A 144,179-nucleotide genomic window follows, 5' to 3' on the forward strand; every position below is an offset into this window, starting at 1 on the left:
AAGTGATGGCATTATAGAGAATGGATGTGCATTTGGAGGGGATATATTCAGGCAAAATGTTTCATTCTATGGGTGAGCATTCCGGGATACTGTCCTCTGTCGATATGTGGACTCTCAGAGCGTGGGACATTTGCATGTGATGGCATCTCTCAGTGTCTGGGAGCTGGAGCCTGCGTTGTAGGTCCGCAAACGGGGCAAGATTCACATCTTTCAAGACATCCCCCACCTTCTGGATCCCAGCCCTCACCCAGCACGGCCAAGTCTTGAGTTTCGTTATTTCCTTCAGATTGGCATTTCGCCGTAGGGGTTGCGCCGCTGATAGTTTGTTCCCCCACCCCACAAACTTACGTTCCTCCAGGTGGTAATAATCTGTGCCTTCATTGTTAGTGGGGAGGATCTAGGGGGGGTTTGGTACAATAGCTGCAATGGATCGGTGTCGCGCATAGTTCCCACCTCGGCTTTGATATGGGGTAGTTCCCAGTCTCCGTGTAGTAGGTCATTGACCACCACCAGTTGGGAGGCCCAATAGTAGGTCTGAAGTCGGGGCACTCCGATCCCACCCTCCCAGACCAACCTCTGAAGTGTGGCCAGGGCTATACGTGTTTGTCCTCCGGCCCATAGGAGCTCCCTTAGGAGGGTTTCCACCCGGGCAAATTCAGCCCCCAGGATCTGCAACGGGGCGTTTTGAAGAACATAAAGGAATCGCAGGAGAGCTAACATTTGAAAAAGGGCGGCTCTATCCATGAGGGTCAGGGGGAGAAGCTTCCAATGTTGTACATCATTGGAGAATCGGTCCATGATCGGTTTCAGATTGTGCATGGTATAACTGGTAAGATCTGTTGTTATCTAGATCCCAAGGTATCGGAAAACAAACTGTTCTATGTGGTATGGACAGTCAGATGGGTCGGGCTGACCCCCTCCTTTCACCGGGAAGAAAACAGATTTCTTCCAATTGATTTTTAGACCGCTAAATTCCCCGTATTGGACAAGCATCCGGGTCACTATGGGACAGGTTCGGACAGGCTCTCCCAGGTATATCAGGAGGTTGTCCTCGTATAGGGATCTCCGGTCTCCATGTCCCTTTGGCCATCTGAATCCCATCCAGGATGTGCTCTGGCGAAGCCATATGGCCAACGGCTCTATCGCAAGAGCGAAGAGAAGGGGGGAAAGGGGGCACCCCTGCCGTGTACCCCTGCCCAATCCGAAAGAGCGAGAGGTCCACCCATTCACCCTGACCTCAACCCGGATATTTGTGTACAGCAGTTCCACCCATCCCAGGAACCCCTCCCGAAAGCCCATGCGTTCCATGATCTCCCGGAGGCCATCCCATCGGACCGAATCGAAGGCCTTCTCAAAGTCGATCGCTAGAAGAGCAAGCGGGTTATTAATGGTGGGAGCCCTCTCTAGCGCCAAGTGAAGTCGACGCAGATTCATACGGGTTGATTTGTGTGGCATAAAGCCACATTAATCCGGGTGTATTAGGGCATCAGCTACCGGTTCTAACCTGTTGGCTAGGAGTTTGGCGAGGACCTTAGCCTCGCCATTGATTAGCAAGATTGGCCTATAGGAGGCACACTGCTCGTGGGGCTTATAAGATTTAGGGATGACCACGATGGTGGCCTTACAGACGTCCTGCGGGATGGTGCCCTGTTCCTGGGCAGTCAAAAACATTTTATGGAGGGTAGATGTAATGTTGCCCCCCCCAGCTTCCGCCAGGTTTCAGCTGGGAACCCATTCGGGCCCAGTGTTTTCCCGGTCTACAGTTGGGCTAGTGCTTCGGCCACCTCGGTCTCCGAGAGGGCAGAGTCCAGACTCGACTTTTGCTGTACTAAGCAAGTTGGGAGTAGTATGTCATTAAGGAGGGTTGGGTCCAGCCGCCGGGTCGGAGCCTGATAGAATGTTTCATAGAATTGGGCAAAGGCCTCGGCTATCTCAGCGTCCGATGTGCACCTTTCACCCTGTGAGGTGACAATCTCACGAACGCAGCATTTTCCCTCACCCCTTTTCTCCAGCCAAGCTAGCATTCTGCCGGATTTGTCCCCATGTTCATAGATTCGGGCTCGAGATTCCCAATGGGCTTGTTTAGCATTGTCCAATAAGACGTTTCGGAGCTGCTCAGTGGCTCATTTAAGGGAGAGCTGGGTCTGTGGGGATGGGTCAAGGATGTGTTCGTTCTCGCGTTGGGTCAGTTCGCCCTCCGCTTTTGCTATGTCTTGGAGTCTCTCCTGCCTCCTGTTCGCCACCCAGGAGATTAAAGCGCCCCGTAAGACTGTCTTATAGGCCTCCCAGACCACCACCGGGTCCTGTTCTCCGTTGTCATTAAATTCGAAGTACTCGGTGGAGACTTCCGTAAGGTGGTCAGCTAGCTCGGGGAAACCCAGGTAGTAATTGTTTAATCTCCATGTTCTAGGGGGGGAGGACCCTGTGTGCGAATTTCCACAAGTAGGGGTGAGTGGTCTGAGATGCCCCGGGGAAGGAAGTCGGCCGCCCGTGCGCTGTAGAGATCTGTGTGTGGGACAAAGAGATAGTCAATCCTGGAGAGGGAGCTGTGGGCTCCAGAGTGGAAGAAGTACCCCTTGGTGTCCGGGTGTAACTCTCGCCATACAACACCCAAACCCAAAGTGGATGCAAAGTTAAACAGCTTCGTAGGGGTGTCCGGGTTGCGTTGTCTGAAATGTGTACGGTCAGTGGTATTGCACATGACATCATTAAAATCTCCCCCCAGAAACAGCCTATCAGGTTGGTGTTTACCTTTGAGGGCAGTCAAATCCTCCAGCCGTTCCTGCCCCGGTCCGGGTGGGGAGTACAATGAAGCAAAAGCGACCCTCTCACTCCAAAGCGTTCCCAGGATCAGCACATAATGGCCCCTAGGGTCTTGTTCCATGCTTTGAATGGCAAAAGGAATGCGCTTGTGTATAAGAATGAGAGTACCCCTGGATCCCATTGTATATCCCTCATGGAAGGCAGCCCTGTAGTTTGTGCGTTGGAAATGAGCACAGTTTGATCCCGCTAGGTGTGTTTCGGATAGCAGGGCCACGTCGGGGGAGTGTCTACTGAGTAGTTGCTTAATGAAGCGCCTTTTGATCGCGGAGCCCATCCCATTTATTTTCCAGGTGAGCACCTTAAAGGACTTGGGGCGTTCAGTCGGGATCAACAGGGGTTGTATGGATGCTATCCAAGAATCAGGATAAAGGGTTGGGAGGGTGTTTCACGGGGAGGGTATCCCCGTCAATGGTGGTGTATTGCGGTGCTTGTCTGGAGTAAATAGTATTATACTGTCTCGACCATCTGTAGCCTCGTCTTACCATGAACCTCAACAAACCTTGGAGTTTGCAATGACGCGTTGCTCCCAGCGTAACAAAAAACTCCCTATAACTTTCCCTTCCCTCCCCCTCAACATACTCCACCCCAACACAAAGTACCTGTAGCCCCAACATCGATGACACTCAAAAAAGGTAAGGTGTCAACCTTGCGAACCCTTGTTCAGGTTAAAACTAAAGAAGTTGGGGGGGGCCGTAGCCTTCTCCCAGGTGTGATGGAGGTACGCCCCCGCTAGCCACAGTATTAATGACGTAAACGACTTAGAACAGTTTTGTGGCACCACCCAGCATAGTCAGTATTATCAATTCGGTCTTACACCTGCTTATGGGATCAGACCCCACCCCCGCGGGGGGCCCGCCAGAGTCAGTCCCCAGCCTCCGCTGGTTGGTTCAGTGAGAGTGGCTGGTCCAGCTCCGGAGGGGGGCCCGCCGGTGGTCTGGGATTTCTGTCCCTGTTGGTTCGAGGTGCCAACCAGTCTCCCTCGATATGCTGCTCTGCCCATCGCCAGGCCTCCTTTGGGTCGTTGAAGTGGACCGCTGTGCCCTTGTGATAGATTTTCAGCTGAGTCAGGAAGAGGAGGCCATATTTGACTCCCATCGCTTGCAACTGTCTTCTAAGTTTTTCAAAGAATTGCCGTGCCTTCTGGACCTCCCGCGTGTAGTCCGGGAAGAAGGCTATCTTGGAGCCGTTAAAGGTGATCGTGCCTTTGGTTCGTGCAAGGTGCAACAGCGTGTCTCGATCCCGATAGTTAAATAGTCTTGCTATCACCGTTCGCGGGGGAGCACCAGGCACTGGTCTACCAGTGGGCATTCGGTGTGCCCTCTCTATAGAAAAGAATTTGGAATAGGATTGCTGGTCAAACAGGTCCATCAGCCACTGCTCCAAGAAGAGCTCCATACAGGGGCCTTCAGCCTTCTCAGGAATACCTAGAATTCGAATGTTGTTGCGCTTGGACCTGCCCTCCCCTTCTTCGACTCTGACTTCCAGAGTTTTGAGTTTGGCGGGGACTCCTTGAAGCTGTTGTTGCACCGCGTGCAACCCGTCCTCCGTGTTGGAAATACGCTGTTCCGCCTCACCCGTTCGTGCTGACAATTTCTGCAAGTCGTGTCGGAGGAGGGACACATCCAGGCTGATTCTGTCCATCGTCTGCTCCATCGATGTGCGGGAGTCTGCTATAGCCGCCATGACATCCCTCAAGTAGAGTCCGGGTGCCGAGTCCTCCTCTATCGACGGCAACGGTTGGGAATCGGGGGGTTGCGATGGAGGAATCATGTACTGTTCGATTCTGTTTTGCATGGTGGGCTGTCTAGTTTTGTCTTTCCCCATGTCCGTTGCCTGGCACTCACCGCTGTGTACGGGTCTTCGCCGTGGTGACCAACTGGCCGCGCCTGTCTCTCCTCATCCGGGCGGGGGGGCTCAGAGTCTGGCAAACCGATTCCTCCAGTCGGGGTCCCACGGGGCCTCGCCTCCACTCCTGGCCCCCACCAGTTCTCCGGAGCTCCGCCCCCGACTCAAGCTGGCAACCACCGCAGGGTGTGTGGATGGTCCGGTCCCTGCTCAAAGTGCGCCCAGCGATCCGGCGGTCATCTTGGTTCATCGTCAGGCCTCACCGGCGTCTCCTTCCCAGGCTCCCACCTCTGCAACCCCGGCACGTTTCAGGCTGGAATTCTCCCCAGATGTGTCCTGGGGTATCACGCACCAGAGAGCGTATTTTGGGGGTCACCAGATGTCCAGTAGTCGTTTATAACAGGATATTAGGCCGCGGCAGCGGGAGCTCCAGAGGCACACGTCTACTGCATTGCGCAGTTGGCCATGCCTATGTAAACATCTATTCTTGATAGATACAGGGGCAAAAAAGTGTTCCATTGATCATTCTCGAGTTCCAAACATTCCACTGTCAGGGCAAACCAATGTTTCTGTAGGGTTTCTTGGCACAACGGTTGTCTGTCTGGTTTCTTCGCCGGTACCTATTTCTTTGGGTCCGTTTATGGACCATTGTCCATTCCTTTTGACTTCGAATTGTGGAGAGAATTTGCTGGGGTTGAATCTGTTGAAAGAATTAAATGCGGTAAATCATTGTTCCTCTGATGGAGTGCGTTTGACGATTTCACCACAGCAACTTTCTGTCTCTCAATTCTTGACTAGACCTTTGCCGCCGGAATTTAGTGATGTTCCGGAGTGTTTATGGGCAGCAGATGACAATGATGTCCGTGTTTTGCAAGTTGAGCCTGTTAATATATTCTTTTGAAACACGGAATTGAGCTGCCACGCATTCCCCAGTATAAGATTTCAATTGAGGGCGAGCAAGCTTTGAAATGCATTGTTTCCGATTTTGTGCATCGCGGGGTGATTGAAGAAATTTCAGGAAGTTTGTGCAATAGTCCGATTTTGCCCTTGTACAAGAAGGCGATAATGTAATTCCATTCCGTTTCATAATTTATTTACGTGCCATTTATAAAGTCGTCACTCCACAATTTCCAATTGTGCCTGATGTGACGATGATACTGACTATGATTCTGGCTTCAACTACTCATTTTAGTGTTGTGGATCTAAAGAATGCTTTCTTTAGTATTCCTATACACAAGGACAGTAGATATTTGTTTGCGTTCACCTTAGGGAGAATCTCCTTCACATTTACCCATGCAGCACAGGGTTACACGGAAATTCCTAGCATCTACAGTAGGGATCTGAAAGAACAACTCGATACCCTTGAGTTGCCCTCCACTTGTACACTGCTTCAATATGTTGATGACTTGCTTTTAGCTGCTGACTCAGAAAGCGCTTTTAAGGAGGGCACTGTGTTGTTGCTTATTCACCTGGCTAAACATGGACATAAAGCTTTGCTTAAGAAATTTCAGTATTGTTGCCTATTTAGGCTATCTCCTGTTAAAGGAGGGAAGAAGATTGACGCCTGAATGGATCAAACTCATTTCTAGCATGTCTGTCTCAAATACGCAGAAAGAAGTTAGAGCCTTGATAGGAATGGCTTCTTACTGTAGGCAGTGGATCCCCAATTTCTCGTTAACGATTAAACCCATGTTGGCTCTGGCGAAGAAGGGCATTTCTTCGCCATTGCCGTGGAACATGGAGCACAAACGTGCATTTGATTTGCTCAAGACTGCATTGTGCTTGGCACCGGTTTTGAGCACACCAAATTATGAAAAGGCCTTTGTGTTGTTTGTGCATGAATGTGATGGATGTGCTTTGGCTGTGTTAATGCAGGAACATGGAGTGAAGAAAAGGCTGTGCGGTTACTTTTCTTCCGCCCTTGATCCTGTAGCATGCACTTTGCCAAGATGTTTGCAAGCTGTCGCTGCTGCTGCTGCGTCTGTAAAACAGAGTGAGGGAATGGTCCTAGACCATGCTTTAATCCAGATGGTACCTCACTCTGTAACTGTTCTACTGAACAGAACTCAAACGCAAAACCTCACTTCCGCACGGTGGACAAGATATGAATTAATCTTGTTTGCACCACACATCCAAATTAAGAGGTGTTGTATTCTTAATCCAGCTGAACTCTTACCTTTCCCCCAAGGTACTGCTTGCAGTGACGAAGAGTCACATGATTGTCTTTACACTACCGAAGAAGAGACAAAGGGTAAAATTGATCTGAAAGATACTGCTTTGAACAATCCACAAGGGGAGCTGTTTTGCGATGGCTCCTGCTTCAAACATCCGGATTGGTACATCCACAGCTGCTTATGCAATCACTACGTTGAGCACGGTCATGGAAACCAAGAGAATCACACATAACTCCGTGCAGGCCGCAAAGCATTGACCCGAGCTTGCAAACTTTCCGAAGGGCTTACTGTCAATATATACACTGATAGTCAGTATGCCTTTGGGGTGGTTCACAACTTTGGGAGACTTTGGTCAGAAAGAGGGTTCTTAACTTCGCATGGTACAAAGATCCAGCATGTCTCCCTGATAGTACGGCTACTCTAAGCATTTGCACTCCCTACTCAGTTAGCTATTGCCAAATGCGCAGCGCATCAAAAGATTGTAGATGATATAGGAAGAGGGAATGCTTTTGCTGACCAGATAGCTAAACACAATGCCACTGATCTCTCTTTAGACATATATACTTCAAGGGAAGCCACAAATGCCTGTACTATGGATGAGACTATCGATTCTGTGAGGGATATCCAAGCCGATGCCACATCGGAAGAGTCTAAAAAGTGGGCTGAAGGCTTGGGGAAACTTGATGATGATGGGTGTTGGGTTGAGAGGGAAATGGCTACTTCCTGAAGCTTTCATTATGATGATGGTTGTTATGGCTCATGGTCCCAAACATATATGTGCCCGCAATATTACAAAAATGTTGGAAAATGTATGTGTGAATGACAAAATCTCTAAGGTAGTTGAACGTTTTGTCCAAAACTGCATTATCTGTTTACAGCATAATGTGGGAAAGGGAACACCAACTCCAGGGGGAAGTTTTGGTCCACCTTCTGTCCCCTTCGAGGTTATACACTTTGATTTTATTGAAATGGCACGATGTAATAAATTGAAATACGTGTTAGTTGTCATTTGTGCTTTTAGCAAATGGGTTGAGGCTTTCCCTGTCAAAGACGCTACAGCCATGACTACTGCAAAGACTATGTTAAAAGATTATTTCCCTAGGTTCGGGCTACCAAGAGTCATCTGGTAGGACAATGGTCCACATTTTATCGCTGCTGTAATTCTGCAGATATGCGCGGGATTACAGATCGATAAATGGTTCCATTCGGCCAGACACGCTCAGAGTGCCGCACTAGTAGAAAGACACAAAGGCATCATCAAAAACAAGCTCGCTAAGACGTGTGCCGGCACTAAACTAAAATGGCCGTAAGCCTTACCGATCGTGGTTTCATCCATGCGTACGACCCCTCAAACTAAGACTGGGCTCTCTCCCTTCGAGTTGGTTATTGGGAGGCCTGCTAATATCTGGAACCGTCTGAAAAGTCGTTCACTGCAAAATGTAAAAAATGTACTTCTTTCAGATTACTGTAGCCAGTTGACTAAAAACTTGTATTTGATTTATCACCAGGTGCAAGAGGCTTTACCTGTACGATACGAGGGCCCCGGTCCCAGCATACGGCCCAGTGACTGGGTTCTCACAAAAGCATTTGAGCTATCCTCTTGCCTTGCACCTCAGTGGCGGAGCCCCTTCCAAGTCCTGCTGGTCACGCAGACGGCGGTGCGGGTGGCTGGCCGGAAGAATTGGATCCATGCACCGCACACCAAGAAGATTCCACACCCAGTGCCATACGATACAGAAGAAACAGAACCCCTCATCAGTACTGCAATCAACGACCCCAAAGCAGTAAACAGCATCGCGAGTGCATCAGAGACTCTCCTTGAGCCCATGGGGCCTGGGGAAACAGCCATTTTGCCTCCACACACTCCAACAGTTTTGTTTCCGGAAGCTGTTGTTCAGGATCTTGCATCCTCTCTTGTTCTTGATATGTCGCTTCCAACGGGAAGTGACGAAACGTTGTTCTCAGATCACTCAGTACCAGGAAGCACGAAGTACGATCTGCGACCTAGGAAATAGACCTACTGCATGGTTAGGCTGTGCGATCAAGGAAAATCAAGCAAGGGCTTGCCTTTTTGACCCGATCTATTGTCTACACAGGGATTCTGTTGGCTAGGTTTTGTGGAAGGACTAAGAAGACGCTCGGCCTGGAGGTTGCCAGCTAAAACATTGGCGTATTCATTTGAAGATTACAATGCCTGCCACTGCTACCGCTCCTACGGGACTGATAAGTGAACGTGTGACCAGCTGTGGAAAAGGATAATCCGTAACATGGGCCCCGAAAAGGTACTGCTGTTTTTTGATAATGTTAATTGGTTTTATAACAGTCATTGTTTTAGGCTTCTGGTATCTAGAGGAAGTACATCCTTTCGAGAATTTGTTACTTACTGAAAATGTACCTACTGTTTTTACACCTTTCGTGCATCTGCACACTCAATCTCCCATGGATTCTGCGCATAGACAGAGATATAACAACACATAATTACTTATCCTGAATGCTACACATGCCATCTTTAATAGGTCCAACTGTTGGGTCTCTTCGCATTTACCGCAACATGGGGATAAGGGGCTAGGTTGGTATATTCATCCATTACCTTTGACAACTGCACGCTATGCTTCTCTTAGAGCACTATTCTTTGGTCGCTGGAACGATAGCATCTCAGGGAACTTCGATGGGACTAATTTGAATCAGTTTGAGAAACATGTTTTGACTCCCTTGGGATGCTCGCTTTTTGCAAATAGGAGTATGCTCAATGTTGCTTCTATTAGGTCTTCTGATAGACTGTCTCGTCATTTCCAATCTTTGATTTCCTTTAAAATTGCTCCTATAGGCAATAAGGATGCCACGCCTCCTTCTTACACTGTTAACCATAGCCCCAATTCAGTCTCTTTCTGCATACAGAGGAATTGTACTCAGTCAATGGGTGATTTTAAAGGTTGCGCCAACATTGCAAATTTGTCTGGGGAAGACAGACCTTTGTATGTAGACGAACCTGTCTACTTTGTTTGCGATAATGTAGCATTTCCATGGTTACCCAGGGATTGGCAGGGAACTTGTTATTTAGGGATCCTGTTACCCGTGGTATTCATAGCCAGTACAGTAGAGGTTTCAAAGGCTCGTCCACGGCGGGACGAGAATGGTGACAATCCAGCACAAGTTCTGGGAGATGTAGCAAAATCCTTTGTGCCATTTTGGGAACAAATAATGAACTCAGAGGATATCAGGAGACTAGCGAGAGTACTGGAGAGAACCATCAACCGGACCACTGACATACTCTATAATATGACTCTAGAACAGAAAGCAATAAGCTTAGTAGCACTTCAGAACCGGATGGCATTAGATGTCATCCTGGCTGAATGTGGAGGGGTATGTAAATTAGTGGGGTCCGCTTGCTGCGTTTTCATGCCAGATTCCTCCCCAACTATCTTCAAGGCAATACAGAATCTGCATGTCCTAAATTCAGAAGTGCATGTTCCCGAGGGAAACTGGGATCTTAGCGCTTGGTTCTGGGACTTCTTGCGATCTTGCGGTTGGAAGGTACTTTCGGTCTTGCTGATCATTTTCGGAATTCTGTTGTTCCTTTGTTGCTGTATACAGTGTCTTCCTGGTATATGTTCGATGCTACGGGGATGTTGCGCACAGGCGATGGGTACGTTAAGACGCAAGGTATACGCCTCAGACAAAAACTCCAATGAATATATTCTGAAAGAAATTCTGATAACCGATCTAATGGCGATTGATATCTCCGATGGTGATTCAGGGTGTGTGGACATTGAGACATGGACTTATTTGTAGAGTGATTAGAAGTAGTTTAGCGCTTGGCATAGGCCAAAAGGAGGGTTTGTCGAATGGGAAAACATATTATACCCTCTAGATCGTATGAATATATATTGGCCTAGGCCCAGTCTCTCTGCGAGGAAATCCACGTTGCAAGGTCCTGACCTTAGACCTTTGTAAGCCGCCATTTCAGGTGCATCTGTCATTTTAGATCCTCTCTATCAAGTCACCCTGTGTTCTAAGATGGTGGACAGTGTCGTTTTGAATGTAACATGGCCGTCTTGGCCTCTGTTTGCAAGTTACTGTGTAAACTGCCTGCAGGCCAATTGTTAGGGTCATGTACTGAGACCTTGTCCTTCGTTGACCTGTGTATAAAGGATTACCTGTACCAACGACACTAATCCATGAACGTATATCATGCATAATACTGTCTGAGTATTTTATGTGAACACTTGTTTTACTATATTGTATAAAGTTATGTGCAGAGGCTCAACGCGAAATCCGAAGACACACTGTTGTTATTGTAACATGTTTGCGAATATGTTAAGGACAACCCCTAAATGTATAGCTGCATAAATTAGGGAACGAACTCGGCACGAAGCCAAGATCCTATACTTATTAACCTGCAAGTGGGTTGGACATCATGTCTTGGAGTGTATAAAAGGTGCGACTATTCTGATGTACAGCCCCACTCACTTCCCACACTGAATGGGCTGGTATTCGCTGTGGTAAACTGAGGGCCTGATAACTATCCAATACTCTGTTTCTTTGAAAACTGTTCAGTTACTTTGAATAAAGATCTGTGTATCTTTATAACATGCGTTTGGTGTATTTCCTTTTGAAGGTACTCAGCCTCAATATCTTCTTTTGCTTTCACAGGGGGGGACTAAATTAGTTCTGGTCTGACGTATCTTTTGTAACAATCTGACTTCCAACCCCCAATGCTCTTAGGTTGCTGGGTACTCAGCCCTCCCCGCCACGCAGAGGTTGTGGCCCCAATTCTGAAAGAGTGGGTGCCGAAATCCTTTGGATCCCATCCAGCATTGCTAATCGCTTTATTCAGTACCCCTTTAAACTGATAGCGGCTTAGAGCTGAGTAGTCTCTATGAATTAAAAATCTTCCCCCAACTTTGGGTCTTTGTGCGTAATAGAGATTAGTAATGCATACCGACAATTTGGCGCATCATCAATGGAACAAATGTTAATTGTTCTTCTGGCCCTGTTTTTTGACTGCTGTATCTCTATGTTGAAGCTGTCCTGTCTAACCCTGGTCTCCATGATGCCCAAGCCAATGTTGGCCTTGGTGCTGGATGCGATGAGCTCTCCTATTCGAAAAGCCCCAAAGCATACCAGAAAAAATGCTGTTTTAAACAACAAAATCTCGTACAGATAAAAACATATTCTTTCTAGTAGGTTGGTTATTATTACCAGTTTGTCAAAATCTACCGGGCGGCGGGTGTCTACCTAGGGTCCCTCTATTTCGCCCCAGCCTTTCATTGCATATGAGATTAAAGCGCTCTGGGTAGGATCTGAGTCACCCCGTAGCTTTGACAAATAAGATATCGCTACCAGGTGTTTATAGTTATTAATTCTACATGATTCAGACCCGTTGCTCTAAAAACCGTTTCAAGCACTTACTGTACTATGCTGAGGTGGTGCTTGCCAATGCTTTTTCTGCTATCTCTGCTAGGAACCCCGTGGCAGTGTTTTGGTTTTCTGTTGGCAGAAAACTGCTGACACCTGTTTTTGAGGTGCCTGCTCTTTGTTGTGCATTCCAGCCTTGGCCCTCTGGCGATGGCGTTGATGCGATTCCTTTCAGTTTCCAATCATCAACCAACCGTTCCTGGGCTTGTGGTGCTAGTTCCCGGAATCTTCTCCACTGAAAGCGAGATAAAGCGTCTGCAATGTTATTATCTGCTCCACTGATATGCTTGGCTTTGACAACAATGTTTTCTCGCAGAGTGACAGTTGTAGTGGCTCGTAGGACTTTCAGCACTAGCTGGCATTTTTTGGTTCTTCTGTTCAAGATGCCTACTACCGCCATGTTGTCACACCGAACCAAAGGTTCCGTGTTAGCTAGCCGCCTGCCCAGATGCGTATGGTTAGCCAGATGGGAAATATTTCCAGCAGGGTGATGTTCTTCATCCACCCTGGCGTTTGCCATGACTTGGGCCACTGCCCATCCACCCACTCAGTGTGGAATATAGCCTCAAAACCCGTGCTCCCGACTGCATCTGTGAAGAGGACCATTTTTGCCCGTGTGTTCAATGGTGTATGCTAAAGTGTGGTCCCATTGAAATTCTTTAGGAATTTCATCCATACTTTTAGGTCCTCCTTCACCTCTTTGCCCAGCCTGATAAGTAGGTGGGGTTTGGTGCATGTCTTGGTCTTAAATTCCAGGCTTCCTGAAAATACCCTCCCTTGTGTGATGATTCTGGCTGCGAAGTTGAGACTGCCTGCCAGTGATTAAATTTCTCTTACTGTGCCTTTGTTCCTGGTGCTCAATACTTGGATTTTCCTCAGGAGTTCTGCTACCTTGCTTTGTGGGATTCTGCATACCCCCACTGCAGAGTCTATCTCTATACCCAGAAAGATAATGTTTGTGGATGGCTTGGTTGTCTTCTCTGGTGCCAAAGGGATGCCCCATTGGGCGGCCATCCCTTCCAACTCTGCCAGGGTCCTCTTGCATTCTCCTGAGTCTTATGGTCCTATTACCATGAAGTCGTCGAGGTAATGGACTACCTTGGCCCCTGGTAGTTGTTTCTTAAATGGCCACTAAAAAAATTAACTGAACTGCTCAAATAGGGCGCAAGACACTGCGCACCCCATGGGGAGGCATCTGTCGACATACAATTTATTTTTGAAGGTAAACCCTTGCCTTTGCCGTGAAACAGGGTGAACTGGTAGGAGCCTGAAATCAATTCAATGTCCAGTGTGGCCATAAGGGCATTCCTACCAAAGTCCTGCATAAGTCTCACTGCTTCCTGGAAATGTGTGTAGGAAACTGCAGATTCAGTGTGGGGGATGCCGTCGTTCAGTGATTGGCCTTTAGGGTAGGACAGGTGGTGAATTAACCTCATTTTACAGGGTTCATTTTTAGGAACCATGCCTAAGGGCGACACTAGGTATTCTGAAAAAGACATGTAGTCCCATGACCCTGCGATCCTGCCCGGGTGTAACTCTTTCTCTATTTTGTTTTTTACCACCTCTTGGTTGTCCCTGGCTGACTTTAGGTTTTTTGGGATATTACAGGACCCTGTTCCCGGAAAAGGGATGACAAAACCCTATTTGAAACCCTGCTGGATAGCCATGCTGGTTTCCCTTTCCGGATAGCTCATTAATGCATTGCTGAAATTGTTGGGATTGCTGGGAGTTCTGCCTGGTTCTAACACTGGAGGTGCTATGCTATCACCAATCAGCTGTATGTTTGGCTGGTAGTCTGTTGTTGGCTTGACCGGGTTGGTGCTAATCTTTTGTATTTTTGCATGGGAGTCTGGTGCAATTGACAGCTGGGTGATCGCTGTTGCAGTTTGTGCAGGTGTGCTTATACCAATAATCCTTCCCCCATGTGCATAGGTTTTTGCTAAAGTTCCTGCACGGATATTGACTTTGGAAACGTGCTGGCTTTTGTTCTGTCTGTGGGCATTTGACTTTGCCGCCCATGGCTGGTTTCTACTAAAGGACTTCTCCTCTTTCTGATATTTTTCATTGTCAGCACTTCTGTGCCCTTGTGAATTTCTATTGGTTTTGGAAGTAGCTTGGGCAGCCTCCTCTTCCGATGGAGGCTCGGTATTTAATATGTATAAATCATTCTGCACCTTTTCCCATTCTATGGCTGGCCTCTCCGACATACTCCGTCTGAATCTAATGTCATATGCTAATCAGCTTTTTCCCTTTTGCACGATTTTTTCTTCTCTGACCTTGTCCATTTAAGCCCATAGTTTGGCACACTCGCCGGGGAGTTTTTCAAGGTAGCTAAAATTGGGTTTGCATTGGGTTTCTATTAGTAAAAAGATTTCGATAAACGCTTTTACCGATATAGCCTCTTTGATCGTAATGTCATTGTTCCATGCTAGACATCTTTTGTATCTATTGAGAATTTCTTTATGAAAAGATTTAAACTTAAGGTCCAGTTGGACGGTGCTGATCATCAGCATATCAGATGAGCTGTGGCTGTTTGTTTCTGGCTGCCCTGGTGTGCTTGTACTGGGGACTGCCCATGCTTTTAATGCACCTGCCAGGCGTAGTGCTGCTGTTGTCACCATGGGTGCGTTTGTAACTATGGCTGCTGGCATCGGTGGGGCTGTCGTAGTGTGGGTCAGAGCTTTTATTGGATTTGCGGGGGCTTCCGCTGTTGGAAATGATGTGGGGGGATCTGCAACTATAATAGGTTCCACTGGTACGGTGGGGGCTGGTGGCCCATTTGTGTCTTTGGAGAGTTGTTGTTCCCCCCTAATTTCGAGTAACATTTGATGCATCAAACCCATGTTCTCGTATAGTTTTGACAATTGTACCCCTTTATTACCTTTTCCCGAGCCCTCTGCTGATTTCCTTCTCTTTGGCAGCGTGGGATTTACTTCGCGGCTGGGTAGCATGGGCACCCCTTCCTTCGGCAGGCCATAAAGAATCTCTCTGACCCAGGCCCAACCATAGTGTTCCGCTGCTTCTATTGCTGCCAGTAGTTGAGGTGATTTGGGTTTCAGTGGTGGGATTAAAGGTTCCTGTGATTTCCGTTTGGGAGCCATTGGGTTTCCTGTTTTGCAAAAGAGTTTTTCAATATATTTGTACTCTGTGTGACTTTCTGAAGCACAAATTCTTGTCACCCATTTTGAGTAACAGCCTAAAACTGTACTTGTATACTGTCCAGGCTTGGCTTGTCAACCTGAGAGCTTGTATCCGCTTGTTTCCCCTACCAATGTGTGGAGGCCTTGGAGGGATGTGCTATTCCCAGTACTGTTTTTTGTTCAGGTGCTTTTCCCCAGTGGTATGGCCAGTTCTCTTAAAAACTGAATTAAAACGTTTGTTAGCTGTAAAACGCACCCACTTATGCTCTGCTCTTCCCAAAAATGATTCTGAAATCATTGTGGCCTATTAAAAAAAATGCCCCCCCAGCTGCCACTGACTGAATGCAGGTGAGAGAGTTTTGGGCAATTATACAGCGCTAACAGACATCAGCGCTGCTTGTTATTAGTCACAATGTATGTATTCACTTAAAGATCTCGGAAGGCTAAAAAGCCAGAGTTTGTCCCTGGCGGGATCCGAACCTGCATCAGCAGGCTCTGCACAAAGGTGAAACGGGCGACTCTAGTCACTGTTATCTATGCATCCTTAAAAAAATGCGGGATTTATGCAGTGCTTAGCACTTTAGGTTCTTTATAAAAGCACGCTCTCAGTGTAGGAACTGGAAAATAGGCTTGAACCCCTTTGACTTTAAGGTATGAGTCAGAACACTGCTTGACTGTGTTAACGCACCTGGCTCATGCAGTTCAGCACCCCCTGCCCTGCACTATGCTAGCATCGCTACGATGCCTATAGCTAAAAGCTTGTAATTGCTTTCAAAACCTTAGCCCCGTTTTGTGACTAATTTGTTTTCCACAACATGTCAATTTAAGTTTGCGGAAGAGCCTGCTTCGTGTTTGTGTGTTATTTAATGCAGTTTCATTGCCGTGAAGCCCGCTAAAACTCTAGCCCTGCTTTGTGCTTTGTTATCCAACGAAGCGTCAGATTTATCTTGCAGAGCCTTGGGCTGAGCATGCCCAGCGCTGCGGTACAAACTTACTTGAAGGAATGTAGCAGGTCGCTGCGGCGCCGGGTTTCCTCTTCAGAGCATTTCACTCCCCGGGGGCTTGGCATGTATTCACACCTTCGCAGGCCAGCACACACGCTTGTATCCCCTCGAATGCACTGCCGTATTTCGTCAAGAAAAGTGGAGAGGAAGTTGCAGTCCATTTCCTTCTGCCCAAACACGCAAAGTTCTCAGGACAGTCCAATGTTCTAAAACAGAGTTTTAGCTGTGACACTGCGTACACGGTGAACACATCCAATGAAGAATACCAATGATGCTGAGTGCACAGCAAACGTTGGCAAAGAGCAGGAAGACGCTGAGTCAACAGCGAACTTCCAGGTACTGTTTGGGTCCCCGTGCAGGGTCGACAAAACAGTTTGTGTTTTAGGAGCTGTTCACAGCCCATTATATAAGCCCCAGAGATGCCCTGAGTCTTTGTACTGTGTGGGGGGCTGCGCACCAACCCCTCCAGGGCAGCCTGCGGCTGATTAATTGGGCCACCTCCTCCCCCCAGGGGGTGGGATCCCCCTGTACTACCCTGCCTAAGTATCTAGGGTCTCCAGGATGCACCGCACCCATATATTCTCCTGGACGGGTGAGGTATTTATTACCTCACCCTTCTTGCGCTTTGATGTGTCAGACCCTGCTGACTTTCTCCCTTAGCTGAGAGACAGAGGGGGGCACTGACCCTGGAGAAGGGCTGCTGCCCCTCTCTCGAGCCTGCTGCCATGTAACATCAGATACCTGTCCTCGCCTTGGGCGGCCCGGCGGCATTACCCAGGACCTTTCCAAACGCCCACTTAGTACCTCATATGGTAAGCAATATTACAACAAGGGATAATCTGATCAGAAAAATCTCAATGCTTCTAATTTAGGCCAACGTGAGAATTATGCATGTATATGAACAGATTGTGATTTCTTTTTCCAAAATTGATCCTTGTAGTATGTGTTGTCAACCATTGTGTGTAATACTGAAATGGTCTGAAAAGTGGTACGAAACCACCACAAGTCACTGGCTCTGAATATTTTGCTCGTCCACTAAGCTTCCCATTTCTCAAGGGCTGTACACCAGTGCAAATAATGTGCCGGCCCTGCAGCAGACATATTATCAGCACATGCACCTGGCAATAAGATATTATGGACCACCAGCACACACATGATGACTGTGTGTTTTTTTCACCATGTTGGGCCTTTTATGATGAAATGTCTTTTCTGATTAGAAAGGCACACAAGACACAAGACATACAAAATAATTGTTACGCACTGACTGATACTATTTCCCAGGCAATTATATGTCCAAATGTCATCATTACTCAACAACCCAATGCAAGAGCTATAAAACTATTTGATGACAGTCAGACGTCAACAAAAAGTAGACTTACATGCAGAAAGTTAATTTTGACACTTTCAGGAATAACAATTTTTAGAAAAAGCTTTGAGTTGCAAACAGGATACACATTTAGAAAGATATGTGGAAAATAGCATATTGCACGGCCTGCGGTAGTTTCCGTGTAGTTATGGTTAAGTTGCTCAACCCATAGGAAGAGCACTTTGTGGCAGCTTAAAACTTTGCCCCCTTCCCTGGACAAATCCTCACCAAACATTGCAAGATTGATTCTGGGAAGTTTGGTGAGGTTTTGTCCAGGCGGGGGCAAAGTTATAGGGGGTCCCAAAATGTGTGGTTTTCCTCAAAGATGCAATGGAAACAAATATTTTCTCATGCCTACAGCCCAAACCGCTGGACGTATTTTCAGCACATGTGTGGCAGGAGTGGCGGCTTGGTACCGAAAGCATGCTTTTTTGTAAATTTGGTGTAAATCCATCCAGTCGTTGATTAAAAATTGTGCAAAAAGTAGGTCCCAAATAATTAGTGATATCTGGGTTCGGTCCGTGGAGTCACTTCCCTTTACGGTTTGCGGACACCCTCCTGGACCAATCAGGGGCTGGCGTGAGGTCCACGAACATCGTACACGCCCACTGATTGGTCAATTAAAAACGTGAGGTGTGTCATATTTTTTTAAACGGTCGCAATGTTGGATTCACGGACAGCCGCTGTTGTCTGAGGACATCGTGGAAAAAACATATTGAAAACCACAATATTGCACTTGTCAAACTAATGAAATGATCTCTGGGCAGGTGAATGGTCGGTCGTGTGGATGGGATGGGATATGGCCATAAAAAGCCAAAAAAACAGGTGGTTTTTCATCTTCAAATTTCACAAACAGTTCAGGGCCAGCCCTGTGATGTTTGTGAACATCACAGATGTTTGGGGGCATCCATACATATTTTTGCATTACAGGGTTGGTTGACTTATACGTTTGGCACCACTCAATGACACTGCATGGGGTCCCACAATATTTAAAAGGCTTATAAATGTGGTGCCGTTTTATGAATCTGCACAATAGTTTGAAAAAGGATGTAGGACCAAGGTTTGAAAGTTTTTTGCAAAGTTTGGTTGGATTTTGTAAAGATTGGGCAACATTAGTGGGGGAGGGGTTGGAACATTTTTAGATGGATTATAACTTGTTTTGCCGTTTGACAAATGTGCACAAAGGATTTAAGAAAGATTATAGACCCAACCTTGTATGTTTGTGGAAAGTCTGAATCGATTTTGTCAAGTGGGAGCTTAGTTATCTGACTATTTTATGTATACATTTTGACACTTTACAAAAAATAAAAGATGGATGGATTTTCAGCAAAGTCGTGGAAGGAGCATTGGCAAGGACTTGTCCATGTTTTATTTTTTGAAAAGTTTCATAATGTAGATACAAAAAATAGTGATATACCTTTGGTGACTGAGGTATAGCATGTGGCCATGGGCAGTGGCCAGATTGTCCAAGTCATGGCAACTGGCAATGGGCAGTGGAGAGATTGTCTGAGTCATGTCCAAAGGCCATGACTTGGACAATCTGGCTACTGGCCATGACCACGAGGCACTGGCAATGGTGTTAAAGTTGACATGGCCACCAGGGACTGGCAATCTGGTAACGTGTTTGAAAATTGTGACAGGTTTGCATGGGAAAAATAAATTTGGCCTGTGGCTAAAATTCTGCCTGTGGCTACAACCCGGAGTGCTGTACAGGATTGTATCGACAGATCGCTGTGACTACTGCTGCATACACTCCGAGAAAATGCTAATAAAAAGATAATTACTGAGCATGTTGAAGAAGGTGCCCATGTGGTCACCAGGCGATCCCTTCAAATCATTAGCCACCCTTATTTGCGACGATACTGTGACAAGATATTGGGATTGCAAAACAGACTAATTTCCACAACCTCACAGCAATGAATGGCCCACAATCCATGGCTTGCGGTTACAGCCTGAAGTGCTCTACTGAAATACAACAAACCTGCGTGAGGAGCATCAGCAAGGACATGAAAGTATGCTTTTTCAAATCTGTTTTGTGTTTTATTTTTCCAAGGTGTCCAAATGCAAGCACAAACAATAGTGATATAAGTGTGGTGCATGGACAATGGGCGTGGCCCTTGGCAAGGACAAATACCTACTCTGATTTACTTATTGAGGCATGCAGCATGGCCAAAGCTCTAGGTTTAAAAGGGAAAATAAATTCTGTCATGTGTTTACTTTTTTTAAAGTGTCGAAATGTAAGTGCAAAAAATAGTGATAGAACTTTTCTGCTGTTGGAAGTGGGCCTGGCCCCCGGCAAGTCTACTCTGATTTGCCTATTGGGGTAGGCGGCATGGCCAACTCTAATGCCCCATGGATTCTGGAGACCGGTCATGCAAGCCATGAAAACTGGCCATTGGTTACATTATGAGGGTATAGTGGACAGTGAACTATTATGCTGGGTAGTTTCAGTGGATAACAGGAGTGGTTTGGTGGGGCCTGGGTTAAGGAAGAGCCTCATGCCCTAGGCAATTGAATAATGACTTGTATCTCCATCATGCGATGCTGATAATGACACACATAAGTATGTGCTGCTAAAAATATGTCTGTTAAAGTGGGTTTATAGTTCTTTTGTAAATGATAAAAGAACAATTACTAATAACCTATATGCAGTGATGTAACATTATGACCCATTTTCACTTATAAAACTTATCAAATTGACAGAAAGAATTTTGTTAAAGGGAGATTATGGTTAAGATGTACCCGCCCCAGAAGTTAGATAGTGCCCTCCCACCTTGGCATACCTTGGCACTTCTTCCAGGGCTCCCATGAGCACTTGTCCATCTGCACTACCCCTTTTATTTAAGCACTTTGCTCACTGCACAATATATATGTGAACTTATAGGAGCACTATGTACAATTATGTGGTATAAGTATGGAAAATGCAGATGCAAATGAGTTGTAGAACATTGTTAATTTGCAGTTTGTGGGTGGAAGTTTAATACGTTGATAGGCTATATTTAGAGTTTTTTAAGTGATAGGTGGACATATTTGTGAATGGTTTAAAGCAGGCAATGAGGGAGTGTTACAAACATAACAGTAAAAACAGTAGAAGAGCTGTCTTGTATGATGGTGTCCATGTGTAATGCTGGTTTTCTAATAAAGCATGGGCTAGACAGGGGAATGCCAGGACTGTGGATAGTCATAAAGTGCAATGGATTATGGTGTTTATTGTATACTATAGAGAAGAATTTCGAACTGAACATTGTTTTTGTGCTTTTATTTTTTCTCTAGGATACAATTGTCCAATATTTCCATTGGCATGGTAGAAAATGCTAATGGGGATGTTTGAGAATCTTATTGAATCTAACTGTTTTACTGAAAAATGTTAATAAAACAGAGGGCCTCATTACGACCCTGGCGGTAGGGTATGGACGGTGCCGGTATGGCACCGGCACGTCCATACCGTACTGCCTTATTTCGAGTTTCCCTCCCGGGACCCTGACAGCCCGCAAGGTCTTCCCTATGGGCTGTGCGGCACACGCGAGGGAAACTCGTGATTGCACCGGCCGGTGCAACCATGTTCCCAACCCCCATTGTGCTCTATGGGGCAGAATGGGGATCGGGAGCCCGGCATTAGCACCTCCCGCGAATGGGCAATTACCGGCACATCCAACTCGTAATGGGCCGGTTATTGCCCATTCGCGGGAGGGGGTGCCAGTAGCGAGCATGGCGGAAGCCGTGCATGCCATACAGGCACGGCTGCCGCCATGCTCGTAATGAGGCCCAAAGACTATAAGCTTATTTTTTTAGTTATTTTTTTTAAATGTGAAAGATGGTACCTAAAGCAACCTTTTTTATGTTATTTTATTCTTTATTTGCAGGTGAGACTAGAAAGTAATGTTAAAGACTCCAATCAAGCATTCCCACTAGGTCAGTGTCTTGTCTGGGATTGCTCAAGGGAAGCCCTTATTTATATATTTTTATGACAAGTTATAATCTGGATGATGAACCCTTGTATCACACCCCTCTCTGAGAATCCCCCTGACCCCACTGAGCCAAGAAGTAGGTTCGTTTTGCAAATTGAAAAGGTTTATTTGAAAAATTAAACAATAGATATATATCACACTTTTATAATAAATTAATATTTGATATCACACTTAGACATATGACAGTGATCATCAATGGATGATGTTATACTAGCACACTGGTTTAATTACTTAGGAGTAGTATAGAGGATACGGTAGCTGAGAATGCTTTATATGGTGCAAGGAAATGCAAGGTGGAAAAGAAGCAACGCAGGAATAAACTTGATATGATTTCAGCAAAAGGTAATAGAATCACTTTTCCCCTTTTGGCAACTCACCCCCCCCTTATGCAATAGAAGATGGAAGAGGGAGCACACAGTTCTCAGGAATACAATCACAGTACAATACAAATTCAGTTCCCCCCTAGCAAGTTTAGAGAAACAGGGATGATTTTAAACACAGGCAAAGTACTTTAAAGAAGGTATGCAAAGAAGGGAAAAATATGCTAAAATGATTTTAATTCCCTCTATAGGTTCAGGGTGAGTGAGAGAAACTTTAAATCAGTTCAGGCCAGCCCTATCAATGATTTAGGGATGGTTACCAGGTTGAAAACGGAATTCCGTAATGGAAGCAAAAGACGAATATTTTTACACGTGTCTGAAATGAAGCAAAATGTCAAATCGGGGCAATTTAGTCACGTGCGTCAAGCGCAATTACGGAGGAAGTGTAAGGAGTAGCAAGTCGGTTTAGAGCTTGTTAGAAAGCTTAGAATCTTAGCTTTAAAATAAAAGGTAAATCACGGTTCAAGAGATACGGACAATTTTGTGAAGGTAGTTTTTCAGAATTTAAATTTTAAAGTTTCAGAATGACAGATGACAGTTTTGCAGCTTTCAATCAAAAGAAGGGAGTTCTCAATAGGTTAAAATAGTTTGAATTAGATTATTCTAAACTAAGAGATTGGGTTTTGCACAGTTCTGGCTGAGTACTCACACTATATTTTGGACAGGGATGTGACTGAATCACGGATCGGGTCAGGATTGGCAGCGATTCTCTCGCCACTTGGTAATGGTTCTGCGCACAGCGATCTGGGTCAGCTCTGCTCTGCTGGTCTGGCACTCGGCACTGTACGGATCTCTGAACCTCTGGTCTCTCTGGATACAGCACTGCTTTCTGGGTATGCTACCGGTTCTGGCAAAAGTTCTTGGCAAAGGATTCAAACAGCTCGCCCGGCTGTGAATAGTTTGGTTAGGTTTTGAGGCCTGCTGAAAAGAACTCAGCTTGTGGGTTAGGCCTTTGCTTTGAGTTCTGGAGTCAGAGTTCTAAGTTCTGGTCTCTGTCTTGCTGGAGTCAGTCTGGATCTCTGGATGTGAAGTCGCCTGTCAGCGTGCTCCGCAAGGAAATGGAAATTGAATGTCCCTACCTGTCCTGCACAGTCTCCTTTTATGTGTTTTGAAAGTGGGTGGGTCGGCTCATTCTGCATGCCCAACCCTCTCAACTTATCATTAGCCAGTTCCTCCTCTCTCCCTTGATTGGGGGAACTGAGTTGTGAGTCAGGGTGATGCTGCCATTTACAATCTATTGAAGAAACGCCCCTTTGCTTTTGCTTTAGAATTCATTCTCATAACTAAACATATTTCCCAAACGCATAAGTGGTTGACATTACATGTACAGATTGCAGATGACTTAAGATACATTGTGGCCCAACTCTGATCTTCCTGGGGGCTTGCATTCAAAAATGGCAACTTATTTTCGTTTTTAGTTGGTTTACCAATGTTAAATCTTTACCCAAAATTACACAAATGTACAACCCCCTTCTACACATATTCCAGTAATTTACTAGGTCTCTAGCATAAGCACAGTGTCTGCAGTATTAAAAATTAGCGGGGTTCAGTCCTAGGACACCGCACAAATTGGGGTTTGGTCTCAAATCGTGAGGGCCTTTTTCCATTTTGTGGACCCCCAAATTGCACATTTCTGTGAGCTTAATACAAGATTTTATAAGCAATTTAATGAAACATACATTTGCTGCAATATGAATTCACACTCCAGTCTGGCCCGCCCCTAGGAACTGGGAGAGTCAGGGATCACATGTCTCTCCTACCAGGCAGAGCTCTGTTTACAGTCAACACCCAAATCAGCATATCCTATTCAATGGAAAGAGTCTAATGTGTCGGCTGAGGTCAGCAGGCCAGGGGGCCACTCTGCATTTGGTTAGCATGCCCATGTGATCTCATGGCTTCTTGTGTGGAGTTCTGAGGTGAGAAGGTTTCCCAGCCTCTTGGACTGTTAATTGAATCAGCCTGTCTTCTGTGAACAGCAGGTGTTCATGAATTTTAATTAACCAAAAGGCTTTGAAGTTTCCAGCTAGCTCAGGATCCTTTGGCAACTCCTGAAGTACAGTTCTACTGTCAGAGTTTAGACCGCTAGCGCTGGTTTGTGGAAAATGCCGGTACTGCACCCATTTTTGGGATCTGTCTTAAATTAATGCATTTCAAAAAGGGGATTTTGCTTGATAGTATATGATCCTTGCTTAACATTGTTTTGATGGGAATCCTTACAGTAGAATAAAGTAGAACACTCAACCAGGGTTGAATTTTTGTTTGGTGGTTTCGTGCCCATGATTTTAGCAAATTTTTGACATCAAGAAAATGAATTCCCAACAGTTCTGGGTTGCTTTTGGAATCAGCATTGCCATTCCCAATGGTTTCAGGCTACTCTGTGTGTAGCCCAATGGTGGTTTTAGGCAGAGCCCTCCTGTGCTCCCAAACATAGGCAAAACTGGGTGGCAGCCTATTCTTCATGTTTTCCATGTGCACTTTCTGGGGAGTTCTGGCCATCATGATGTTTTCAATGCCAGTAATGCACAGTTTTGTGGTAGGGCTTGGATGCATGGGTAAAAACATCCCACAAGCCCCCCCTCTTGCGATGGCCATTCTGATCTTTCACTGATGGAACTCGCAAGATCTGGGATGTTCGCCTCATCTTCTTCCGATTCGTAGATGGCACAGTTCAGCATCTTTCCTCCATTATGGTAGATCGATCGGTTATCCTCGCTGGTCCTGATGGGAGTATTGGGCGGTACCCCGGATCGTTCTCCTTGGTCACTCTCCATGGTTTCATCTCTCCTAGGATGATAAAGCAAAAGCGGAAATACCTATACGTAGACATTTCTTCCCCACTACTGATATAGTGGGGCGGCATATACATTTTATAGTCAAAAACATGAACATATAAATTTTTTTAAATCAGGAGGCAAGAACATATTCAAGAATCATAGAATTTTATAGGCTATATGTGAAATATTTTAGGGTGGAACTGAATTAATCTGGAGTGGTCCCCTCTGGTATTGCAGAGGACTCCTCCAGTTGCTGCAGAGTGTGGCTGGGATGGCAACACTAGCTGATTTATATGGACCCACTTGTCTTCCCCTTCTGCCAAACTACCTTTGGGGATGCAGATCTTGTACGCAACTGGGGAGACCTTGCCTATAATTTCAAAGGGTCCCTTCCATGTAGGCAAACATTTTCGCTGTTTGGCCTGGTTCCTTTGGAAATTGTATAGATAGACGCGGTCTCCCACATCATATTCCTTCCTGGAGGTCTTCAGGTCATAGTGTGTCTTCATGCTATCAGCTGATCTTTCTAGATTCCGCTGAGCATAGGCAAAAGCATGTTGGAGGTGTTTCCTTAAATTCTCCACATACTCATGAGTTGTGGAGGCATTTATCAATGTCTGCTCTTGGGTCCTGTAGAGCAAATGCTGGGGAAGCACCATCTTGTGTCCAGTCATCAACTCAAATGGTGACATTTTAGTTGCAGATGAAGGGGTAGATCTGATGGCCATTAGGACCAGAGGTAATCGGATATCCAAACTTGGCCCAGAATCTGCCACAAACTTTTTTAATATGCTCTCAATGGTTCTGTTGTAGCTCTCCAATGCACCAGAAGAGTCTGGCCAGTAAGCAATGTGTAGCTTCCTTTTGACCCCCAGTATCTCCCACATCTTTGTCATCACTTCACTGGCGAAGTGGCTACCCCTGTCTGACTGAATCCTTTGAGGTAGACCAAAACGGGAAAAGATGTGGTTAATCATCAGGGCAGCTGCTGTTTCTGCCTTGCAGTTTGGGGCCGGGAGACATTCCACCCACTTGGTAAACAAGCATGTGACCATCAACATGTACTTGTTTCCTCTTGATGAGCGAATCACAGGGCCTACGAAGTCGATTTGCAAATCTGACTATGGCAGTGTCATCCCCCTCCTTTGGAGAGGCGCCTGGTGTGTGAAGGATGTTGGCTGAAATTGTGCACACACAAGACACCCCTTCAAGTATTGGTCGAGGTACTGCCCCATGGGTGGTCAGTATACAACCTCTCTTAAGATTTCCAGTGTTGTGTGAAACCCCCTATGACCGGCAGTGGCCGCATCATGGGCGTGGCTTAACATCAGGCTTTGGAATGAGGTAGGAACCACCCACTGATCATGGCCATCTTCGGATTTCCTTAGCAACAAACCGTCTTGGATTTGGAACATCTTTGGACATTTCATCACCACTCTAAGGTCCTCTTTCCCAATGTAATCGGTATCCGTCAGGGGAAAGTTCTCAGGGTCCACAATGTGTTGGTAAAACTTACCAATTATTGGATCCCCCTTCTGAGCCGTAATCAAATCGGCATCTGGGGTCTCCTTACTCCATTGTGCAGTTGAAAGATCATTGTGAGCATTTGTCTGGGACCTAGTGATAGTAGTGACCTGGATTTCGCCCAACAGGGACTCTATTTCTATTAGATCCCCTTGGATGGCCATGGTTTTGGCCAGCTGATCTGGTCCCTCTACTTAGGAATGACCCTTGATCTTTTTCCAGTAGATGGTCATCCCATTCGATGTGACCAGATCATCAATGTTTTTGATCAACTTCCCAAGTTTCAATGGTTTGTTATAAGCACATAACAAGCCTCTGGTTTTCCAATTAACCAGGTGCTCCACAAACCCGTTCCGTACGTAATCCGAATCTGTGATTATGACCAGTTTGTGGAGTCGATGTTGGACAGCAGTGAGGATGGCTTGATGCACAGCCATCAACTCTGCTACTTCGGGGACCGATTTTGAACCCAGCGGAGGGTTCTGGAGACTCATTCACCCACGCATTCCCTACGCCGGCCACCAGTTCTTTTTCCCTGTTGTTGTCAACATGGTAAGAGCATCCATCCACATAGACAGTGGGTATTCCCTCACACTTGTCTTCTTCAAATACTTTGTGTGGGGAAATAAGGTATGCCTCCATGTTTTCCTCGATTTTCGGATTTTCGTCCTCGAGACAGTTTTCTCTGGCACAATCGTGCAAGTCAGCCAGACCTTGCACGAAGGGACTCTTCTTGTTTTGGCCATATCTGACCTCCACAGGAAAGCCTTGCATTGACAGAATCGAGGAAGTTATTCGGGAACTACTCACATTTCCGGGCCAGATTCTGGCACTTTGGAGATATTGCAGAGGCTGGTGTGGAGTCTCCACTATGATGTGTTCCCCCTGGATGAACGGGCGGTAATTCTTCAATGCCCACACCGTTGCCAGGAGTGCCTTCTCACAATCATTGAATTTTTCCTCCACAGAGGATAAAGTTTTGCTCGCATAGGAGATTACTTTATTGGCCTTGTCATGATTTTGGTATAATACTGCCATCAAGCACGTATTAGAGAACCCTGTCTCCAGGAAGAACTCCTTGTTTCTGACAGGGTAAGCTAGGCAAGGCGCTTGTGAGAGGCTTCTTTTGAGCTGTCTTACTTCCTCGGATTGTTCTGGACCCCATTCCCACTTGACCCCCCCTTCAAGAGATGAACCAGGGGTCTGGTGATCTCTGCTTAGCCCTCAATGAACTTTCAGCTGTAATTAGTTAGTCCAAGGAGGCTCCTTAGTTCCCGTAGAGTTGTGGGCTCCTTTAGTTTCTGGAGTGCTTCCACTTTCTTTTCCTGGGGACAGAGACCCTGAGGAGTAATCTCATGTCCCAAGAAATTAACACGTGTTCTACACCACTGTGCTTTTTGGAAGGAAAGTTTTGCTCCGGCGGGCCCTCAACTGGGTCAGGACATAACGGATCTCCGCTATGTGTTCCTCAACAGTTGAGCTTTTGATGAGGACATCATCTACATAAGCCAGGTTACCCCTCGCACCCAGGTCGGCATGGTCTTCTGTAGGAAAATGTTGAATTCATTGCTGGAGTTGAGGTATCTGAAGGGAGTCTGGGTCCATGTGTACTGCTGGCCCCCAAAGGTAAAAGCCAGTTTGTATTAGTCCTCCCTACTGACAGGTACGGTCCAGTATCCATTGGTCAGGTCTATTGCAGTGAATACCTGTGACCCCTGAATCTGGGCCAGCCCTTGGTCAATGTAGGGCAGAGGCCATCGGGAAGTATGGACCCGTTTGTTGAGCTCCCTTAGGTCGGTGCAGAGTCTCCACTGGCCGTTTGGCTTCTATATTCCCAGTAACGGATTATTGAAGGTGCTGTGTACTGGACAGATTATTCCCCGGGACTCAAGGTTCTTAATTATTTCAGTAAGGGACTCCATGGATGCGAGGGGCAAACGATATTTCTTCACGAACACTGGAGTCATGCCAGGGTCCGTCGGAATTGTTGTTGTGTGGATGTCGGTGCAACCACAGTCATATGATTCTACCGCAAAGAGATCTTAGAAATCCAAGAAAACTTGTTTCAACTTTTGCTTCTGTTCCAGAGTCACGCAGGCATCAGCTAGGTTGACTCTCTCTTCCACCATCTGCCTGAAGCCTCGAAAAACTTCTGGTTTTGCTATCTCAGCGGCCTCATCCAGCTGGGTGGAGAAGACCCTGGTCAGAGTGCTGATTTGGACTGGAGGCTTCAGGTGGGAAAGGCAGCCCTTATGGACCTGGAAAATCACCTCATCCCTTCTGAAGTCACAAGTCACGTCTTCCTTACCATAAGGGCAGGAAGTGTACACCAGGAAGTTCCCCCCATGCCGGGTAAAGATCCTGTCTGGTGTTGTATGGTCATCACTGTCACTGTGAAAACAGTCCTTGGGGATCGGTCCTAACAGTTAATTTCCTAAATCAATGGAGAAATGTCGGTCATCAACCGCCATTGGAATAATGGTGCCCGCGGCTAGAGTAATACTCTTTAAGTCGCTGTTGTCCACCTCTATTGGAATGGTGTCATGTTCTATGTTGACTAATGGTGTTGGGTTTACCCCTAACCCTTGCTGTTGGAGGAAAGCATTTAGATGAATATAAGCATCAGGGTTTTCAATTTTTGTCCTCTTTTAACTTTCACTTCCAGGGAGAATTGTCGGGTCCTTTCTGGGATGGTGACTTCCTCTTCAATCTGAATTTCAACTGCATAAAATAGCAATTGAGCTGACCTAAATGCTTTTTCTGGATCATCAAAGCCCATGGGATTATCCGCTAATTGGGACCAAGCTTTGAAGTTTATTAGGTCCAAACTAATGGCAAAGCGATTGAGAAGGTCACTGCCTAAGCAAAAGGCGGCAGTGACGTCTCGCACGACCCAACAATTATGGACTATGCTCTTGTTGCCAATGGAGATTTTGAGCATACACCTGCTTGGCAGGAGATGTTTCGAATTGGGTGTTTCTAGATCCATTTCCCATTTGTCTATCAGTTTGAATGTGGGAATGGCTGGATCTTTTGGGAGTTGGCGGAACATGGCTTCGCTGATGAAGCTCTTACCGTTGTTCACGCACACTCGAGAGAGAACAGAGTCCTTCCCATCATTTAACTGAACAGGGATGAACAACTGCTCTCCAATTTGCTGAATATCAGCCAGGCTCTGAGCTGATTTCACATCTTTCTGGACTATAGGAGTGGGAGTGTCTGATTGTGGATTAGTAAAGAATTTCAGAGTATTTCCTTCCAGTGTGGAATACCACCTTAAACTGGAAGGAAGGTTGATTTTCAGAAATAGAGAGGACCCCCCATCACAAGTCTGTGTTCCTACTGCTATTACTGTCACGTCTGGAATTTGGTTGTCCTGGAAGTGAAATTCTACTTGGTCAGATTTTTGTTAAACCATGTGGCAGGTGCCATTTAGACTAACATGGTTGACACTCTGTTTATATTTTATTGGTCGGCTAGTCTGGGTCCAGAGGACCTTGTTTACACAATCTATTAGGGGTGACAACCTTCTCAGGAGGTCATTCCCTAGTAAACAAGGGGTGCCCTCTGGAGTCACTACTATGACCGGGTGTTTCACCTTGTGTCGCCCAATTTTGATGTCCAAATCTGCAGTCCCCTCGACGGGAATATCCTTTCCGTCAAAGTTCTGGAGTTGTCCAGGAAGAGAGGTGAGAGGAATACAGTAATTCTCCCCCCTTCCTGCATTTAGTTCATCAAAGGCCCTTTTTGACTGAAGGGTAGCTTGGGATCCAGTGTCAACCAGTGCCAAAATTGTACCCTGCCCCTGTACTTGTACCAGGGCATAGTATCTTCCCTCCTTCTCCTCAAGGGGGCACAGAAAATGCACATTTTTGGACAACTGGTGGGCTAATTTTCTGGTTTTGGACATTGCGAGAAAAGAGATTTGGGCAGAATTCTGTGGAGAGTCATGGGAATCTGAAAGAAAAAGTTTGCAACTTGAAATGGTTTCGGGCTCCCCTGGTTCCGTTTCTGGGCCGCCCACCCCCTTTTCAGAGGCAGTCACCAGGATGGGTTTGAACTACGGGTTTTCGGTCTTGTTGGTTCTGGGATAGAATGATGGGCGGCGACAGCTCAATCCCCACATCTACCCAGTCTGGGTTGAAATCCCTTGGGACCCATTTTTCCTTGGGAGGAGTTCCCCCATCTCTGAAGGAGAAGATCCTTTTCCCAGGATCCTCTGAGGACCCCTCTCCCTCAAATTGGAAGACCTGTACCTCCTCCTCAAAATGGGTCTGTTTGGGTCCTTTGTTTCTCCTACCTCCTCTCTGCTACTTGGATGGCAGACTTCCAGGGGTAGGAGATTTTGTTTCCGGTTCCTGGGCTTCCAGGGGCTGTTTACAAGTGGGGAAGCTTCCTCCAAGGCTTGACACCCCCCTTCCTCTTGTGCCTCCTCCCTGGGAACCGGTGGGTTATCGGGGTGCTGCCCCCGTCATTGTTCTGGAGCACCAGGCCCACAGTTTGGGGCATTCTGTGGTGGCATGCTCATCTGAGGGTTCTGTTGAGCCCTCAGTATGTGATCCAGATCCTGTGCCATATTTTGGACCTGGTGCTCGAGTTGGGAAACCCGCTCAGGCTGATACGGGGTTCTGCTTTCTCCCCTTGGCTGATCCCGGGAAGGGTAGCTATCCCTTCTCTGGTAGTGCCCCGGGTTGGGAAGATTTGGGTACCCCTCCACCCTTGGCCTCCCCTCTCCCGGATTAGGTTGTCTGGGCTCAGGGAAGTGGGGAAAGAAGGATGGATGATTTTGGGGCTGGAAGTTGGGTAGATACCTGGGGAACAAGTTCTGCCCAGGATTTGGTGAATTTCTGCCCTCCTGGGGGAAGTGCAGAGGGAAGTTCCCTGGGTTGGGCGCTTGGTTGGATCCCCCCCTTGGGCCAGAGGAGTCTAAACATAACCCAGGAGTTCGGGCAGAGTTCAGTCTGCGGCTGTCTCTGGTGAAGTCAGTTGTGAGGAGCTGCAGCTACTGCGACGACCGTGACTCTGTGTTCTACGAGTCTTGGTCTATACCTTTAAGGAAAAGAAGCTCAACCTCCTTTAAAAACCTGCCTGGAGCGCAGAGCACGCGCGGAGTTCGGGCAGAGTTCAGTCTGCGGCAGTCCGCGGCTGAACGCAGGTTGAGCCAGGAGTGTTGGGCTTACTGACTGGGGGAAGGTAAGAATTCTAACTTGTATATTACAATCTTGATGGCTGAGCCGGGGCCACTGACACGTGCTATGGCCAGGCAAACGCTCCACTCCAAAGAGAAGTCGGACACATTTTGTTTGGAAAGTGCCCAGCTGCTCGGAATCAACGAGCGAGGGCTTGCCGAAGTTGCCGATTCTATGGAGCTTAATCCAATTGATGGAAACTCCATTCAGGGGGACCTTCAGCCTAAAGATGGAGTGCAAGAGGGATACGAATGGGGAAAGCAGAGCGGGCATCATGCAGAAGGCAAAATGTTGCCTTTGGACGATTTATGCTTGGTAAAAACAGCTAGTCCCCACTTGGCGTCACTCCCTCTGCTACAATCACTGAGCAATGCACCCAGCGCCCCCTTACTTCAGGTATCACCATTGGCCTCCTTAACAGTGGTTGATACCGTAGTACGACTGTCTGAATTGGAAGCGGATGACTCGTTTCAACCGAGTCTACTGTCTAAACAGCTAGTGAAGGTACTTCCAGTTGGAGGAACGTACGAACCAGCGGCTGGCTTTGGGAGAGGCCCGCATGAGGAGGTGTGCGCAAACTTCCCAGCCAGTACTCATACTGAGTTTGAGAGAAAAGAAACAGCCGTCTTCATGAACGTTCCTCATCCTGTGACTGAAGTAAATATGGTAACGTTCCAGTCCTCGTTTGATGTGACGAATCATGAACTTTTAGAGCATGAGGCGGTGTCGGAATACACTGAACCTATAAGGTCTAATCTGAGGATTGCTGAGAACAAGCAAGAAGACACACAAACTAGGCTGAGAACGAGCAGAGAATTAATCGACCGTGGGAAAGTGATGTCATGTTGTTTGCCGAGTCATGCTGTAATAGAAAGGCTGAAAGTCGCTGCAAGAACAAGTGCTGACATTGCGACTAGTTTTAATAAAGCAAAGGCAATCCGGAAGGAGAGATGCGCCACTGCTGAGGTGCTAAACAACTCTGCGTGTAGTGCCCTCTAAAATAATAGCACAGATTTTCATCAGGCAAGTTACAATGACTCGAATCATGTGCTGGACTTAGCCGGGCGTGAAGCTCGACTAGCTGAATGTTTGAAAGCTGACTTCGAGAGGATGAAGGAACGGTTGTCTGTCAGCTTTTCAAGACCCGAAATGGAGTTTGCCGATAAACACATCACGAAGCCACCCCCCGCAGGTCAGTGCAGTGCTATAGTGGATCTTGCCCCGCTAATGACCTGTCCTGAAACAAGGGAGGTGTCGGAGAAGGCAGATGAAGATGTAATTCTCCCTACAAGTGGACTCCTTTGGCATGAGGCCGCTGGTGGTGCCACTCTTCCAAGCGACTATCAAAATTTGAACGCAAAGACAGCGTCTACATGCTCGACCCCCAAGGTACAGGCATCTTTCAACACCTTGAATAACAAGAGGGCTGAAAGTGAGGGTCCTGGTGCAAAGAAGAAAAAGGACCTGGAAAATCTAAATTATGAAAATGAATCGCCGAAAGATGTAGCGGCAGCACTTAAATCAAATTTGTCGGCAGCAGCACTACAAAATACACAATAATGTGCTAGCCGCGACTTCGGTTGCCCTCATGCCCTTTACCAAATTATATGAAAATGTACATGACGCCATTCAATCCAATGGAGGGCTGCTCTCCCATATCTTGGAAAAACTAGATAAGCAAGACCAACTTATCTCACAGTTGCAAAATAATCTTGAAATCGAAAAAATGTCACTAATCTTAATGCAAAAGCAAGTAAATGAAGGCATGGCCAAAGAGAACCAGGATAAGAAAGAACTGATAACAGCGATTACGGCCTGTTTAAATCAAACATCCACAACAATGAGATTGTTGCTCCCAACAGAGGTCTGTAGTTCGGGAAAATCACAGGTCACTAAAGCTCCTTTGGCGGCGTCTATTAGTGAATGCCTAAAGACAAGGCCACTCGGCGACTCACGAAAGTTGATCACAAAAGAAAAAGAAATAGTTGGAACTACATCATCTGATATAACAGTGACTATGATGGAGGCGCCAGTAGAATCAGAAGGCGTGACCGTTGGAGCTGGAGCAGAGCAATCATCCACAGCGTCTCTTAACTCTAAGCAAGTAGTGGTGGAGACAGAGCAAAAGAAACTGGAATCCAAGAAATGCGTCAACTCAAGCTTAACTTTTGGGATCTTTAGTGGGTCAGCCAAAAACTTTAGTGGGTCAGACAAAAACTCAAATAAAGAAAAAGTAAATATCACGAAATCAAAAAATATGCAGTCGATAAACAATACTCCGAAAAAACGGAAAGAAAAGAAGAACAATTGCGAGCCTCGCCAACAAGCTAGTAAATCAAGGAAATTCATACGCAACTTGCCGACTCCAGTCAAACCAAATCTTTTTTCAAGATCTATAAAAAGTAATGTACTGCAGTTTTTTAAAGGGATGAAAAGAACTGGTAAAGATGTGTCAGAAACTGCGGAAGAAAAGGGAAATCCCAAAAAACGACAAAGACTGGAATCAGAGAATTTGGTAAGTTTAGCGGGAACTCCATCTATTGACTTATGCAATCTATCTACGTACTCAATCGAGGATGATTGCGAAGCAATTAATTCAAATGTGTTGAACAGCACGGTGAGCAGCTCTGATACAAATGAGTCCCTCAAGTCTGAGGTGTCAGTGCTGGAAAATCCATGGATCTTAAAAGCAAAATCAGGCCCTTCAGGCGCCGTGCCACAGAGAAAGCACGATCGTGGCATCACAAAGGCGCTCAGGGCCGCTACTAGTAACGCGAGGTCAAATATCAAAATGCCAAGTGATGGCTTGTCTGCACAAGGAAAACGTGGTGGCAAAACCAACCTGAGAAGTCTGAACCCAAAATTAACAGCTGGACAGAGATTAAATGAGGCAAAGAAACATAGTTCAAGGGACCGTGACCCTCGAAATGAGAAAATTCCCTGAATTGCAATTATGAACATACTTAAAGACGACCCTGATGTGAATTTGAATAGAAGAAATGTAATGCGTCTTTTACACTCGGTGCCGGCACTGAGAACTGTGACCACGGATGATATTGCGATCATTGAATATATGTCAGAAGAGCACGCAGATCAAGTATATTTACACATATCTTCTTATGCAGTGCGTAAGGTAATCCTGGCAGCAAAAGACGAAATATTACAGCTTGGCTTTGAGATAAGCAAATCTCTGACTGAACCCCTAAGATCTGTATCCCTGGGTGAGAGAAAAGCATCAAATAGGTTGGCATACAGAGTACCGAACCAAGAGCAACGGAAACACGAATTAAGACAATAACTGAGAACAGAACCTCATCTGTATCACTCTTCGAAACCTAATAAGCATGGGGAGATTACTCAGTAGCTGGCAGTTGATAAGGAACAAAAAGCGCTTTCATTGGAATACGAGAGGCTTTCGTCATCTTTATGAAAGCTTCCCAATCGAGTTGGAAGACAATCTTATAATCTGTTTACAGGAAACATGGTTAAGGAGCCCGCCAGTGAAAGATGGCTATGTCACAATGTTAAATCCAGCAGGAAAAAATGCCCATGGACGACCGTATTCTGGTTTAATAACTATGATGAAAATTGGCTGCGATTGGGAGGTGCTTAAAAGTGAAAATCCCAACATGTTTGTGCAATGCACGCTATTGCAACGGAAAGGATGCGGTGTAAAATCACAGCAACACCTCCTAGTATTAAATGTGTATTGGAACCCGGTGATGATCACAACTAAGAACTTTGCAGCTACGGTAGCAACCTTGCTAGAAAAACATATGCAAGAGAAGAGTAATACCATGATCATTATATGTGGCGACATGAACTTGACTTGGTTTGACAGGTATGGTGGCCGGATGAACAGTACCCGAACTCATGGTCTTACAAATCACAATAGAAGGAAAGTCTGGGATAACATTATGGAGTCCTATGACTGCGACATGGTGAATGGACAAATAGATGGTGACAGGCCACCAAAAAACACATGGCACAACATGGGCAATGCTAAGGTACTAGATTACATCTGGGTATCTAAACACGCTTGGGATACAATTAAAGAAATGAATGTAATCTCATCTAAAAACAGCGACCATGATTTACTGGCAATGTACTTGAAGATAACATCGGGACAAAAAAAGCTGCTATCGACACAAGCCCTCGAAGTAAACAATGGAAAGAACAGGCTACGATTGTCTGCTGACCAAATATATAGCCTCACTGAGAAACTAGATGCAGAGAATATTCTGATCGGCAGTAATGTAGATTATGTGTCGCTTTTACCACGGAAAAATGACCCGACTCTATGAAAGAAAAATTCTGAGAAAGTGCACACCCACGACTGGAGCACGAGAGTAAATGAAGAAAAAAAGAGACTAAAACGTGATATATGCAATTTGAAAGCACAAGGGGCAGCGATAGTACCAGCCTGATTCATAAACGGAGACAAGCTTACCACAACTGGTCCAAAGCATTTAAGTATCAACGTGATCAAGAACGGGGAGAAGTAATGCTGAATTTGTTGAAATCTCACAAATGCAGAGACATTTGGCAAATACGTAATAACTGCACGGCCAACCAAGCTATCAGAATGGCAAATGTGGTGACTGAATCAGAGTGGAATCAATATTTCAATAAAGTCTTCTTAGGAGATGTAGAAGTTGAAGTTAAACATCATGACTTAAGGTCCGCAAAGTGGGAGTGCTCTGAATCCGTTGATGATATATTATCTGCAATTGAAAGACTGAAAAATTCACGAGCTGCCAGCCCTGATGGCATCACTAATGTTATGCTTAAACAAGATAAATTGGAATGGTCGAAATTCATTGAGATTCTATTTGCTAAGATCGCAAGGTATAGAGAAATCCCGGGATCTTGGACATCCGCAATCATTGTGCCGATTTTCAAGAAAGGCGACCGGTCAAACCCAGCTAATTATCACCCGATAGCCTTGCTGGATACAATCGGCAAGGTGTTTGCGAATTTTCTGCAAAAGATATATTAACCAAGTGGGCCAACACAAGTAAAATCACAGATTGCAGACAAACTGGCTTTACAAAAGGCGTTGCCACTGAAAACAACTTGACTTTGCTTAACATAATAAAATTGAATGCTATAGCAAGAAAAATGAAGCTGTTTATAGCATTCATAGATCTTCATCAAGCCTTTGATTGTATTGACTGGGAAATGCTGTGGGCGAAACAAAAAAACTGGAAGTGCCCTCAGGAGATCCTGTTCCCTATTATAGCACTACACACTGCCACAACCATCCAGATAAGGCTGAACGAAGCAGGGCAACTATCGGAGAAAATGAAGACCCAAAGAGGGGTCAAGCAAGGATGTCCAATTGCAGCTTGCTTATTCAAGCTATTCATCGCAGACATTCCAGTAGCCCTGAGTGATGTCCGTTGCTTTCCTCCGAAACTAAATGGATCTCAAATAAACTGTTTAATATACGCGGACGATTTAATTCTAGTAGACACCACGCAGATTGGTCTCCAACGTCTGCTACATAAATTACATCAGTACATGAACTTAAACCATCTGACTATAAATACGTCGAAAACAAAAATCATGAAAATCGGAACTCAGAAAGGATCAAAGAAAAATCCTTTTATTTGGAGAATTGGAAATACGATGATAGAAGAAGTAACGGAAATCAGATATCTGGGCATAATGATATCTGCCTCGATACGTGAGAAGATCTGGACCAATGATGTGGGTTACCGGATGAATATTCTGGCAACTCAAGGAGTACGAATTCACAATCTCTTTGGTAAATTTTCTCTAACTTTGATCCGTTTATTCTATCTGCAAAAAATAATTCCATCCATCACCTATGGAGCCGAATCTGGTTGGAATCTTGACTATAAAATGTGGGCAAAATTGGAAGGTCAGTTTTGGAGACGTGTATTAAGGTTACCAAATTGCTTCCCAATTTCAGTAATAAGGCATGAATTAGCTTTGGATGACATATATACAACAGTGATCTGGAAATCGTTAGCATTATTGAGAAAGACGCTAATAACGAGTAAAGAACCTGCCTATGCGATCCTGGCAATGGATGACGAGCGAGTTGCTGGGGGAATACTTGCAAATCGGTCTGTGAAGCTACACGAAGTCATGCTAGCTGCTAATATAAGCAAATAAATGCTGATAAAATGGCCACAAATAGCAAGGAAAAAATTAAAAGAATGGGCATGGGCGCGAAACATGGACAATCTGGAAAGTCAGGTATCGGCGCCCAAACTTGGGCCGACAATTAATAAAATGAACAAGATGCCGGGATATCTCCTACAGTTTCCATCAAGACATCATTGTGATCGTTTCCTTCGATTACGAATGAATGCGTTAAAAACAAAGGAAATCTTATTAAGAAGAAAGGATCAAGAGACTCGTGATAATTGGTGCAGATTTTGTCAAAGTGAAATTGAAACTGTGAGACACTTGGTAGTTCCTTGCCCCAAACTTAGATCCATAAGATCTATACGTTTGAGCAAATATGCACCGAGAAATGAGAACATGGAGGACTGGTGGTATAGAATCCTGAGTGGGAGCTCGGTCCACCTTACGTGCTCGGTGATAAACTTTATTGAAGTGCTCGATGTATAAGTACTAAGGTGGGACAAAGGGTCTTTTGCCATTGAGTAGAGAGGTGTCTGTAACAAAAAGTTTAATAATAAACTATGTTGAATAAATAAAAATATAAAAATAACCCAGGATTGGACTGTTTCCCTTATAGTGGGGACTTACATAGTCAGGGGAGTGAGGGACCCCATTTGTGGGACTACCTCCTCGACTCCCTGTCTACGACTGGTCCGAGGGCCTTCTGGCTGTGAATTGTTCGGTGCAGGCAGGTTTTTAGGCCCGCCATCTCCAAATCTAAAACGGGGGCGACCTTTACCTCTGCCACCTTGGCAGCAGCAGGGGTGCTGTTGGTTTGGGTGTTTTTGGGCTGATTCTTATTTTCCACCGGTTTCTGCACCTCATAGATGCGGGTGGCTTGCTCAATGACCCAGTCTAAAGATCTTTTCTCGTGAAAATCTCTCACGAGCTGGGTCATTATGTATTTGGGGAGAGCATGGAAAAATGTGTTGATGAATTCTCTGCTGTCTGTGCGCACCCTTCTGGTGGTCTGCGCAAAGGCACGCTTCAATTCTTACTCAAATTCTTGTGGGACCTGATTCTCCCCACATTGCAAATTGTAGGCTGCCTTGCGAGCCTCTTGGGGATTCCGGTGAACAGAAAAATGTTTCAAGATGGCCGCCCTATATGTGGACCATCTTGAATGGTTTTGGTCCTCCAGCCCCGCAAAGAAACTGGAGTATTCTGGGGAGAATGTCCATTTGACATACTGAATGCAGCTACTGCTGTCCTTCAAATGGAAAGTCTCCATCATTTGCTCATAGAGCTCCAAGTGTTCCCAAGCAGAATACTTGGCATTCTTGTGATAAGGGGTGATGACACTCCTTATTGCCTTGATCTGCTTTAAGGGGTCCTTAAGCAAGGCCCTTTTTGCCTTATTGGCCTTTTTGGTTCAGGTAACCCTGGTCCACTCATCCTCTGACTCAGAAGCACTGCTCCCAGAGGTGCCCGTCTGATCTTCCAGGCTCTCCCGGTTTCTGCGAGCCTGGGAATGGCTGGCAGAATGTGGGGCCCTGGTCTCCTGTGTCCTGGGCCGCTCAGAGGAGTCGTCAGATCCCTCCTTGCTGCCAGGATTTGATGGGTACCCCCCCACTGACCTAACTGGGCAGAGGTTTTCAGGATGCCCTTAGTGGGCCTACTCTCCTGGGGTTCCCCACTAAATTGCACTGTGCTTAGGTGCCCATGCCCGGATGCCCGCCCATCCATTCCTGGGAGGTAATGGCCTATGAACCCCATACTTTTGGCCGGATAGTAATCTGCCCTCCCTGTGGCCCTGTGCTCATGTGCGCCAGGGGACATGGGGGTGGCAGAGTCCAAGGACTGGGAGAGATGAAGGCCTCTGGTACTAGGGCTCCTGAGGTTATGTTCAGGTGTTTCCCTTTCCCAGGGAACTTCATCTTTATCAGCCCTGCTCCCTGTTGCAATTCAAGAGCCTGTGCTTTCAGTTCCTCGGTTAAGGCCTTACTAGAGTCTATCAGTCTCTCCTGCATGGCTAACTGTTGCTGGAGCCTATCATTGTGCTGACAGAGAGCATCATTCTCTCTCTGTGCCTCCTGATTGGTCCTGGAATACTGGGCCAGTCTTTGCTGCAGGAGGGTTACCTCCTGAGTCCCATCCCTACTGGCCTGCTCCTTTCTTGCCAGAGCATCTTCCACCCTCCTGGTGTGCTCTAACAAGTTCTGATGCTCTTTTTGGAAGTCACCCAGCCCCTGGAGGGCCAGGTGATTTTCCTCCATTTTCCTTTTTAAGAGTCAAACTTCCAGGCCTAATGTATTCCTTTCCTGAGTAAGAGCCTGCATCTGTGCCACCAAGTCGTCCCTCTGCCGTTGAAGGGCACCAGCTTTCTGGCGCTCTTCATCAAACTCTGCCTGGGTATCCAGGTCTTTCAAAATCATTTTATTGCTTTCCTCTTTCTCTCTGTCTAGTTGGATTTGCAGGGTGGCTACCTGCTCTGTGCATGCCCTGTTGAAATTGATCTGTTGCTCCAGCTTTTTCTGGCACTGCAGTAAGGAGTACAAACTGTCTTGGTGCTCCTTCTGCAAAGCCAGAATTCTGGTATCCTGGTCAGCCTTTTCCTGTTGCAGGATATCCATATCCTCCTTTATTTTAATGATGTACTGTCTACTATCATTTTTTGACTCCTGGCTCCTGTGCAGCCTCTGCTCAGAAGAGTCCAGGTCAGATTGGGCCTTCTCTAATGCCATCACTTGCCTATTTGTCAGATCTTGGCCTTCAGCACATTTGTCCTGTATGGCTCCCATATGTAAATATAAATATGCCGCTACCCTTACAATCTTGTTGTGCTCATCCTTGGCCTTGGGGGCCATATATAGTTCACTCAGGGCCACATGTAAGGGACCCTGATCTCTCCATATATCTGACCCTGTTTCAGTGATCTGGGGTGAAATTGCCTGCAACCAGACTGCCTGGTCCTGATGAGCCCACTCACCTCTCACAAATAGCTTATGTAAGAGGTGTTCTCTGGCTATTTTGATATCTACCAAGGTCGTCATTCTGGATCTTGATTTCCTTCCTGACTTACAGAAGTTTGTATTTTATTTTGCAAAACAGACCGTTTCCTTAGAGAGTTCCTTTGAGGGGTGTTTTTACAGTGTAACACGGCGTGGTGATCCGACAGAATTTATATATTCTGTCAGTTGGCACACTGTATTAATCTGCACAAGTGATAGATCTAATCCAGAATCCCCGGCTACGAGCCCCCACTTTGTTAAAGACTCCAATCAAGCATTCCCACTAGGTCAGTGCCTTGTCTGGGATTGCCCATGGGAAGCCCTTATTTATATATTTTTATGACAAGTTATAATCTGGATGATGAACCCTTGTATCACGCCCCTCTCTGAGAATCCCCCTGACCCCACTGAGCCAAGAAGTAGGTTTGTTTTGCAAATTGAAAAGGTTTATTTGAAAAATTAAACAATAGATACATATCACACTTTTATAATAAATTAATATATGATATCACACTTATGACAGTGATCAACAATGGATGATGTTATACTAGCACACTGATTTAATTACTTAGGAGTAGTATAGAGGATAAGGTAGCTGGGAATGCTTTATATGGTACAAGGAAATGCAAGTTGGAAAAGAAGCAACACAGGAATAAACTTGATATGATTTCAGCAAAAGGTAATAGAATCACTTTTCCCCTTTTGGCAACTCACCCCCCCCTTATGCAATAGAAGATGGAAGAGAGAGCACACAGTTCTCAGGAATACAATCACAGTACAATACAAATTCAGTTCCCCCCTAGCAAGTTTAGAGAAACAGGGATGATTTTAAACACAGGCAAAGTACTTTAAAGGTGGTATGCAAAGAAGGGAAAAATATGCTTAAATGATTTTAATTCCCTCTAGAGGTTCAGGGTGAGTGAGAGATACTTTAAATCAGTTCAGGCTAGCCCTATCAATGATTCAGGGATGGTGGTTACCAGGTTGAAAACGGAATTCCGTAATGGAAGCAAAAGACGAATATTTTTACACGTGGCTGAAATGAAGCAAAATGTCAAATCGCGGCAATTTAGTCACATGTGTCGAGCGCAATTATGGACGAAGTATAAGGAGTCAGTTTAGAGCTTAGAATCTCAGCTTTAAAATAAAAGTTAAATCACGCTTCTATCACAAACGGTTCAAGAAATATGGACGATTTTGTGAAGGTAGTTTTTCAGAAATGAAATGTTAAAGTTTCAGAATGACAGATGACAGTTTTGCAGCTTTGAATATAAAGAAGGGACACGATTTCTATGATGCAGTTCTCAATAGGTTAAAATAGTTTGAATTAGATTATTTTAAACTAAGAGATTGGGTTTTGCACAGTTCTGGCTGAGTACTCACACTATATTTTGGACAGGAATGCGACTGAATCACGGATCGGGTCAGGATTGGCTGCGGTTCTCTCGCCACTTGGTACTGGTTCTGCGCACAGCGATCTGAGTTAGCTCTGCTCTGCTGGTCTGGCACTCGGCACTGTACGGATCTCTGGACCTCTGGTCTCTCTGGATACAGCACTGCTTTCTGGGTCTGCTACCGGTTCTGGCAAAAGTTCTTGGCAAAGGATTCAAACAGCTCTCACGGCTGTGAATAGTTTGGTTAGGTTTTGAGGCCTGCTGAAAGAGAACTCAGCTTGTGGGTTAGGCCTTTGATTTGAGTTCTGGAGTCAGAGTTCTAAGTTCTGGTCTCTGTCTTGCTGGAGTCAGTCTGGATCTCGGATGTGAAGTCGCCTGTCAGCGTGCTCTGCAAGGAAATGGAAATTGAATGTCCCTACCTGTCCTGCACAGTCTCCTTTTATGTGTTTAGAAAGTGCGTGGGTCGGCTCATTCTGCATGCCCAACCCTCTCAACTTATCATTGGCCAGTTCCTCCTCTCTCCCTTGATTGGGGGAACTGAGTTGTGAGTCAGGGTGATGCTGCCATTTACAATCTATTGAAGAAACGCCCCTTTGCTTTTGCTTTAGAATTCATTCTCATAACTAAACATATTTCCCAAATGCACAAGTGGTTGACATTACATGTAATGATTGCAGATGACTTAAGGTACATTGTGGCCCAACTCGGATTTTCCTGGGGGCTTGCATTCAAAAGTGGCAACTTATTTTAATTTTTAGTTGGTTTACCAATGTTAAATCTTTACCCAAAATGACACAATGTACACCCCCCTTCTACACATATTCCAGTAATTTACTAGGTCTCTAGCATAAGCACAGTGTCTGCAGTATTAATAATTAGCGGGGTTTGGTCCTAGGACACCGCACAAATTGGAGTTTGGTCTCAAATCGTGAGGGCCTTTACCATTTTGTGGACCCCCAAATTGCACATTTCTGTGAGCTTAATACAAGATTTTATAAGCAATTTAATCAAACATACATTTGCTGCAATATGAATTCACACTCCAGTCTGGCCCGCCCCTAGGAACTGGGAGAGTCAGGGATCGCATGTCTCTCCTACCAGGCAGAGCTCTGTTTACAGTCAACACCCAAATCAGCATATCCTATTCAATGGAAAGAGTCTACCATGTCGGCTGAGGTCAGCAGGCCAGGGGGCCACTCTGCATTTGGTTAGCATGTCCATGTGATCTCCTGGCTTCTTGTGTGGAGTTCTGAGGTGAGAAGGTTTCCCAGCTTCTTGGACTGTTAATTGAATCAGCCTGTCTTCTGTGAACAGCAGGTGTTTATGAATTTTAATTTACCAAAAGGCTTGGAAGTTTCCAGCTGGCTCAGGATCCTTTGGCAACTCCTGAAGTACAGTTCTACTGTCAGAGTTTAGACCGCTAGCGCCGGTTTGTGGAAAATGCCGGTACTGCACCCAATTTTGGGATCTGTCTTGAATTAATGCATTTCAAAAAGGGGATTTTGCTTGATAGTATATGATCCTTGCTTAACATTGTTTTGATGGGAATCCTTACAGTAGAATAAAGTAGAACACTCAATCAGGGTTGAATTTTTGTTTGGTGGTTTCGTGCCCATGATTTTAGCAAATTTTTGACATCAAGAAAATGAATTCCCAACATTTCTGGGTTGCTTTTGGCAATCAGCATTGCCATTCCCAATGGTTTCAGGCTACTGTGTGTGTATCCCAATGGTGGTTTTAGGCAGTGCCCTCCTGTGCTCACAAACATAGGCAAACATGGGTGGCAGCCTATTCTTCATGTTTTCCCTGTGCACTTTCTGGGGAGTTCTGGCCATCATGATGTTTTCAATGCCAGTAATGCACAGTTTTGTGGTGGGGCTTGGCTGCATGGGTAAAAACATCCCACAGTAAGGTGCACAGGGAAACGGGGAAAGGGGCACCAACCACAGATATGACGGGACAGGTGGACAGGGGAAGATGGTCTGCATGTGTTAAATCTATGGTAGGGAGCAGTGTTTCTCATGCTCCTTGATTACAGCTTCAAATGCACTTTGAAATTGCTCCCACCTGCAGAGTGGTGTGTTGCAGTATACACTGAGTACTTTTGTCTTTGAAAGATATTGATCAATAGCCTCTTATATAGCTTGCAAGGTAGTTGGTGGAATGTTTGGTCCCACAGAATTAGGCTGTGTGGTTACAGTATTGGTTGAGGAAGATGAGGTAGAGGAAGAGAGCCTACTACTTCCTAAGAAAGGAACAGCCATTCTAAGAGCATCATGGTGTTGAATTTGGTGTGGTGGCATATGGAGGTGGTCCCTCAGTGCATTTCACTTTTGTAGCTTTTGCCTTTGGTACATTCCCAGCAGTGGTTAAGAACTGGCACACCCATGATTCTCTCTGGGTGCTAGATGTAGGCACTTCCTTTACCTGATCTTCCTGGTCCTCGTCATTGTCTTATTCACACTTTCAATGAACATAACCACCCAGCCTAGATATGTCAGTGAACAAAAAAAGTGTGCAAGATATGTGATGTCATCAGTGATGTCATCAATGACATTTGTGATGTCATCTTTGATGTCCTGGGTGTTAGTCTTAGCAGTGCACGGTGGTGGTGCAAGTTATGGTTTCTTAGCTTACCATAACTGGGGAATTTCTGAGGTTTTTCAGTTTTACTTGTAAACATTACGTCCCTTTAACCAAGTTTTTTCATTGAATTTCATAGGTTCTTATCAGTGCAACTTAACCACAACGTCCCTTTAACAAAGTTTGTTTCATTGAATTTCATAGGTTTTTATTAGTGCAACTTAACCATAACGTCCCTTTAACAATGTTTTGTCAGTGAATTTTATAGGTTTTTATTGGTGCAACTTAACCATAATGTCTCTTTAACAAAGCTTTTTTCAGCAAATTTCATAGGTTTTTACCAGTGCATGCTATTATACTTACCCAATATATCAACTTTCTGAGGTTTATCGATTTTACTTGTAACCATAACGTCCCTTTAACAAAGTTTTTTCATTGAATTTCATAGGTTTTTATTAGTGCAACTTAACCATAACAACGCTTTAACAACGTTTTTTCATTGAATTTCATAGGTTTTCATTAGTGCAATTTAACCATAACGTCCCTTTAACAAAACATTTTCAGTGAATGTTATAGGTTTGTATTGGTGCAACTTAACCATGTTTTTTCATTTAATGTCCTAGGTTTTTATTAGTGCAACTTAATCCTAACATCCCTTTAACAAAGTAACAAAGATTTTAATTGAATTTCATAGGTTTTTATCATTGCAACTTAACCACAACGTCCCTTTATCAAAGTTTGTTTCATTGAATTTCATAGGTTTTTATTAGTGCAACTTAACCATAACGTCCCTTTAACAAAGTTTTGTCAGTGAATTGTATAGGTTTTTATTGGTACAACTTAACCATAATGTCTCTTTAACAAAGCTATTTTCTGCGAATTTCATGATTTTTTACCAGTGCATGCTATTATACTTACCCAATATAGCAACTTTTTGTCCAATTTACAAAATGTCACCTTAAAACTCTGTCATTTCCCACCTTCTAGCATCATTTTTAACACTTCTATACTTTTTCCACAGTTTTTGCTTCCATCGTCGTCCGCGAATTTCTGACGTCATCGCGGACCTTCTGGACAGTGCATCATGACCAAGCGCTCGTGTGCGGCATGATGACGTGTCCATGAATGCGTTTGCACTTCATGTTCGGGGCCTTGCTTTGAGAAAAGTTCAGAACAGCATTTTCTACTGATCTAAGAGCTTTCAAGCTCAAAATGTCCTCTATTTACTCTTGCACAGCTCCTACACCTATTCTTACTCATTATCCATTAACAATCTAGTACAAAGCACATACTTGGAAGAATAGTAGCAAAACTGCTATTTATCTTAGAAATGGCATCAGCTATTGCCATCCCTCCTCCCCAAGAGCCACGACCACCGTCACCTGCTGGAGGACCCACACAACAAAAAAAGCGCAGTATTTCCAAAGACAATGAAGAGAACCAAGAAGATAAGGTAGAGGAAGTGCCTACCACTAGCACCCAGAGAGAATCATTGGTGTGGCCATTCTTTACCACTGTTGGGAATGTACAAAAGGCTAAAGCTACAAAAGTGAAATGCACCGAGTGCAGCTTTGTACTCAGTTGCAGACTACCTGGACATTACTCCCACTGGACCACCTCCATGTGCCTCCACACTAAATCCAGCCACTGCAATGATCTCAGAAATATTGTTCCTTTATTAGCAAGTAGTAGGCTGTCTTCCTCCACATCATCTTCCTCAACCAATACTGTAACCACACAGCCTACTTCTGTGGGACACAAAATCCCACCAGCTACCTTGCAAGCAATAAAAGAGGCTGTTGATCCATATCTTTCGAAGACAACAGTCCTCACACCACTTTGCAGGGGGAAGCAATTTTGAAGTGTGTTTGAAGCTGTAATCAAGGAGCATGAGAAAAACTAATGAATAAATAAATAAATAATGAGGGCTCCAGACCATTATCCTCCATTCCAGGCCCTGCAATTGGGGATAAAGGCCATTTGCACCCCTGGCTGCCATAACGGGAACACAGGGTGCTAAAAAATTGATTTTACTTCCTACAGTGGTGGCTTCCCATTGTAGCAAGGAATATCCTTTTCCAAGATGGCCACCGTGGAAAGGTAAGGCAGGCCTCCGTACAGCACCCCTCTTCCCTTTCCATGGCAGCCTGCAGAAGGCGAAGACAGAACCCTATGAGCATATTACCACAAGCAATTTTTTTTGCTCATCCCTTTGCAAGGCAGCCTGCTGTAGGCGAAGACATAACCTTATGACCATATTACCACAAGCACATTTTTTTCCCTTTCAAACGTATCCCACTTTCGAATAACTCTACCACATAGCTGGTCTGGGTCTTGACCTTATACCATGACCTGGACAATCTGCCCACTGCCCATGGCCACAGGCTTTACCTCAGTCACCAAAGGTATATCACTATTTTTTGTACCTACATTATGCAGAGCGCACATTGCCCTCTAAGCCAATTGGAGACTTGTCCGCGGACCGAACAGGGAAATGGGACCGCAGACCAAACCCAGATATCGCTCATTTTTAGGGACCTACTTTTTGGTCGTTTTTAAAACAAAATACTGAACGGATTTCCACCTCATTTGCAAAAGTGTGCCTTCGGGACCACGCAGCCACTCCTACAGCAAATTTGTTGAAAATACATCCAGAGGTTTGGGCTGTAGGTGTGAGAAAAGGTTTTTTCTATTCAGTCTATGGGAAAAAATAATATTTGGGACCCCACTATTACTTTGCCCCCCCCCTTGACAAAGCCTCACCAAACCTGCCAATGAAATTCAGAGCGGGCCATATTCTTATTTTGCAAAGTTTGGTGAGGATTTGTCTAGAGGGAGCGAAGTTATACGCCACCCAAAAAGTGCTCTTCCTATGAGTTGAGCAACTTAACCATAATGACATGGCCGCTACCACAGGCCATGTAATATATATATAAAGATTTATATCTAGTTTACAAATTGTTTTGCAAACCTTTGTTCAGATTCATCAAAAGACACCCCATTTTATATTATTTTATATATATATATATATATATATATATATATATATATATATATATATATATATATATATATAGTTAAAGTGTGTTTGTATATTCGGGGTTGGCTCCAGCCCCATAAAAGTTGGTGGGCTATCATTTTGTCCCAAGGTCGGCATACCAGTCTTGGGTGTACCGGCTATAGTGAAATCCGACCTACCCACCCATTTTCCTTGCACAGGGCGGCACCCGGCCCTGTGCTATCAGTATAGGTGATTTTGGGAGATTGTCAATTTGGAAGTTATGACACAATAAAACATACACAAATCTATAGCAGACCCCCATGTGCATGTCAGCTACATACCCGTGCAACGCTGGGTGGTACCGCTAGTTTTAAATAATACTGAACCTGTATCATTGGTCAAAGGTGGTTTCAGTAAACAGTGCAGCAAGTGATCAACCTGGACTATGTTGTCCCATAGAACAATCTCGCTCTCTCCTGTTGGCCCAGTCATTTGCCAGTGGCCTATGGCTTTGCATATCATTCCAAACTCATATGACCATTTGGACTCTGTGGCAACATGGTTTCCAAATCATGGTCCATGGCATGCATAGTACGTACGGTTATGATCTGATATTAAATAAATGTTAAGTGTAAACTATGATAACAACCTTCTCTTACAACTCATAACCTTGCTGCTATTCATTAGTCACAAGAACGTCACGCTCTTCTCAAGCCAACACCTCTTCCAGAATTCCCTGATTCATGATGATGATAGCATGAATAAGTCAGAGTTACACCTGGATAGATACTACTTCATCAACAAGTAGATTCTGGTAGTAACTCTGACTTATGCCCGACATGCTCTTCCCATTGTAGGAATAAGACTGAGTTACACCTAACAACTATTCACTTTCTCCTAACTCTTACACATGTTAAATATAACATTTTAGTACTAAGGGTAACTTGTTTGTAAATCAGCCTTTGCAGCAAAACTGGAAAGAAATTTTGCAAGCTATTAGAATAACTGGTTCATGCATGCCCTGGTCTAAGGTCTTCACCAGCAATGAACGTCTAATATGCCACATTTGTAGCCTCCAAGTTAAACAACTTAAGCAAAATAGTCAGTCCCTTCTCCTGCATCATACTCAAAACAGATATACTCTTTTCCCAGTATAATTCCTTAGTCGGATGTCATCATTAAAAAATCCAGAAACCTTGCACACCACACTCTGGAGACCACATGGCATGTGCTGTAGTACTAAGGGTCTTCTTATTGGGACAAAACAATACTGCTTGGAACGAGATGAAAATGAGTCTGGTGATATGTTGGGCATATGCAAAAAGAAAAACAAAAACAGGTCATGGGAACCAAAGTGGATTATAAATGTTACAGTGATGAAAAGCAGATGATGGTCATCACCGTCCCTCAAATAAAGGCCTCCAGGTTAACACATAACCCAATCTTACAATTTGCCTTTAATGCTAGTACAACAGGTGAACTTCATCTCAAACTATTAATATACTCATTAACCTCTGACTCAGTAAACTCTAAAAATAATTATAAGAGTACTCCTCACTTTAAATTTATTTTTTGGCCAAAATAGTCTGTATAGATATAGCCAGACCGTCATGAACAAGTTTATTTATAACACCATCAACCGTTTCCTCTCACAAGCATTTAAAATGTGTCCTATGTTCCCAGATATCAACAACAATGTAGGGCACACTGGTCTGCACACCAAATACGTCTTATCCCTTTACCACTTGTGCAAAATGCATACACTCATTCTAGTATTGTGTTTCAAACCATACTCTCAATCCCAATACTAGAGGAGGCAATCTCCCTTGTTCATCCAGACTTGCATCTGTGGAAATTAGGATCAACAGTGATGTATCGAGAACATCATCAAATGCTTGATGTCATTCAGATAATCAGGTTCTATCACATGTCAACTTTTGCTGCTCCCACAAAGTATTCCAACATGATCCCTTTTTCTGTTTTCTGTCTTTAATCTGCAACATTAAATTATCTCCTTCATTGTTCCCCTTTTGTCCAGTTATCTATATAACATCCATATTACCTGCATATGCGTACATAATGACCCTTGGCGCATGGCATGGATTTAGCTGTGTGTACCACCAAAACACACCAGACACATATATATTTGTTTCTGCTGTAAGTCTTATCAGCTGCAATAATTCACTCCACTGCCTTTGCATTGTCAGTGTCTAATTGGTCTGATCTTCGATTTGATCTATTGCACCATTTCTTTCTCACCTTAGTATTTGCAATCGTATAACTGATTCATGGAATTATTTGTGTGAAAAACGCAGATTTGCACGCCTTTCAGCCCGAAAATCCCTTTTTGAAGTATAGGGATTTTTGGGCAGAAAGGCGCGCAAGTCTGCGTTTTTCACGCAAATAATTCCATGAATCAGGCAGACAAAGTTAAACAGTAGTGGCAAAGGTATAGTGTTCACCATGTCTATGGCTTTTTAGTGTTGATGGCTCTCACAGAGGTGTACGTTAATTTCACCAGGGGTTGGTTGCACTCAGACCTTTTTTCCCCAGCAGCAAGTGACCTTGCAACATCTTGGCACCCTAAAGTATGTTTTTAGAATGTCTTTGTCCCAGGGTGTTTAGGCTTTTAGCCATTCCACAATGCATTGGAGCCTTTGTTAGTGTGGGTTTATTGAAATACACGTGAGAAAGGAGACTCATGTTTCTTCTTTTCACTCATTAGTCCACAACTAGCTACAAACAGCTAGGTTGTATCGACATACATAATGAGTAAACTTCTGACCACTCTAAAGGGTTAGCTTTGAACCTCAGCTCCATTGGGAGCTCCATCTGCAATCCTAACATTCTTCCGGTCTGCAAGATCAACGCTGGGATTGCTAAAGTTGTGTGGGAAGCTGAATGTCTTTGGGGATATATCGGCATACTCCAACCTACTCACACTTCTCTAATAGGATTGCATTTGCCTACTCCTACCAAAACAGTGCAGCTGAGTGAAGTTGGGTCCCACAGGAGTGTACAGTCAGATTACAAGAGGGGAGATGGAGGATTGTGTGCTTAGTGCTGTTAAATTGGGACAGTACAAATGTTACAGTTGTCTGTAATCGGGGCAATTCGCAAATGTTAGTCTCTCTTGTATTGCATAAATGTTAGTCTCTCTTGTATTGCATGGTTAGAATTTCATCATAATTTGATGCCTGAATGTTTCTTAATTTGACAAGCTTTGAAAGATTCTTCTTATAAATATAGACTGTTCTAATGTCACACGATGTGCGCCAAAAGTTATTTTGTAAAGGTGTCAAATCCCTCAACTTTTTGCTCTCATTTTCTCTACTAGTTCCTTCATCACATTGAGCCTGTGTTTTGACATAAGTAGACTTTCTCCATCCAAATAATGTACCAGCCCAGTCACTTTACACATGTTAAATGCATGCCCACGCCCACCCGCTATTGCCAGTAAGTACGGTGGGGAAAATGGGAATATGCAAGCATTGCGGCCATGGCAACACAAGACATACAGGAAATGGCATAAAACTGGGTGGGAGTATATTTTGTACACTGACGCCTGCACAAAGCTACACCATGATCAAAAGCAACAATGTCAAAGGAAAGTCAAGTGTCTCTTGTCAATCAATCACACCATGATCGATCACTCACTGCCACTCTTCCAGCTCAAAATCTAGATGCACACACGGTCTATGCATACGAATGTCCGCCGCCAATCACTGGTTGTGTCATGCACATGTCCTATGGTGTACTCTGAAATCTGTTTCTTCGTGCGGTCATTTCTCATTGAAACAGGCCATTTTCCACAATGGAAATTGCTGCCGCAATGCCAGATTTCCCTAAACCTGATACACAGCGTAGGGTTTTTAATTTTAATTTATTTGTTTAACTCCATGCCTCTTATGATCAATCTCACTACAGTGTAGAGGCGGTTATGATATGATAGAACAATACATTAGTGATTTATCCACGTGTGGTCTGTAGACCGTGAACCCAGAAAGGCAAGCCACAAAAGTTTGTTCATACAGGTGCCATGTTCTCTATGTCTGGCTTCCATGTTGAGGGACTGCAGACCATGATCTGAGTCAGCTGGAGCTCACAACAAGTAAGAGGGGGGTGATGGGCAGCTGGAGGGGTGTGAGGGTCCTGCGCAGCATAGTGGAGTGCAGGCGGAAGCATCAAAATGGACTGGGAGGGGGACCGACAACCACAAAAAATGTCCATGCAGGTATGGACATTTCAGCTTGGAATCTGCAAGGTTGGACTTTTGTTCCTTGCCTTCGGTCATAGATCTAATTTTTTTGTCCAGCAGAGAACAACACAAACAGCCAAAAACTTATCCCTAGTTTAACACAACCTACACTCCCTACACAGTACTCTTTATTCTACACAAACCAAAACAGTCTCCCTCCATCTAAACATAACCATCTACTGTATTGTAGTCTGGCTTTACGTCATGCTGCAACTAGGGCGCCTCCACCATTCAAGTGGTCAATATAATCCTGCTATGACTGTACTGCCTACTCTTCCCGTTGATCGTCTTTATAGTCTATATATAGGGTGGAACATCCAATATTTTGCTCCACCACCCGACCACAAATGGTTACAGGGGAGGTGGCAAACCTATTATGGACCTTTTCAGCTATCACCAGATACTCTTGATTAGCACTCGAGCCCCCCCCCACACCTCCAGCCCTGCTCTGCGCGTTAAACCGAGTGACCATGAGGACTCTCACTCATACTCCATCTATTTCAATGTTTACACAGCACGTTTGGGGCTCCTAGTACCGATCAGAGAAAAATACATAGGCAAATAAGCCAATGTCACCCTGACCATCCCAAGAGATACTCATATTAAACATCACCGCAAACAAAGGTGTCCTTCTCACCAACTTTAGCACACACTCCCAATAACAAAGCTGGTTGTGGGCAATTGCAGGGGAGTGGGTAGCCCCTACCTCAGATTATGGGGATCATTTTGTAAAAAGTAGCACTTGCCTAGAGGGGACCAGCAACCATAGCAAATACATGTCCTTTGTTTCCGTCCATCTAATGTCCTAAATTCGGAAGATGCAGTGTAAAAAGGAACCTTGCTTTAGCACCGTTTTTAACACAGTCTTGCCAAAGTGGAAACGTTAGGTGCGAGGCGAATTTCATCGGAATCCATTGGTTTTATCACAGCGTTAACATGTCATGCTGGCGAAACTCCAGGAGGTTTTGGAGACGATGTGGAAAAGTTAAGTCCACACTCCACCTGCAAAACCTTTGAAAATACCAGGAGCGTAAAGGCAAGCAGTAAACCGCTTACGCCTGCATTTAGACCTCGCGTTTATGCTCAAGTAACTTGGAAATTGAGCCCGAATGTACGCAATCTCTGTCCTTCAACACTGACGGTAACCGCTCATTCAAGTCACACTGCCAAGAAAACAAAACCATCCGAGGTTCATCCCAGACGACTTAAAAAAAAAAAGATATCGACATAAAACTAAATTATTAACCACGCTACCGGCTGTCATAATTTTTACTTATATGGTGCACTGCAGCTAATCATATCCTTTAATGATTTGTGTTACCCTTCATTTATGCACACTGAGCAGATGCTTCCAAGAGTGAGGTCAGCGCGTTATAAGTACTGTAAATAAACACCCTAAAAATGAATCATATACTATATGCAGACGAGTGTGTTTCGAGGTAAACATTAGGTGAAAGCAATATGGAAAAAATACACCTTAATGTTATGCGATATAAAGTGGTGCAGGAAATATGACTTTTAGAGGTGTAACTGAAAAAGAGTCACTGGTAAAGTAAACAGACATTTAGTGGCTGTAAAGCTATTTTACAGCATCGGCCAGAGAGCTGCAAATGAAATTATGCCTGTGTGTTTTACTGTGCGGCAAAGAGCACCTGGGAATATAAATGAATCGCACATATTGAAAGCACATTCATAAGCATAACAATATATTTATAAACAGATGCACTGGGAAGAGTCAGTGCAAAGATGTTTACTAACATTGGGGAAGTTTTTTTTTTGGGAAAGGTGATGTTTGCTAACACAGGTGATAATGGTGGTTAGCACTAGGTGAGGGGTGATACGCGGGCGCGCTACTCGCTGGCATAAAGGAGAGACGAGCCAGAAGCCTGCTCTCAAAAGTCCTTCTTTATTCACCGCCTCGTAACAACTAACTTAACACCGCCCTCCCTCGTCACTTCCCGTGTGCTCCAGACCTGGAATGCCAACATGACATGCACCAGTGCACCCATCCGCCACTTTCCCCCCACTCCCTGGAATGTAATGGCCCATTCGTCGTGTGACGCATGAACAGCCCCAGTTGTACCTCTCTTTCCTACGAAAGAAGTAACATCATGTAGAATTGGCAATAATGACCATCAGGCAGGATTACACAGAAGGCTATCAGAGATGATGAACAATAGTGGGTATCCCGTCGCTTTATCAACAGTAATTACGTTGTGGTAAGTTACTACGAACTTAGTACTTACTTCGAAATTGCATCGAAAAATATGGGTATTTAAGGGTTAATGCGTAAAGGTTAGGTGGAGAGTGCTTTGGGTCGGGGTAGTAATGAAGGGGAAGGGAGGGTTTGGGGGTTTAACATTTAAAAAAAATTATGATGTGAAATTTCAAAGGAATTACCTCTTAGTAAATTACCACAAACTAATGTCTGTCGATGAAATGGCATGGAACCCAATAATGACCAACAAGCAAGCATATTACAAGCGATGTACAGTCACAATTGGCAAGCCCCGCATTCAGCAAGGATTAGCAGTACTACCATATTGGAGAATTAGAAAAGAAACACTGTCAGGCAAAATCCACAACATTGACCATATCACAATGAGGATTTATTTTGAAATCAACTGCCTGGCCCAGCTGCTTTATTCTCATGCTGCACCCCAGCAAGAACAGCCCATCCCGGATCCCAAGCTCGAAGAGGGTGTATGCGGAGAGATCAGGCAAGATCAGAATGAAAGAATCGGAGCGCATAGAGGCAGAGAGAGGGCGCGAGGAGTTGAGAAGGGCAAAGCAAAGAAGACAGACATAGAGTGATGAGTTGGGAGCATAATGGGGAGAGTATAGGAGATTTGTGGCTGTATAGAGGCAAAGCTTCAGGCTAGGGATGAGAGGAGGGTGATGGTTAGAGTGAGGTTGTAGGGCTGCATTGAAGACAAAGGTGGGGCTGAGGCAGAATAATAGCCTATGGACACTTTCAGATGGTTAACAAAGGGTGAGAGGGTCAAGCAGAAATCATTCAGATGTAAGGGAGTAACTATAACAGAGGGGGAGGTGGCGTCACAGGGACAGGGTGCAAGAACAATGGTGGTGCTAAGGGTAGTAGAGTGGAAGAAAGGACGGGTAGGAGCAGGAGAAATAGGTTGAGAGCCTTGAAAGGGTTAGGAAGAGTTGGAAGAGAAGGTGAGTGCAGGGGCTGAGATGTTCAACACCTATAGAGGAGAAACAGTCAAGGGGGAGAGTGAGGGCGTTTGGGCATAACAGTGCCATGGAGTAGGAGAGGCAGAGTTATGAGGTAGAAGAGACAAAGTAATATATTGGAAGCAGACAAAGAGTAGCGACAATGTGAAGGTGTAAGGGAAGAGTGAGCAGGTTGACACAGAGAACCAAAGGGACCTGGGAAGGAAAGTAGCATCGTCACTTGGCACATAGGAAGATTGCTCGTGGATGGGTTGCTTTTGAAGGAAGGAGACAGGTCACAGTTAGTGGTCTGGAGATATCTGTTCGTCCAAATCCTGAGTGTGATGTGCAGGTCTATGTTGTGTCTTTCTAGCTGGCGCTAGAGCCAGCACAGTCATAAAGACTGTCTGAGTGCCTTTTCCTCCTGCACAGATTTCATTTTGCCTCCATCCCAAACCTGTACGTCTATGCCGACACATCCATGGGTAGCTTCTGCACCATAGCACAATGTTTACTGAAAAAAGGCTGTGGCCTGATCAAGTGGTTGGTAAGCCCCAATGTGCATAACATGAACCTTGACTAGGCCCTTTAAAAACATGATTTCTCAAGAACAAATCGGTCAAGCCTAAATCTTGCTGACATATCCGCTCAATCAAACCATGCCAGAAAATGCCTAATGTATCAGTATGTCATCCAATTAAATTACTAGTGCAAACAAATTGAACATGTTCCAAGCCATTAGGCACCAAATGGCTAGACACATTTTGAATTCGCTTGAGATATTAAATCCAGTGGATTGAATAGTTGCTGTTTATTGTTAACTTTCTTCTTTGACAGAATTCAGCAATGTCACAGATATTTCCATATCGATTTAAGCCAGCTGTGATTCAGGTAAATACTACAAGTGCACCTATCTACTACCACATCTCAAAGTGGGGCTTTCAGGCGTCGTCCAATCATTCAAGAAACGTTTAACCAACATTGTTTTGATTGGCTCATGTGTAGTGCTTAGATTGCACAACCACCAATAGCATGAGCTCCAACTCTATTGGTGTGCAGTGCCACTGGAACCAGCACAATGTGCATGCTCTGCTGTCCCTGCTCTGTCACTTGGGATCAGCAGCAGATCAAGACCCAGCCTAATTGCCATCATTAATGCCTCCTGCTGATCTTCCCTCTCAATTAACACCCTTACCTTTTTCTCGCAATGGGCTGTATGTTCTCTCCGCTCTCAGGCCATTAGGCATCATGGGACCAGATCTAATTTTGCAAAAGAGGAATGTTGGCACTGCAGTCTCTGTCAACTCTCCCACACCCCTAGGGAAGGAGGTTGGATCTTTTTACCAGCTGAAGCCTAGCTGCTGAATATGTGGGCCCCGAGACGCCCTGGGCACCAGCCTGCAAGAAACTCTGGTGCTACCTAATCATGGCAGATTCAATCTCATAGATAGTAAATCCCACGGCTTTAGATGGGCACGACTCAACGGGTGACACAGCTAATAATCATTGGCACTAAAAAGAGAGTGGCATAATGTGGTTTGAAGGTAACCATTAGAAAATTAATCCGCTGTTGTGTTGCAATCTTTGCAATTGCTTATTATGGTCTTCAAGATCAGAAGGCCCTCCTGCTGCGACCAACATGGTCAGACGTTCTTGCACCCCTGCTCTCCAACTCTTTAGGGAAAAACTTTAAAAAGTAGAGATTATGATGACCCCATCAAACCTTTATTATATTGAATCCAATGTTGGTTGGCTCAAAATGGAAGCAGACTGGAATACTGCGGAAATAAAGATATGTACAATATGGGCAAAGAGCAAGCAATACCACAAGCAGCAACAGACACATACAGCATTTTTGTAATCGCTGGGATCTTCCAGGGGTGTACATTTTACTGCACCTGAGCGAGATACAAACAGTCATTAAGGTTTCCCACAGAGACCAAGGAATACTGATGGTTTTCCCTCCAGATGGATAATTTTTTTTTTCATATTTCTTGCGCGTAAAACACTTGTGTACAGGCATGTTATAAATGACTTATCATATCATTTCAAAAGGAGACAGTTACTCTGAGGTATTGTCCTCATTGTGTGTGTATGTTGGTGATCTAATAATCCATAGCTGACTTAACATAGGTTCCTAAAAAATAAAGCTTATGTTGTCCCAATGTTTTTGAAAAGTAAATGTTTATGATAATTATAAAGAAACAGTTGCTTGTCTAACAGTTGTTAATAATCTCGCAAACTCCAACTTGAAATGACCTTCTTTGAAAAGCAAACTCTTATTGCTCAGTTTCACATATTTTCTTGCATAATGAACACCAACCAATGACGTTGTGAAATACGAAACTGGTATTATTTAAACATAAATCTTATGTAATTATTATAAGCACAGCATTTCCTATCAAAACCTTTTGATAATCTCTTCAAATTCCAACATCTCATGTCCTTCATCTATTATTAAACTGTGGTTGCTTAATTCCACAATTTACGTTGCAAAGTTACCACCAACAATGCCAACTCCAACAACCAAAATGATATTGCTCAATGCCACAAATGAAGTTATTTAAGGACCGCCATCAAATGCAAACATGTGTGGTCATAAAAAGATTGCAAAACGCCAATGAAATGCAAATAACATGCTATTGAGTTATCCTATGTTTAAAGATTAGCAGTACATTAGTAGGTATAGGTCATTCACACAGGCAGGGTTATTTATTCTCAGGACTACATGACTACTAAACTATATGATTATATTACTGCATGACTATGACCATACAACCTCTCATTAACTGAAACATGCTTACCCTCAGACCGTGATCCATGTAACTCTAGGTGCAACCATAGTTTTGAAACGGGCTAACTAACCATTTTTGTAGTTTCTATTGTAGTTCTATGCGTTCTTTAAAAAAAAATAAAAAAATAAACCTGCATGCACTTTCTACGAGCCCATTTCTTTGTGGGTGATACACCGTTGCTCTGTAGTGTGTTATGTTCTGTACTGTCAAATATGTTTGCATTTCATGTGATGTGACAAGTACACCTTTGTCCATTATGGAGATTTTTTTAGAAATCTCTCTGTGAAATACTTCTTGGAGCACAGCAGTCATTTAAGAAGTGAGACTTTCTGGAGTTTCAAACTACTTTGATTTGTAGTCAACAATGGCAACTTCATATTTCCTTTGTTGTGGCATGGTTTCAATGATAAGAAGTTCAAAATTACTTTTTCCATGCTTGTCCTGTACACTTAACATTGGTATTATGATGTCTTTTATTTTTTAAAAAATTTTTTATCAGTGTTGTATTGCCTTCTAAATATGCCGGTCACTTGCCTACAATCTTTTATATAGTTCTCATAAATGTCTCAGAGTGCCGATGAATCTCTGGCGCATTTTGAAAGCTAAGTCAATAAGTATGAAGCACAGGAAGTGGAGAGAGATGCACACTATGTTATTTGAATGAAAGGTACATTTCAATGTGGCTTATGTTGCTGGCTTGCAATTGTGTATGCAATTGTGCACCTCAAACTATACGTTCATTGAACAGACTACCCGATTTTGGTTATCATATTACACTCAGCATAACTGCTCCAGAGTTCATGTTGTGCTGTCTTGTGATACTGCTTCTTTTGGCTCCCACCATATCTTGTAAGTTTGTCTTATGCACTTGCAATTATCATTTACAATGACTTTATTCCTGCTAATGTCAAGACGAGACAGTTGGTTGGTCAATATATGGGTGAGTGGATTCTGTCTCCTCCCCTATACCTTTTAACACATCACAAGCAGAATCTATTTTAATAGAACCATTTATGCCTACGTCTCATGCCCTTAACTCTAAATAAATGTCCCTATAAAGGAAAGGTATCTATCCCTTGAAATAGCTGTTCCTAGTTGGATAAAAGGGACAGCCAAAGCAACCTCGCCCTATCCTGGCTCACTACTTTCCTAAAATTCTAAAAGGTGCACGCCGTGTGGGAGTCAACAAATCTCTTTATTCGTGTTGCTGCCCCCTGGTGAGACATCATAAAATCACAGCAATCTGGTCCATAAATCATTGGTCCCCTTGCTGCTGTGTATTGTAAAAAACAAAGGAGGTCTTTTAGCCAGGCTCATATATTAATTATTTATGACTCAAGTGGATCAGGTCATCACCCTGAGACAATATTTGTCAACCGGTTTCAGCAGGGAAAAACAGTTTGCCGCTTTCATCAGGACTATAGATCATGTTTATTTGGGCACTCTATAAGTACATAAAAAGACAGTTGTGTCATTTCCCTGTCCTTCAATTGCTTTGTCTGGATCCGGCGTGTTCCGTTTAGATGGGACATCTCATCTGCGCATCGGCTCCCTGTATGAGAAAATGCATAAATCAGGGACCTAGAAGGCATCTGACTACTAGTTGTACTACACTACATTCTTCTTAAAGGCATGGTCTAGTAAACATTTTTATTGTCCCTACGGGTCGGCCATGTTTTTTTAAGCCTAAGTGGCTCGATTTTAGAAAACTTTCCTATGGACCTTACCCGAGTTTTCGTCCATTAAACGCATGCGAAAACAAGCACCAGGGAGCCGCCATTTTCTGATAATCCTATCTTTTCCCCGATCGCCCTGGCTGACCTGCTTTTGCGGCACTAAATCAATTCCCCCGCCCCTGAGCCTGACATTATCAAAACATTCATATTCCCCACCTCTCTCTGTGACGTTACTGTGCTGCTTTAGGCAAACGCGCCCAGTCATGTTCTGCGCGACTCCACACAGAACCCAGAAACCAACACAGATCAACTCACAACACAGCGCGCCACAATTCGGAATATGAAACTGTACTTTAAAATGAAACAGCAACACGGTACATTTGGTAAACTACATTTATTTGACATGAAATGTTTAGAGAATATTCAGCAATTGCCATATGAACTCCGAAAGCCATTTATTTTCTTTTATCTGTATCCGCAATAACTGTTCCGTTTCATCTTGTGTCACGCGCTGTTCCTTTATGGTACACAGGGTGTTCATTTTCATAAAAAGAATCACTTTGGAAGCACGGTGAACCACAAGGCTGTTCCATCAAGTAGGCACTAGGCCAGCGTAAAGGTTGATATGTTGCTTCTAGCCACTAGTACAGCGTAAGGGCATGTGGGCCCTTGGCGATCGTCCCATAATATGGTGATCATGCTCCAGTTGTTGACACGAAGCTGCAGGTGTCTGCTGAAGAATCCATCCGCCGGTGTCTCAAACATATGGCAGTGGCAGAATGGGATCAAATACCTGTTATGAAAACAAAAAAATTATAATTAGTCTCGCTAGCCGAACTTCATTAATATCACTCATTTCATTTATTACGGCCGATCAGAAACTATTTCCTTGCAAGGATAGTTCAATGGAGTATGTTCGTCTCTAAAAATCAATGCGAAAAGTAACGAGATAAATCGAGGCCAACACACAATGATAAACGACAGTTAGTCTACATGCGTGAGGAATGATATGATATATGATATGGCATTTGTAACGCGCCTATACTCAAGTGTTTCTAGGCGTGACGAGGCAGGTGGGGAACAAGGGCAGACAGACAACGATCCTACTAGGCCAGGTGTCTTTCTGATCGCGCATGGGGAACGGCTGTACATAGTTAGTTGAATACAAATTAAATAATAGGACCAGCTGGTGGCAAGTGCAAGGTAAATGCCGGGAGAAGTGGCTGAAGGATACAGAGACAGTCCCGTAGTCTAGGTAGGCAGTGCAGGGAAAAGTGGCTGGGGCAAGGACCGAGATCGGTGAGACCAGTGGACCTACATGCCCATGTGCCCACTACGAACACGTTTTACTTGCTTTTCCTAGCTCTTCATTCATTCATTTATTCATGCATCCATTCATTAAATCTTCATTCCGGTATAAAAGCGTGTAAAGATTTACTTACATTATATTTGAAATTTCCATTGTGTCTCTTCGTAATGCAGTCTGTAAAACGGACCGTGCTCTTGACAATGATTTTTCGTATACTGAACTAAAATGAAACTCGGTCTAGTTTCTGAATTTTCTGCCTTATCGTCTCTTACGTTATTGCACACTCCCTTCAAATGTAGTTCTTTCGGCATGGTCCCTGTCTCAAGGTCAAAAAACAATAGACCCTTATACTTCCAGTGTGACTTGTGGGCCTCATCTGGGCGCTGTCCTTCGCATTCTTTATTTGCAACATCACGTAGTATAGGCATCTGTGAGAACTTGAAGTTTAGAATCCGTCTATGTAGTGCACCTCAATGTGCAAATGCGAACTGGCTTCTCTCCCAAATGCTACGGCCCGCTTGGCTGGCGCGCTCTAAGTGGCCCAATTTTGTCCCCGTTGTCTGCGAGCTTTGCAGCCCAAATTGAGACATTTAATTTTTTGCAGAAGGTCAGGGAAAGTATAAAGTACCACAGGAGTTGAGTTTAAAGTGAGATTTATTGTTTGTTTGTTTGTTTTATTATTTGCAATACGCAAGCCTCCCCTCCGTTAACAGTGCGCAGCATTTACATTTACATGAGATGAGACATGAGAAAAATATATACATACACATATGTGAGGTGAATAGAGAGAATTCAAAGATGACACCCAGCTTGTTCGCCACACATGATGGTGAAGGTAGGGGTTAGGTTTGCAGGTACACTGTACAAAAACATTTATTTACAAAAAGACAATCGTATTGCAATTATTTAAACCGGGAGTTGTACTTCACAATCAGCTGTGCTTCGGGTGGGCATTGCACAGTCGCAATGTTCGGTGGCAATGGATCACTGCTATGCACAGAAACGTCCATAATTCCATATCTGTGCTTCTCTAACACAGCAACAATAAGGCCTTTCACAAAGTCGAACTGCATTTCATCATAGACTGGTTGGATCACACATTGCTTACTTCGTTTTGAAAACACCTTAGTGTAGCGAGGCATCCTTACTTTACCCCTAGTCCTAGATTGTTCACATCCGACATTGCTGTTATGGGCCAAGACCACTAGTAGAGTGCAATGTTTCATGCCCCGAAAGCTAAAATGCAAGCGCTTTGGCATGTACTTTAGGCACATATTGTGGAACACCTCCAAATCCCCGTGTGACAGAATTCTGTCAGTCCTCTCAAATCTCTGGATAGAGTTTTGTCGAAAACAATCTTCTCAATGGCTTTGTGTGTCGGTGAAGATGAAATCAACCACTTCTTCTTCTGTGCCTCCTCTGGGGACAAAGGGCCATGTTCACATTGGTGGAAATGTTCATTTGCTGTCCAGCGGTGAACGTTGGTACAGTGGTGCATCAGTGACCGCCATTTTTCAAGTAGTATTTCCACTGACCCCTCACAAGTTTTTGAGCTCCACCAAAGATGGTTGGTGATAGAATGTGACCACTGCAAAATACTTTCAAAACCTTTTTTTTTCCCTGCAGCCGAGATTTTCTTATTGATTGATTTAGCAAGATGCCATACGTCAAATTGATGTTTAATATGTGGGAACTGCTCTCTCATTGTCTTGGCAATTGAAACGTGTCTATCTGTGGCTATGAGGTCGATGTGCATTCCCCTTCATTGTAGATATTCCACTGATTTTATAAATCCTAGTTTCTCCATGGCCACTGACGATGTACATTGTGTTACCTGCACGACCACTGAACTCACAATTTTTTTACTATCCATGTCCTGAAAGTGGTAGGTGCAGTACTTGGCAGAAAATCCAGGGCTGTCGCACTGTCCATCGCCGGCTAGCCTGAATCGTTTGCCTTCGAATGTACTTGCTAGAGACAATTTTTCAATTTTCCAAGCATCACTAATGGCCGGAAACAGATAATCACGTTGGTATATGTAGTACAGCGCTTTAGAAATGAAATGGAGTCCCACAAACTGAAAGAAAGCCTCTAACTTTCTAAAACTCGAGCCACTAAAAAGTGATGCAGCTGCACACAGTAGATTGTCTGCTGGCCGTTTCCCCAGCATCGGTTGTGCAGACCATGAGAACCTATGATTTAATCTACAGGCGGCATTTATTTTGACGTTACTGCCTTTTATTTGACGAGTCACATTAATCAATGGCTTCCCACATACTTTACCTCTAATGGAATGCACACATTTCAGCATACTTATAATTTCCAGCAAACAACTGTCGAATACAATGTATTTGCTCTATTTCATTAAACTGTCATCCTGCGTCAATGTTGTTTCGGCCTGTGACGTTGTGGAGATTTCAACACATTGGAAAGTAATATAGCTGATATCAAGTTCTGATGCGTCTATGGATGCTGCGGCTGGTTCATTCTCTGTCATTTCGACATCTATTACTTCAACATTGATGGGAGAACACAACAATGTCGACAGGTTTTTTGGTGGCAAATTTTTGGCGGGTGGAGATTGTGTAAATTGATCTGCAACTACTTCAGAGCTATCTTCAATACATTCAATAACATCTTCTTGTGGTGGTGCGGTCGCACTGTAGCTATGGTCCAATGCAACTTTGCTGTAGTCTCCAAACACAGTTAATTCATGTTCTGGCCATTGGACATGAGCATCTCGAGCCTGAACACGCCTCGCTCCAATTAATAGTTCCTCCATAGCGTACACGGTCTGGCAAGCCACATCTCTCATTCGCTTCACTGTCTGTGTGTGTATAGTTCTGACACCCACGGGTAACTGGAGGAGAGATTGGAAAAGGGATGTTCAGTTTAAACACAAGATGGAGTGTAGTAGAATTGACTGGAAAATAACATAAAATAGTCCCCAGCACAAACATTTTTTTTAAAGTTATGAACTGTTTGTAACTAACCTTTTTTTGTTTTTTTTTGTTTGCAACTTTTTTGACTCGACCCTCAACATCTGCACGCTGTAGCTCCGATTCGTTTCCGCATGTCCTCCCTTCCTCTTGCGCTGCAACGACTATATTTTCTGTATCCGGATACACAGCACGGAATGAGGCTCCATCGTCTCCCTGAAAGATAGTACTTTCATTACTATGTATCAAAATATTGTTAGCATAAAACACACGTGAGGACGACCACACAGGTACATCTCAATAGCCAAACACGCTTTAAACATTGTGTGCAACAATCAAACGACAAGTTTTCGACCAGTGATGATCTATTTCAATGGAACTGTCAGTATCCATACCTCTGGCTTTGCATGGACTGCCATGAATGGTTGTATTGGAGAGGAGGCATCCGCATCTCCCTGAAACACAGTACTTGCATTAGTATGCTTTTCCATATTGGAAACACAACACACACTTGGGGTCGACGGCACAGGTACATATAAAGAGATAACCACAAATGATGCATTGTCCAAAAGAATCAAGGAAAATCCAAATATGATCACATTTCATCGACTTATTTCAACGATTCGTTTACATCTGCATCATCTAAATGAGATGTTGTGATTGTGGTGGAAGCTCCGTCGTCTCCCTGAAACACAGTACTTGGATTAGTATGGTTTTCAATATTGGAAACATAACACACACTTGGGGTCGAACGCACAGGTACATATAAAGAGATAACCGCAAATGATGCATTGTCCAAAAGAATCAAGGAAAATCTAAATATGATCACATTTCATCGACTTATTTCTCCGATTTATTTACATCTGCATCATCTAAATTGGATGTTGTGATTGTAGTGGAAGCTTCGTCGTCTCCCTGAAACACAGCACTTGCGTTAATAGGGAAGAAAGTATAGCAAATGGAATCACGTTATATGATCACGCATGATGGAGCTGTCATTATCCATACCTCGTGCTGCTGAAGAATATCTATGGATGTTGCAAATGTAGTGCGCACTTTCGAAAGCTGTTGCGCCGATTCGTATACGCATGGTCCCGCTTCCACTTCCCCTGGAATTACTTGAATGTCAGGCACTGCATCAAGTGCAGGGGTTGACGCTCCATCAACTGCCTGAAACATAGTACTTGCATTAGTGAGGATTACAATAGTGAAAACATAACACACACCTGGGGTCGACAGCACAGGTAAATATCAACGGCTAACCACTAATTAAACATTGTGTAGAACAATCAAACGACAAGAATTCCAGCTCTGATGATGACGCTCGATGGAGCTGTCAGTATCCATACCTCCTGCTGTTGAAGAACATCTAGAAATGTTGTAGATGTGGCGGACGCTTCAGCATCTCCCTAAAAGAGAGTACTTGCATTAGTATGGATAACACTAATTATAACCGAAAACAAACACCAGCGGACGATGACTAAGGTGTATATCAATTGCAAAGCACTAACCAAACATTCGGTAAAATGATTACACGATAAAATAAAAATATTACTTGACATGCATAAAACAGGTCTGTAGTGGATTAGCCTAGTAAGATTACCTGATACGCGCTAGAAGTGGTTGATAACTGCGACCACGTCAAGGATGTAGAATGTTCTTGCTTCAGATTCAAGGGATAGTCAAGAAGTTGTAAAGGTAAATTAATGATTGATAATGAAATGCCAATATTAAAAATAGCCATGTAAGGCGACAGAATACTTGTAAAATGCTCAATACAGCACAGTTCCCTGTTCCCATATATATACATTGCGTTTGTGGGTTATGAAATTGAAAAAGAATATATTGGTAAATGTCATTATTCAAAAAACTATACAATCATATCAATATCGAAATTATTACAAGGGATAGAACACCTACAATATCAATTAATCCGTTCGGATACCTAGACACTACCGCAAGGCCTAAAGCTAAATCCGGACACTTGACTCACCGGTGGCGGAATGTGGACGAATAGAGTGGGAATAGCGTTTTCGAGCAATTTCCGTGTCGTTCGCCGTTTATTCTTCTTTGTTACCCAAGATGCTGTGTACATGTCCAAGGAAAAGTGCCGGCTGCAGATGCGGTATCGATCACCCCTCTTGTCCTGTAAGACTTGTTGGACTCTACTTTCCAGCTCATCCAGTGGATATCCGCAATGTCTGACCCATTCTCTTATTCGATCAACAGTTTTTGGTAAAACATGCATTGTAGTGCTTTCAGATTTCGCATGGGTCTTCGAAGGGCAAGCGCTAATCGAACAGACAGGCATTGTTGATAAATCTGAAAAGTAAATATCGACATTATTATACAATCTTCAAGAATAAAGATTTGATACAAAAGTGAATGAATCATACAATGATCAATGCAAGGTTTGTTTTGGTCGCAGGAACTATACCAGTTCATTATGTGCGGCTTAGTATTTGCATATGTTGCAGAAATGTATAAATGAATTGACTAGAAACTGAACATATGACTCATCCCTTGGATGTTCTGTATTGCACGAGAAGGAAACATGCTTACATCATAGACTGGACCCCGGAAGGATGCAATTCGATGACAATTGACACGATGAAAATAAATAGATCTATTGTTAGCATAGCAATGGAAATTCAAGTCAATAGCAATGAGACCAATGAACATAGCACTATTGGGTACTCTACTCGCAAATAGATAGAAACTTAAAAATCTGCGAAATATGACCAGGATACATGGCCTTACCTTGACCAACAAACAGTTGGATTCAGCAAGCAGAGCAGTATGTTGCGGGAGAAAAGGTGGATGGCCACAGGTAGCGCACTGATGGGTATGCTCGAAGCGGTCACAGAAGTTCACGGATAGCACGACGACGAGCAGATTAGCATAGATCTCCGTGGTTCCCAGGTAGCACGTTCAGGAGTTGACTTGCAAAGCACAAAGATGTTCTCATGAGACATTTCGAGTGGTTTTTAAAGTATTAGAAACTGGGGTGTGTTTGTGAATGAATGACGTATGTATGTCGTGGTATTAGGGGGGCGGCCTGCTTCAAGGGGAGGCCTGGCTGGAGACACGGGGTCTGAGGAGGCCATGTGACCGATGGCCCCTTGGCGTGGGACACCTTTTGAAGTGTACATGCTGTTTGGCACCTTGGCCGTTTGCGCCCCTGACAGCCCCCCATGCCAGCTCGCATCCACCGGCGCGAACCGCCTTTGATACAGGGGGGTGGGATGGATGGGCCTGGGGCGTGCAGATAAGGCACAGGAAGACTGCTGAATGGAGACACACTTATGTGGGTTGCAGGGGGGCGGCGTGCCTCAGGGGAGGCCTGGCTGGAGACACGGGGTCTGAGGAGACCATGTGAACAATGGCCCCTTGGCGTGGGACACCTTTTGAAGTGTACATGTAGTTTGGCACCCCCCATGCCAGCGCGCATCCACCGGCACGAACCGCCTTTATATCAATATATAGTATATCGCCTTTATATCAATGATAGTATATTGTTGCTTATCAATAACAAATGCCACATACCAGAGATTCTTGTGAGCACAGACCCACACTTCAACTAGTGTATTATAGTGGTCAAGACCCTAAGGCCTGTATAATCCAATGGTAATTGTTAGTATAGATATATGTGTGACTTTTATAGAGACATAACCTGCTGAAAGACTTTGAACAAGTGTTATTTAGTGCATGCATTATCGAGAATATATATTAGCTTAGATAGATAGTGACCACCCTGCTTCACAGCAACCAGACCTTCACCCATTCGGAGCACAGATGTCTGACGTCCATCCTTGAATGGAGACACACTTGATTCATTTAAAAAATCGAAACAAACGTTGTTAAAATATATGTGGTGTTTTATTTTGTATCTTATTTTCATGACACAAAAATACAAGACTTTAAAGATTATACAGGTCAGGTTGCAGCACAGTGAGAGAAAATCCCCTGTACTGACCGCTGTCACTCGGGAACGTTTCTCTAATGGCACGAACGGCACAGGCGGGTATCTCTCTTCGAACGCGGTGTCCAAGCCTCCCGTGGAGCCACCATGTAAAGGAACGATAGGCCACCAGCCTGTACCACCTGTGAAAAGGAATGAAACAAACTGTTTTTAAATGACCAAGGTAAGTTTAATAAACGTTTGTTATCAATGACAATTCTTGTAACTAATGGCATTCTGCATGGACAAATGCTATCTAGACAATGCACACTATTGAACGACATACATGCGTTACAATGATATGTAGATGTAATTTTGGATACATTAGAAGATCATGAAATAGGAGTGGCATGACAAGCAGAGTATACTTACTTGTTACTCGGATTACGAGGACGAACAGTTGCGCGAAGTTCGTGCATAAGCACCATCATTATTCTCAACACGGCCCGTGTGAGGCAGGCTGCCCTGAAGTCTAGAAGCTCGGTGTTGCATTGCGGTCGTGGCTCGCCTTCCGAAATGTAGGCCAGGCATCCCGAGTTTTCTCGGCATCAGCAGTTCTCGTCCTCAGTTGGCATTAGCTCGCACCGATTGCACCAGGTGGAGACGCCGTGTATTCGACTAGGCCCAGGCTCTTCATCTGTTGATTCGTCCTGCCAACTGCCGTCCGAATCCCCATCGTTTTCGCGTGCTTCCCTTTCCAGTAGTTCCTCCTCGGTATACTCGGGCTCGTACATGTAGGGCATTATTGTAGCCATTGTGTGGTAAACAAAGTAAAATAATTTACCGAGATGGTACAGGTGTTCACGCGGGCTACAAGCGGCGAAGGTAGCTGACCAGAGCACTGAAATGAGTCACAGAATACTCAAAGTAACACAGAGAGAGGAATGGAATCGAAAATCTGCTGCTGTGTCTTGTGAAACGGTCTGTTTATACTTTTTGAGCAAAGAGGCGTCCTGCCATTTCCATGGCGACACGTCATTAGCTGAAGCGCAGCGAATGTTGACACGAGACATGCTTTGACGTTGGGAAATGGGCGGTACGAGTCTGCTGATGACAGGCTCAGGGGCGGGGGAATTGATTTAGTGCCGCAAAAGCAGGTCAGCCAGGGCGATGGGGGAAAAGATAGGATTATCAGAAAATGGCGGCTCCCTGGTGCTTGTTTTCGCGTGCGTTTAATGGACGAAAACTCGGGTAAGGTCCATAGGAATGTTTTCTAAAATCGAGCCACTTAGGCTTAAAAAAACATTGCTGACCCGTAGGGACAATAATATTTTTTACTAGACCATGCCTTTAATTCCTCTTACCGCCATCCATTGTCTACTGTGGTAGAGCATTGGTTCGGTCTCTGTGCTATTTCTCCCAGGGTCTCTGGTCTCTGTCAAATAAATGACTTCTGGTCAAATTCATGTTTCACCCTCATTTTTTATTTTTAGAGTCTAGTGTCCCCTGTGTTACAGCACTTACCGTCACCTTGATTGTATAAGTGCTCGGTATTCACATGTCCTCTTGTCCCATTTCTTTTCACACATGTTGTTCCAAAAAGGCTGTCGTGCCTACATGGTGTAAAAGGTAAGTATGTAAACAGATTTGCTGTATCTATGATGTTCCGTTACATACACAAATTGCTGTAACGTTTTTTTAAGGCTACTGTTCCTTAGATGGGGCAAGACCGCTCCTTTATATTGTATTCGTGGTGTTCAGAATGAGTTCTAGAAAGCCCTTTCTCATACTACTCGGTGCAAGAGATTTTTTAATATTTTTATCCTCTGCTGTGGTAACATTTCATGATGAATACGCGCAGGCTGCTGTTTACTTAATGCCTTTAGATCAGCTGGCTCGGTCTTGTGCTTCTACGCTCTGCCACATGTTTGTTATTCGTGTATTCCACGGGTACACAATACGTGTTTATGCTTTCACAGCATTTCATGCCAACTGCATGTGGCGTGAGTGGTATTGTCAATATCGTACCTTTCGTATAACGGGTACTTCCTTGTGTTTGTGTCCTCCAAGGGAACACGCTACATAGCGCAGGATGTTTATGTTCCTGCTTGCACAGCATTTCCTGCAAATAGCGCGTAACGCGCTATTGTTAATATCATGTCTCTAGTGTCACAGGCTCGTCGTTCCATGGTTTTATGCCCTCCCATTCTTATCATTACTGCAGCGCTGTTGCCGGTTGCTTAACTCTTACTCACGGTGTTGTAATGACATCGCTCCGGTTGGTTTTCTCCCTATTCCGGTATCGACCGCCATCTTAGGACGGGCAGTCTTATATAGTGGTTGCAAGCTCTGCAGCCATTAGTCCTTTTTCGATGTCTATAGTGGTTTGTATACAAGACAGCATCTCGTTGTGTGCCTCATGAGGGGCCGTATTGTGATTGCAAACATGCTTATGTTGTTATGATTTCTAATGCATGACATTCTTACCTAATATTGTGCTGCCCACGAGGTATTAAACCATGTGTGCGGTATAACTACTCTTCTGTTGAGTCTCCTAGCGTTGTGAATATTACATGGTGGATTTCTTTTTACTCATGATTTCCGCTATGCTGTAACCTGCAATGTTTAGATGTGATTGGGCTCTGGAAACCTTATTGTATAGCTATATCTTAGCGGTATCTCTTGTGTTTTCACATTCCTCTACCAATCCCTTAGTAGTTGTTCTCTACTTGCTTACTTCTGGATTGCTAGTGTTTGCCACCATATACCTACATTCATGCCAATGATGTGGCTCTTCAATCTAAATATCCACATTTGTTCTTGCTACCTTATTGCATAGATATTTACACATTCCTCTACCAATCTGTTAGTAGTTGTTCTCTACTTGCTTACTTCTGGACTGCTAGTGTTTGCCAGCATATGCCAACATTCAGGCCAATGATGTGGCTCTTCAATCTAAATATCCACAGTTGTATACACCGTGAGTTAGTGTACTAGGTAAGGACACTTTAGAAAGTATAAAATACGAGACTAGATCAGGGTTTAGGAGTGCATGACTACAGATACACAGGACAAAGTTGCAGTAACCAACAGAAGACACGAGAAGAGCATGGCAGAGGCAACGTTTCTAGCATATGCAGAAGAATTGGTGGAAGGTATATTAGCAAATCCTTCTATCCTAGGAATTGATGAACAGACAGACCCACAACCAAAGGGAGATGAATGGGATGAGTTAAAGGTCCTCCGGAAACAACTTATAAGAACAGAACTTCATGGTGCCATTATGACAGAATACCTGAGGTCAGAAACAGCCCCAAACGGTCTAATAACAAGAGTTGAACCCTGTATCCTTTTGGACCAGATCCAATTCAGGAAAGATTGGGGCTTCATAGCAAACAAATGCACCAGAGACTGGTTAATCCTCATAATCAATGCAGCAAAAACAGTCTCCGAATCATGAATGCAATCATAGCAAAACAAGACTCTTTAGCTACAAATATTATTGTAGGGAACTATATAAAAAGCATGGAAACATTGGATGCAACAATAAAGGAATTCAAGGAATTTAAACTGAATAAGAAAATCATTAAACTTAAGAAAGACATCTCAGCATTTACCCATGAGAAGAAAGATCCCTACGTCACGGATGAATATTACGAGGAAATGGAAAAGAACAACAACCAGAACTAGACAACTGGACAACCGAGGGGACGACATTATTAACGGAATAATAGACCACGACCAAACAACTTCAGATAAAGTTCAGATGAGGACACCACGAGACCAGCAAGAACTCTCAGATTCGAGGACCAGCAACAAAACCAACGGGTAAACGCCCAGGGTTTTCAACAGCCCAGAGGCCGCGGGAAGTCAAGAGGTTGTTGGCAACACCAGTCACTGCACATCACCCGCAACAGAGGGTGAGGGTGGTACGAACGAAACACCCAAAGACCATGAATCCGAGACAACATAGAAGAAACCAGAATATGCCCATGGCTCAATCTTTGGTAGTGAACCTATCCAACATCACATTGAGTCAAGATCAACTGGGAATATTACAAAAGGGACTATCCTTTGTCCCCACTAGTAAACATGACCCCTTTGAATTTTGCGAATAGATGCAACACAACTGATGAGGAAGATACGTCTGAAACAATTCTTCATGAACAACACGTCTCCTATTAATCAAGGAGCCACCAACCTCCACAACAAGTCACAGTACTACCCCCACCCCATTCGATCACCCCAGAGTCGATAACCTTTGAAAAAGCCTGACTAAAAAGAATAGAAAGCATCGAGAAAGAAGAGAGACAACCTTTCTTCAATCTTAGGATAAGGGAAAGCCAAGCACTTAAAGAAATACAGAACAATGACCAGATCATCATCAAGCCCGCGATAAAGGGGGATTCATTGTGCTGATGGACAAGAAAGACTACCAAGTCATGGTGAACAGGACAGGACAACCTATAGGCAACTTGGAAGTGACCCAACGGAAACAATAAGAAGAATGATCGACCCAATCATTGAACAAGGCCATTTGGAAGGGTATATCAGCCAGAAAGAGGCAGATTTCCTCTGCCTGAAATACCAGAAATGCCCAGCTTTTTATTACCTAAAATACACAAAAATACCACTCCGACTCCTGGACGCCCGATTGTGTCGGGAATAGGTTCTATATTAAAACCTTTATCACAATTTACAGACTTCTTCCTCAAGGGCGAGGATACACATATGAAATAATATACGAAGGACACCACTGCTGTCCTAAACTACCAAGAATTCTTGGTACTACCTAATGACAATATTTATATTGTGACAATGGATATAGAGTCTCGATATTTCAAAATACCACAAGTGGAAACCCTCAAAGTCATAGAGAAAACACTACGTGCGTAAAGACCTGAGATAGAAATATCTATTATCTTCATCATGCAATTAGCAGAGATTGCTCTAACAAAAAATTACTTCATGATTGATAATAGATTCTTTGAACAAATATCAGGGACAGCCATGGGGGCAACTTTTGCCCCTGCCATAGCTAATCTATATGTAGCGGACTTTGAGGAAAACATTATCTACCACCATACCAACCCATTTTTAAGCAACATCCTGAGTTGGCGATGTTATAGTGATGATGTTCTGATGCTTTTTGAGGGCGATGAGCAAACGCTGAGGGAATTTAGAGAATGGCTGAATATACAGAACCCATTCCAGAATATACAGAACCCATTCCACTCACCCTTGAATACAGTAAGGATACAGTAACTTTCCTAGATCTGAAGCTTCTAAGAAAGGGAACAAAAATTGAGACAACAGTCTATCAAAAAACAACAGACCGGAATTCATTATTAGAATTCAACAGCTTCCACCAGAGATCCCTTAAAGAAAACTTACCTTTGGACAGTTTTTGCGATTTAGAAAAAACTGCACCACAAGAAATGAATATGACATCCAAGCTGAGAAGTTGGCAAAAAAACTAGAAGAAAGAAATTACCCTCGCAGGATCATAGAACAACATCCAAGAAGAGAAAGAGAGGATAATCAGAACACAGCAGTTTTTAACCACTCACCCATAGTGAATCGCATGAAAAAGGAAGTCAGAAAACTATGGCCTATCCTCAATGTGGGTGAGAAAACATTACACTCCCCCACTTTTTCTATCAAAAGGAGACGAAATATAAGGGACATCTTGGTGCATACCTACAAAGAAGAGAATGAGAATAAACCCACAATGTGGAACACAGCGAAAGCTACAGGACATAGACCATGTGGAGCCTGTGCAACATGTCCGTTTACCAAACGATCAACAACAGTAGAAATTGGCTGGAATACGCCATGCGAACAAAGGACACTGACTAATTGCAACACCTCAAACGTGGTATATTTAATGAAGTGCCCCTGTGATAAAATCTACATTGGAATGACTACCAGAAAAATTAAATCAGGAATTGGAGAACATAGATCTAACATCAGGATGAAAAGAAACACTGCCCCACTAGTAGAACATTATCCACGACACAAACACTCCGAAAACGAGATGTGCTGGACTATACTTGAGAAGGTAAAGGTACCACAGAGGGGTGGAAACTTAGCTGCCATGTTGTTAAAGCGAGACCAACTGTGGATATTTAGATTGAAGAGCCATATCATTGGCCTGAATGAAGGCATATGCTGGCAAACACTAGCAGTCCAGAAGTAAGCAAGTAGAGAACAACTGCTAACAGATTGGTAGAGGATTGTAAAAACACAAGATATACCGCTAAGATATATCTATACAATAAGGTATCCAGAGCCCAATCACATCTAGACATTGCAGGTTACATCATAGCGGAAATCATGAGTAAAAAGAAATCCACCATGCAATATTCACAACACTAGGAGACTCAACAGAAGAGTAGTTATACCGCATACATGGTTTAATACCTCGTGGGCAGCACAATATTAGGTAAGAATGTCATGCAATAGAAATCATAACAACATAAGAATTTTTGCAATCACCATACGGCCCCTCATGAGGCACACAACGAGATGCCGTCTTGTATACCAACCACTATAGAAATCTAAAAAGGACTAGTGGCTGCAGAGCTTGCCCGTCCTAAGATGGCAGTCGATACCGGAATAGAAAGAAAACCGACCTGAGCGACATCATTACAACACTGGAGGTAAATTTTAAGCAACCGGCAACAGCGCTGTCGTAATGATAAGAAGGGAAGGGCATACAACGATGGAACGATGAGCCTGTGACACTAGAGACATGATATTAACAATAGCGTGTTACGCGCTATTTGCATGAAATGCTGTGCAAGCAGGAACATAAACATCCTGCACTACGTAGCGTGTTCCCTTGGAGGACACAAACACGAAGAAGTACCCGTTATGCGAAAGGCATGATATTGACAATATCACTCGCGCCACGCGCAGTTGGCATGAAATTGAAGTGGGAGAATGGGACAAAAGACTCCCCCCAATCCCCTCACGCCCCTGGCCTAGAGGATCGCGGCCCAGACACCCGCCACGAGAAGAATTTGCCTATCTACCAGACGATCAAATACCCTGGTACAGAAACATACAGATGTGCCCACCAGCCTGCCCACCAGCCCGGCCTCCCCAAGCCGACACCTGCGGCATGGATGAACTCGACTGAACCATTCAACAGTAAATAAATACATTGTTAGAGATACCATGACGACCTAGCTAACGGTCAGAACACCCGTGCAATCATGCACACTGGACACTCCCACACCAATCCACACGAAGAACATACTCAGTGCTATGACGTAGGTGACGGACACACCCACTGACGCACATCTTTATTATTTTCCACATAGGGTTTTCAAAATGCAGAAACGCAAGACGCACAAAGCACTCATCTAAAATGCTTGCTGACACTTCTCCTAACCCATGCATTGTGATGAAAATGCAACGAAGACATGATACTGGATATGAAGCAATATGATACCGTAACTTAAAGTGCCGTGCATCAAACATCCCCACCTATGCACCAGGCCCAAGTAGGCCGCAAACAAGAGTCTCCACGAACATTGAACGAACAAGAGTACAATTGCTGACCCACGCAGAGGCAAATACAATTTTAAATGTGCAGAATTCTGCCTCAACCATGGTCTCTCCTCACGTGACCAAGCCGAACCTGACAGGGTGCCAGACCCAGGAGGGAGAAGTCGCCTGGGTCACACGTTTTGAGACACAGGCTGCAACAATGAAATGACCCAATGGACACCTACGGCGGTGGGAATAGTCTGCTCTCAAGCATATAAGCAAATTCACGCATTGTCTGCACAAACACATAGTTACATATTGTTGCAAATGACAGGTACACCGCGAGCTGGGAACAACGATGGTCCCAGGCTGGGGGGCTTGCGAGTGGACCAATCAGAACATGGGGCACTCATCACTGACGCCATTAACATTAGCCAATCATCAGGGGTCTTCATGTAACAATTTTCATGTATCTAATAGAAGGGACAACCCAAGTATACCACCTGACTGACCCTTAACCACTAACAATCTCCTCTATACGTGTGCTATACTAACCCTACCACTCGAGGAACCAATCCAGAGTGGCGATAGGTTTTTTACTAACTTTCCCAGGTGACGCAAGTAGCGCGTCATACTGAGGCAAAAAGGGCCTGCAAGCCCCACGAATTTCGAGAGTCAGGACGGACGCGTACGATCCTAGACCCATCCCTGCCGTTATTTAATAAACAGCAGAACCACATTGCTTCTTGTGTGTGTCTCATACTCTTTTTTGGGATACATGGGAGGAGTTGGGGCCTCCCTGCCCGGAGGTCCGCGGACGGCCCAGCTGACCCCGGGAGAATTTCCCCCCCCCCCGACAAGTTGGAGGCACCGCTGAGATCTGTTTAAGATCTGCTTTTATTTTATTTTTCCGAGTGCTCTCATTGCGAGGAGGCTCGGCGGCGCGGCCCCCTCTGCCGCTGCCCCCTTTTTAGGACTACAGGACCATCACGAAACTGCGAGAAGACCGGACTGCGCAATCCGGATATTAGCCTTCGGGAGCCGGTTGAGAAGTATCCCGCCCGCGGTTGGCGAGTGTCCAGACGTAGTCCAGACGAGGGGAGGTGGCGAGCCGCTTGGAGGGGTGCACGCAATCGAGCGGCCCTGCATCAAGAGAACTTGGTGAGTATGCCACGCCCAACAAGCAATGTGAAATTGTGAGGGAGGGGGGAGGAATAGAATACGGGAGGTGGGAGGTGTTACACAGGTGCGCGGCGAAGGTTTGATAAATTAGTGTTGACGGTGAAGTGAATGGTAGCTGGACAAGTGCGAGAGCAGTCCGCTACGTTACGGAAGAGGAGGGGGCAGAGCACGAAAACATCACGTGCGGCCGCTCGTAGACACTGATTGGCCTAGGTCGTGACCACCTGTAAGGGCGTGTGTGTTTGCGGTTTCCTACGATTTGGTGATTATTGATCAATGAGTAGATGAGGATCCCTATTGATAGAGCAGAAAACTCGATAGATAGATGACGTTTCCCTGTAGGGGGTAGCTAGCTGGTTGCCTAATACGGAAGATAATTGGCTGGTTAAGCCCTCCTGTCGAGGGGCGTATCACACGCTAGGCGACGCAGCGTGCGCAGTCTGATTATATTGTTGATTACCTTGTTCCAGGCGTGACAAGAGGACAGCTGTGGGGTTAACGGGGGTAGATTGCAAACTTATTTCAAACTTTTAAAAACATGTAAAGAACTTACCAGTAGTTTTGGAAAAGGTCGGTGACGTCACCAGTAGGGCTTTCATAGGACATCTCGAATACAAGGCATTTTTTGAAGAGTGGTGGGGAACAGAATAATGGTAAGGGAGTGGAGACAGAGATAAACGGTAACGAGTAGCTCGGGGCAAGGTGAAGAGGGGGACATGGCCGCGCACGGAGAACGCCGGCCACGACAAGTGAAGAAAGAGGCGGAGGGGTAAAATAAAGTGAGACGGCTGTATAAGAACGTCATACAGGGCACGCAGCCGCAGGAGGCTACGTGCGCCTCGGCCGTAGGGGGCCGTAACGGTGTTCGGTGAAGGAAGAAAGGAAAGAAAAGAATATACAAATGCAAATGCTATATTTTACTATTTTGTTTTAGCGGACAATCGCAAGTCCCCAAAATTACGGGGCCAGGTAAAGATCTGAAATTGTATAGCGTACACTATTAGCAAGATAACTGCTAACATATAGAGGGAGGATAACAATTGAAGTGCTACTATGTCATACGGGACAGGATCGGGAGGGTGGGGGAACACCCTCACTACCCCGCTACAGCATATATGTAAAACACTGTCACCCCATAGGGAGAAACTGATCAAATACAGCATAGAATGGACACAGGGGACGGACAACAAAATGACGACACCATGGCCGCCTAATGGCAGTTTCGATCCATATACCCAACACTCACTATTAACCCATCTGCATAACACATACAAGGGGAAGAAGTTGACACACCACGTGGAGGTGTTTAACTTATGGAGGATGTTCCAGGGGTCCCGACCAGGACCAAACGGAATGTTCACTATGGGGGAAACAAAGGAAGAGAAGAAGATTAAGGAGGAAGAAGAGAATGGGGAAAAAGAGAGTGAAGGCACACAGAACACGGGGAACGGACAGGAGGGAGGAGAAAAGAGTAACAACATAAATGAAAAAGAAATAAAAAAGGAACAGAGCGACGATATGCCCCTAGCGAAGGTAGAGAAAAAAGAGGAAGGGGGGTTATATCCTTTAACGGAACTACGAGAAATAGTGAGAGAACAATTAAGGGCGGCTGAGGGGTACTCGAACCCGGCATACAGCCCGCCACCATATACAGCTACAGGTGGCCACACGGGAGGGGAGCAGACTAGTACGACGGGATCAACTTATACGAAGATGCCCGCAGGGGAGGGGAGGACTAGCGAAGAACAAATCGCAGCAATAGGACATGATGAGTGGGTAGCTGCGCAGGTATTATTAAAATTACGAGGTTCATTAACAGGAGAAGAGAAGGAGGTAGTAAGGAAAATGGATGAGGATAATGACAGAAAGAGCGAAATGAAAGGGGAAGCGGGAAAAAGAAAGGAGGAAGAGCTGTCACGACAAAAGGAAGAGATTTTGGAGGAACGATTAGCAGAATTAAGGGATGAGCAAAATGCCCTGATCAAGCAGCTTGAGAGAGAGGAAAGAGAGAGAGCACGGAAAAGGAAAGAAAGTAAGAATGAGTTGGAAAAAATGAGGGAACGAACTGAGGAGCGAAAGAGAGAAGCCGAAAGGGTAAAGGCAGTAGCAGAAAGGGTATCCAGAGCAGCACTTCGTGACAAGAAAAGAGAGGAAGAAGAGAAAGAAAAAGAAATGGAAATATGGAAGAGGAGAATACTATCAGAAACGACAAAGAAATACGAAGAAGGGAGGATGATAGAGAGTATATTAGAGCGGGAAAGAGAGAGATGGGAAAGGAAGAGAGAAGAGGAAAGGATACTGGAAAAGATGAGTAGTGAAGTAATGGAGGAATTAATAAAGAAAAGAGAGGAAATTGGTAGAGAAATAGCTGAAAAAAGAGAAGGTGAAAGAGAAGATAGGAGAGGGGAGAGTGAAGTAAGGAGATATGTACGCAGAGACACAGAAGTAGCAACAACATCAGCACAAAGGGGAGCAATTGGTAAAGAAGAAACGGGAGGAACGGATTTAATAGACTTAAAAACAGTAACGATTAGGGGGAAAAAGAGAGATTGGGGGTTGTCGCTACTGGATGACTTTTGTAGTGAGGAAGAAGAAGGAATGGAGAAGGAAGGAAGAAATAGGGAAAGGGAAAGCCTAGATAAATTGTACATCACCCGGACAAACAGGGAATCACCATGGGCCTGCAGGAGAAAGGAAGAACTGGGGGAAAGTGAGGGGGAAGAGCAAGGAATGGCGGGAAGGCAGACACGTGCAGCTACACCCTCATCATCTCGTCCAACATGCTCCACCACCCCACACTCATCCCGTGCAACATGCCCACCTACACCCGCACCCGCCCCTCACGAACACACACCCTATGCAGGCAGGCTTAGAGACCTCCCTGGACGCAGGCAGGAAGAACGAATACACACGCCTACATTAAATAAAGGAAATGATAAAAGAAGGGGTAGAGATGGAGGAGAAACAGTTACGAGCAGGGGAAATATGGACACAACAGACGATGTAGACGATACGGAAGAAGAGGAGGGGTACACAGACTCAACTCTGGGGAACCTAGGGGGTCAAACAGGACACAACCTAATGCCACTTCTGGAGAGGGGAGGTGTTAGACCACAATACGTCCCTTGGAAGCATGGAGACAAGGAAAATATAAAGTGCAGGCTCCCATCATTAAGTGGAGGTGCGGGAAAATTTATATATGAAATGGAAAAACACACCGCAGGACAGAAACTAGCAGTAGGAGATATAAAGGGCCTCCTAATATCAATACTGGGGGATGCGGCAGATGACATCTGGAAAAGAGCAGACTTTCCCGGGGTCACAATAACAAACACATCACACGACGGGGCACCATTCGCAAACTGCAGACATGCATTATGGCAAGCGCTGAGGGTACAATACCCAGACACATCAGACATAGGAGCGATTACATCACGCATGATGCGTGAGAACGAAGATCCTGTTGATTATATCCAGGAAATTCAAGAGAAGTGGCGTATGGAAACTAGAGAACAATGGGACAAAACACCAGCAATATTCTATCATATACTAATACAAGGGCTCCCAGAAGCAGTGCAGAAACAATTGAAGAAAGTAGTGGGGATGGAAGCAAAAACATGGCCAGAAATACAACTGACGATAGTACATCATTGTAGGACATGGCAAGAAAAGATGAAACAAAAGGAAGAGGATAGAAAAGTGGAAGAGGCTAAATTGGTGCAGAAAAAACTTACTAAATACACGATGGAAGGTGCACTAATAACTACACCTACAACAATGACCCAAAACCCCACACAAGTAGTGGCTGCACTAGATCCCTCCCAAATACAATCACCACAGATTGTAGCACAACAGCAGCCCCCACCATATACGACTAACATGGGAGGAGGATACTCAACACCAGGAGCTGGATATTAAAATTATAACAGGGGAAGGGGAGGAATGATGAGGGGGAGGGGATACGGCTATAACACGCAACAGCAAGGGGGAGGATTCAGAAGTTTCTACCCCACCGGGCAACCAGTATACCAGGACGATTCAGGGAGTTTTCCATGGCAGACCAGGGAACCACCGGTATGTTGGATTTGTGGATTACTAGGACACATGTCACACACATGTAGAATGCGACCCGGGCACACCAGCAAAGGGAGAACAGGGACAACAAGGTCGTACGAGGGAACAGCAGGGCCACCAACAACAACAGGCACTGCAACCGGGACATGTGCAGCAACAACTAGCAACAGAACAACAGCCACAGACATATTCACCACCACAACAACAGATAGCAATGACACAACAACCTCAAGTGCAGCAATTACAGCAACCCGCTCAAATTCAAGACCATAAAGTAACGTCTACCAATTCACAGCTACAGCAAACACAACTGGGAAGGGTGACGGTCCTGGGACACAACCCTTACAAAGGAAGTGGTCAATCATTATACCCACAATAGGACAGCCCACAGACGGCCTTGGTGTGTCCCATCCTGTCGGTAACACCTAATAGTGCGGAGGAACCACGCATAGAGGTAACGATAGGTGACAAAAAGTTATCATTCCTTGTCGACACCGGGGCAACCCGGTCTTGCATAAGGGAAGGTAAATTTAAGATGTCAGGTGAGGCCATGAACACCCAAGAATTCTCTGGGGCTAGGGGGTTGGTTCCCTTTACTGATAACATCCCCTTATCAATAGGGGATTATGACATGTCCGTCCCGCTTCTATATTCAAGGGACTCACCAGTAAGCATACTTGGGAGAGACATAATGAGCAGGTTGAATATGACAATCTCCTTTACGGAGGACGGCATAATTTGTTCCACTCCTGGAATAAACATGCTCACTGCACGGCAAATTATGCAAGCATACTGTGGATAGACAGTGATTAGGGCTAGGCCAGTAGATGGCGAACTGTTCCAGTACGGAACAGACATGGCATTCACATGGATGCCAGGAATAGAAGGAAAGATCTGGAGGAGGCCAACAGCCTATTTGTTTAGACCAGAAACACCAGCCAATGAACCAGAAGGAAAGGTGATTTCAGTGAGCATGGAGAGCATTATAGCAACTGCTGATTATATCGCAGTACATGCCCAAGACAGGGAAGGAAGAGCATGGAGGGCAGTGATAGCCCTAGCTGAGGGATGCAGGCTCACCCAGGTGTCAGACGAGGAGATCTTTTCAGAAGAAAAGGAAGAGGGTGAAATGGTATTTATGATGAGTGTAGATATATGGCTAAGAGTGACATACAAACAAGTGGCACAGAAAATTGCAATGGCACTTGAAGCACCCACATCCACCCCAGTTCCTTTTTTTGAGGAGGATATGGCAAAAGTCCCAACATCATTATGGACTACTAGTCCCTATGACGTGGGGTGCATAAAATGTATAGGGGGAGTAAGAATAAAATTGAAAAAAGGTGCAATACTCCCTAGAGTGAAGCAATACCCACTATCAAAAGAGGCAGATGAGGGCATATATGAAACAATAACGGCCCTTATAAATAATGGCATATTGGTACCATCAGAATCACCATGTAACACAGCCGTATATCCAGTGCGCAAAGCTAAAGGAGGGTCTTGTAGTTTCATCCAGGACCTCAGGCCCTTGAACAACATAGTGGAAGCAGAATACCCCATAGCAGCAAACCCGGCCACAATATTTTGTGGCATTCCAGCAGAGGCATCACGATTTACAGTGATTGACCTCAAAAATGCTGTTTTCTCAACACCCCTGCATCCAGATTCACAAGATCTAACAAGCTTCACGTACAGAAACACAAAATGGAAACACACCAGATTGCCACAAGGGTACTGCGAGTCACCCTCAATTTTCAACAGAGTAATACAGATGGACTTGGGAAACATTGAATTGGAAAGCACAGTGTTGCAGTATGTTGACAATATAATAATTTGCAGCACAAGCGAAAAAAAATGCATGGAGGACTCATTCAAGATGCTGACAATATTGGCTGAAAAGGGTTACAAGGTAGACAAAGAAAAGTTACAGTACTGTCAGGAACAGGTACTATACATTGGTCAGCTGATATCCCAACACGGAAGAAAGATTGCACCACAAAGAGCACAGGCTATATAAAAAACGCCATTGCCACAAACAGTGAGGGAACTGCAACAGTTCCTGGGATTGTGCAACTACTGTAGAGCATGGGTATCTGATTACAGCTCATACATAGGACCCCTACTTGAAGCATTAAGAGAAGCTAACAAAGGGGAGAAAAAATTGGGGTGGACAATGGAAATGAAAGAGGCCTTTGATGAACTGAAAGACGCAATATCAACTGCTCCGGTACTGGCCACCCCAGATTATGAACGACAATTCTTTATATTTTCACATTGCGACTCAGCAGTAATGAAAGCAGTGTTGGCTCAAAAAGCAAGCATGGGATACAAACCAGTAGCATTTTACAGCGGTCACTTGGATCCTGTTATGTTAGTTCATTTCCCTTGCGAACAAGGTCTCGCCGCAGCTGCCTTCGCGGTAGAGAAATCATCATCTATTACAATGGGGTGCCCAACCACACTATTTGTGGAACATGCACTATTTGCAATATTGAACAAGCCTAAATCCACACTAACCACGCAGAGGGCGTCAGGTTATGAGATCATCTTATCTAGACCATAATTATCAATTGTCAGATGCAGCACAGTTAATCCTGCAAGGTTTATAGCGGAAGTTATTGAGGAGGGCGACTATGCACATGATTGTACGCAGACTACCGAAATGTACTCATGTACTAGAAAAGTTGAAGAGGATGCGCTGAATGGAGGAGAGCTCTTGTTCATTGATGGGTCATCAACAATAGACCAGAGTGATGGAATAAGGAGAACTGGGGCAGCAGTGGTAAAAATGACAGAGGAATTGGTGTGTGTGGCAGTGAAATGTGTACAACTACCACAACATTACTCTGCTCAAGCAGCAGAATTGGTTGCACTGATCTTGGCATTGAAGGAAAGCTTTGACAAAATAGTAACTATATATTCTGATAGTGCATATGTCACGTCTACTGTCCACTCAGGATTGATATAATGGAGGAGAAGAGGGTTTAGGAGAGCTGACGGCACCCCAGTGCAACATGCTCTCTTATTAGCTGAGTTAATTGAAGTAATAAATGATCCCCAAGAACTAGCTTTGGTCAAATGTATCGCACACACTAATGGAGAAGATCATATCTCAAAAGGAAATGCAGCAGCAGACGCACATGCGAAGTATGCTGCATATTTTGGTGAGATATGGAACCCCCCAGAGTCAGAGAGAGGGAGAGGGAGGGGGATAGCTAAAGAGATGTTGATGAGAGAAGGGTACACCCATCTTCCAGCCACACAGATAATGGAGTTACAAGCGGCTGCACGAATGGCAGAAAAGGAAATATGGGTAAAAAGAGGATGTACAATGTCGCCAACTGACGCACTATGGCGTCAGGGTAACACTGGAAAGATGGTAATGCCATTGGCACTATTGAACACCGCCCTGAGCCAACTCCACCACCCAGCTCATACAGGCAAGGAATTTATTGCAGCACGAATTAGGGAAGATTGGTTCTGCCCCGAGTTAAATTCCCATGTGACAAATTTTATCAGCAACTGTCTCACATGTCAACAGTTTATGGCCGGTCACACGCTGCAAGTGATAAAAGTTACTATATCCCGGCCAGAGGGACCATTCCTGCACGTCCATATTGATTACGTTGATGTGATCAACATATGTCAAGGAAATAGGTATATGATTGTAGTGGTATGCCCATTCTCCAGGTGGATTGAGGCAGGACCCTGATCACATCCAGATGCATTCAGAGCAGCTAAATTTCTAGTGAGGGAGGTTTTCCCCAGGTGGGGAGTGTGCGAGGTACTGCGGTCGGATAACGGCCCACATTTCGCTAATGAAATGTTCCAGCACATCACATCCTTACTGAACATCAAGCATAAATTTGCATGTGCATATCACCCACAGGCCAATGGTATATGCGAACGTCTGAATGGCCTACTGAAGGAGGCAATTGCAAAGATACAGCAAACAACAAAGAAGAGTTGGTTGTATTGCCTTCCGCTAGCTCTATTTGAGCTGAGGAATAGACCAGGCTCCGATCACCACCTCACTCCTCACGAGGTCAACATCAAGAGCATTCACAGACTATGAAAACACTGCAACTGTTCTTGGTGATGAAATGTACCAATATGTGTCTTCTTTGATTACTAGTGTAGCGTTTGTGTCTCAACAGCTCGAGCGCCTGCGGGGCGGGTCTAAGAGTTATCAACAAGAAGACGCGGACAAAGGATTGGAAAAGGAAAAACTGTGCAAAATCGCTAAAGGTGATCACGTGCTACTCCGCAATTTCAATCGAAAGTGGAACAGCCCACGCTTCACTGGTCCCCACCTTGTAGAGGACGTGAAGATCTGCAAACTCCAGACCCGCCATAGCGTCACCGACAGGGTCATTGGAAGAACAGCGTCACCCACGGAGAAAGAGACTTCTACCACAGCTGACGACCTCAGTGTCTCCATACCCTGCCACCCCCCAGAATCCCCAGAGACAACTACTGAAATAGAAACTGGTAATTCCCATACCGCCCACCCCATGGTCACACGATCAAAGAGTAAAGAGACTTCCGCCAGTTGAGCCCCAAACCCTCTGCCCACTAACTTCCTACCCACTACAGTCAACACCCAATTGAAGGACATTGTCTTGCACATATACACATGTAAACACTTATATGTTTTCTTTTTCTTTCTCGCACATGCAGGTACCGCGTATTATTGTATTGCTGAGAAAACAGATAACTAACAGCGTACATTGCCCAGGAGTAGATGCTACCCTCAGACGATAATTACCCTGAAGCCCTATCACACCAATTTGTCTATCACATAAAAAGGCCAAAGTACCTAAAAAGAAGAAGGGTACGTGTTTACTACACAGCATTTATCTTGGCCATAGAACAATCAATGCCCCATCTTCACCAACACTTGCCTGCCCTAAGAGACAGATCGCTTAGATTGGCGTGGGAACAGCTCTTCGCCTGGGCACTGAAGGACTACTTGATAGGGAGAGCTTGAAAACAACTAACACTAATAATAAGCTTATTGAGAATTTTCAGGCGGGCAACTTTAACGTCGCAAGAATAAGCTGCCGGACTGCAGCAAGGTAAGAGCAAAATGCCGGTGAGACTAGCTTCTGTAATAAAGATGATAGGGATTTTGATGATCACTGGGTTTTTGGCTGCCTCTGAATGGCAGAAAAGTTATGCTATCAATATTTTGGCTGTACCCAAACCTAATGTACCCCCACCCATGGCTGCAACAGGTGTTACGTCAGGTGGTACTAGCAAGCCTCCACATAAGGGAAATAGAGTTAAACGCAGCACATACTCAGATAATAAAGGCATTGATAATTACATAACAGATTCAGCACACGTCTCGAACAACATGTGGTACCAACACATGACCCAAATAGGTAAGCAGACAACAGAAGACAGCTGCTACGTGGGCTCATTGATCCCATACGCCATGAGCGCTTCTCGAACATTCGTTGCCACAGAAATAGATGAAAAGACAGCACGATGTATAATATACCTGGCACTATTCCAAACGAGCGGGCGATTTCAAGGGACGGTGGTGAGACTGGTGTGGAAAACGCGAGACACATATCCATATGAAAACAACTTCCTCAAGACTTATTTGAGTTACCACAAGAGCAGTTTGCATGCTGAAGCATTCAGATACATGACAAGTGGTCCTGAAAAGGGAGAAACGAAGAAAGTAACACTACAATACCTACCATGTGACTGGTACGCCACTGAAGTTCCTGGTACACAAGGATGTTGGGAAAGACCACTGGTACCAATAACAGGGAAGGTGTACATGGATAACAAATGGGACATAGGAGTGATTGGCAGCAACATGGTAACAAGAGAAAATATTACAACTATTGATGAACACAATAACAGATGTTGGACGATTTGGGGCAAGAACGTACCCATGCTGACGTGGATGGAGAAGGATGAAGACCCAATGAGCATACTGCCGCTGTCTACACCTAAGATATGCTACCAACATAGAGGAGAAGTGGACGTGGGATACAACACCAACTGTGCAAGCGTGATAGAGTTACCTGAGGGGGGAGCAGGAACAGCAGTATTAATGGACCATTACTGGGCCTGTGGAAACAAGGCATACCACACACTGCCCCCTCAGTGGAATGGTATATGCACAGTGGTACACATTAATGTACCATCACTAGTGGTGCCCCAGAAACATGTGAACATGGCGAACTTCCCTAAAATGGATGAAGGAAACAAGAGGAAGAAGAGATCTGTACAACCTCAGAAGGGGTCAGAGAACGAAAACAACAACAACAACAATGTCCTGAATAGAAAGAAGAGACAAGGAGAACCTCTGACGGGAAATTACCTATGGGGAAGGTCGGAAACAGCACTCACTTCAATCCCACCATAACACAGACTATTCAGCAGAGCAGCAATGTTCTTCTCGTCAATAATACATCCGGGACTACAAGCGTACGCAAACGCAAAATGGCTCCAGATAACCCGATGGGAGCTAATGATGACAATTAACTCTACAGTAAATGGATTCAACGCAATAAAAGTGGAACTGCGAGCAGTGAGGATGGTAGCACTACAGAACAGATATGTATTAGATCTCCTTACAGCAATGGAAGGAGGAGTTTGCCCAAAGATAGGACAATCATGCTGCACATTTATTCCTGCCAACGATGCTGACAATGGTACACTGACAGAAGCAGTATCACAACTGGCCCAGATGCACTCCAAAATGATGGAAGAAAGTAAAGGAGTGAAGAAGGATGACAGCTGGTTTTCAATGTTATGGTCATGGATGCCATCATGGCTGTCGGACGGACTGAAGATTATAGTTGGATGCATAATACTGGCTGGAGCTGCACTGATCATAATAAGGTTTTGGAAGTCCCGGAAAGCACACACTACAGACAAAATGATCCAAATGGTTGGTATGCACCCCTTGATGCCGACGGATGATGGCCAGCACACAGACACAATAATCAAAGAAAGAGAAAAACTGCGCAAACAGATCATCACCAACCACCTGGACCCACCATCCGTGAAGCTCGAAAACCCAAGGAGCTACATCGGGAAATGGGTATACTGCACACCTGGAGGAAGTTGTGTGTATATGTATTGGTCATTTGAAGACCATGTCAACCACTATGGACACCTGGGAGGAGTAACTAAAATATGGAGAGTAAGAGGAGATAAGGAAAAAGATATGTTTGTGGTCGACAAGTCGACCAGAGGGGGGACTGAAGTGGGAGAATGGGACAAAAGACTCCCCCCAATCCCCTCACGCCCCTGGCCTAGAGGATCGCGGCCCAGACACCTGCCACGAGAAGAATTTGCCTATCTACCAGACGATCAAATACCCTGGTATAGGAACATACGGATGTGCCCACCAGCCTGCCCAGCAGCCTGCCCTGCTCAAGCCGACACCTGCGGCATGGGTGAACTCGACTGAACCATTCAACAGTAAATAAATACATCGTTAGAGATACCATGATGACCTAGCTAACGGTCAGAACACCCATGCAACCATGCACACTGGACACTCCCACACCAAATGCACACGAAGAACATACTCAGTGTATGATGTAGGTGACGGACATACCCACTGACGCACATCTTTATTATTTTTCACATAGGGTTTTCAAAATGCAGAAACGCAAGACGCACAAAGCACTCATCTAAAATGCTTGCTGACGCTTCCCCTAACCAATGCATTGTGATGAAAATGCAACGAAGACATGATACTGGATATGAAGCAATATGATAAAGTAACTTAAAGTGCCGTGCATCAAACATCCCCACCTATGCACCAGGCCCAAGTAGGCCGCAAACAAGAGTCTCCACGAACATTGAACGAACACAAGTACAATTACTGACCCTGCAGAATGAGCCCAGCGAGAACTGACAGCCAAAGGGGCAATGTTGCAACTCGCATGCCACAAGCCGAAGCCAAGGTCACACCTGCAAACTAAGCCAGACACGCAGAGGCAAATACAATTTTAAATGTGCAGAATTCTGCCTCAACCACGGTCTCTCCTCACGTGACCGGGTGCCAGACCCAGGAGGGAGAAGTCGCCTGGGTTCCACGTTTTGAGACACAGGCTGCAACAATGAAATGACCCAATGGACACCTAAGGCGGTGGGAATAGTCTGCTCTCAAGCATATGAGCAAATTCACGCATTGTCTGAACAAACACATAGTTACATATTGTTGCAAATGACAGGTACACCGCGAGCTGGGAACAACGATGGTCCCAGGCTGGGGGGCTCGCGCGTGGACCAATCAGAACATGGGGCACTCATCACTGACGCCATTAACATTAGCCAATCATCAGGGGTCTTCTTGTAACAATTTTCATGTATCTAATAGAAGGGACAACCCAAGTATACCACCTGACTGACCCTTAACCACTAACAATCTCCTCTATACGTGTGCTATACTAACCCTACCACTCGAGGAACCAATCCAGAGTGGCGATAGGTTTTTTACTAACTTTCCCAGGTGACGCAAGTAGCGCGTCATACTGAGGCAAAAAGGGCCTGCGAGCCCCACGAATTTCGAGAGTCAGGACGGACGCGTACGATCCTAGACCCATCCCTGCCGTTGTTTAATAAACAGCAGAACCACCTTGCTTCTTGTGTGTGTCTCATACTCATTTTTGGGATACGCGGGAGGAGTTGGGGCCTCCCTGCCCGGAGGTCCGCGAACGGCCCAGCTGACCCTGGGAGAATTTCCCACCAGACACGATATTGACAATATCACTCGCGCCACGCGCAGTTGGCATGAAATGCTGTGAAAGCATAAACACGTATCGTGTACCTGTGGAATATACGAATAACAAACATGTGGCAGAGCACAGAAGCACAACACCGAGCCAGCTGATCTAAAGGCATTAAGTAAACAGCAGCCTGCGTGTATTCATCATGAAATGTTACCACAGCAGAGGATAAAAATAGAAAAATATCTCTTGCGCCGAGTAGTATGAGAAAAAGCTTTCTAGAACTCATTCTGAACACCTTGAATACAATATAAAGGAGCGGTCCTGCCCCATATAAGGAAAAGTAGCCTTAAAAAGAAATGTTACAACAATTTGTGTATGTAGCGGAACATCGTAGATACAGCAAATCTGTTTACATACTTACCTCTTTCACCTTGTAGGCATGACTGCCTTTTTGGAACAACATCTGTGAAAAGAAATAGGACAAGAGGACATTTGAATACAGAACACTTATACAATTAAGGTGACAGTAAGTGCTGTAACACAGGAGACATTAGAATCTAAAAATAAAAACAAAAGCAAAAATGAGGGTGAAACATGAATTTGACCAGAAGTCATTTATTTGACAGAGACCTCAGACCATGGGAGAAATAGTTCAGAGACTGAACCGATGCTCTACCACAGTAGACAACGAATGGCGGTAAGAGGAATTAAGAATAATGTACTGTAGTACGACTAGTAGTCGGTGCCTTCTAGGTCCCTGATTTATGCATTTTCCCTTACAGGGAGCCGATGCGCAGATGAGATGTCCCATCTAAACGGAACATGCCAGATCCAGAAAAAGCAATTGAAGGACAGAGAAATGACACAACGTCTTTTTATGTACTTATAGAGTGCCCAAATAAGCATAATCTATAGTCCTGAAGAAAGTTGCAAACTGTTTTTCCCCGCTGAAACCGGTTGACAAATATTGTCTCAGGTGATGACCTGATTCACTTGACTCATAAATAATTAATATATGAGCTTGGCTAAAAGACATCCTTTGTTTTTACAATACACAGCAGCAAGGGGACCATTGAATGTTGGACTCAGATTGCTGTGATTTTATGATAAGTAACACCAAGGGCAGCAACACGAATAAAGAGATTTGTTGACTCCCACACGGCGTGCACCTTTTAGAATTTTAGGAAAGTAGTGAGCCAGGATAGGGCAATGTTGCTTTGGCTGTCCCTTTTATCCAACTAGGGACAGCTATTTCAAGGGATAGATACCTTTCCCCCATAGGACATGTATTTAGATTTAAGGACATAAGCCGTAGGCATCAATTGTTCTATTAAAATAGATTGTGCTCGTGATGTGTTAAGAGACAGTTGGTTGGCCTGTTGTTCCATTGTGTCAGTATTCTATATTCATCTGGAATTCTTAGAGTGTAGCTGCCTGATTTGCTAGTATGATTTCACTTTCCTGGGTGACATTGGGCTAATATGTGGATCTTTATACATGCTCGACCATGCAATGCTCGATGTGATTTATTTATTCTCATCCACACAGTTGCCCCGCCTTTGTAGCATGTAACCCCTTTGCAAGGTCACCTTGTTGGCAAGACTATATGATTAATAAATGATAATTTCATTGGTATCATAGTGTTATTCTGTCTGTTACTACTCATACTGCTCTCCCATCAATGGCAACGCCCATCCCTCCAGCGATGAGTAAGAAGCTAATAGTACTTTGTGGCTTTGGGTACATCATTCAGCCAGTCCATTAATGGCTACTAACTCTTAGGATTTCTTTAATGAGTCCACAATCTACTACCACATCAGTGGAAAATTCCAACAAGAGAAGAGCGTTTTGATGCATTTGGACAAGTAAGCATTGTGGTGCAGTGCAGGAGAACATCAGTTATATACAAAGATGAGTTGTCTCTGCCACATAGGAGTCCACAGTCAGTGCTGTATTGTTAACATAGTGTGTGTGCAGTCTCTGACATAGTTGCACCCATTGTTAGTTGTGTGGTGTTAACACAATGCATGCTGGGTTATGTAGGCAATACCAGATAGACACTCACCCAGTGAGTTTTGGGTTATTATTGCACTGGCTGGGACACACAGTCAGTGCAAGATATGCACCCACGCTGAGGTCTCTGCTATTGATGTAGTACATGTTTATTGTTGCATATGTGTACAGTGAGTTGTGATTGCTTAATGCAGTGCATGCTCCGACGCATGGTCTCTGACAGATATGTGCCAACATTTCATTTTTTGCTACTAATTCCGTACATACCAGATGTTTAGTCAGTGCGAGAAATCCATCAACAATGAATTGGGTGCTATTAACCAAGGGCATGTGTAATTTTGGATACTTGTGCAGCATATTGGGTGTTTTCAAGGCAGTGCATGTGTATGTGTGTATAATTGTACAGTACACCTCTTCAGTTTGAAGATTTTCTCCCACCAGGTTAATGTTACCTTTGTACAGTAAATGAGTGACCTGTTTACTGTATCACTTTGTTTTGTTTTGTCCCTGGCCTATAACAGTAGCATTGGTCGAATCTGCTCATACATTTACATTCATCAAAACCTGTCATGACCTTTTCGTCATCCGCAGGATCTGGCCAATGATCCATGACACCAACAAACACAGGTTGCTCAAGTTAAGATATTGATGAAGACCAAGGAAGACTTTGAGGATGTCCATTTGCAGACACGACTATTGTTGCCCTTGAAAATGTTAACCAAATGGCATTCAGGAAAAAAAAGGAAACATTATACAGGTAAGCCTTGTGCACAGAACCCTGTGAAGATCCATATTTGGAGTTGCATCGCCAAGAAGTGTCCAACTCAAGAGGTACCTTAGAAAGAATCCTGAAGACCACCAATACGGCACAACTGAATGATATGGTCATTACGTTTTGGTTGACAGAATACTGTGGCTGTCAGGCACCCAGGTGGGTGGTGGCATCTGGAGGGGATCTCTGCTAATATAAGGTAAAACTGTGTTGGTGAAGGGGTGTGGGATTATTCTAAAGATGTTGAATGCAACTAAAGCCCCATTCCTGTATTCATAAAAGTCTAATATTGTTGCATGATTTCTCCAGATCTTGCGATAGGTTCGGGGGCCGTGCGGGATACCGCAGTCTCCAATTCCCGATCATAGGAGTCACTGTGATATTTCTTCCAACTGATGTTGGAAACCTACTCTGTCCAGAAGCTGTTCTCGTGTTAATAACCAATATTGCTATCAGATCACTCTGAGTTTCATCGTCTGATATACAGCATCTGTTGCAGCACACAGTATATAGTACAGAGTTCCTCTTATATTTGATTGAGTCCCAATATATATTGTATTGATAATCTGCCAGTTTAGATTTACCTATATATGTTGTGTTATATGTCACATGAGCACTCGTCCATGGCATCTTGCTCATGCTTTATACAATTGCAAAAATAATGAGTAAAATAATTCTGCGCAAGCAGAGCTCCCCTCCCCTCCTCTCCCTAGGTTTTAGCATTGAACACCTTTGCAAGAGCAAACTACTTTCGGAAAATCAGGTGTGAACTCAGAAATTTGGGGATTGGGCATTGGGAGGCTGGCCACATTGTTTAGTAGTTCAAATTAAATGCACATGGGGGTGGGCATGCTGGCTCAGAGACATGTCCAATAAAGTTGGACCCTTTTCACATTGCTCTCTGTGCATGTGTTGTAAAGTAGTAGTCCTTTTGGAATTGGTGGATGTATGCATCATATTATGCATTAAAATGTCAATGGGAAATGCACATCATCACAATATAGGACATGTGCTTTATAGCAAACTACTTAAAAAACATGCTCTTTAGTAAGTACAATATACGGTATCCAGTATCTTCCTTCTTCTACGGGGACAGGCCCGCCCCATTAAATCCTGGTTCCAACACTGCAGCAAGCATGCTGACTGCATGCACATAGTGTGCCTACTGTACAGCAGTGGGTCACTACGAAGTTATTGGCTGCTCTGTGAATTATCCATAAAAACCACAAAAATAAAACTAAGAACATACTAGTGATAGAGGTGAGGATATTGATTATTGTGACCATTTGTTTTGGGTCACCCTATTCAAGAGAGGATCACAGAATTGATTGGTTGGCAGTAGCCCCACACCCTTGCATCCAAATCTGTTGTCGGGAGCAAGGCAGCCATAACTTAGACCTGCTGCCTCTGCTGTCATGAAGAGCGCGGGTCCCCAAAGGCCTATGTGCATAAATGGATAACTACATCTTACTTACCTCCCAATCACACTGCCCCTGTGGCCACCCCACAAATCATTGCATGCCCAGTGGTGAAATGAGAAATAGTAACAGCAAAGGTTGGGTACGGTTAGATTAGTGGATTGGATGGGGCCAATGTATCATTGACAGATATGCCTTGTGATGTTTTTTCAGCTAGTAAAAACTGCAATATTTTAAGACCTCAATGGCACCAACTGTAAAATCACACTGTGCAGATTTGGCCACTTTGCCTAACTGACATCTCCATATCATCTCTTTTAATCCAATTCACATTCCATCAGCAGAGAGCAATTCTATCACAGCCTTCAGTAGAAAATATCCTCTCATAGCAATTTAAGATGCACCTATTCACAATGGAAGGATCATATAAATGACTACACACATGTGTTTTCATTGATCAACACCTGCTCGCTGACAGCATCTCCCACAGAAGACATGCCCTCTCAATGTCTCGATACACGAGTATTAATTCCATTTCCCTCCCCTTAAACATTTCAAGTGTTTAAATTACCATGTCCCTCCTGCTAGTTCCCCACATGTACTATCACATAACCTTTGTGGTACCCTTTGCACCTCCCCCAGGCCTTTGTTCTTCCCTCTGTCATGTGTATCCTTCCCTGGCTTACCTATCTGCTTCTGGAAAAGGAAAACCCACGTCCTCACATTCCTCAAAATGTTAACACCAACAAACTCAATTTAACATTTCCGTATTTACACATTCATTTCTTTTCCTGCCTACTTTGGAACCTGCCATAGTGAAAACCAGTTACCATCAGCAACACGCCTACCCGATGAAAGAAACCTGCCCTAGCCAGCGCACACCTCGAGAGAGCCATATAATCAAAATTCTACAAAGTGGGCAAGATAGGCGGCCATCTTGCTCATCACCCTGCGGCTGATCGACTGCAGCCAGTGCAGGGATGCCCTTCACAAGTGCTAACATCAACAAATCATAAGGAACATTTCGACTTTTACAGGTAAGTCACATGCTTTGCATGCTCCCAGCTCAGACTAATCCTCACTGGATGTGTTATTTTGTCCTTTAATCCGTGTGTAGGTCCCTCAGAAAACCTCCCACAACCTCCAATGTATACAGTCTGGCTCGAGGAAAGAACAAAATAACTCAATCCTTCCTGAATTGCACAGGCTGTTCTAACAAATGTGTCATCATGTCTGTCCACACCTCTACCTGTTGCCCTACAATACCCAGACACCTCGATGTTAATCTCCTCCCTATACTTGTTCAACCCCGGATGGCTTCTTCTCCACAGGATCTGAGGTAACAGGTGAGTTTAAAACATGCTTGTGGCAGGAAATAGCCCAGAATTGCACCCAAATCCTTCTTACCTAACATAATTATCCCTAAACTAGTCATCTGGATAACATTGTTCTTCCCCATATGTCTGACCAATAAAACTGCCATCAATTGTTTGCTCCTCATATTGAGCACCATTGACCACGGTTGACTCCATTACCTTCTCATCGTCACATCCTTCTTTAGATAAGTTGCTGCAGTCTACATCTCACTTTCAGCAGTAGTTACAATCAATGCGGAAAACGTGTCTGTGTGCATGTCCCTTGGCTCTAGACCGCCCTTCCCGCCAATTTAGCCTCAACCTCTTGCATGCTCCATCTTCCCTCTGAGAGTTACTGCAATCATCTCCTCGGCTTCCAGAGTTTGAACTATTTGCATATAGTTCATAATACTATATAGCAACTTAGTGAAGGAAGATCCTTCACAGAGTTGCTGCATTCATTCCCTCATCTTCCAGAGTCTGAACTATTTGTAGATGTTCACCATTTCATCTCTTGCTTATCTTCAGCATTGACACTGGCTGAACAAGATGAACTGGCAGCTATGGAAGTGGCATGCAGTAAATACTTCCCTACCCGCCAAACTATTGAGAGTTGGCCAGGATGTTAGATCAGTGTTTCTTATAATGACTTATCTGTTTCAATCTCAATAATTGTGCTCCTCAACACTAGTTTGCATCATTGGCTGCTGTTTTATTTTATGTATTTTATTGTGCATTTGTAAGGTGCTTATACAGCACAAAATGGTGTTCAAAGCACCCACAGGGCAAAGGGGAGAAAACAGGGGAACAGAAAGGCAAATACGCCAACACTGATGAACAAGATAGAGGAGGTCCTACTAGGCCTTGTGAGCATTTGGAATGTGCAAGTGCAGAGAGAGAGATGAGGAAAAAGGTCAGGGGGTAAGTGCTTGAGGTTCCACAGAGGGGGAAGTGCCAGAGAGTCAGTTGCATGCAACAGCTAAGTGCTTGGCGGATTTTAATAGGTGACGAGTGGTCACCTGCCAATACCATAAGTGCAGGCCTGTGGGACAATACAGGCCAGTGGGTGCCCAAAGGCAAGTGCTGGTAGAGGCTGGAGGCTGAAAGTGATTGGACGGAAGGCCAGGACCCAGAAGGGCACATTAGAGCCCAGGCCACCAATCTTAGCGACTCTGGGGTTTAGCATGTGCGGGAGAGGGGGAAGGAGGAGGGGAAGAGGAATATCTTGAGGAGCTTCCAGAATTTGAGGAGATTCGGCTCAAGACAGAGAGGAAGGAGGAGGATGTTCCAGGGGAGACAGCCAGCCGAGGAAATAGATATGCCACAAGCTTTCTGTTTAGAGAAGTGCTTGAAATGCAGAGAATTTGTGCTAGAGGAGCGTAACGATCTAGGGGGAGAGTATTTGGTAAGAGCAAGTTGTAGATAGCCTGGTCCCAGGCCCCAGGCGGCTTTATGGGTGAGGCAGAGGGATTTGAATTTGATCCTTGCAGCAACCGGGAGCCAGTGGAGAGATTTGCGATCAATACCAACTTTTAATTGCCCACAATATACATTACCAGTCCTGAGCAAAGCAAGGGCCATTTACAAGGTTTAAGAGCATATAGGGTGCTTGTAATGGCCATATTTGACATGCAATTCGATTAACAATCATCCAGAAAAAAAAGCATATGAAAAGGCTGGCATGAAATTTGTGTAAAGCTGGTATAGGCAGGTAATTTGCCTTCATATTTGTAATATTTAGTTGCCAGTAGAGGCGATCAGATAGGGACTTGAAAGAGTCCATAGTTTATTGAGCTGGCAAGAAGCATCGCAAGAAGCAGAAAACCGGTGGAGGAGGAGGAGCTAGAAAGCACTTGGAGCAGACACTTGGTGTGAGAAAGCAGTTGCTAACTGTTATTAGCAGTTGGGAGCTGAAGGATGAGAGCTAGCCAATGAGGATGCACCGATCGTCTCCTGGTAATAAACAGGGGCAAAACCAAGGGAATGCAAAACAAAAGCAAACAAAGAGATCAATTAAACTGTAAAAAAAAAAGCAACATTAACCTAGGGGAACAGTGCTACATGCCAAAGAAGAGTACTGTGCTAATATACACAATTACACATGCTCTGTTGTAAGAGCAAAAATGTTGGAGAACAACTATACAAAATTACCCATGCACTGCGTTAATAGTACCAAACTCACTTGGTGGATTTCTTGCAATGAACACACATCCCAGCATGCATTGCATTATGAACACAAATCTTTCTGTTGCTGCATATTTGGAAAAGACTGCACATCCTAGCAGGCACTGTGTTAGAAACGCAAAACGTACTGTCAGTGCATGTCTGGCACAGACTGCATGTCCCAGCCTGCACTCTACTATGTGTCCAAAACTCACTGCATTAATATCATAAACAAAACTGTGGGAACATGCCTAGCAGCGAATACACATCTGAGCAAATAATGTGCACTGGACTGCATCCCTCCCCACTGTATTGCAGTAATATACTTACTTTTAATATTCTTCTTACACCGGGAGAATAGCTCAGGTGCAAAAGGCCAGTTTTAGCAATCCTGAGAGATAGTAACCATTTGTGGACCTGCTGAATGGTGCACGCGTATACATAGTTCCTTCACCTTTTTTGCTCATTGCTGGAGTGCCAGGTAGCCTTTGGAGGGAGATCGATAAAAGCAATGAATAGCCATGCAGTCATCACAACAAATGGACCTTAAAAAAGGTCTACATGCTGCAGAGAAGGGACAACCAGGTGGGTGAGAATTAATGAATTGTTTGGATATTTGCATGATTGAGCAGTGTATAAAGATGAGTGATTTATGGGTGGCACCACCATTACACATCACATTAACAGTAAATCCTGTCTTTGAGACACTCCATTAATTTGTTTGCACTTGTTCACAATGCACTAAAAGGACCTAGGGTGTGTCCCTGACAGTGGTCCTGGCTCTAAGTCACCCAGGTATAGACAGCTCTCTCCTTCCCAAACAAAGGCGTATCCTGGCCAAAACATTCTCTAATGTTAAGTTTGAAAAACAAAAAAAAGAAAATCCCATTTCAAAGGCACCCAATAAAACAATGAGCACATAGCATTTCCATTTACAATGAGGGGTGCCATAGAATTGTATATTTTCTGCCTAAGCCCTTCATCCTTTGATGCCTACCTACTTACTGTTCAAAACGTGTAATTTCAGCTGATATTCTGTGTCCACCATGACCCTGTACAATCTTCCTTATACTGAAGCTTGATAGGGGCTTATTAAAATGAAAATCAAAATAGGTACAGTGTTCACTGGCCTGTATACTGAATAGCTAGAAAGAGATATTGGGCCTCATTATGATACTGGTGGTTACCGCGTGGTAAAGCCGGCACGCTGCCTCCAGTATCATTTTTCTTCCGGTGCCCACGAATGGGCAATTACCGGGTCATTACGGCCTTACTGGACCCGGTAATTGCCCATTCGCGGGTGCCGGAAAATATTCTTCCCCATTCCCATTGAGCCCCATAGGTGCCGTGAATGGTGTCAGTGCATCTGACATGCTCTGCTCACGGGTTGGCGGTACACCCACCAGGTCCAACCTAGCGGGCGACAAGGCACCCGCGAGCAGAACTTGTAGTTAGCCGGTCCGGTAGTTATGGCGCTTACCGGCACCGTTACTACCGAACCGGCAAACTTATAACGATGCCCATTGTCATTACCCTTTTGCACAGTATGTGTACCAAAGTAGCACAGTAGACTTCTCCAGTAGAACGCATACATCTGCTGTCACGGAAGCAAAAGGGGACTGTATACTTGTTGTAGGTCAGCTCTGCACAGCATGATATACTGTCTGTCACCCCTAGTGGATACAGAACGAATAGCGTATTTTGGTTGCTTTAGGCTTCATACCGTCGAGAGAGTGGAGATATGCATGCACTTTATCCATAGACCCAGCGGCAACAGGACAAAAAAAACCAAATCATCCAAGGCCACTCGACGATACAAGGGGTCTTTTTCAGGGTGAAGGTTGCCAGAAACAGTGGCCGAAATTTCTAATTGCAGCGAACCAACTGTATGTGCGAGTATGTCACTCATAGGTGGTCATGGAGCTGTGAGGAGTACTTAATGTACACTCATGAAAAACACATATCTCTGGTTTCAATAATTGACATAATCGATAATAGATTTCTCCCAATATTACTAAGGCACAAAGGGCCTCATTATGAGTTGGGCGGTGTCCGACAGTAAATCCGCCGGAATACCGCCCAACTGAATTACCATTACCACCACTTGGTCTGATGAAATTACCGCCAGATTACAAGTGGCAGTGGTGGTGTAAGTGCGCATTTTGTTTGAGTCCATTGGACTCAATAGGCTTTTTTAGAGCAATTTCTGCTGCAGTAATTGCAGATTCTGACGATTTTTCACCAGTGAGTGGGGAATTTACCTTCAGGATTTTTCTGTAGGTAAATCCTCCATTCCAGGTCCAACCTCATAATTTGGCATAATGGTAAAGTTGGCAGTAACGGATTTACCACCAATGTTACCACTTAATGCCATACGTGTAATGGGGCCCAATATTTGTTAGGTAGAATTATGTATTTGAATGGCTGTAGGTGACAGCAAGGCTGTTTCTGTTCAGATAGGCCTGAGATAGGCCTGATTGTTTCAAAGATCGCACATATTGTCACTTTTACATTATTTCCGAAAATATGTTGCATTTCTGCCTTACCTCCAACCACATCATGTTGCAGCATTTGCATGCACCATTAAAGACTGGTGTAGCATCTGTACACTGTTCATTGCAAAACGTATTTCCTTCTTGGTGCTAATGCCAGATTCCAGCCGTGGTTCTTCATGGGAAATGTTTTTTAGATTTGACAGGTTTTAAGTTTGGCCCTGAAAGGCGTCAAGACGGGAGCAAGTCTTATGTCTTGTGCTCTGCGACTTTAATCCATAGGTGGAGATTGATTGTAATGAATTGTCTGTAACTCCAGCTACTGGACACCATATTGGGGGTGTTTCCAATGGCAGCACCCGGTTTTGATGCCAGAGGGGTCAAGTGCTATAAGGGAGTGCCACGCCTGTCTGGTCAGCGAGGGGTCGGTGTCACTCACTACCATTTCCTTAATTTTGCAGGTATAACTAGGAACTGTTAATAGGGAGGTATGCTATTCGTGGATTTTGTCTGTATGACGCAGCATTTGTTTGATTTTCAATTATAAATTAAAACAATTACTATAATTAGCATGTTTCAGCATTGATTTTAACCTTCACTGTCTGCAAACTGCTATTTGGAATGCTTATCTACTCGTCTCTTATAAGGCATCCCATGAGTTATGAACTCTACCTGCATGATGGGCATAGTGCATTTAGCATTTGTTATTTATATAGCGCTTTCGCCAAAGCACTGTACATTGAACATATTTACATACAATTATCACTCAACAGTTCGGCGGGCCATTCTCTAAACACGATATAATCCAATATAAGGGCCACACCATGGGCATCGATCTGTTGCACACTGCCGGCAGACACGTCGTCTTTACACAAGGATACAGCATGCAGTCACCAGCGCAACTTGTTCAAATGCACATGGCACAGAGCAGGCCTGCCTGCCAGCCCATCCCACCCACCACACATACTTCATCTGGCTGCTTATAATTTATGTTGTATGATTCACATACCGTGTAACATGGCTGCCTGCATGACAGGGTCCGCACATGCGTACCCACTGTGCAAGAAGAAAGTGCATCTCCTCAGAGATTCATGTGCTGCTGCCTACACTTCTCCAATCCCACAATATATTGAAAATAAATATGCAATTGCCATTGCCTCTGAAACGAAAACCGGGCTGCCTGCGCCAGACCAGGGGGCTTCTTATAACCCACTCTTCCGTGCATGTTTTGTGACAGCCTGGGACAGGCTAGCCCGGCTGGGCGAATATCAGCAGGCACCCGAGCAGACTCGAATCTGTGGAACGATTTCATTAACAGCAGATACACGCAAAATAATATTCACTGTGTGCAAGATGTTTCTATGAATCCGAGCAGCTTGTTGCCTGTCAAGTCATCCTTCAACTTTGCAAACCTGACGGCTACCTGGGACGTCACGTACCAGCTATAAACACGCGTAGACATAGCACACTGAGCAGCACACCTACACTGCACATAGTAGACGTGTTCATATATTTTCAACTAGTAGACAGAGATACTAGATAGTCATACTCTGTAAATAGACCAGTGTCTGTCTATCCCTCAATCTTATCTATCCATCCACCCAATTAACAATCTTACACACACAAACGTTTAGTTAGAGTTTGGCCCTGCAAAATGACAATTTCTGCCAGCCAAAGGACTTCAATGCAACTTACAATACAAAACGCGAAGCCTGCCCAGGTGTAATGCAACAACCATGCTTCCAAAATGCAGGATACAGATGACTCCTCCAACTACAGCAGCTCTTAGGTCCCAGACAGTTAGATATAGAACTGTGGCAGTTCCAATCAAAGAAAGGTCATGCACTTTGATCAATAATTCATTTACATACACATTCCCGTTTCCCTCAGAAATGAGCAATCAAAGGCCATGATTAGATACATGCATGCAGTGCACCCAAGGTGAGATGCCCCATCCATGCTTGAGAAAAAAAAGCTAAAATAAAAGTGATTTTTACAATATACATGGCACACACATTTGCTTCTGACACTGAACAAGCCATGATTGTAACACAACACATCCAACCATTCATAGCAGCAGATACCACATTTAGAATGCCACCCCAATACCCTCAGGAGCTGTGCTACACTCTCTCAATGCACTTTGTTGCATTGTGAGAAGTTTTCATTCCAAGGCATTCCAAGGCAGATACCTTGTCTATATTGAACGGAGAAGGCCAGGCGCCTACCTGGGAAGGAAAGGTATTACAGCCATCTCATGTCATTTGTTCTTGTCCTTGAAAGGCCTAATTCAAAGTTGGGTAGCTACAAATCCTCCTGAACTCCATGACTAGGATATGCAAGTCCTCCATTCTCTACCATATGTACAAGGGCAACTTTACCTCCCTACACCCGAGACCCGCCTATTGGCCCTCCAGTGGAGTCATGATGCCTTAATGGCAGCACATCCTGGTAGGTGCAAGACTCTCGAACAACTAAAACGATGGGCATTTTGGCCTACAATGAGTAAGGATGTGTCGGATTACATCAAGAACTGCGCGATTCGTGCCCAGTGCAAAGGCACTACGGCCAAGCCTATTGGATTGATGCAACCCATGCCTATACCAAAGAAACCTTGGGCTATGATATCGATGGACTTTGTGGTTGAATTACCTCTTGTCAGAGGCTGTGATACCAATTGGGTTGTCATAGACTACTTTTCTAAAATGGCTTTGTTTATACCTTGTCAAGGTCTACCCTCTGCTCCTGTCTTAGTGGACTTGTTCTTGCATCACGTGTTTCATTGTTTTGGCCTACTGAAATTATTATCACTGATCGAGGTTCACAGTTCACCTCCCGTTTCTGGCAGCACCTCGTCACAGCCTTGGGTATTGATGGACGTTATTCCACGGCTTATCACCCTGAACTGATGGGCAGCCAGAGAGGGCAAATGCCACTATGGAACAATACCTACACTGTCCAATTGCCCAACATCAGGAATCTTGGTTGGAATTCTTGGGAGCAGCAGAATTTGCGTATAACAATTCCGTCCATTCTTCCACTAACACCACTCCTTTCTTTGCCCTTTATGGTCTACACTCTTGGTCTCTTCCATTGGATGTAATACCTACGGTAGACAACCCGGCAGTTCAGGAATGCGTCTGTGAATTCATTGAGGCTGCACAACGGCAGGCCAAAATCTATGCTGACAAACACTGGGCGCCTGCCCCCGAATATCGACCCGGAATGTTGGTGTGGTTGGCTTCCAAAAATCTCCATATACCTGGTCGTAGGTGTTGGTTGCCTCATTTTGTGGGCCCATATCCTATTAAAGTAGTGCTCAACCCTTTGGTGGTCCGTTTAGAGTTACCTTCGAAGTGGAAAATACATTGGGTCTTTCATATTTCTCTTCTGAAACCATGCCCTACGGGGACCCACCTTGTTACTCGTCCGGCACTGGTCATTGTCCAGGGTGTTGAGGAGTATGAGGTTAAGGCTATTCTGGACACTAAGATGGTACGTGGGGTTCGTTATTTGCTCATTGACTTGAAGGGGTATGGCCCTGAGGAGCGTACTTCGGAATCTGAGTCCAATGTGCATGCTCCTGTTCTCATATCCAAGTTTCTTGCTTCCCACTCTGGGGATCTCTCTTTGAGGAAGGTAACTGTCAGGGTTCAGTTCAGTTCTTCCTCATCATGCCTTGCACCAGGTACACACAAGAGGAAACGCTCCCCTGCCTCCAGCAAATCTGCCTGTATTCCTAAGAATTTGGGACTCAAACTAAGCCCTCAGAAAACTCGTTCATCCAGAAACAAGCGTTCCTTCAGAGAACCCTATGGGCTGCCATGGAAACGGTGGCTTCCATTGCATACATGTATGCCTTCAAGACTACGGCGGTGCGTGTGCCTGCAGTCAGCTGTTCATAATATAAACCCTGCCCACTCTGCACAGCGCTGCTTTTGAATTTGTTCTGAAAGCTCTACGTCTTGCTGTTACCTTGTTTTCCTGGTTTTCGAACCTCTGGTCCATATTTCGGCTTCTTTGCTTCGTCTCCTGATTTTGCTTTGACTTGTTTTCCTGTTGCCAACTCGGAATGCTTACCGGACTGCACCCGATTAAGCCCGCTACATGTAGCCTGCCTGTTTCCAACTCGGAACGCTTACCGGACTGCACCGGCTTAAGCCCGCTACACCTAGCCTGCCTGTTGCCGATACAGAACACTTACTCGACTGCCCTCGCTTAAGCCCGCCACACTTAGCCTACCTGTTGCCGACTCAGAAAGCTTACTGGACTGCACTCGCTTAAGCCCGCTACGCTTATCCTGCCTGTTGCCAACACGGAACGTTTATGGGACTTCACACGTTTAAAGTCTTCTAACACTTGCCTACCTGCTGCCAACTCGGAACGCTTATTGGACTGCATACTTTTACTGGATCATCACTAATCTGGAACTTTCAACGGTTCTTCACATCTTCTCTTATTCTCCAGTCTGAAGACTTTAAAGAACTCAGGGGTCATTAGCGAAATGGTGCAAGGATCAAAATACTGTGTTTAGGCGTCCTCGTGCTGGCGGGAATAGTCCACAAGACATTTTTGCTCGTGGGATTACACCTCTATTACTGCAATCTTCTCTTCAGAAACACTCCAAGACACCTAACATCCTTCTATCGGTAAGCTAAATACTGTTTGTGTCTTTTTGCTCTTCCCTACCTTCTTTACTCCCAGTAATTGCTACCTCTATTTTTCCCAGGGTACTCATCATCCTAGCTTGGAAAACCTTAGTCATATCTCACATTCTTCACTTCTGAGTAACGGCTATTAATCTCGCCTAGTTCTGCCACTGCCTTGAACTGTGCATTAATCCTTGTTTTTTTCTTTTGCAGCCAGCTGTGTGGGTACCAGGGTTTACCAAATATTTTCGGGCAATACTCACCTCAATCTGTCCTTTTGTGCTCTTGAGGGTTATATTATCATGAAGACTCAATTGCTTCACGACATGTCAAGCCGCCACTTCTGAGCTTAGCCCTTGGGCCTAACACACAACGGATTCAGTACAGTTAAATAACTTCTTCACTTGCCATGGCATAATTTCTTTCCACATACCCACACCACATGATGGCTCTTCACTGACGTAATGGCAAACAGGTTCTCATCAACCTTAAACTCACATGCTACAAAACAGAACAAACATGGAATGTTTCATCACTGTAGACATGTGTGCAACTCTGGACACCTTTATTCATTGTGGGCAATGGTAGGAATGTCTTACAATTGAGTATACTTACTCGCAGAGGTGTTGCTAGGGGGGGCTGAGAGGGCTATAGCCCGGGGTATCTCAGTTGTAGCCCCAGATAAAAGCTCAGGGTCTACAACTGTAAGAGGATTCAATTCAACACTACAGCTAAGTCACCGCCTAGTCTATAATACTGAATGAAGACCCTCATTGATATATCTTTATGTCTAGTTCATGCGTTCTGGATGACTACCCCTATATAACACCCCTCTCTTGGAATCCCCCTGACCCCACTGAGCCAAGAAGTAGTTCTGTTTTGCAAGTTTAAAAGGTTTATTTGATAATTTAAAATATATATATATCACACTTTATAATAAATTAGTAATTGAATAGCACACTTAATCTGATATGATAAAGATCAACAACGGAGAATCTGGCACTAGCACACTTCTTTATAATCACGAAGGAGTTGAGATGAAATGGATAAGGTAGCACACTGGTAAATAGGTACAGAAGTATAATGTGGTATAGAATGCTTTATAGGGTTCAAGGAAATGCAAGGTTGAATGAATGAAATGCAGTATAGGAAATACTCAATATGATTTCAACAAACAATGTAATCGCTTTTCTCTGGCAATCCCCTCCCCCCCTTGATGCAAGGCAAGGAAATGGAAGGAAAACACACAGTTCTCAGAAATGCAATCAATGTAAATCAGTTCACCCCAGCAAGCTTACACTACAGAAAACAGATAGGAGTTTTGAAAACACAGGCAAAATGCTTTGATATGTGCTAGCAATGGATGAGAAATATGCTGGAAATGCTTTTAATTCCCTTTCAGAGGTTCAGGGTGAGTGGTATCTAGTTAATATTAGTCCAGGCTCACACTAGCAATGATGCAGGGATAGTTAGCAGGTTAAACGAATTTCTGGCAAATGGAAGGCAAGCAGCAGCAGTTTTACACGTGAAGAAATTTGCAAATCGCGGTAAAATTCGCGAATGCGTGTTCCGCGATTGCGGTAAAACTATAGGGGGTAGGAATGCGGTTCTAGGTTCGTAGGAAAGCCACGATTCTAAGCTTTCTAAGGAAAGTTACCGCAAGTCTCTAAGGCAAACGGTCGCGGAGATATGAGCGATTTTGTGAAGGTCGTTTTTGGTTTTGCAAATTTTAAAAGCTCAAATGACAAGTGACAAATTTTGCAGCTAGAATGACAGGTGACAGATTTGGAGCTATCAGGCAGTTCTACTTCGGTTAAATAGATTGAATTAGATGAATTTAAACTAAAAGCTTGGTTCTACACAGTCCTGCTGGGTACTCACACTATATTCTTGAATTAAATGGGCCTCGTCACGGATCTGGTCAGGGTTTTGGACTGGGCTCGGGTCTCTCTCTGGGCACAGCACTGCTTTCTCTCTGGGTACGGCACTGCTTTCTCTCTCTGGTCTGGTCTCTAGTTTGGCTTTCTGGAGGTTGATGAATTTGAAGTCTGGATCTCTGGATGTTGTATGGTCCGGCAGAGCGCGTTGCAGCAAATGGAATTGAAGGTCTCTACCTAAGTTTCAGTGGTCCATTTATATGTTCTGCAAGTGGGTGTGTGTGTTTGGTCATAACTAAACTCGCCCCTCTCACTTGTCATTGGTCAAATTTCCATTCCCCACTTGATTGGGGAATGAACTGTGAGTCAGAGGGATGTCATTTTATGGCTTGCAGATAGGACACTCCTCTGTCAGATTGCACACATTCTATATTTGATAATAAAAGACATATTTCACAGTTACACAGTTGCTTGAAATTACATATACATGGTGTGGCTGAATTTAGCCATGTCTCTGTCCAAATCTGCTGTTTCTAAGAGCTTGCATTCAGAAATGGCACATAATTGACTTTTTAACTGATTTTTCAATTCCTGACATTGACCCAACTTTACATACATGTGCGCAGGGAGTATGGACATTAACTGATGAAGTTTCAGACTTTTAACATGCATACATTTAGAGTAATATCCACTTTTCCGCTAAAACCCCCCTGAACATACCACCGGTTCTAAAAACCTCTTAAACTGTGGGCAGATAAATCACAAGAATTATGGTATCATTTATAAAATTTTCACATGTCCGTACCATGAGTTATTCATCTTTTTAAAGTTATGTTCTGGCTCCAAAGGGGTGTGGTTTACCCTCAGCACAAGGTTGAATTTCTGGTTTTTCCAGTTCTGCCAAGCCAGCTTGCTCTCACAGGCAGTGCCCCTCCCAGCTTCTGCCAAGAGGAAGCTACATTTTACGACTGCTGTAATAAAACCTTTGCCTGAGTCAGAACAGGCTTTGTTCAGAGCTCCTGTAGAGCACAGGTAATTCAATTATCAGATAGATGGCATATCCTTAGTGTTGCCAGCAAAAGGCAGATAGCCTGGGAACACAGTTGTGACTCAAGTTTCACTCCTGATGGGGGTAGCTGTCAAGCAAAATCAAGTTCCTTAAAACAGACTTTCAGCTAACTGTCATGTTTTTTTTTTGTTGCTTTTTAACTTAACTTGCAATTTTACACATGCAGCTAGAATGCTGATTCTAAGTGCAAAACTATGACATTTCAACAGTTACAAAGGCATGTGACACCAAACATAGGTCACTCATTTAATCTAAACAACTTAAACTGCTGCAATCCACAGCTCAGCCAGTCTTGTTATAAACCTTCAAGTCACTTCAGAATATCACTTTACATTGTATCCACCTCTCAGTAAGTCTTTCTTTGGCCTGCTTTGGGTTCATTCATTTTTACACAAAAAAGTAAAATCTGGTGTTGTTTTAAATTGCCGGCTTTTGGATAGTGGTGAGTACTGGTACTGCACCCATTTTTGGGATTTAACAAATGAATTCCCCACAATTCTAGGTTGCATTTGGCAATCAGCATTGCCATTCCCAATGGTTTCAGACTACTGTGCGGGTAGTCCAATGGTGATTTTAAAGCGCTTTGAAGCTAACCGGCGCTACTGTTTTTCCTTTGGCAACCCATTTCCCTCATGGCAACCCGGCCTTTCATTCTCGCACTGGTGGGTGGCAAGTGAGGCAACCATTTTGGTGTGCGCACAAACTGCGCAGCTTTCCTGGATTTCGGCGCACATGTGGGTTTTCCGCCATCTTGAATTTTCTAAGCCCACAGCACCAAATGTTGTGGCATGATAGCTTAAACGTGGGTCAGGACACCCAACAAGCCCCCCCACGCGACTGCACTTTGAATTTGAGTCGATGGGGAGTCGCGTGCCCAAGGGTTTTGACCCACGCACCGGTCTGTCCGCATAATCTTCTTCCTCTTCTGTAGATGGCATAGTTCAGCATCTTCTTCTCCATCCGGTACTGATCGATCAGTTCTCCTCGCCGGTCCTGATGGGAATATTGGGCGGTCCACTGGGCCCATTGGATCTTCGTTCCCGGTCTCCGTATCATCCTCCTTGGCCCGTCTTCAGGTTTTCTTTCTCCTAGGACGACAAAGGAAGAGCGGCAATACCTACTCATAGACGTCTTTCCACCACTGTTGAGATAGTGGGGCAGCATATGCATTTCATCATAACGAAACATTACATTCTTATTTTGAAAAAAAAACAGTATAACTAAGAGACAGTTTCATACAAATCACCGTATGTTAGAGACTAGATGTGGTATGTTTTATGATTGGAACTGAATTAGTCTGATACAGTACCCGCTAGGATTCCAGAGGATTCCTCCAGTTGTTGCAGAGTGTGCCTGGGATGGCAACATTTCAACTGGTTTATGTGGACCCACTTGTCTTCCCCCTCTGCCGAACCGCCTTTGGGGATGCGGATCTTGTAGGCCACAGGGGAGATCTTATCGACGATCTCAAAGGGTCCCTTCCATGTAGGCAAAAATTTGCGCTGCTTGGCCTGGTTCCTTTGGAAGTTGTATAGATAGACCCGGTCTCCCACCTGATATTCCTTCCTGGAAGTTTTCAGGTCATAATGGGGCTTCATGCTATCAGCTGATCTTTCTAGATTCCGCTGAGCATAAGCAAAAGCATGTTGGAGGTGTTTCCTTAAATTCTCTACATACTCATGAGTAGTGGAGGCATTTATCAGTGTCTGCTCTTGGGTCCTGTAGAGCAAATGCTGAGGAAGCACCATCTTGCGCCCAGTCATCAACTCAAATGGTGACATTTTGGTTGCAGATGAAGGGGTAGATCTGATGGCCATTAGGACCAGAGGTAATCGGATATCCCAACTTGGCCCAGAATCTGCCACAAACTTCTTTAATATGCTCACAATTGTCCGGTTATATCTCTCTACTGCCCCAGAAGAAGCTGGCCGATAAGCAATATGCAACTTCCTTTTGACCCCCAGTATCTCCCACATCTTTGTCATTACTTCACTGGTGAAGTGGCTACCTCTGTCTGACTCAATCCTTTGAGGTAGACCAAAACGGGAAAAGATGTGGTTAATCATCAAGGCAGCTGCAGTTTCTGCCTTGCAATTTGGGGCTGTGAGACATTCCACCCACTTGGTAAACAAGCATGTCACAGTCAACATGTACTTATTCCCCCTAGCCGAGCGAATCACAGGGCCTACAAAGTCGATTTGTAAATCTGACCATGGCAGTGTCATTCCCCTCTTTTGTAAAGGCGCCCGGTGCGTAAGGGATGATGGCTGAAATTGTGCACACACAAGACACCCCTTCAAGTATTGGTCGAGGTCCTGCCCCATGTGTGGCCAGTATGCAACCTCTCTTAAGATTTCCAATGTCGTGTGAAACCCCCTATGACCGGCGGTGGCCGCATCATGGGCGTGACTTAACATCAGGCTTCGGAATGAGGTAGGAACCACCCACTGATCGTGGCCAGCTTTGGATTTCCTTACCAACAAACCGTCTTGGATCCGGAACATTTTTGGACATTTCATCAACACTCTTAGGTCCTCTTTCCCAATGTAATCGGTATCCGTCAGGGGAAAGTTCTCAGGGTCCTCAAGGTGCTGATAAAATTTACCAATAATTGGATCCCCCTTCTGAGCAGTAATCAAATCAGAATCAGGGGTCTCCTTACTCCATTGTGCAATTGAAAGGTCGTTGTGAGCATTTGTCTGGGACCTAGTGATGGCAGTGACCTGGATTTCCCCCAAAAGGGACTCAATCTCAATTAGATCCCCTTGGATGGCCCCGGTTTTGGCCAGCTGATCAGCTAAGTCATTTCCAGTTTTGTCTGGTCCCTCTACTTTGGAATGACCCTTGATCTTTTTCCAATAGATGGTCATCTCATTCGATGTGACCAGATCATCAATGTTTTGGATCAACTTCCCATGTTTCAAGGGTTTGTTGTTAGCACATAACATGCCTCTGGTTTTCCAATTAACCAGGTGCTCCACGAACCCGTTCCGTACATAATCCGAATCTGTGATTATGACCAGTTTGTGGAGTTGATGCTGGACAGCAGTGAGGATGGCCTGATGCACAGCCATCAATTCTGCCACCTGACTACTTCGGGGACCAATTTTGTATCCAGCGGAGGGTTCTGGGGACTCATTCACCCATGCATTCCCTACGCCGGCCACCAGTTCTTTCTCCCCGTTGTTGTCAACATGGTAAGAGCATCCATCCACATACACAGTGGGCATTCCCTCACACTTGTCTTCTTCAAAGACTTTGTGGGGGGAATTAAGGTATGCCTCCATGTTGTCCTTTATTTTTAGACTTTCGTCCTCGAGACAGTTTTCTCTGGCACAATCATGCAAGTCAGCCAGACCTTGCGCGAGGGGACTCTTCTTGTTTTGGCCATATCTGACCTCCACAGGAAAGCCTTGCATTGACAGAATCCAGGAAGTAATTCGGGAATTACTCACATTTCCGGCCCGGATTCTGTCACTTTGGAGATATTGCAGAGGCTGGTGTGGAGTCTCCACTATAATGTGTTCCCCCTGGATAAATGGACGGTAATTCTTCAATGCCCACACCGTTGCCAGGAGTGCCTTCTCACAATCGTTGAATTTTTCCTCCACAGAGGATAAAGTTTTGCTCGCATAGGAGATTACTTTATTGACCTTGTCATGCTTTTGGTATAATACCGCCGTCAAGCACGTATTAGAGAACCCCGTCTCCAGGAAGAACTCCTTGTTTCTGACAGGGTAAGCTAGGCAAGGCGCTTGTGAGAGGCTTCTCTTGAGTTGTTTTACCGCCTCGGCTTGTTCTGGACCCCATTCCCACTTGACCCCCCCCTTCAGGAGATGAATCAGGGGTCTGGTGATCTCTGCGTAGCCCTCAATGAACTTTCTGCTGTAATTAGTCAGTCCAAGGAGGCTCCTTAGTTCCCGCAGAGTTGTGGGGTCTTTCAGTTTCTGAAGTGCTTCCACTTTCTTTTCCTGGGGACAGAGACCCTGAGGAGTAATCTCATGCCCCAAGAAATTAACACGGGTTCTACACCACTGTGCTTTTTGAAAGGAAAGTTTTGCTCCGGCGGCCCTCAACTGGGTCAGAACATAACGGATCTCCGCTATGTGTTCCTCCACAGATGAACTTTTGATGAGGACATCATCTACATAAGCCAGGTTACCCCTCGCACCCAGGTCGGGCATGGCCTTATGTAGGAAAATATTGAACTCATTACCGGAGTTAAGGTATCCGAAGGGAGTCCGGGTCCATGTGTACTGCTGGCCCCCAAAGGTAAAAGCCAGTTTGTATTGGTCCTCCCTACTGACAGGCACGGTCCAGTATCCATTTGTCAGGTCTATTGCAGTGAATACCTGTGACCCCTGGATCTGGGCCAGCCCTTGGTCAATGTAGGGCAGAGGCCATCGGGAAGTATGGACCCGTTTGTTGAGCTCCCTAAGGTCGGCGCAGAGTCTCCACTGGCCGTTTGGCTTCAATATTCCCAGCACCGGATTATTGAAGGTGCTGTGGACGGGACGGATTATTCCCCGGGACTCAAGGTTCTTAATTATTTCAGTAAGGGACTCCATTGATGCGAGAGGCAAGCGATATTGCTTCACAAACACAGGAGTCATGCCAGGGTCCGTGGGGATTGTTGTTGTGTGGATGTCGGTGCGACCACAGTCATATGAGTCTACCGCAAAGAGATCTTGGAAATCCAAGAAAACTTGTTTCAACTTTTGCTTTTGTTCCAGAGTCACACAGGCATCAGCTAGGTTGACTCTCTCTTCCACCATCTGCCTGAAGCCTGGAAAGACTTCTGGTTTGGCTATCTCCGCGGCCTCCTCCAGCTGGGTGGAGAAGTCCCTGGTCAGAGTGCTGATTTGGACCGGAGGCTTCAGGTGGGAATGGCAGCCCTCATGGACCTGGAAAATCACCTCATCCCTCCTGAATTCACAAGTCACATCTTCCTTACCATAAGGGCAGGAAGTGTACACCAGGAAGTTCCCCCCATGCCGGGTAAAAATCCTGTCTGGTGTTGTATTGTCCTCACTGTCACTGTCAAAACAGTCCTTGGGGATTGGTCCTAACAGTTCATTTCTAAGATCAATGGAGAAATGTCGGTCATCAACCGCCATTCCAATAATGGTGCCTGCGGCTAGAGTAATACTCTTTAAGTCGCTGTTATCCACCTCTATTGGAATGGTGTCATGTTCTATGTTGACTAATGGTGTTGGGTTTACCCCCAACCCTTGCTGTTGGAGAGAAGCATTTAGATGTATGTAAGCATCAGGGTTTTTCAACTCTTGTCCCCTTTTAACTTTCACTTCCAGGGAGAATTGTCGGGTCCTTTCTGGGATGGTGACTTCCTCTTTAACCTGAATTTCAACTGCATAAGGTAGCAATTGAGCTGACCTAAATGCTTTTTCTGGATCATCAAAGCCCATGGGATTATCCGCTAATCGGGACCAAGCTTTGAAGTTTATTAGGTCCAAACTAATGGCAAAGCGATTGAGAATGTCACTGCCTAAGTAAAAGGCGGCAGGGACGTCTCGCACGACCCAACAATTGTGGACTATGCTGTTGTTGCCAATGGAGATTTTGAGCATACACCTGCTTGGCAGGAGATGTTTGGAATTAGGCGCTTCCAGGTCCATTTCCCATTTGTCTATCAGTTTGAATGTGGGAATGGCTGGATCTTTTGGGAGTTGGCGGAACATGGCTTCGCTGATGAAGCTCTTACCGTTGTTCACTCACACTCGAGCGAGAACAGAGTCCTTCCCATCATTTAACTGAACAGGGATGAACAACTGCTCTCCAATTTGCTGAATATCAGCCAGGCTCTGAGCTGATTTCACATCTTTCTGGACTATAGGAGTGGGAGTTTCAGATTGTGGATTAGTATAGAATCTCAGAGTGTTTCCTTCCAGCGTGGAGTACCACTTTAGACTGGAAGGAAGGTTGATTTTCAGAAATAGAGAGGACCCTGCATCACCAGTCTGTTGTCCTACTGCTATTACTGTCACGTCTGGAATTTGGTTGTTCTGGAAGTGGAATTCTACTTGGTCTGATTTTTGTTCAACCATGTGGCATGTGCCATTTAAACTAACATGGTTGACACTCTGTTTTAATTTTATGGGTCGGCTAGTCTGGGTCCAGAGGACCTTGTTTACGCAATCAATTAGGGGTGACAACCTTCTCAGGAGGTCATTCCCTAGTAAACAAGGGGTGCCCTCTGGGGTCACAACTATGACCGGGTGTTTCAGCTTGTGTCGCCCAATTTTAATGTCCAAGTCTGCAGTCCCCTCAACGGGAATTTCCTTCCCGTCAAAGTTCTGTAGTTGTCCCGGAAGAGAGGTGAGAGGAATTTGGTAATTCTCTCCCCTTCCTGCATTCAGTTCGTCAAAGGCCCTTCTGGACAGAAGGGTAGCTTGAGATCCAGTGTCCACCAGTGCCAAAATCGTACCCTGTCCCTGTACTTGTACCGGGGCATAGTATCTTCCCTCCTTCTCCTCAAGGGGGCACAGATAATGCACATTTTCGGACAACTGGTGGGCTAATTTTCTGGTTTTGGACATCGCTAGCGAAGAGATTTGGGCAGAATTCTGTGGAGAGTCTTGGGAATCTGAAAGAAAAATTTGGCAACTGGAGATCAGAGCCATTGTGGGTTCCCCTGGTTCCAGTTCTGGGCCGCCCCCCCCTTTTTGGAGGCAGTCCCCAGTATGGGTTTGAACCCGGGGATTTTCTTGCTGTTGGTTCTGGGATGAGATGGTGGGCGGCGGTAGCTCAGTCTCCACATCTCCCCAGTCTGGATTTGCATTCCTAGGGACCCATTTTTCTTTGGGAGGAGTTCCCCCCTCTCTGAAGGAGAAGATCCTTTTCTCAGGATCCTCTGAGGATCCCTCTCCCTCAAATTGGAAGATCTGTACCTCCTCCTCAAACTGAGTCTGTTTGGGTCTTTTGTTTCTCCTACCCCCCCTCTGCTCCTTAGGAGGCAGACTTTCAGGGGCAAGAGATTTTGTTTCCGGTTCCTGGGTTTCCAGGGGCTGTTTACAAGTGAGGAAGGAAGCTTCCTCCAAGGCTTTACACCCCCCTCCCCTTTGTGCCTCCTCCCTGGGAACCGGTGAGTTATCGGGGTGCTGCCCCCGTCATTGTTCTGGAGCACCAGGTCCAGAGTTGGGTACGTTCTGCGCCGGCATGCCGATCTGAGGGTTCTGCTGAGCCCTCAGTATGTGACCCATATCCCGCGCCATGTTTTGAACCTGGCGCTCTAACTGGGAAATCCGCTCAGGCTGATACGGGATCCTGTTTTCTCCCCTGGGCTGATCCCGGGAAGGGTAGCTGTCCCTTCTTTGGTAGTACCCCTGGTTGGGAAGATTTGGGTACCCCTCCACCCTTGGCCTCCCCTCTCCCGGATTCAGTGGTCTGGGCTCAGGGAATTAGGGAAAGAAGGATGGATGATTTTGGGGTTGGAAGTCGGGTGGATATCTGGGGAAAAAGTTCTGCCCAGGGTTTGGTAAATTTCTGCCCTCCTGTGGGAAGTTTGGAGGGAAGTTCCCTGGGTTAGGTGCTTGGCTGGATCCCCCCCCTTGGGCTGGAGGAGTCCACACATAACCCAGGATGGGTCTGTTACCTTTGTAGCGAGGACTTACATAGTCAGGAGAGCGAGGGACCCCATTTGTGGGGCTGCCTCCCTGGCTCCCTGTCTGTGACTGACCCGAGGACCTCCTGGGCCTAGCATTATTAGGTGCAGGTAGGTTTTTAGGCCCCCCCATCTCCAAATCCAAAACGGGGGTGACCTTTACCTCTGCCACCTTGGCAGCAGCAGGGGTGCTGTTGGCTTTGGGGTTTTTCTGGGCATTACTTTTGCTATCTATCGGTTTCTGCACCTCATAGATCCGGGTAGCCTGTTCAATGACCCAATCTAAGGATCTTTTCTCGTGAAAATCCCTCACGAGCTGGGTCATGATGTATTTGGGCAAGGCATGGAAAAACGTATTTATGAACTCTCTACTATCTGTGCGCACCCTTCTTGTGGTCTGTGCAAAAGCATGCTTTAACTCCTGCACAAATTCTTGTGGGGCCTGATCCTCCCCACATTGCAAATTGTAGGCTGCCTTGCGAGCCTCTTGAGGATTTCTGTGAACAGAAAAGTGTTTCAGGATGGCCGCCTTATAGGTGGACCATGTTAAATGATTTTGGTCCTCCAGCCCCGCAAAGAAACTGGAGTATTCCGGGGAGAAGGTCCACTTTACATATTGAATACAGCTTTGGCTGTCCTTCAAATGGAAAGTCTCCATCATTTGTTCAAACAACTCTAAGTGCTCCCAAACAGAATACTTAGCGTTCTTATGGTAAGGCGTAATGATGCTCCTGATCGCCTTAATCTGCTTTAAGGGGTCCTTAAGCAAGGCCCTTTTTGCCTTATTGGCCTTTTTGGTTCGGGTAACCCTTGTCCATTCATCCTCGGACTCAGAGGCACTGCTCCCAGAGGTTCCCGTCTGATCTTCCAGGTTTTCCCGGATTCTGCGAGCCTGGGAATGGCTGGCAGAATGTGGGGACCTGGTCTCCTGTGTCCTGCGCAGTTCAGAGGAGTCTTCAGATTCCTCCTTGCTGCCAGGATTTGATGGGTACCCCCTCCACTGACCTAACTGGGCAGAGGTTTTCAGGATGCCCTTAATGGGCCTACTCTCCTGGGGTTCCCCACTGAACTGTACTGTACTTGGGTGCCCATACCCGGATGCCCACCCCTCCATTCCTGAGTGGTACTGGCCTATGAGCCCCATACTTTTAGCTGGATAGTAATCTGCCATCCCTGTGGCCCTGTGCTCATGTGCACCAGGGGACATGGGGGTGGCAGAGTCCAGGGACTGAGAAGTATGAGGGCCTCTGGTAGTAGGGCTCCTGAGGTTATGCTCCGGAGTTTCCATTTCCCAGCGAACCTCATCTCTATCCGCCCCTGCTCCCTGTTGCAATGCAAGAGCCTGCATTTGTGCCTTCAGTTCCTCTGTTAAGGCCTTACTCGACTCTATCAGTTTCTCCTGCATCGCTACCTGTTGCTGGAGCCTATCATTGTGTTGACAGAGGGCCTCATTCTCCCTCTGTGCTTCCTGGTTGGTCCTGGAGAACTGGGCCAGTCTTTGCTGCAGGAGGTTTACCTCCTGGGCAATGTCCCTATTGGCCTGCTCCTTTCTTGCTAGAGCATCTTCCACCCTTCTGGTGTGCTCTACCAAGTTCTGGTTTTCTTTTTGGAGATCACCCAGCCCCTGGAGGGCCAGGTGATTTTCTTCAATTTCCTTTTTTAAGTGGCAGACTTCCTGGCCTATGGCGTCTCTTTCCTGACTAAGAGCCTGCATTTGTGCCGCCAGGTCGTCCCTTTGCCGTTGAAGGGCACCAGCTTTTTGGCGCTCCTCATCAAACTCTGCCTGGGTATCCAGGTCTTTCAGAATCAGTTTATTGCTCTCCTCTTTCTCTCTGTCTAGTTGGATTTGCAGGGTGGCTACCTGCTCTGTGCATGCCCTGTTGAAATTGATCTGTTGCTCCAGCTTTTTCTGGTTCTGCAGTAAGGAGTCCAAACTGTCTTGGTGCTCCTTCTGCAGGGCCAGAAATCGGGTATCCTGGTCTGTCTTTTCCTGTTGTAGGATGCCCATATCCTCTTTTATTTTAATGATATATTGCATACTATCATTTTCTGCCTCCTGGCTCCTCTGCAGCCTCTGCTCAGAAGAGTCCAGATCAGATTGGGCCTTCTGTAATGCCATCTGTTGCCTATTTGCCAGATTTTGGCTTTCAGCACATCTATCCTGCATGTCTCCCATATATAGGTACAGGTATGCTGCTATCCTGGCAATCTTATTGTGTTCCTCTTTGGCTTTAGGAGACATATATAGTTCACTCAGGGCCACATGTAAGGGACCCTGATCTCTATATATATCTGACCCTGTTTCAGTGACCTGTTGTGTGATGGCCTGCAACCACACATCCTGGCCCTGTTCGGTCCATTCACCTCTCACAAATAGCTTATGCAAGAGGTGCTCTCTGGCTATTTTCATGTCTACTAAGGTCGTCATTCTAGAGATTGGTCTCTGTCCTGACTTACAGAAGTTTGTATTTTATTTTTGCAGAACAGAACTTTTCTTGGAGTGTCCCTTTTGAGGAATGCTTCACAGCGTAATGCAGCGTGGTGATCCGACCGGATGTATGTATCCCGTCAGTTAGCACACTGTATTAAGCTGCACAAGTGGTATTCTAACCCAAACGTCCGGCTCGAGCCCCCAATTTGTAAGAGGATTCAATTCAACACTACAGCTAAGTCACCGCCTAGTCTATAATACTGAATGAAGACCCTTATTGATATATCTTTATGTCCTAGTTCATGCGTTCTGGATGACTACCCCTATATAACACCCCTCTCTTGGAATCCCCCTGACCCCACTGAGCCAAGAAGTAGTTCTGTTTTGCAAGTTTAAAAGGTTTATTTGATAATTTAAAATATATATATATATCACACTTTATAATAAATTAATAATTGAATAGCACACTTAATCTGATATGATAAAGATCAACAACGGAGAATCTGGCACTAGCACACTTCTTTATAATCACGAAGGAGTTGAGATGAAATGGATAAGGTAGCACACTGGTAAATAGGTACAGAAGTATAATGTGGTATAGAATGCTTTATAGGGTTCAAGGAAATGCAAGGTTGAATGAATGAAATGCAGTATAGGAAATACTCAATATGATTTCAACAAACAATGTAATCGCTTTTCTCTGGCAATCCCCTCCCCCCCTTGATGCAAGGCAAGGAAATGGAAGGAAAACACACAGTTCTCAGAAATGCAATCAATGTAAATCAGTTCACCCCAGCAAGCTTACACTACAGAAAACAGATAGGAGTTTTGAAAACACAGGCAAAATGCTTTGATATGTGCTAGCAATGGATGAGAAATATGCTGGAAATGCTTTTAATTCCCTTTCAGAGGTTCAGGGTGAGTGGTATCTAGTTAATATTAGTCCAGGCTCACACTAGCAATGATGCAGGGATAGTTAGCAGGTTAAACGAATTTCTGGCAAATGGAAGGCAAGCAGCAGCAGTTTTACACGTGAAGAAATTTGCAAATCGCGGTAAAATTCGCGAATGCTTGTTCCGCGATTGCGGTAAAACTATAGGGGGTAGGAATGCGGTTCTAGGTTCGTAGGAAAGCCACGATTCTAAGCTTTCTAGGGAAAGTTACTGCAAGTCTCTAAGGCAAACGGTCGCGGAGATATGAGCGATTTTGTGAAGGTCGTTTTTGGTTTTGCAAATTTTAAAAGCTCAAATGACAAGTGACAAATTTTGCAGCTAGAATGACAGGTGACAGATTTGGAGCTATCAGGCAGTTCTACTTAGGTTAAATAGATTGAATTAGATGAATTTAAACTTAAAGCTTGGTTCTACACAGTCCTGCTGGGTACTCACACTATATTCTTGAATTAAATGGGCCTCGTCACGGATCTGGTCAGGGTTTTGGACTGGGCTCGGGTCTCTCTCTGGGCACAGCACTGCTTTCTCTCTGGGTACGGCACTGCTTTCTCTCTCTGGTCTGGTCTCTAGTTTGGCTTTCTGGAGGTTGATGAATTTGAAGTCTGGATCTCTGGATGTTGTATGGTCCGGCAGAGCGCGTTGCAGCAAATGGAATTGAAGGTCTCTAGCTAAGTTTCAGTGGTCCATTTATATGTTCTGCAAGTGGGTGTGTGTGTTTGGTCATAACTAAACTCGCCCCTCTCACTTGTCATTGGTCAAATTTCCATTCCCCACTTGATTGGGGAATGAACTGTGAGTCAGAGGGATGTCATTTTATGGCTTGCAGATAGGACACTCCTCTGTCAGATTGCACACATTCTATATTTGATAATAAAAGACATATTTCACAGTTACACAGTTGCTTGAAATTACATATACATGGTGTGGCTGAATTTAGCCATGTCTCTGTCCAAATCTGCTGTTTCTAAGAGCTTGCATTCAGAAATGGCACATAATTGACTTTTTAACTGATTTTTCAATTTCTGACATTGACCCAACTTTACATACATGTGCGCAGGGAGTATGGACATTAACTGATGAAGTTTCAGATTTTTAACATGCATACATTTAGAGTAATATCCACTTTTCTGCTAAAACCCCCCTGAACATACCACCGGTTCTAAAAACCTCTTAAACTGTGGGCAGAAAAATCACAAGAATTATGGTATCATTTATAAAATGTTCACATGTCCGCACCATGAGTTATTCATCTTTTTAAAGTTATGTTCTGGCTCCAAAGGGGTGTGGTTTACCCTCAGCACAAGGTTGAATTTCTGGTTTTTCCAGTTCTGCCAAGCCAGCTTGCTCTCACAGGCAGTGCCCCTCCCAGCTTCTGCCAAGAGGAAGCTACATTTTACGACTGCTGTAATAAAACCTTTGCCTGAGTCAGAACAGGCTTTGTTCAAAGCTCCTGTAGAGCACAGGTAATTCAATTATCAGATAGATGGCATATCCTTAGTGTTGCCAGCAAAAGGCAGATAGCCTGGGAACACAGTTGTGACTCAAGTTTCACTCCTGATGGGGGTAGCTGTCAAGCAAAATCAAGTTCCTTAAACCAGACTTTCAGCTAACTGTCATGTTTTTTTTTTGTTGCTTTTTAACTTAACTTGCAATTTTACACATGCAGCTAGAATGCTGATTCTAAGTGCAAAACTATGACATTTCAACAGTTACAAAGGCATGTGACACCAAACATAGGTCACTCATTTAATCTAAACATTTTCGATTTTAGTGTCTTTAAATCCAGTGCAACTTAAACTGCTGCAATCCACAGCTCAGCCAGTCTTGTTATAAACCTTCAAGTCACTTCAGAATATCACTTTACATTGTATCCACCTCTCAGTAAGTCTTTCTTTGGCCTGCTTTGGGTTCATTCATTTTTACACAAAAAAGTAAAATCTGGTGTTGTTTTAAATTGCCGGCTTTTGGATAGTGGTGAGTACTGGTACTGCACCCATTTTTGGGATTTAACAAATGAATTCCCCACAATTCTAGGTTGCATTTGGCAATCAGCATTGCCATTCCCAATGGTTTCAGACTACTGTGCGGGTAGTCCAATGGTGATTTTAAAGCGCTTTGAAGCTAACCGGCGCTACTGTTTTTCCTTTGGCAACCCATTTCCCTCATGGCAACCCGGCCTTTCATTCTCGCACTGGTGGGTGGCAAGTGAGGCAACCATTTTGGTGTGCGCACAAACTGCGCAGCTTTCCTGGATTTCGGCGCACATGTGGGTTTTCCGCCATCTTGAATTTTCTAAGCCCACAGCACCAAATGTTGTGGCATGATAGCTTAAACGTGGGTCAGGACACCCAACACAACCAAAACGCTAGCAAGCCCTGAGTCCGGTCAGTCCTGACATTAGCATAGCCCCCGATCTTTTCCAGATCTAGCAGCACCCCTGCTTACTCAAAGTCTATAGCTCTATCTGAGAACACACATCTTTGCCTCACCACCATCTGACACTTGATGGTTAGGTGCATGTAGCAGTCATTTTCTCAGAACTGCCCAGCATTCCTAAGGACTTGGGACTATTCACTGAACCACATTAGGAATCTCCTCTCAGGTCTTCATCTGTATTAAGTGTTTGGCTTTTCCTCTGTGCACTCATAGACATCCACATCACATGTGGATGCACTTCTCCAGCTAGTATCAGCATCTAAACTTTTCTATAGTGTTGTACTTTCCACAATGTACAGCCTCTCTCTGAACTGGGTTTGCCATCAGTGGTGCATCTCAAGAAGTCTCCACAGTGCCCTGCTGTCAGTGGTGTCACGTGTCATCCATTTAAGTGAAGTCACTGACATAGTGTATGTCCTGTGGCAGGCATTGTTTGACTCCTGTCGGGCAGGTGGTGCGACTTGAAGGGGCACCATCATCAATTGGTGTAGTGACCACTGACATCAAATGGACTCCAGAACTCAGCTTAATCAACTAGGTATAATTTGGAAGTTGTACATTGAGAAGAATTCATGCCAACTTGCATGGCGGGCCGTAGTACAGCGTACAGATTTGAGAGCAAGAAGATTATGGTGGTCAGTATAAACCTGTACCGGAACAGCAGTACCCATCAGATGATGCCTCCACATCAGGAAAGCATCAAGTACTGCTGCAGCTCACGTTCAGTGATAGTATAGTTCATCTCATATTTGGTGAGCTTTCTTGAATGATAGGCCATCAAATGAAGAAGCCCCGTGTCTTCACAAAACTGGGAAAGAATAGCCCCGACAGCTTGATCAGAAGCATTGGCTTCTACAACAAATGGACGTGTTTGGTCAGGGTGCTGGAGTACCGGGGCTGATGTAAAAGCGGATTTAAGCATGTCAAATGCTTCTTGAACTTGATCAGTCCATATAAAACGATTCTTCGAGCTAGTCAGAGTGGTCAAAGGAGCTGCCATAGCAGAAAAGGAATGGATGAACCCCCTGTAGAAGTTTGCGAACCCTAAAAAGAATTGAAGGGATTTCACAGACGTTGGGACAAGCCAGTCCAATATCCCTCTCACCTTAGTATTGCTCATTTTGACACCCTCACTGGGGATGTCGTAGCCCAAGAACTCCACCTGATCAGCGTGAAACCCACACTTTTCCAATTTAGCATAGAGATTGCTTTCACGCAGTCTCTGCAAAACAGTGGAGACATGCTCAACATGTTCTTTGTAGGTAGGGGAATAAATGAGAATATGGTCAAGATAAACAACCATGAACTGGTCCAGTAAGTCCTTGAAAGCATCATTAATGAAATACTGGAAAGTAGCTGGGGCATTACGTAAGCCAAATGGCATGACCAAATATTCAAAAAGACCGTATTTAGTCTTGAAGGCTGTCTTCCATTCATCACCTTCTCTGATTCTTACCAGATTATAGGTACCCCTTACGTCCAGCTTGGTGAAAAACTTGGAAGAACCCAGTTGATCCAGCAGGACTGAAATCAAAGGTATGAGATACTGATTCCGGACTGTGATAGCATTCAGTTCTCTGTAATCAATACAGGGATGCAAGTCTCCCTCTTTTTTGAGAACAAATAAAAGAGGTGACGCTGCTGGAGACCTGGAGAGACGAATGAATCCTGTACTTAGTGCCTGATTCAGGTACTCTTTGAGAATTATATCCTCCTTTTGTGTAAGCGAATATATCCTGCCGAAGGAATATTGGCCCCTGCCAGTAACTCAATCGGGCAATCGTTGGGACGATGCAGGGGTAGTTTTTCTGCTGCTTTTTTATCAAAAACATCCCTAAAAGAATCATATTCCTTAGGAAGGCTTACTGTAGTGATCGCCCCAATAGTTGAGGCTGCATCTAGGATCATGGAACTGGGATTCCTTTGTACAGCCTTAGATGTATGACAAGACTCATGACAATGAACTGAGGTAAATTCCACTGACCGTGATACCCAATCAATGACTGGGTTGTGTTTCATTAACCAAGGAAGGCCCAGTCTGAGCTTAAATTGTGGAGCAGAAATGACGTCAAAACTGATGACCTTGGAATGCCTGGCACCAAATGATATACAAGATCAATGGTTTGTTCAGTCACCAGGCCAGAGATCAGAGAAGTACCGTCCACTGTGTTAACTAATTCTGGCATTTTCTTTGAAAGCAGTGGAATGGAATGATCAAGAACGAATTGGGCATCCACATAGTTACCTGTGGCACCTGAATCAAGAATGAGTTCAACAGACCAGGGTTCCCCTGATGGATAGGACAAGGTAGCCAAAACAGAAAAAGGAACCAAGGCTCTGGGATCCATGACGACCTGACTCGACAAAGGGACCATGTCTATTGTCAAGCTTTGGCATTTCCTGCCTTCTTAGGTTTCTTGGGACAATTTTTTTGAAAGTGGTCTGATGACCCACAGTAGAAGCATAAATGATTGGTTCCTCAAAGCACTCTTTTTGTGGGGGTAAGCGGGCCTCTAATGGCACCGATTTGCATTGTTTCAGATGTCGAGACAGGGCTTAACACAGGAGGAACCACTAGGGATGTTCTCTTTTCGCCTTTTCGTTCTGCCTTACGGGCGTCATTTGCAGTACAAGGTCAACCAGCTCTAAGAACCCAGTAGGCACAACCGGTACCGTTGCTAGGACGTCCTTCATGTTCTCCGAAAGGCCTTTATAGAACAAGGCCGCTTTCTTTTCATCCGGCCAGTCGGTTTCTGCGACTAGCTGATTGAACCTTGCCAGATAATCTTGAAGTGAAGATTCTCTTTGTTGCAAGGAAAGCAGTTCCAAATCCGCAGCCTGTGACTTATATCGAGTATCAAAGACATGTGTCATGGCTGTCATCCGTGCTTAACTTGCATAAAGGAGCAGACTGCTTTGTTCCAATAGAGGATTGGCCCATACTGCAGAAGTGCCACCTAGGTTGGACAAAACAAAAGCTGCCTTTGTGGTAGCATCTGGAAAAGACGTGGCCCTACACAAGAAATGCAAGTGACACTGATTGTTGAAAGTTCGAAAGGTCTTAGGATCCCCTAAGAACCTTTCTGGAGGGGCCAACAGAAATTGTGCTGCCATATAGACAGGGCCTGACTCACTTCTACATTGAGTCCTTCCTGCAGCAGTATCCGGACTAGGGTTTGATGTCCCAGGCCCTGACTGCAAGCCAGCATGTAACTCATTGATACGACGTTGATTAGCATCATGTGCTGCTGTCGTATGGGCCCTGAGGTCAGCCACCACTTGGGATAAAGCTGCCAAATGATCAGCGGCTTCTTCCATTTTTTAAGGCTTCTGAATATGTTAGGCCCAAGGGCTAAACTCAGAAGTGGTGGCTTGAAACGTCGTGAAGCAATTGAGTGTTTCTGACAATATACCCCTCAAGAGTACAAAAGGATAGATTGAGGTGAGTATTGCCCGAAAATATTTGGTACACCCTGGTACCCACACCGCTGGCTGCAAAAGAAAAAAACAAGGATTAATGCACAGTTCAACACAGTGGCGTAACTACGCGAGATTAATATCCATTATTCACAAGGGAAGAATGGGAGATATGACTAAGGTTTTCCAAGCTAGGATGATAAGTACCCTGGGAAAAATAGAGGTAGCAATTACTGGTGGTAAACAAGGTAGGGAAGAGCAAAAAGACTCAAACAGTATTTAGCTTACCGATAGAAGGATGCTGGGTGTCTTGGAGTGTTTCTGAAGAGAGGATTGCAGCAATAGAGGTGTAATCCCAGGAGCACAAAAGTCTTGTTGACTATTCCCGCCGGCACGAGGATGTCTAAACACAGTATTTTGATCCTTGCGCTGTTTCGCTAATGACCCCTGAGTCCTTTAAAGTCGTCAGACTGGAGAAGAAGCGAAGATGTGAAGAACCGTTGAAAGTTCCAGATTAGTGATGATCCAGTAAACGTATGCAGACCAATAAGCGTTCCGAGTTGGCAGCAGGTAGGGGAGTTGTAGAGGGCTTTAAGCGAGTGCAGTCTTGTAACGTTCCAAGTTGGCAACAGGCAGGATAAGCATTGCAGGCTTAAACGAGTGCAGCCCAGTAAGCTTTTCGAGTTGGCAACAGGTAGGCTACGTGTAGCGGGCTTAAGCGGGTGCAGTCTGGTAAGCGTTCCGAGTTGGAAACAGGCAGGCTATGTGTAGCGGGCTTAAGCGGGTGCAGTCCGGTAAGCGTTCCAAGTTGGCAACAGGCAAACAAGTCAAAGCAAAGTCAGGAGATGAAGCAAGGAAGTCGAAATACGGACCAGGGGATCGAAAACCAGGAAAACAAGGTAACAGCAAGACGTAGAGCTTTCAGAAAAAATTCAGAAGCAGCGCCGTGCAGAGTTGGCAGGGTATATTATGAATAGCTGACTGCACGCACACGCGCCGCGGTAATCTTGAAGGCATATGCGTATGCAGTCGAAGCCAACGCTTCCATGGCAGCCCATAGCATTCTCTGAAGGAACGCGTGTTTCTGGATGAACGAGTTTTCTGAGGGCTTAGTTTGAGTCCCAAATTCTTAGTAATACAGGCAGATTTGCTGGAGGCAGGGAGTGTTTCCTCTTGTGTGTACCTGGTGCAAAACATGATGAGGAAGAACTGAACGGAACACTGACATTGTGAAAGCAATGTGTTTGTGACCATGCCAGCCCACTGCGCGAATAGGGACCATTCCACAATCCCCACCCAACCCTTGCGGGACGTCGAGCAGCAGATTCAGAACAATGGCAATGCCTCCAGCGCTACACCAATGTAAAATGAGTGAGCATCAACGGGTTTCCAGCAATACACACTTGCACTAATGACCCCCCCTGTAACAGGTAACAGAAGCAGCACACTTTGTCACTTAATTCTAGGCTAGCTGTGCTGACTCTCCTCTGCGTCTCTGAGTCTGACTCCTCAGTCCCTCGCCTCAAGTCGATTTGAATTTAAGCTGCTGCTGGGTGCTGCTGTCCTGGATGGGGGTGGCCAGCACGGTGCTCTGGTCCGTCCAGCCAGGAGTCTAGGACCATCAGACCAGGGCAGGGGGGCGGCAGGTCAGCAGCAGTCTGAGTTACAGTGCAGTGGGACTGACTGTACTGACTGTAGGAATGGGCAGGCAGGCTAGGGGCACTGCTGGCATACTGATCCCAAAGGCAGGTGGCAATGCAGTTGTTTCTGTGCTGGGATTGCTACATTTTATTATAGCAAATGTGCCTGGGTTGCACATCGGTGCCCGGCGTGGCTCCAGTTAGTCTGATGGCTCAGAGGCAGGCATGGGTTGTCCCAGCGAGCCCGGGGGAATGGAAACTGCTCAGGCAGTGTCATATCGCAGCATGATGCTATTTTTATTCATTGCATGCATGCAGCTTGAAGCATCGGCTGGCTGCAGGCAATGCATCAGAACCTGCACCCAGCCTCTCAATATCAGGCCAGTGCCGCTGGGTCCCCACTACCCCAACATCAAACTGTCTCTGTGTTTCTAGCCTGCATAGATAATTATTGTGTACATTTTCCATTTGCATTGCAAACGGACGAGATCTTACCCATGCTAGCTGACTGACACAGGAAGGGGGCGGGGTCAGGTGGAATGGATAACTGTATAGAAGTTGGAACAACCGGGCCGCTGTCCCATAGCCCGCTGCCACGGTGTGCTTGTTGGTGCATTGTGTTAATGTTCACATTTTATTGAATAAGCAGCAGCGCAGCATGCTGCCGCAAGCCTATGCTAAATATTGATACCTGCACTTTGAGCATTTGTGAGGAGAACAAGACACCTCAGGTATACTATGTCTGAATCTGAGACTGACTGAGCGAGCAATCCCCCACCACCCGTCTAGCCCTTCCTTCAGAAGAGGACACACAAGAGTTTAGGAAATAAGGTGTTCACTTAGGCTGGCATCGTGCTGTTGGCGAGATCTAGGGTTTTTGGTCGGGGAGGTGGTAGTTACTGGGTGCCATCGCAGTGGGCGTGACCCCCCACCCCCAGCTCAGCACTCCTGCTGTCTGAGTGTGTGTGTGACATGTGTGCGGAGCGGAGCCCGGCTTAGCCAGACGGGACGCATGAAATAATGTCACGACTCACATGCCCAGGCCCAGCGAGAGCCATGGGGGGAGCACCAGGCACCAGGGTAAGGCCAGGGTGGGCGATCAACCCTCTTCCCCCCCATGGCTCCGCCACTGGGTGTTTCACACTATGTATTAAAAAAAAAAAATATATATATATATATATATATATATATATATATATATATATATATATATATATATATATATATATATATATATATATATATACTGATGGGTGTTCTGCTTTCACAGTGCCATGCTTCCGACTGGGGCTTGGCTGAGTCTACAGACTCGGACGAGAAACGCTCACCTCCTCCCTTTTACATGCAGCAAAGGAGCTTTGGCACAGTCCCTAGTTAAATATAGACTTCAGATTGTAACATTTGTCTAGTTCAGAAATAATTGGTCTGGGCTCTCTCGCTGCATTCATTAAGGAACAGGTTTGCTTTAAAAAAGCGAGATATAGCAGTGTTCACCAGCGGAGGAAGCGGGAAAAAGTACCTCAAGCCCTCTGCTTACATAAGCTTTGGGAGTCTCAGAGCGTATAGCCTTTGAGAACTCTAGGAAAAGATTGCGCCGGGAAGAAGTGCATTTATTCCAGAAGGCAGCATATAATTTGGCAGCCCAGCTAACTGCTGCTCTTTGTGCTAGGTCCTTATCACCATTTATTGGAATGAAGGCATATACGAGCCACCTTTGTGACCCTCAGCACTTGGTTACCCGCGTGGCCATTAGCGCTATAGAAATGAACTCAGATAGAAGCACTCCAACAAGGACTTTTGGGATAATGGAAGGAGCTAAAAGCTACCACGCCCTAGTCCTGCTTACAAAAGGACGTCTCTAACCGAACCTGCGCCAGGTGAAATGGTGCTCGCTCCTTTATCCCCCAAGTATTTTAGACGTCTGAAAGGAGCTGTCTCACAAGTAAAATAAATATTGATCCACCACCTAACCACTGGGCTCTTGTCTGCTCCCTGCTTTCAAATGCTAATGCAGCACGCAATACCATGCAGTCAATACCAATGAATGGAGTATGGGTAGACCTACAATGTCTGCTGGCCCTTGGTAGATGAAAAGTCACTACTCCAAAACACATAAATCACGTGGACATGTAAATGTAGAGCAAAACGTGCCCCCGGGGATATATATCTCTCTCTCTCTCTCTCTCTCTCTCTCTCTCTCTCTCTCTCTCTCTCTCTCTCTCTCTCTCTCTCTCTCTCTCTCTCTCTCTCTCTCTCTCTCTCTCTCTCTCCCTCTCCCTCTCCCTCTCCCTCTCCCTCTCCCTCTCCCTCTCCCTCTCCCTCTCCCTCTCCCTCTCCCTCTCCCTCTCCCTCTCCCTCTCCCTCCCCTCCCCTCTCCTCCCGATCCTCCAACTAGGTTAGCAGATTCACAATTGTGAAGGATGTTACACTTCTTTGGGCTACAAAACAAATTACCTACCTTTTTTGCAAATGCGCATGTCCACATGTTCACTAGGGCTTAAGGATGCACAGCTGAAGGACGTATTTGAATGTCCTGCTGGTTCATGCATAAAGCCATTGCAAGACCTCGCAACTATTTGTAGGAGGTCATGTTTAGCAAAACGGTCATTTTGTGGTTAAAGGTTGTAGTCTGAGACCAGAATTCTCACCATTGAAAGCTTCCGAAAAGCCCTTGAAAAACCTTTGAAGAGCAAACCTTTAGGATCTTTGGCAAACTCTCCTGGCATACTGAATTTCTACAACTTCAAGATTGCAAAAGAAAACAAAACCTGCCCCATCTACCAGACCTACCGTACAATCCCATAAAAAAAATCCATAGTAAAAGAATGTGCACACCATTTAACGCCAGTCAGCACCAGTAGGTTAGAAAGAAGTGCAGCAATACAGCCTACTAGTTTATGATTATTCTTGTAGTTAGGTCAACTGTAGTGCACAACACACACTACCCAGGTGCACTTGTGTTGCTGATGTTCCTCTAGAGCCATGCCCTTTACTCAGTAATTGCATTCACAGAGAGAGGTTAGTGTATGAACCCTCTTTATAGTTTCACTATGGGAACTAAAATGGTGATGCTTTGCGCAGAACGCCAGGGCCTTACATGACAAATGAATGTTCCTGTTAGAACCAAGCCAATCAGACCTTGGATTTTAATGCAAAAAAACAACAAAAAAAAAACAAAAAAAACAATCACAGGTGGGATAAAAACGGCTATGCTAAAATCTGTCCTTACAATAAGGGCCATTTCAAACAATAATGTTAGTAGTCTTTTCAAACAGTAGAAACGTTGTGATAAGCACATCATAAATAATAACTGTCTACCATTGCTTCAGAAATATATACAGTTTAGAGCAGTTGGAGGGCAGAGCATTTTCTATTTTTCCCCACTCAGATTTGGTATCAGAAAAGGATAACCTAAATTAGGGGTCAAGTCCTTAAAACAAAAACAAAAAAAAGTGGGGCGACTCATTCACATACCAATCGAATGTGGCACCACCAGAAATTAGAAGATCAAGGTGCCATCTGAAAAAAGTGGGGGAAATACTGAAAAAAGAGGGGGGACTCTGTCCAACTGCGTGTTCCTTCGACTTGAGCCCTGACCTAAATAAATTTGCTGATACTTCTAATTAACCCAATTTACATTTAATCGATCTATGGTGATACATGTTATAGTCTAGATGAAAGTGTATTTTAGACTACTTATGTGAATGTAGATATTTTATTTTATAAAATGCAATAATTATTGTATTTGTATATGTAGGTTTTCATTAAAAAATCGCAATATAAATAAATAAATAAATAAAGAAAGAAATAAAGAAATAAAGAAATAAAGAAATAAAGAAATACATTAAATATCATAGTGCAAAACTATCATCTGCTGCATTGGTCTGGAAGGGGGATTGAAGGACACAAAACCAAATATGATGTATTGGCAGTTAGAGATTTGGCAACACCATTATTTACAGTAGGATTGTTCACATGCCAATGTTCTAATTGGTAGGCCAAAGTAACTATAATCTAATTGAAACAACTGTGCCTCTAACCAATAATTGCAATAAATCATGCAACATATTTGTGATATGAACAGCTGAAAAACACCTTGACCTCTCTTGACTGTCCCTTTACTTTAACCAACATACTGAGGAAGGTGAAATGGATGACTGTGGTCCTCAAAGTAGCCCTTCCTCCAAACCTAAATAGTTCTTGTCACCCACAGCCCTTAGCAGGTAGCTCATGGCAATTTCTGAATTTCCACTAAATCCGTTTTCATCAACTGTCAACTTGCAAATCCTTGTTTAGTTCCTCCTGTGGTACACTGTATCTACCTGAGAGAGAGACAAAGATAGAGGTGACATTGAGAGCCAGAGAAACAGGACCTATCTGATAGGACTGCAGGGTTGAAGGTTATATTGCCATTTAAGCCTACTTCCACATTCCGCAGACTATCTGACTTTCCTCGAAGTTATCTTACAACCTTACACTGCATGCACACACCCCTCAAAAATGGCTACCACATATATAGCCATTAGCACATCAACACTAACTGAACCACAACTAAATTGTCCTATGTGACAAATCAACTTCTGGGGTACCAGTAGTCCTGGGTGGAATATCGGTTTCTAAACCATCAATCAGTCCCACACCTATAGGACAGCAGAAGGGATTGAAAAAGATTGGAATAACTACCAAATTATAAACTCCCTTGTCAAACTTTGGTAATGTGGACAGAACAGCAGGATTATCTCCGAAAGGTTGTGGATCATTGGTTAATGGCAACAAAGCGAAAATACAATTATTACCCAATGATAAAAGGGACTGTCCTGTTAAGGTTGTATGAAACATGTCTGTCATTTATATCACAACAGACAGCTTTAGCAACAGTACGAAATACAACCTACCCTGTAAAGGAAGGCAGAGGATAGACAGTTTCAAAGAAAGAAAAGGGGTACACTCTGGATACTGACAGGAGGGTAGTCAGTATGGTTAATGACCATGATGTTTAAGGTTTCTTGGCTTCAACACAAAGGGAGCAATGTGTTTAATATGTCTCCAGGGGCCTTCTGGGAAGTACCAAGGGGACGGAACCACAATGCACATTGTGCTGTTGGCGGTATTGATGCTCAACAGGGATGAGTCAGATTCAGGGAGCTTTTCGGGCTTCTGTGACAGAGTTCAAAACGGGAGTCAGCTGTGGGTATCAGGCGGCCAATGCTTCTGTGAGCAAAACTGGATGAATGGCTGCAGGCTGTGCTGCAGGGCAGCTCAGGGTCAGGAATCATTGTCTCAGTGGTGTTCAGCGGGTCTGAAGCACGTGTTGAGACTTCTTGGATGGCTTTAAGCAACTGCAGCTTAACAACGTTCAGTGTGCAAATGGTTGCAGCTCGAGGAACTTGACTGTCTCAAAATCTTTCTTTAAGGTGTATGTGGGCAGATTCTCATTGCTGCCATACAGCTTCTGCCAGGGAAGGAGGCCAGGCATTCCAAACGGGGATGCAAGATCCCTCACCAAAACATCCCCCAGGGAACAGATGCAAGATACTGAATCCAGAGGACCCACCAGCAGCTCCAAAAGCAGTACCCAGACAGCACACAGCATGTCCTGCTAGGCTCTGCAAGCAAACTTCCTAGGTGGGAAGTGTCCGAGAGTCTCTGAACGAAACCCAGTACAAGGCCGGTGCCTACAACACTCCACTCAGCTTTGTGCCATCCGCCTTAAAGGATGACACAAGCCCAGTTAAGAAGCTAGGAGGAGTGCATCAACAAGCATCAACCAGCATCTGCCTTAAAGGATATTTTTCGAGCCAGTTTAGCCCAACGAGGTACAACCGACTGCACCGCTGACTGTGTTCATGCCACAGTCGATATCGTCATCCGAGATGCCTTGACCAGTGCTTCAGACCCACCAACAACCACTGAGAAAACAATTTCTGACGACGAGCCGCTGTTTAGGCCAGCCAGCAACCATCCATCCAGCCTTACTTGCCGAACTACACGCTGCCTGATACGGACAGCTGTCTCCCATCTTAAACTCTGTCCAAGAAGTTGCAAAGCACCCTGAAGCCAACCCTGACTCTGTTGAGCACCAAGAACATCTACAGCATAAGGTACATTGTGGTTCTGTCCCCCTGGGACAGGCGCCCACCCAAATTAGATGGGGCCGCAACTCCCAAATCCACACCCAGAAGATGAGTGTGACAATGTCCGTCAGGCACTGATAATGTAGCACACAGGGGCCGCAACAATGATCAGTGTGACACTGTTTCTGAGACACAGCACCTGCAATCTTCTGATGACTCCTCTACCACCATGCAAAAAGGCCCAGACCACCTTCCCAGGCAACCTGGAAAAATGTCCAAAATATGGAAAATCTAGGGCAGCAAGCATGCACCCCAAGCACCTTGGGGCAGCTGTGCACAGATTGGGCAGATGACGCTGCCAAGGGACCTTCTAGCCACTCCAGCGGCTCCAGAAAATGAGCATGGTAGGCCCAGGGGAACAACAAAGGAATTGTATGCCTTTCCCAGCTCCACACCTCTTACTCGATGAAAAGAATGAAGAAAATCACTTCAAAAGCACAGCATGTGCACTATCAACTGTTCTGTTAATAAAATGTCCAAAGATTTAGCCCGGATGGTGCACAGGCACTCTACCTAAGAGCTGCGACCATCCAGAGCTTGTTTTCAAAGATGGCAGCCAAACCGTGTGGTTTCTCCCCTCTCCACGGCATTTAGAACGGTGACAATAATCATCAAAGAAGAATACAAATATCACCGCCTTCACCGCTGTGCCTGGGTTTCTACGATCACCTGCTTCATCGCCACTGTGAAGCGTCTCTGTTACCTGAGAGGCCAGGATCCCCTCCCCCCACCAACAAAGGCCCACGCACACACTTGTTGCTGGTTCGGGCTTCCCGGTCGCAATACCGCAACCAGGACGTCCACTTTATTTATACTGTACGTGGCGGAGTGCAATGTCACTCCTCTGTGTGCATGTGCCTTTAAAGGGGCAGCACCACACTATGTAACGCATTCTCTACAAACACAAAAATAATTATTGAAATTGGGACTTTGAATAATGTTGTGTCCCATTTGGTAGATTGCAGTAAAACAGTGTACAATATACTTCATACATGTTATTCAATACGTGGCGTTTTACTGACAATGCTCTTCATTGTGAGTAAAATGGCAAAATGATTTGGTATGCAGAGGTGCTGCACTTGCAAAGCTGCAGAAGGCAACTTATGATGCATTACCCAGAATGTGTGTTGACCTTTTTCTTGGAAGTACGCTGCTGATTAAACAAAGTAGATTGATTAATTTAGTTTGCAAAAGGTGCATTATTTGCACTAGTTTTGTGGATGTAGGTGCTGTAGAGGTGGTGCAATGGTGAAAGTGCATCTTTTGCTCAATGGTTCAGCCTATAGATATGCACACGTTTTTGAGAAACTGCCCACTAATGTTTAAATAAGTGTATGTTAATTAGTGCATCTGACTGGATGTGCATGTTTAAGGCACATCAGTCACATGCATATATTGTATGCACGAATGTTGTTTCAAGCCAAAAACAGGTGCATCCCATCTGATGTGCCAACATTTGCTCCAACTGCAGTTAAAAAACACACACACGCAATTTGTTTATAATTCATATATTTTCATATTTTTACAAAAAATAAGTGATATGCAGACAACAATACACATGTTTTTAACTTCAGCTCTGTGGTGAGCTTCCTTATGATATGGACCAAATGCAATGGGGTATAGGATTACCATTGACATATCACAGTAGTTTGTCCATGTCATACAGCAATGCCAGTTAGCAATGTTTACTCTGTGTTGGTGTAGGGCAGGATTGCACATTTAATTAAAGTAATTGTGTAAAAACGTCGGGCCTCGTGAAGCAGTGCACGAAAAAACGATGGTAATGCAGTGGTAACTCCTTCGGCTGTAATTCCACCGAAATCCCCATGGATACCATGGGGATTTTGGTGGAATTGTTCATCAATGCTTGTCCTAATATTAACACAAGATGACCTACCTGTTGGAACGTCGTCCACTCATATCTTGATCACCAATGGGAAATCCAGAAGGCCACTTACGAATGGCCCTCTACCAGAATAATATTTGGCATGAGGCAAAAGTAGAGGCACCGTAGTGAATTCAGGAGTTGCTTTCCTAGAAAGAATCGTATGGACTTCAGAAAATGGGGAATTATACTGCCTACCACTAATTTGAATCCCACGGTTAATCCATGGGACCAAGTGACGATAACAGTAATTCCATTTAGCTGTATTTCGGTGTGGTAAAAAGACCGTCCGCATCGAAAGTGATCTTCTTCCCAATGTCCACTTGTTGTTCTCATCATACGCATTGCAGGATGTTGAACTTCTTAACAGAGGCTGTGATTTGTTGGCATCATGTATTACCAGAACTCATGTGAGGGCACTTGTAGGCCAGGCACATTCACTGGCAAGTGGCTTGCACTGAATTGCTGTCCTATTCTAGAGTGTCTGTAGAAGTAGCTTTCATGTCTAGCTCCAGGGCACTTGGCATTCTCATTAATGATGGTCAAGGCCCCTGAACTGCACACCATATGTACATACATGGAATTCCAGTGCCTCCTGTATCTATGAAAGTCTTTTTTGGCAGCAGAAATGTGAGAGCCACATGGGTGCATTCAATGGCACCGCAAAAGCAACCAATACAGCTATGCCATGAAATGGCCTCACTACTCCTGAACTTGTACATGTATAATGGGGCTTGGCTAACTATAATCTGGAAGATGCAAGGGTCACATTGAGGATGTGGTGTAGGGTCCGAGAATATGATGATAGGGAGTTCACCAATCTGAGAGCACTGGTCCTCTAGAAGAAGCCTATGGGGAAAAAAAGCAAGGCTGCCACTTTAATAGTGCTGAGCTGTAGGTGAAGTCATCCCTCGCACTGTTTTAGCATTTCAAGTAAAACCTGATGAGGGAAACAGTACCTTCATCTGCCAGTTTGGCTAGGGAAAGTCACAGTCCCGTAAGTCCTGTAAGTCCTCTGTGTCATGGATGCAATATTATCTGTAATGACCCAAAGTAGGCCACATACACATTCTCAAAAATAACAAAATGGAGAGGAACCAAACAAATACAGGTTACTTCTCTGCTGGTATTCAATATGGAGAGAACGAAAACAGCTGAGCTACTTTGGCTTTTCACTCTTCTTTTCCATGCATGGTAGCCTTATATTGAGAGACCACCCTTAACCTGGGGAGTCCCCCCCAATCAAGGAGCCCAACAACAATTTGCACACTTTTTTTTAGTGCTGTCTCTATTATTGATGACTCATACAGAGCCACATAAATCTCCCCCCTCTGGCAACAGTGAGCCAAGATCCAGGATGGGGTACAGATAGAAAATATATTTATTTAAATTATAATCTCAATGAATAGCAAGTTTATTTAATCACACATGCCACCTTCTTTGTGGCACAAATCAAAGCGTAATTTATGAAACACACTGTTTAGGATGTTACTTTTAAACTCACTTCTTCTGCATTTACTTTTGTCAGACAAACATGGAGCACAGGCTAAATAACTGGTTCAAACCTCTTGTCCCACAAACCCCTTTTGTCACATTAAAGAATACTTAGCATAAACATCAACACTTCTTGATAAGGGTATATTCTTAAATCATATACACATTTGGATTTTCAAAGCAATCTTACATAACATTTGTTAGGTTAATTTCTCTGCTTCCACAAAATTACTTGGAACATGGTCTGTCTCGGGCCTAAATGAGATTTACATGTGACCTATGGAAACAAAGAAGCCTTTTTCAATTGTTGCCGGTATTTTGCATGTGAAGCATATTATAGATTGTAATACATTCCATCTTGCCACCAGACACAAATTTCTTCCCTGATATCTTTATTTTAGATGGGGAATATCTTTTTTCATTTCTTAATTTGAAACTGCAAAACGCACTTGCAAGGCGATTTTAGTTTCAGTGTTTGAAAACCCAGCATTTCATGTAGAAGAGACCTTTGATGTTCTCTTGCAAAGGCAAATTAAAGGCAGCTTTTTCAGTTTGACCTTTTCCTTTGTGTTCAAAGATAGGTCTTTTGATTTCCCGACCCTGGTCATTCACATATCATTTCCATTGTATCACAACTCTTCCTTGTGTTACTTGCAGAAACACCCACAGTCTGCATTACCAGGCCCATTTTCTGTGTGGAAGTATTTGAAGGCTGGTAGGTCATTTTTCCAGTGGACCTTCCGGTTATATTTGCTTGGAATGTGATTAAACCCCACAAGCCCCCCCCTGTTCTTTCATGATTCTTTCACAGAAAATAACAGGGGAGAGTGGGATTTTGTTCCAAAACCATTTTGTTAATTTCTTAAATTTTTTGTCTTGGTTGGAGCCTGTACAGCTTGTTTTCCTTCCTTAGGATGTGAGTGATCTGGTCTACACTTCTGTCTGTTTGGTCATGGGGGTAAGGGATGGAACCCACTTGTTTCAACTTCCTGGTGTCCCCGGCATCCTGCCCGGACTCCCCGTCTGCCCCCAGGCTGGAAGCGAAGGAATGTAATTATCTAGAAATAGGAAAAAAAGAAAGGTTCAGTACTTTTTGCACAACATATTTCCCTGGAAGATAGGACATAGCATTCAGAAAAAAAATTACATAGAAATAGATATAACATTTCATAACATAAACATGACACATTTATTTCCATTTACATTTCAACAGAAGATTAATTAAACTACTCACCTGTTGTAAGTCTGCATGCATGTTTTTTATCCTTTCCTTTCGATCCTCTGATGGTTCCTCTGCTCGACTTTCATTTGGCTCCTCAATCAGTCATAAAGCTTGTCTGGGATGACAGCTTTTCAATGGATTTATGTGGACCTATTTTTGTTCAGTTTGTTCTCCTTTTGGGATACAGATTTTGTAGGCAACAGGCCAAGACGGAAGGAATTTAAGCCCCTTGGACTGATTTCTTCGAAAATTGTATAGGTAAACCTTGTCACCTATCTCGTTCTCCTTCTTTGTGGTCTTAAGATCATAACAGGTTTTCATCCCTTCGGCCGACTTTTCTAAATTGCGCTAAGCATAAGCAAAAGCATGCTGAATGTGCTTATGTAATTGTTCAATGTACTCTTTAGTAGGGGACACATTTATCAGTGTCTGCTTCAGAGTTCTGTAGAGCAGATGCTGAGGTAACACCATGTTTCATCTGGTCATAAGCTCAAATGGAGCCATTTTTGCTGAAGAAGACGGTGTAGACCTCATAGCCATCAGGACAAACAATAATCAAATGTTCCAACTGGGTCCAGAGCCTGCCACAAACTTCTTTAGGATGCTCACAATTGTCTCTTTGAATCTCTCTAACACCCCCCCCCCACTCAGGGTGGGCGGTAGGCAATGTGGAGTTTTCTTTTTACCCCTAGGATCTGCCACATCTTTGCCATCACCTCACTGGTAAAATGACTTCTTCGATCCAACTCAATCCTTTGCGGAAGGACAAAACGCCAGAAGATGTGATTAATCATCATTCCGGCAGCTGTCTCTGCCTCACAATACGGGCTGGAAGATATTCTACCCACTTTGTGTGCAAGCATGTTACAGTCAACATGTACTTGAATCCTCTAGAAGAGCAAATCACTGGCCCGATGAAATTGACTTGTAAATCTGACCAAGGTAGTGTCATTCCCCTTTTTTGTAGGGGAGCGCTGTGTATGAGTGAACTGGGTTGAAATTGAGCACACAGAAAGCACCCCTTAAGTAAAATGTCGAGGTACTGGCCCATGTGTGGGCAGTAGGAAATCTTGCACAAGATTTTGTGTGTTGTACCGGACCCCTATGACCAGCAGTGGCTGCGTCATGGGTGTGGTATAACATCAAGCTTCAGATCAACGTAGCTACCATGCACTGGTCAAATCCAGATAGGGCTCTCCATACCAACAAACCATCTTGGAATCAGGACTTCTTGGAAAATGTCATTAACACCCAGAGATCCCCTTTACTGGTATAAGCTGACTTTGTAAGAGGAAAACTCACTGGGTCTTCAATGTGTTGGTGGAGTTTTCCAATAATCAGGTCCTCTTTATTTGCAGTGATTAAATCTAAATATTGAATAGCTTTACTCCTCTGGGCAGCCAGGAATTTACTGGTGGCGCATGTTTGTAACCTGGTGACAGCGGCAACTTGGGTTTCACCCAGCAAGGATTCCAATTCTATGAAGACCCCCTGCAGGGCTCTGGTTTTAGCCAGCCGGTCCACCAGTTCATTCCAGGTCTAATCTGGCCCCTCTGTTTTGGAATTACCTCTCATCTTGTTCCAATAGATTGTATTCTCATTGGAGGTTACCAAATTATCATTTGACTGGATCAGTTTGGCAACCATCAACTCTGCAACCAGACTACTTCACAGACCTATTTTGTAACAAGCAGTGTATTACGATGTATCATTCACCCACACATTCCCAATCCCAGCTGCTAATTCTTTTTCTCTGTTGTCATCAACATGGTTGAAGAACCCATCCACATAAACTGTGTGTATCCCCTCACACATATCTTCTTCAGAGACCCTGGTGGGGTTAAGTGTGCCTTCATATTGTTGTTGGTCATTAGACTTTTGTTCTTGAGACAGTTTTCTTGAGCACAATAATACAAGGCTGCAAACCCTTGTTCTAGGGGACTCTTCTTGTTTAGGGCATGTCTGACCTCCACAGGAAAACCTTGCATGGATAGGATCCAGGAAGTAATTCTGGAATTAATGATGTTCCCCGCCCGGATTCTGTCACTTTGTAGATAATGCAAGGGTTGGTGAGGAGTCTGAACAATGATATGCTCACACTGGATGAATGGGAGGTAATATCTCAATGCCCACATCATTACCAAGAGTCCCTTCTCTCAGTCATTGCATTTTCCTCCACAGAGAACAAAGCTTTGTTGACCTTTTTTTTTTTTAAATTTCTTTATTTTCCAATTAACAACATATATACATACAACATACAAACATACAAACTAGTTCAACACTGCTGTTAGGCAGGTATCTGGGAACCCTGTCTCCAAGAAGAACTCCTTGTTATTTATGGGGTAAGCCAAACAAGGAACCAGGGAGAGGCTTATTTTCAGTTGTTTAACTGCCTCAGATTGTTACAGACCACACTCCCACTTGACTCTAGCCTTTAATAGATGACCGAAAGGTCAAGTGACCTCTGCACAGTCTTCAATGAACTTGATAATTAGTAAGTCGAAGAAGGCTTCTTAATTCTCACAGAGTAGTAGGGTCTTTTCATTTCAATAATGCTTCCATCTTCTTAGCCTCAGGATTAAGACCCTCAGGGGTGATCTTGTAGCCTAGGAAGTACACTTGGGTCTTACACCACTGTGCCTTCTGAAAGGACATTTTTGCTCCAGCTTTCTGCAACTGGGTTACAACATAGTATATTTCTGCTATATGTTCCTCCACATTTCAGCTCCTGGTCAGAACATCATCTAGATATGCCATGTTTTCCTTTTCAGCCAATAATGGCATGGTCTTATGTAGAAAGATCTTGAACTAATTTCTGGAGTTTATTTATCCAAAGCTGGTTTGGGTCTGCATCTATTGCTGCCCCCAAAGGTAAAGGCATGCTTGTAGTGGTCTTTCCTACTCACGGGCACTGTCCAGTAGCCGTTTGTCAGGTTAATGGTTGTGTACACCGTTGACCCATAGATCTTTGCCAGCCCCTGATTGATGTAGGGAAGTGTCCATCTTGACATGTGGACCTGTTTGTTCAACTCCGTCAGGTCTGCACATAGTCTCCATTGGCCGTTTGGTTTGAGTATGCCCAGTACTGGGTTGTTGAAGGTACTTTGGATTGGACGAATGATCCGACGGGATTCTATGTTCTTAATAAAATCTGTTGGTGACTACATGCATGCAAGAGGCAACCACTATTATTTCACAAATACTGGGGCCATCTCGGGGTCCATGGGTATGGTGGTTGAGAGAATTGATGTGCATCCACAGTCCTATGCGTCCACTGAAAAGATATCTTGGATTTCCAGGAAGACCTGTTTTAGCTTTTGTCTTTGTTCCTCGTTCTCAACGGCATCAGCAAGATTGATCCTTTCCTTGACCATCTGCTTGAAACCAGGAAAGATATAGGGCTAGTCTAGGCTATTTCAGTGATATCCTCCAGTTGGGTGGAGAGATCTCTTTTGATGCTGTTGACCTGAACAGGAGGTACCAGGAATTTGTGGTAGTGGTCCTTAACTCTGAAAATGACCTCCTCCCTCCTGATGTCAGAGGTCATCTCTTCCACCCCATAGTGACAGGAAGAGTACACCAGGAAACTCACCACATGGCTAGTAGAAGAATTTTTTTTTCTGGAGGAATACTGTCGCTGGTGTTGAAACATTCATTTGAGATTGGTTTCATGTGTTATTTACCTAAATCAATAGAATAGTGTTGGGCATCAACCGCCATACCAATAAAGGTGTCTGTGCCCAAAGTTATTCTTTGAGGGTTGCAGTTATCCCCCAATATTTGAATGGTGTTGTGTTCTAGGTCACCTAGAGGTGTTTGATTTAAAGGCAAACCTTGTTGTTGGAGATGTGAATTCAAATGTATATAGGCATCCTGATGTTTGATGTTTTGCCCTTGCTTAAATATGAGGTAAATAGTAAATAGTCGCACCTGTCCTCAGATGGTAACCTCTACTCGAACTTGAACTTCAGCGGTATAAAGCAGGAATTGAGGTGACTGTAATGTTTTTTCAGTGTTGTCAAAACACAAGGGAAGTTTCCTGGGGCAGTACCTACCTGATTGGTTCACCCCAGGGCTGGGGGAGTGCATACATACCCCAGGATTGGCTTGCTACCCTTGTACCTAGGGCTTACCTAGGTGGCAGGGTCTGATGGATAATTGTTCTGTGCCCCTGCCTGACTACCATTCTGTTGGGATGTGGGGTCCTTTCTGCCTTGCATTTTGCTTGATGTCAGGAGGGATATTCGTAGGTCCAAGGGAGGGGTATTTCTCACCTCCGCCACCCTCGCAGCAGCAGGTGTATTAGATGACTTAGAGGTTTGGGGGTGTTTTTATTTTGAGTGATCTTCTGGTGGCTTGTTCAATTACCCAATACAGGGTCCTGTGCTAATGAAAATTGTGTACCAGCTAAGTAATTATGTATGTGGGGAGCGCAAGGAAATAGGTGGTCAAAAACTCCCTACTATGTGTGTTCACCTGTCTGGACATCTGCACATATGCACACTTTCATTCCTGCACAAACTCCCTAGGTGCCTGATTCTATTTATAATGATCCTGGTCCTCCAGTCCTGAAAAGAAACTGGAGTACTCAGGGGAGAATGCACATTTTGCAAATGCAATGCAATTCACATCATTTCTGATCTGGAATGATGTCATCATCTGCTCAAAAAGTTCCACTTGCTTCCATACTGAACACTTGGCATTCTTGTGGTTTGGGGTCAGGAAGCTATGTATGGCTTTGTTTTATCTAATTGGGTCGTTAACAAAACCCTTGCTCAGTTTACCTATTTCTTCTGCTTCACCTGAGTCAATACATTTCCAGACTCAGAGCTAATAGTTGTACTCCATTCCCTGTCCTCTAGGTGCTCCCTATCTCTGTGAGATCTGGAAAATCTTTCAGACTCATAGGATATGGGCTCCTCTTGCCTGAACCAAAGTAAACTTTCAGGGTCACTTTCCCTGTAGTTCCCTTTAGGCCCAGGATACAACACAGTTTCATGATCCCTCCTTTCAGGGAGTCTGGGGAAGCCCTCCCCCTTCCCCTAAATGTATGGAGGTTTTTAGAATGTCCTTTGCTGAAGCTCTGGCTTTTCTCCTTCAGCGAAACATGCAAGGTGGTGATCCCTTTGTAATTTCATGTCTAAACAATCTAACTCCCTGGCTTTCCCATCATAGGAGTTGCATGGTCTGAAGCACTCGCAATATTCTTTTTAGACACCCTGGAAACGCTGGTCCGGTGCCCTTCCCTTCTTTATGGTAGAGATGAATACTCATCAGCATCAGACAAGGACTGGCCTTCTAGATCAGTTTGGCTAAACCTGTGTAAGTCCAACTGCCTTATGTTCCCCTGTTCTTTATCAGTGGACTGCATGAAGTAAGTCCCTATTTGTACCTGGGAGGTTGCAGAGGAGTGGCCTGAGGTCACTGATGAGAGGGGCGTCTTGCCTTGATCACTGGGCCTTGTCCCATATCCTGATTGGTCACGGTGCCTCAGAGCCTGTTTATATTTTTTAATTGCATTTGTCAAACTCTCACACCTCTCTCTCTTTTTCCTAATTTCCTGTTGTTACTCATAGAGCTGACATTTTAATTCTGACGCCAAAACGTGATTGGTGTCTAGCACCCTTCTCTGAGCTACCAACCAATCTTTTATTGCTGCACCTCATGCTGAAGTGATCCATTCTCCCTCTGTGAGCCTTTTATGCTGAGTGCATTTTTAAGGTGCTTTTCCTCCATGAGGCTAATCTAATTCTCTTACACATTCCTACAATGCACTGCCTTGCATAGTGCTGCTTCTATTTGTCTTACATGCTCTGCAAGCTCATTCTTTTCTTCCCTAATTCTGGTCAGTTCCTGAGAACCCAACTGTTACTTTTCTGCATCCACTTTCAACCTGAATGCCTCTTGTATTTGACCAATTGTAAATCCCTTTGTTTCAGAATATTTACATTCTGCCGCATTTAATCAAACTCTATGTGTGAGTCCATCTCTTTGATGATGAACTGACTATTTTCCCTTTTCAATGTATTGGTTTGTTGCTTGAGGGCCACAATGTCATCTAACAACCCTCTATTATTACCAGTCTGGTCATTCAATTGTAAATGCAGGCGATTTACAATGTCTGCACCATCGGTGCATGCATTATGCAGTGTAGTAAACTCAATCTCTCTTTTTGCCCTGGCTTGATGTTGTTTTTCAGCTCATCCTGTTGTTGCTCAATGAGCCTTTTTTGTTGTAACTCAAAACATCTGCTCTGCTGCACTTTATCTCCAAACTGTGTGAATTCTTTCTGAGCCTGTTTCCAGGCTTTAGTCTGCTTCATTACATCAGCCTAAGTGAGCTATAAGTTGAGCCATTTCGATCAGTTCTTCATGAGCATTCTGGGTCATGTAAAATGTCTTTAATGTTTTGTGCAAAATCCAACCTTCACCCCAATTATCACTGCTCACAGAGGTCACCTCCTGCACCATTCTGGTTTGCCAGATCCTGGCCTCACTTTCAATCTGTTGTCCTTGAATGAATAGCTTAGCCAGGGGATGCTTCCTGGCATCACCCACTTCTATGGTAGGCATTTTAAAATGACTTTTTGCAACTTTTGTAAAAACTTTCTTGGCGCAGGGCAACAGCACCCTCTGTTCATGCTTGATTTCCGTACACAATGCCAAATCAAAATCAATTCTAATTAATCTGCTTCATGCCTTAGCACTCTATACAGTCTTACTTGTCTACACCTATACACCTCGGTGGAACTCAGGGATCAAGCGTTACAGTGGTCCTTTAACAAGGCACTGCGATCTTCTATCTACCTCAATGCAGTTATACCAAAATGAATATCCTGTCACCAATGCACTTGTCATGAGTCAAAAGTAATGAGCCAGATCCCGGTAAAGTCCCCAATTTATAACTATCTCTATATAATTATATATATTGAGAGACCATTCTTAACCTTGAGAGTTCCTTCACCTCCCAATGAAGGAGCCAACAACAGTTTACTTAGGTTTTTTCTTAGTTCTGGCCCTTTTCACGACTCATCTAGAGCCACATACACCTCCCTCCTGTTCCATCAGTGAGCCAAGAACCAGGCTGGGGTATAGAAATAATCTATAGTTATTTAAATTAAAACCTCAATGAAAAACAAGTTTATTTAATCACACACGTCATCCTCTTTGTGGCACACATTACATCTTCAATTATGAAACACACTGTTCAGTATGTTACTTTTAAAAGCACTTCTTCTTCATTTACTTTTGTCTCACAAACATGGAACACAGGCTAAATAACCGGTTCAAACCTCTTCTCCCATTAACCCTTTTTGTCACATTAAAAAATACTAAGTAAAATGACTAGAGCACAATCATCAGCACTTCTTGATAAGGGTATACTTTTAAATCATGTACATATTTGGATGTTCAAAGCAATCTTACAGCAACATTTGTTAGGTTAATTTCCCTGTCCACTCAAAATTACTTAAAGTTTTGGAAACAGAGATGTGAACCAATGCATGGGGAAAATAGCAACCTGTTTCCTTTTCACCCAAAAGCAGTGCAACATCCTTCTGCTAACAGGGTCCTTTACTTCAGGAGAGAGTGTATATTGTTCATTGGAAATTACACTAGTTTCACTTTGCAAAAAACTTCTCTGTCCCAAAACCTGTGAAGCAGTGATATTCAACACCCCACTGTTTAAAAACCAGGTCTAAGGATTGGGGACAGTTTAGGATTTTCGTTTGGGGCCAAGGGCACCCCTTCGTTAAATACAAAGTTGAAGGAAGGGTGACAATATGGAATTTCATTTTAGCATAAGTATACATTTTAGATAAAGCATATTTTGGGGAATGGGTTTCAGTGGGGAATCTCGATTTAGGGACAGGCATAATTTTGATTTAAAGGCAAGATTTGGGGATGGTGACAATTATCAATTATG

Source organism: Ambystoma mexicanum, chromosome 10, assembly GCF_040938575.1.
Source record: "Ambystoma mexicanum isolate Mex_15411 chromosome 10, UKY_AmexF1_1, whole genome shotgun sequence".
NCBI lineage: Eukaryota > Metazoa > Chordata > Amphibia > Caudata > Ambystomatidae > Ambystoma > Ambystoma mexicanum.